General features: G+C 34.1%; 3 protein-coding genes and 2 long non-coding RNA genes across 6 annotated transcripts; 2 read left to right on the top strand and 3 right to left on the bottom strand.

Annotated features, from left to right (window-relative positions):
- Window positions 1–18,907: 18,907 nt before the first annotated feature.
- On the top strand, window positions 18,908–68,062 carry LOC126724994 (uncharacterized). Of its 2 annotated transcripts, none has more exons than XR_007655230.1 (3): window positions 18,908–19,079; window positions 19,717–19,768; window positions 67,766–68,062. It is a non-coding gene; the product is annotated as an uncharacterized LOC126724994 (long non-coding RNA). The 2 variants fall into 2 exon arrangements; XR_007655229.1 differs by lacking the exons at window positions 18,908–19,079; window positions 19,717–19,768 and adding exons at window positions 65,876–66,058; window positions 66,670–66,723.
- A 3,813-nt stretch (window positions 68,063–71,875) lies between these two features.
- Window positions 71,876–74,053, bottom strand: LOC126729001 (ankyrin repeat-containing protein BDA1-like). The gene is made up of 2 exons (XM_050434768.1): window positions 73,323–74,053; window positions 71,876–72,965 (listed from the first exon to the last, which is right to left on the bottom strand). The coding sequence occupies exons 1-2, from the start codon at window positions 73,950–73,952 to the stop codon at window positions 72,243–72,245; spliced, it is 1,353 nt and encodes a 450-aa protein (XP_050290725.1). The 5' UTR covers window positions 73,953–74,053; the 3' UTR covers window positions 71,876–72,242.
- Window positions 74,054–79,799: 5,746 nt separating this feature from the next.
- On the top strand, window positions 79,800–85,742 carry LOC126727741 (ankyrin repeat-containing protein BDA1-like). Its single transcript, XM_050433659.1, has 5 exons — window positions 79,800–80,393; window positions 80,515–80,525; window positions 82,296–82,527; window positions 82,692–82,723; window positions 85,517–85,742. Exons 1-5 carry the CDS (start codon window positions 79,800–79,802, stop codon window positions 85,740–85,742), a joined length of 1,095 nt encoding a protein of 364 aa, XP_050289616.1.
- Window positions 85,743–95,186: 9,444 nt separating this feature from the next.
- LOC126724995 (uncharacterized) lies at window positions 95,187–97,847 on the bottom strand. The gene is made up of 2 exons (XR_007655231.1): window positions 96,654–97,847; window positions 95,187–95,786 (listed from the first exon to the last, which is right to left on the bottom strand). It is a non-coding gene; the product is annotated as an uncharacterized LOC126724995 (long non-coding RNA).
- A 24,050-nt stretch (window positions 97,848–121,897) lies between these two features.
- LOC126727742 (uncharacterized) lies at window positions 121,898–125,817 on the bottom strand. The gene is made up of 3 exons (XM_050433660.1): window positions 125,564–125,817; window positions 124,906–124,959; window positions 121,898–123,295 (listed from the first exon to the last, which is right to left on the bottom strand). The coding sequence occupies exon 3, from the start codon at window positions 123,272–123,274 to the stop codon at window positions 121,898–121,900; it is 1,377 nt and encodes a 458-aa protein (XP_050289617.1). The 5' UTR covers window positions 123,275–123,295; window positions 124,906–124,959; window positions 125,564–125,817.
- Between the last annotated feature and the right edge of the window lie 18,362 nt (window positions 125,818–144,179).

Raw genomic sequence — 144,179 nt, forward strand, 5'->3', positions numbered from 1 at the left:
ATTTCCGTTTGCGCCTAATAATTCATGGAGAAATTGATATGAAGGTGATGAATTGAAGAATTAGAAATGTGTAGAATGTAGACTAAACGTATGGCCCTCTTTTAAAAAAAAAAAAAAATGAAAGAAACGTGTGGACTAATCACTAAAATGATAAACTTGATAAGTTTGTCATTTAAAAAAAAACTAAATGATAAACTTTTGCTAAAAAAAAGTCATAACAAAAATAAAAAATGACTAATGGAGTAATTACGGTAAAATTAATTAGAATTTAATGAATTAGAATTATAATATCTTAAATTAAGATTAGATAGTGTATTTTTATTAAAATAAATAGAAAGAGATAATGATAAGTTAATGAATATTCATAATTAACAGATAAAAATTTAACAACTAATGAATTTTTTAGGGAAGAATTAATGGATAAACTCATTCCTAAAATATAGGTAAATTTGATAAATTTTAAATTACATAAAAATTCCTAAGAATTTGCACAAGAATAACATAGATTTGATATAAAAAATTACAAATAAATACTGCATGAAAATTACACCATTGGAGATTTAAAAAATATAGTTATTTGAAAGGAATAAAGAAAAAATAAAAAAGAATGAAGAAATAATATTTGAATGAAATAGAGAAATGATAGAGAATCGGTTGAAAAGTGTATTTGAAAAATTGGTTTTATTCATGAGAATGACCAAAATACCCCTAAACCTTAAAAATGACTAAATTATACCTAAACCTAAAAAATGACCAAAATACCATTAAAACCTCTAAAATGACCAAAATACTCCCAAAATCTCTAAAATGACAAGAAAAAAAAAACCCCCTTTAACTTGTAAAATGACCAAGATACTCCTGAAACTTTTAAAATGACCAAAATACCTCTAAAGTCACTACCATGAAACCACAAAATGAAAACTCTAAAATAATTAATGTACCCCTGAAATTGCTAAAATGACAAAAAAATTCTCTCAAATCCTTTACAATGAGGAAAAAAAAAAAAAAAAAAAAAACTTTGAAACCTCTAAAATGACAAAAATACCTCAAAACCAACAAAATGACCAAAATACCCTGAAACCTCTCAAATGACCAAAAATACCCTGAAACCTCTAAATGACAAAAAATACCCTAAAAACCTCTAGAAAGACAAAAATACTTTCAAAACCTCAAAAATGAGCAAAAATACCTTGGAACCTCTAAGATGACCAAAATGCTACCAAAACCTCTAAAATGACAAAAAATACACTGAAACCTAAAAAAAGACCAAAAATACCTCAAAATTGGTAACATGACCAAAATACCTCCCCAAGATCTTTAAAATGACAATTTTGGTCATTTAAGAAGTTAATGAGTATTTTGGTTATTTTAGAAATTTCAATATATTTTGGTCATTTTAGATATTTGAAGGGTGTGGGAGGGTTTCATAGTCTCAGCCCCCAATTAGCAGGTATTGTCCACTTTAGGCTCGATTTGTTCGTTGCCTTCACGGTTTTGCTCAATCCCACATCGGGGAGAGACGCCTCCCACATGTGCCTTATAAGCTTGAGCCCAAGATACACGTGTACCACTGCTAATTGGGGGCTGAGACTATGAAACCCTCCCATATTAAAAGGCGCTTTTTGAGGGACTGTGTGCATCTCGAGTATTGTCCGCTTTGGGGCAAGGGTGGGATTGGCTTGGCCATGTCCGACACCGCATGATACCTGCACGGTTTTGTTACCCTCAAGGGGCACGCCTCTACCACTACTACACATGTGTAGTAGTAATAGAGGCGTACCCCTTGAGGGTAACAAAGCCATGCGGGTCGCAGGTCTAAGACATGGCCAAGCCAATCTCACCCTACCCCAAAGCGGACAATACTTTTGACGGGTACATCCCCTCAAAAAGCACCTTTAAATGTGGGAGATTTTCCCACGCACACTCAGCTCATTGTCCGCTTTAGGGAGCCAAGCCCGCACGGTTTTGTCCTCGTCCTCGAGTGTGGGAAGACTTTGAGTGTAGTCCCACATCGGTTAGAGAAGCACCTCACGCATGCCTTATAAGCCCTTGGAGCAAGGCACGGTGAACCACTCTTCACACATGTGTGAAGAGTAGTACACCATGCCTTGCTCCAAGGGCTTATAAGGCATGCGTGAGGCGCTTCTCTAACCGATGTTGGACTGTACTCAAAGTCTTCCCACACTCGGGGACGAGGAAAAAACCGTGCGGGCTTGGCTTCCTAAAGCGGATAATGAGCTAAGTGTGCGCGGGAAAATCCCCCACAAAGGGTATTTGGGTCATTTAGAGGTTTCATGACATTTTGGTTATATTAGAGATTTTGAGAGTATTTTTGGTCATTTAAGAGGTTTCGAGCGTATTTTGGTAATTTTAGAGGTTTTAGGAGTATTTTTGGTCATTTTAGAGGTTTTTAGTTATTTTAGCGATTTCGAGGGTATTTTGGTCATTTTAGAGATTTGGGGGTATTTGTGTCATTCTACAGGTTTCAATAGTATTTTGGTCATTCTAGTTGTTTTTGGAGTATTTTGGTCATTTTAGAACATACTTGCATAGACTTGGAGGCATATGTCTCATGATATCTTACATGCATCAAGAATATGTGTTTAGATATTGATGGCTTTGATTTTAGAGGAAAAAACAAAAGTGGCTTTAGTTTGAAAACCATTTGAAAAACCAATGATTAATAAGAGTTAATGTCAAGATAAACTATAAATCTAATGTTTGATCCAAATGAGCACCTACTAGTATCTTCCCTTTAAACATTAAATTTTGAAAATCAGTATTCTTTATGGAAAATATAATTTTAAAGGTAGTAATTTGAACGACTCCTATCACTCCCATGTGTGATCCAGGGGAAAACATAACTTTAAAGGAAGTACTCTAGCGAGCATAATTTTAATGGGATGGTCAGATTACGAGAACAAGGCTAACCAAGTCTTCATGAGGTCACATGGCATATGATCATCATGCTCTAATTCATATTTAAATCTTGATCATTTGATTGGAAGAGAATTGTCAAATATTGGTGTTGTCAAAATTTGAGAATAATTGGATGGTAAAATTGAGAGAACAAAGCAAATCAAAGTTGTTTACCATGTGGGTACATGACACATGCATGTCCATAACATGCCATACTGAGATCTGGAATCCGACTGTCAAATTTGAAGAGTGTAATGAAAGGTTAATTATGGTAAATTATGGTCACAATAAAACGGTTGAATTTAAAGAAATGTGCGGTCAAAGTTTACTTAAAGTTGGTCAAATCCGGTCAAACTTAATAGATGGTCTCGAGACCATTGGATTTGGTGAAACTAGGTTAAGTGGGAAGGTTTTTAGTGGGTTATTGGGTATTGGCATAGTTGTTAGAAAGTCTCAAAGAAGAAATAATTTTGCAAGATGACAACCATGATGTTAACATTGACTTAGAGTTGATTAGGCAAGATGATGAAAAAAAATTATTATTTTGACTCATATATCATGTATTATCACTTCTGGATTTAATCAATTTGAATATGTATTGTAAGGTTGAATTTAATCAACCATTTTGTTGGCTTTATTCCGTGCCAAATTTGCTTGTATTTCAGCATTTAGTAACCCTGTATTTAGGTGGGTTTTGTTGTAAGGGTAGTGAGTGAGATAGAGTATTGAATGTTTAAGAGTGTGCAAGAAAACAAAGTCTCGAGGCTGGATCTCGCGGGTGACTTACGACTGCAAGCCGCCAGATGCAGCACACGTGCTAAGCATGCCAGAAAGTGAACAGTCATGCTAACTGGATCACTACAGGATAACTGGCCATACGGTTATCTTGCGACTGGATCTTGCGACTCAGTCAAGTCGCGAGGCCAAGCCGCGAGTCACCCCTGTTTTGAAAAACCTGATGTTTCACATTCTCTTCTCACCCCAGTATAAATACCTCTCATACCCACAAATGAAAGAGAGCTTTCGGAGAGAATTTTAAGAGAGAAACTCTAGAGTAAAACAAGATTGATTCATTTACAATATTTACATAAAAGTCTCTTCAAATTCCTCAACTCTTTTCCTCTCCATTGTCAAACCCTTGAGAGGCATTTTACCAAAACCTTGTTCTCACCATATTCATTACTGTGAGAGGGCTGTTTGGTGTTCTGGGAAGCAGTTAGGAAGGAACCAATTTACATTGGTTGATGGTATGGTTAAGTTGCGGAATCCGGGAAACTAGAAAAGAAAAAGGTTCGGCGCAACCTCGTTGGAGCAAGAAGCTTGGAGGGCTTAGGTGCACTGGGTAGATTAGGCTTGGAGGGTCTATTGCTGTCCATGTATCCCAACTACATTTTCTAGTGGATTGTTTACCGCTTGGAGGGCGGCGGAGAGGTTTTACGCCGAGGGCTTTGGTTTCCTCTTCGATAACACATCGCGTGTTGTCTTTGTGTTTGCATCTTCCTTTCCTTTTATCTTTGCCTTTTATTATCTGCTGTGGGTTGTGATTTTAATTTGGCTTAGATTGTTTACCAATTCTGTTTTATAGCTTTTGTTTATTTTCCGCACACTAGTTGTTTGACATAAAGCTTGAATTGGTTAATTTGTAAATTGGGGGTCTAAACGTTCAAGGGTGTTTTTACACTATTTGAACTTTCATGTATGTTATAAATATATATTAATTTGATTTATCTAGTTAGTTTTGCCAAATATTATTACATAATTGATGATTAAATTGGTTATTAGTTGAATATATTATGATTTTATAATGAATATACCATTCATATATGTATATCTATATTTTTTTATATATAATTTTATCAAGTATTTTTGTATCTTACTATACATTCTACAGAAAAATAAAAAATTAATTCACAATACGATTCACATTTTAATAACTATGGGTATTGGTTAGTATTAATTTTGAGTGAAATCAAAACTTTCTCGATTTTTGTTATTTTATCAATTTCAAGTTTCAAATGGGTAAAATTATGATTTGAGAGTATTTTGAAGCAACAAGCCCCCCATTGTCTGTTTGTTTTTTATTTTTTTATTTTTTTTATTTTCCTTAAATTTTTTTAATTACAAATTTGAGAGTATCTAATTACTTTGGAGGTTTCAAGGTTATTTTGGTCATTGTATAAGTTTGGGGGTATTTCGGTCATTTTAACGAGGTTAATGGTATTTTGATCATTTCAAATATTTTAAAGAAATTTATATCATTTTAAATATTTGAAGAGGCATTTTGGAGGATTTGATAAAAAAAAAAAAATCATATTATATCAAAATTATTTTGGCCACATATTAGTGATGACAATCTTTGTCGTCATTAAAAGAATAGTGACGACCTAATTCATCACTAATATATAATGTACTTCCCTCCATTAATTCTTGCCACTTTTTGAGAGTGAAAAATTTTCCCTCCATTATATTTTGGTAGATATATTTGTGATGACTTGTTGTGTTGTTGCTAAAAGGTGACTATTAGAGACGACAAGTTATATTTTTGCTAATAGCCTTCTATTAGCAACGACCAATGTATCGTCGCTAATAAATAAAGCATGTATATAATATATTTACTATATATTTTTGGTCACATATCAACAACAATACACATGGTCGTCACTAAAAATGATTATTAGTGACAATAGATATTGTCGTTAAAATAAATCTTATTTTAGTGACACAAATGTTGTCGCTATAAAATTTATTGTTGTCACTAAAAGTTTCCCTTCATTTTCCAAAAGTAAATAAAATTCCCTCCACGCCTTTAATGACGACTTATTAGTGACTACCTTAGTGTCGTCGTTACTATGCATTTATTAGCGATGACCATATATTATTGTCGCTAATGTGTGCCTAATAGTGACAACTTTTTGGTCGTCGCTAAAACATTGGTCGCAAAAGACCAAAATTCTTGTAGCGCGCTAAATAGTGCTTAATTTCTGTCCTTTCCCCATGCAGTAGAAGTAATCTCTAGCCATTTGGATGCAAGAGATGTGAAGGTTAGGGTTGGCAGGGGAATTCTCAAACACCATCTTGTTCCTATGCTTCCATAAGTTCCTTGTGGCAAAGAGAAATTGAGACCTCCAAGGAATGCCATTAGCCAAATTTTGCTCCTTATAGAGACAGTTCTTCTTAAACCAGTCTAGGAGATCTAATGGAGGAAGTTGGCCAGAGATTGGGGAGTACCAATTTTTCTCCAAAAATCTATTGCAAAAGGGGTAGTCATGTAGGAGGTGTATGATAGATTCCTCCCGGGTTTGGCATTGGGGGCAGTTCGTGGTGTAGCTAATGCCTCGTGAACCTATGACTTGCGCGCCTAACAAGTATACTATTATGGAATCCAAGCCAGATAAAATGAATAATTTTTGGGAGGGTTTCAAGCTTCCAAATCCAACTGCCCATAAAAGGATGTGAGTTTGCTAGATCAGGTCTGACAAGGTCATAAGCTGAGGCAGTGTTAAGGCCTCCATCCTTCGAAAAATTCCATATCAGGGAGTCTTCTTTTTCTCCAAAGAGTTGCATTGGGATGGCTCTAATCTTATTAGTAACCATGTGTGGTAATTCAAAGGATATTTTCCCCCAATCCTACCTCCTTTCTTGGAAAACCTCCTTCACAGTCGGATTAATCTCTTGCTAAGTTAAGGGACCTTCAATACATTCTCTAACAGAGCTGCCTTTCACCCATTTTCTTTCCCAGAAGCTAAGCTTCGACTTACTCTCCACATTCCAGCTAATGCCTTTTTCAAAAACATGGAATCCTACTTTAATAGCATTCCATGTAGGAGAACAAGAGAGCTTATCGGGTTCTTTAGAGTTCTGCCGGGACTGAGAATAGTATTTATTTAGCATTACTTTAGCCCATAGGAATCCTTTTCCTGGTACAGCCTCCAATTGAGTTTGACAAGCAAGACAACATTCTTAGCTCTTGCTGCTTGTATACCCAAGCCTCCTTCCTCCTTAAGACTAATGGACTGGGAGAGCCACACCTTACATAACGTGGTTTGGGATTGCCGTCATAACTGATTTAATCAGCACAGATCTCCCAGCAAAGGACAGGAGCTTAGATTTCCACCCAGAGAGCTTAGCAATAATTCTTTCTACAACAAAGTTGAATTGGTTTCTAGCTGCCCCTCTATGCTTCAAGGGGAAGCCTAAATATTTTCCCAAGTGAGAAGTAGCTTGTATGCCCAAGGAATCACAGATTTGATCTCTGGTGGTTTCAAGAACATTAGGGGAGAAATATACTCGGGATTTATCCACACTTATCAGTTGCCCCGAAGCTTCACAAAACTTGTCCAAGACTTTCTTGATAGACTCAGCTCCTTTTACATTGGCTTTGGCAAAAAGCATTAGATCGTCGGCGAAGAATTAATGAGATATCCCAATATTGTCCTTTGAAGCTTTCATCGTGATCCATTGTATGGACGTAGTCCAAGCAAAACAATATTATATTACTACACACTTAAACACACCTCAATTTTTTTAATCATAGGTAATTAGGTATAACCATACAAGGATTAGATTATGTGCCTACGTAGTCGGTGTTGGAAGGTCTTGAAGGCCGGTTAGCTTTAACTAAATTTATTTGTTTCATGGGGTTAATATAATAATATTTGAAGGGAAATTGAGAAAGGTTTTAAGTTCAACTATCGCTTACTTAAAGATGAAAATTATATTAAAAATAGTTTATCTATTGGAAGCACCATCCAATAAAATTAACATCTACTTCAAAGGAGTTTTAAATTAATAATTCAAATCTTGTATTCCATTTTGGGATTTTCTAAAATATTCTCTTGTTTCTAAATTAAAAAAGCCATCAATTTACTGAGTTTTCTATTATGTCCATACCAAACACAAGCACTTTAAATGAATTTTTTGTTGAGAACTTTGTTTAAGGGTAATTTTGAAAACTTCTATCTTTTTAATTAAGAGACATAAGACAATAAATTATGATGTTCCCTTAAAAAATTAGGTTTTCTAAATAAGCCAATAATTTGGGACAGAGGTATTTCTCATTATTTATGGAGTTTTGTAGATATAGCTTAAATAAATGTTTCATCGAGTTTTATAAGATTGAGAAAAGAAATAAATTCATAGTAGAAATTAATTTAGAAAGCCAGATATCACATTGTATAATTGCATTTTCTTAATCTAATAATGGGTTTTTAGATTGTCAAGAGTCTTGTAACTCAACTTATTGGCACTCTTGAGATGTCATGATATCTAGGGTTCAAATTTCCTCCCACTATTGTAATTACCAAATTATAAAAAAAAAAAAAAGGAGAGGGGGAGGGGGAGAGGTTTGGATCCTGGTAAATAGGGAATATTTACTGTCTAATGTACAAGAGGTTTATTCTTGCTTTTATTATTAGAACAAAAAGTTAAAATATAGGGAATATTTCAAAACTTTGACAATAGAGTTTTACTTATAATAATTAGGAGAATTGTTTTGTTGTACTCACAGCATGTTACATGATATGGTGAGAAAAGAATGGGGAATATATATATATATATATATAAAGGGGAGAGCATCCATGTGGTGCGACTATAATGTGTAGGAATCTATTACTCTTATTATATAGCTATCATATGATTTGAAATGAATTTTTATAGTATTTATTTAGGTAAATTACATGGCTATTCCTTGAAGTTAGTCTGAAAAGCCACTTGGTTAATTTTAGTGTGGAATTAATAAACTTCTTAAATTAACCAGTTATATTATTCAAGTTATTTTTGGTTAATTATCGATTAATAAAGTCACCAATTTAAAAAGCAATAGGCATTATAGTAAATAATGTACACAAACAATTGGTGGCGAAATTCAAAACCTAGGGATGCGTTCAAAGGAAAAACCACTCCGAGGTTTCCCAAGTCCCAAGAAAAAAATTACTAATAGAATTGAAGTTTACGTCTGAAGCATATCCATAATCCTAGACTCTATTTATAGAAAACCTATTGATGTGACCTCGTGATCACCTCTAAGCCACCTGGATTCTTTTATTTTGAATTTCATTCATGAAACGCGTTTGTAACTCTAAGGACCATCTTGAATGTTTGATCTCCAAACCAGGGCCGGCTCAACGAATTTGGGGGCCCTAGGCGAAAGCTTTAAACGGGGCCTTTTATTATATGTAATTATAAATTCATATATTTTATTAATTAGTTCTTCTCTTGTCTTTTTTATTTTTTGGTTTTGTTTTTCATATTCAGATAGATATTTTCTAGTAGACATTTGTAATTAAAAAATATTTATGAATAAATGAAACACAATCTATAATAAAAAAAAAAAATTACAATTTAACTAGAATAATATAAATTTAATGTATAAAACAATAGAACCTGTTTTATCAAAAGCACAATTGCAACTTTACTTAATATGATCACTTTATACTTTAAACCTGCACAAAAAAATTAAAATTAATACTAATACAAAGTAAATTATTCTAAATTTATAATTTTGTCATTAATACTCTTTTTTTTGTGTAGCAGTAAACCCTTTTTTTTAGCATAATGTGTAGGACTCAACTTGATTGGATCCACTAACACTAACACTAGCCCACTAGTAAAATGTGTAGGACTCAACTTGATCCACTAAGATTAAGACCAGCTCATTATCCCTCTAAATCTGATTTCTTAAAATAAAAAAAAAAAAAAAAAAAAAAAAAAGAGAACGTGACCTTAACTTCCATACCACTAATCTGATTTCTTAGAAAATAAAAAATAAAAATAATAAAAAAATAAAAACGTGTAAGACTAGAACTTCTTAGAATCAATACTTTAACTCTTTTCTCTTTAAGTGGGTCTATTGACTATTCAGAACATTCAAAAGGCTTCTAGAGAAATCTAAAGGAATCTAAAGAAATCTAAATTTAAGAGAACAAACAAAAAAAAATTACTAGTACAACAACCAAACTAAAGTTCAGCCAAAAAGAAAAAAAAAAAAACCCAGACACCCGTGAGCAAACTCCTCTTCAAAAGAAAAGAAAAAAACCCAGGCACCCATGAAAAAAAAAACCGAGACACCCAGCAACAAACATGAAGAAGATGAAAGAGACAAAGGAAGAGAAAACAAAAAACGAACCTTCAATGAACACACCAAGTTTATTGCCAACACCAGTTGATGAGTAAGCCAACTAATGAGTGTTTTTTTTAGAATCAAGATAGATAGAATCAAAGAGTAAGTGTTTTTTTTGTTCATTCTTTTTTCTTTCTTTTCTTATTTGTCTCTTCTTTCTGCCTTTTGTAATCTTTTCTTCTGTAAGCTAAACATTTCTGCCGTTTGTAATCTTTTCTTCTGCAAGCTAAAGATTTGGTGATGGTCTGATGGGATTAGCCTTCATGTCACATTGTCACTTCAGCTTTTTTCTGTGTGAGAAACGGGCCTTCATGGCCTGATGGGATTTGGTGATGGCCGTTTGAAATCTTCTTCTATTTTTTTTTTTTTTTTTTGGGTGAGAAACAGGCCTCTGTGAGAAACGGGCCTTCATGGCCTGTTGGGATTTGGTGATGGCTGTTTGTAAATTTTTTTTCTCAAATAAAAAAGTAATATTATATAATATATTATTATTATTTGGGGGCCCTCTTAGAAGTGGGGCCTTAGGCGGTGGCCTAAATGGCCTATAGCTTCAGCCGGCCCTGCTCCAAACTAAACGTGTATTGAGATGGATTGGTGGCTTCGGCTTTGATAATCAATCATAAACTGTCTTCAAATTTGCTTTTGATGCTCATGGTTGAAGTGTTGAACAAATGAACCATCAATCATACTAGGTTGAAATTCAAAATTGATTATGTGTAGCGTCAAAAATTCTCCTCTCCACCAACTTATAAAACCTCCTTTTATTATCAAAAAAATCATTACTTGTTTTTTGCTTGATCAAAATCCTCCTTTCTATTTGTACCTTGTACTCATGCAAAACTTTATAGCACACATAAGACCTAAATCATCAAAAGCTTGAAGAATAGATAACCCAATACGAAATTTGTGGGTTTTAGTAAATAAAAGAACCACAGAAGCGCCCACCATAAGATAGGCCTTAAAACAACATAATGATCTGAAATCAAGTCTTATAATCTATATCATATACTATATATAATAGTAGAAATCTTTTCCTGCAATTAAGGAGGTGCTGTCATGTAGGAAAAATGCCCATCTAAAATTCAGCCACGTATAAGTTAAAAAGCAAAAAATTATACTATTTCACGTTAAAACACCGTTTGAGAGAGGCTCTCCATATATAAATTAAAAATAACCGGTTAAATTAGTAAAACCCAAAAACTACCCTCTCTTGATATACCTTTTCTTCTTTGCCTCCTCCTCTGCATTGAAGTCGTTTTCTCTGACTCTCTCAATTCTCAAAACCCCAAACCATAGCCCATTGCCACTCTCTCACTCCTTCAGCATCCCACTGCTGTCATATACCATTTAGAACAACTATCAAAGACACACCTAAAATTCATTAAAAAATAGTCAAAACCAGTCGTTTTGCCATTTTTTTCTATTGTTTGGAGGAGAATGAAATCGTCTCACGCAGGGGAAGGTAGAGAGAGGCCGGAACCACTATCGGTGAGTTTTTATCTTTGATTTAAGTTTGTTTATTAATTATGATTAGGTTTTGATATTTTGTTTGGATTGGTTTCGATTTTGGTATTCAAATTAAGTTTTTCTCTTCGCTTTTCAGTTTGACATTTTGATTAGCACGCCCTCAAGTTTAGCTAGGTACCAATTTCGAATCGATTAGATTCCAAATCGCTTAGATCTACTTTGATTTTTTTTGTTTTTTTGTTTTTGTTTTTGTCGAATCTAGGGTATATCATCTACTTTTTGGATGAATATATTGCTTTTGTTTATTGGTGGTGTTAGTACTCTGCTTTGAATGTTCCGATTTCAATGTATTTCCCCCTCAATCGTTCACATTCTAGATTTATGAATTGGAATGATTGTGTTATTCGCTAATGGTGAAATAAGCCACATCACTTCCCAATGAAAACTTCAAAGTCACTGTAACTGAGATCTGCTCTTCCGCCCTGTTCCATTTCTTCTCAGCAACTCCAGACACACAAGGTTAGAATAGCGTGGTTAATTTTCCTCTTTTGGATACTCTCTTTGATGATTTGGCCCATTTTTTTACTGTTTGCATGTTTCGTTCCAAACCACAAAGGAAAAAATAAAATCCAAAAGGAAGCGCAAAAAAAAAAAAAAAAACCGTGAAAACTGAAAAATTTGTTCATTCTTTGCCCTGTCAACAAACTATTTAGAAGCTATCCCATTCCTTCTTTGCAACAACAGACAATTCAGAAGGTAAGCATGCTATTTTTTTATTTTTTATTCAACTACCATTTCAAATTGTATAAACTACCCACAGATCATTTTTCCTCTGCTGAATGTAATTTTATAAGGTTCTTCTTTTATTCCTATTGAAAAATATATGGGTTTAGTAGTTTATACAACTATATTCCATCTTCTCAACTAATTTCCTCTTTCTCTTCCATCTTTTTCTCCAATTGCAGATTACTGATTCCCTGTGCCAGATAAACCCATTGGGTCTTCCACAAAAAGAATCTCTCAATCAAGGTTTAAGGTTTCCCTAGCTGTTACCTTAATTTCCCATTTATTTTTTTTCCCAATTTATTGAGTGAAGTTTTCTTTGATTGTTGTATTGGTTAGATTTTATTTTTGTTTGTCAGATTTTTGTTAGGTTTGCACTTTTTTTGTTTGCTTTTATGTTTTTTCGATTACTGTTGAGTGTAGATTTATTGATGATTTCTCCAAAAGTGAAATTATGGTTTCACTGGAATTATTTACTGCATTTTTTAATAGAAACAAATAGATAGATAACAAAGATTTTGTTAAATACTGTTTTGCAACATTACTCAATCAAGGTTTAAGGTTTGGCTACCTTTTTCCCTAATCTCCCATTTATTTTTCAATTTCTTGAGTTCTGTTTTGTTCGATTGTTATATTGATTAAATTTTGTTTTTGTTTGGCAGATTTTTGTTAGGTTTGTGCTTTTTTTTGGTCAGCCCCTAAAATTTGAATTGATTTATGCTTTTGTGCAGATCTATATTTTGTTGAATCGTTCTCAAAAGGAAAAAAAAAAAAAAAACGTTGATTACTGAGAGTACAGTTATTTATTTTTTTTTTAAGTAAAATTATTGGATTTTTATGTTAACTACCGAGTTTTTGCAGATTGAATCGCATTTTCTCTGATCGCCTTTGTTGTTTTTCTTCTTGATATTTAATTTTATTATTATTTCTCTATTGATATATGTATATATATATATATATATATATATTTTCATCGTTTTGCACCTTCTGGCTTAATTTATGTGTTATCATTCTATTTTTATAGATTGGTCCGTAAAATTGTTGGAAATTTGGAATTGCCTTAATTTTTTTTTACCCTTTTTCCAGTAGCCTTGTAGAAGGTTGGAATTCTCCTCACATTTTTGTTCAGTATGCTTTGTAATCAATTTGACTTATTTGTGTTTGGGAGGTTTTACTCAATTTCAAGCCAGTTTTGTATATTCAGTTTGAGGTCTCTAGCTTAGTGTTTCATGTACTGTAACTGTTGATTTTTATAATTCACATAATTTTTCATATGTGCGTGCACCCACCCTTTGGTGTTAGTTCTTGAGTTTTTATTGAGCATTTTGCTTCGTAACCCAATGAAGAGATAAAAAGATGGCAGTGAGCTGATTTTCTATAGATGGGTAATGGAATTCTTAGGGATGTGCTTTAGCAATACAACATTTTGAATCAAAAGAAGGGGTCACATATTAGGTTTTACTTGCTCATTTACTATATTTGTCATTTGCTCTGTTAAGTTTGACTAATTAATTCTTGCAATATTTAAAATACCTTGAACTACTCAAATGTATTTTTTGATTGAGATCCATGGAGGAGTGTACCAACTGTAGGTTTCACAATAGTAACTTTTTGTAATACAGTTTCTAGAATTTTGAAGGCCACTATTTTATAAGCTTATGATTTACAAATACTATAATGAAATGCAAGAATAACCTACTAGGGAAAGCTTACAACAAACCGATACATTATCGACATAAACTTGCTAGAATTATAATCTTAACTTCAATGTTTATGACTAGACTAGCACATGAGATACCTAATACATCAATTAAATAATCATGTGCATTGAGCAGGTTAAAGACTATTAGTATAATAGCAGTGTTGTTAATAGAATCGAATTTTGTTGCTCCAAATTGTCTTATCAATTTATTTTCTTGCCAATTATAGTTTTGCACAGTCCACCAATATTATGAAAGAAAGTGGCCTCCGTGATACCTAGAAGGTAGAAATACTGTATTATTGTTCTAAATTCCTAATACAGACATTGGTTAAATCAAATATTCAGTACTTACCCGAGTTTTATTAGACTTGGTTTCTGTTAATTTTTGTATTGATCAGGCTTTTAGGCTCAGTTTATTGGTAGGGTTTTTTTTTTCCCCTCTCTCTAATGTTGTTGTTGTTAGCTTTGCTTATTTTGTTTTTTCATTTGTTTTTATTGTGTATGTCTTAGTGTTTTGGATTTGAATACTTATAGATGATTTACTTTTATTTATTTATTTTATGAATAGATGATTACATAATAATGGGTGGAAAGTTTCATGAATTCCATAACTTGGGTGTGTGTATAATCTAATATATCTCTTTCTGTAATTTTGAAGTAAAGCCTAATAAATTCGAGGAACCTTTGTGTAATTAATCTTGACTCTTGCTATCGAAATTAGAAACTGTTATCAACTTCCTTTCAATGACTATTTTTGACTTTTTTCTGTAGTCTCTCTTTACATTATTCCCCTATTTTTACTATCCCTTATTGAGTACTTATATACGAAATGGGACATAGAATTATTTTAGCGTTATTAAACTTCAATTTGGTTTTATTAGACAGTCAGATTTCTTGTTGTTTACTTCAAATAAACCTGCCATGTTTTGTGTTTTCAATGATATTTTTATTCTCATGTGCTATTGTAGATTTATAACTGCTTTGTTTAGGATATTTGTGTCGCATTTGGTTTGCTTTTGTTTAGAGTATTTGGGTTAATTGGTTCTAGGTATTTGTCAATGATGTTTTTAAAATAGAGACAACGAAACACAATCATGCCTTTCTTTTCTTTTTTCTTAAGAGGTGAATGGTGACAGTCTTAAGTTTGGAAGACATTATATATTTTTTTCGACAGTGTTACCAATTGAGATAACCTTAATAGAAGCTTAAATTAGAGATATGCACATGTTTTGATCCTAGCCACTTTGAGATGTACATATATTCTTGATTACCTTCTTGATTTGTAGCTGATATTTCTACTATAATTGTTAAAATTATGCTTTAATCTCGATTTGGTGTACTTTACTTTATGTTGCATTCATCTCTTAAGTTGTATTGTAACTATTGTAATTTGATATTGTGGTTAACATAGTTCTATGGTGCATAGGCTTATATTAAAAAAATGATAAATTATACTGTTTCACAATGTTAAAACGCCGTTTTGTTTTATAGTTCTTTCAATAAAAAGTAAACTAACCGCTTGAAATACATAGCAAAGGCTTGCAATATAGGAGGAAAAAAAAAAAAAAAACCCTGCCATACAGAGATAGAGAAGGAGAAAAAAAAAAAAAAAAACCTTACGACACAGATATAGACCACCGTCCGTTCCCTCGCTGGACTTGGACATTTTTATAGATTATGAAAATTACAAAAAGATTGGTTACAGTTTTGGGTCTTCACTGTAAATGAACGGAATTAAAAACAGTTATATGTAATTAATCTTAAAGATGTTGTTGGGATCAAATCAGTGTAATATTGAACATTGTGTTGATATTTAAGTTTTTGTTCTCAACAATTTAGTTTTGATACTGTTTGTTCTGTAATGAATATGTGTTGTTCATTCTGTAATGCGTGTTTGTTACTAGTGTTCTTAAAAAGTTCTATTACGTATAACTAATTGGCAATTTCAATTGTTAACAACATTCTATGTAATTTTTATCTATTTAGATTAGTACATCAATCTTTGGCATTTACATACAATTGAGGGCTTCCCTAGTAGGTGTGTAATTGATTCTGCTGATCACTGCTAAGTATATAAAAGATCTTATACTCCACTTATAAGTAGATTAAAGTTCCTTTGAGCTTTCGGCGATGCTTTCTCTTATTAATCAGTAACTCTATCAGTGTTATATACATTCCTTTAGGCCATTTTAAACCTGGTAGATTTAAGGTGTTGTTAGTTTCATTAAAGTTTGTAATATGCCATTACTAAAATTTAATTGTATTGTATAAACTGAATGCCTATAATATAACTGACAAATACCTAATTCATCTATCAACAAATATGCCTAGAATATACCTAGAATATAAATTGTATTGCATAAACAACAAATATAACTGACATATTTCTTGCAAAAAAGAATATTTCATAGCTAGCTACTAGAAGCTCTCTCAATGTTCAATTGGATTGGATGTCCACATATTTCAATGGGATCTATCACAATGTTGATGGTTAGCCTATCATTTGAATTAAGCTTTTAATACAAAGTTAAATTTATTATTTACATTTTTTCTTTATTGTTTCTTTAGTGTTTGATAGATTGTGCTGAGAAACTTAATTTAGTCATATTCATGATTGGAGAAATTGGAGGGAATGAAATAGATGCTGTTACAGTAAGTATTATTAGCCAAAAAAAAAAAAAAAAAATCCTTTGTATTTTCCTTGCAAAATGAATTGTTATGATTATTGATTCCTAATTCTCCATTATTGTTCCATAGGGTCATTGGTTATGGTGATACCCAAGTAGTTGTCACAGAAATCTTTCCAATAGGCTGTTTACCAATCTATCTTACAACACATTACACTAACAATTCTTCTGCTTATGACAAAATTTGGCGAGTCTCTTTCTACCTCTAATAGAATGCATAAAAAATAGAACATGATATTAAGGAGATTTAGTAATGGATTTTGTAATTTTTCAAGGTACAAGATTTGATGATGCAACTGTGCAAAAACTTGCTGTGTGTTGGAGGTGAAAATTTCAATGACTCCAATAGATTCCAATGCACCAACCACATCTGGTAACACCATGATATTAAATAAATAGAGTTAGAATCGAATTATCAATAGTATTATTTTCTTTGCTTTTTAGGAGTTTTATGCTAAACTCATTGATTTAATTATGTTCAGGTTTTATTTCAAAAGTTTTGGTAGCCATAGTTGCCCGTTTTTCCAATCCTCAACTAAAAGAATTCCTAACTCATTTTATTGGTTAAACACATAATTTCTAAAGTTCTTAGTTGCTACTTGTTGGACTTTTTGGTTTTCAAATTCTGTGGTGAATGTGAGAACATGTTTGTTTCAGGTAGGGATTTCATCTGATGTAGTAGTTGCTGCTGCAATAAAGATGAGAAAGGGTCTTAGTGATAGAAAAGTCATTGTTTTGCTGTAAGTCTTATTGCTTTCTTCAAATTAATATAGAATCTCTATATCATGTTATTGTATTATGATAATCAGTTTAGGATATTTTAATTCAAGTTTCACTTCAAAATCCCTTTGAATATGCTTAAGATGACTCCCTTTGTACTCCTACTGATGGTAACATAGATTTTCAGATGGTATATGGGGTTCCAGCAGGAAGGGCATAAGATATAGCCAGAGAATGAGTTTTGCATTTGCTAGAGATTCTGCTTTGAGTTTGCTGGCAAGAAAAAGGGAAGGGGTAGCCATGGTTCATGGGGTTTTGGATGGTTCACTGACTACATTGTTCAGTTCCAAAGCCAAAGGAGTTGATGGATCTAGCAATTTTTTTGGAGAAGATTAATATGAACTAATTGTATTTGATTGATGGCAGTATAGTCTTCATTATTATTCCTGTTTCTTTTTATCATGTGGTTTAGTGGCTTGATAAAGTACAAATTAAAAAAAAAATCATGAATCTAAATATTTATGAGGATTGAAAAAAATTAACTTAGGGAAAAGAGTTTGTTTCCCATTGCTTTAAGTTTTACATTTAGTTTGCTTTAAATATCCCGTGCAGTGCACGGGTTACAAGCTAGTCGATATATATAATAATAGGTAAAGCAGAGAGAAAATCCAATTAGATTTCAAATTGGAATTTAATTAGAGTCTAATTTTGTGCCATGTGTCTCATCTAATCTAAGTTTTTACATTTTTGTGCATGCCAAGTGAATTAATTCAATGTAAAAATTGGATTTCAATTAGAGTTTAATTTTGTAAAATGTGTCCCATCTAATCTAAGTTTTTTAATTTTTGCACTAAAGGAGTTAATTTAGTGTAAAAAATGAAGAGTCCAATATAAGTAAATCATAAAAAACATAATTTTTGAATGATTTTATATTTATGAGACTTTTTTTGTAGAACGAAAAATAGTTCAAGTTTATAAGTCATCTATATATATTATTAGGTAAAGCTGAGAGAAAATCCAATTAGATTCCAAATTAAAATTTAATTATAGTCTAATTTTGCACCGAGTGTCTCATCTAATTAAAAATTTTAAAATTTTTGTACCAAGTTAGTTAGTTCAGTGTAAAAATTGAATTTCAATTAGAGTTTACGGTACGTGTCTCATCTAATTGAAGTTTTTTAATTTTTGTGCCAAATGAGTTAATTTAGTGTAGAAAACGAGGAGTCTAATATAAATAAATCATAAAAAAAAATATAATCATATATCTAACACTATATATAAAATTAGAGGAAGAGAGAGTTTGAATGATTTTATATTTATGAGCCTTTTTTTATAACTAAAAAAAATTCAAATTTATAAGTCCTCTCTCTCTCATGTCCCGTTAGTTTTAAAAAAAAAAAGTGCAAGGTTAGTTTTTTTATGGTTCCCACGTGCCCCACCTAACCCCACTACCCACCACTCCTTTTTCATTCATCTTTTCATTCCTTTGGCCGGCTCACTCCCTCACTTCTCTTTTCTTTCTTTTTCTTCCTTTTCATTTTCGGTAGAACACTCTCTTCACTCCTTCAAACTCTCCACTGGCACTTCCACACCACCACCATCACCATTTCCACCATCATTTTTCTGGCAAGATCACCAAAAAATTCTTAGGAACTCATAAACACCTTCACATCCTTTTTTTGAGGTAAAAATTTCTCATCTTTTTGGTGGGTTTTGCACTTTTGCTTGAGGTTATTTTTATCTAAACTTTAATAATGATACCCATGTGATTTATGAGCATTGGAAGTGATATTTATGTGTTTTTATGTATGGGTTTTGTATTGGTGGAATTATTTATTGAGTGGGTATATATTTTGTGCTATTGATGACTACTTAAGATTTATGTATGGTGGAAAAATTTAGGGGTTTTAAGTTATAACAAGTGATGGTTGGTGAATTTAATTTTTCCATTGCCATTGGGTTTATTTGGAGTTAGTTGAAGTTATAAATTTCTTGTCTTGGAGGATATTTTGATTTTGCTTTCATGGGTCTCTTAATGATGTAGTGTAAATTTTATGGAAGCTAGTCATAATGTTGGAGATGATATTAAATGGGTTAACTTTATAAATTGGAGTGATATTAAATGGGTTAACTTTATAAATTGGAGTTTATGCCTTGTGAATCAATTTGTTGAGAAACTATAGAAGTGAAATATATTATTATTTATAAGGTTAAATACTAGGCTTGCCTAATTAAGTGATTATTTGGCAATTCCTAAATTGTGGCTAGATGCAATTTCAAGCTCTATACTTATTATGATAGGTTTACTTGATATTGTTTAGGTTCTAGCTAATCTTTTCGGAGCTTGGAGAATTAGGATTTTGCGGTTGCGAGGTAAGTAGCTTTTTAATGGGATTTTTGGAAAATAACCATGTTTTATAAATGTTGTTTTTGGGTCAAACACATTTTGGAAAATTATATATGGATATATGTTTTCTTCAAAGCATTGTGTTGTGATCCTATTATATATTATTATATATGAAAAGTACATCATATTTGGTATGGCATTTGGGGAAATGCATGAATTGTTGATATGGAAAAATGAGCATTTTTTCGTTTAATCTTTAATAAGGAAATCATGAACTTTATGGTATATTAGAAAATTCAAAGATGCTTACGTTGTCTTGTATTATTTGGTAATTTGATAGAAATCTCTTGACAAGAATGAAGTTCAAAACCTTACAAACTTTGTAGAAATTAGATTATTTAAGATTTTTTCATATGAACCATGTGTTTCAAAGTAATGTAACCTGTGAGTTTATGTGGTTTTAACACCATGTTATGTGTGATTTCTAGGTGATCACCCGATTTGGTTTCAGTAGTCTTTGTGACAACGGAATCAAATCCAGGTCTGTGCCCTTTCACTTTGGATGACGTGTTCTTCCTTGTTGTCCTTGGGGGGAAGAGGTTCCTTGATTGTGTGTGGGTGAGGCTGCTGCCGGGGCCAAGAGACCACATGCAAGAGAGGTCCTATTTGATGCGCTCTATTTGCTGCCCATGGGAGGAGAGAAAAAACCTTGAGGGTATGGGTGAGGCTACTGTCCATGGGGCCAAGAGTCTGCATACTAGAGAGGACAATATCATGCTAGTTGTGAATGGGTGGATCCCTTGACCGATCTATGTGGTAGTTTGGTATATTTGTGATAATTTACCTTGCGTTAGATATTATAGTTTTGGAAATTATATTGTTGGTGCTCACAGATTATAGTATATAGTTTCAAGGTATTTACTTTGAGAAACTTTGTGTTTCATTATTAGATCATTCTTGTCAGATTATTATTATTGAAGATGAAACTTGCATTTCCCCTACCCCCATTAAATATGCTATTTATTGAGCTCTGTCTCATCCCATTATTTTATAAACTTTTCAGAGTAAACAACAATCTTTTGAGACAGCTTTTTGGTGGCTTACAGTAGTTAGACTAACTACTGATGGAGGCTGAACTTTTGTAATGGAGATATTAGATGTTGTACATCTTAGAATAGGCTTGACTCATTTTTTTGTATATTATAGTGGTTGTGACATTATTCCCACTAATGGGACAAGCTGTTGATATGTAATTATTTATTTAGACCTCTATTATTTTGTGGCCAATGGTCATTGTAATTAATGTTTAGAGTTTTGACTTACTTTGAGAGTATATTCAATGGAATTGTTATGATAATTCTTGATATTAGTACTTGATATAATTTTTGTGGATTGGATTGTCAAAAAGGAAAAAGAATAAAAAAAATTTACAAGTACTTTGAGACGTCTTCCTCATGCTTTGGACCCTTAGGGGTTTGGGGCGTGACACTATATATATATATATATATATATATAGTTTAGAAAAAAATCCAATTAGATTCTACAATTGAAGTCCAATTTTGGGCCATGTATCCTAAATTATTTATTTTTAGATAGAATTTTATTTCTTAATTTTGGAATCAAATATGGGACCATATCATAAATATCCATTCAAGTGAGTTATTGTGTACAAAAACCAAAGAGTCTAGAATTAATAAACATAAAAATATTAAAAAAATGGACAATTTACATTTTCTATCTAATAATATTTTTACAAGACTTTTTAAAGAGTTAATATATATATATATATATATTTATATATATAAATGACTATCAATAATGTTTAAATTATATATGTAAGAATTATACATCTTAATGTGTATTTTTTAAGTATAACCATTCATATGCATGAGGTTACAAGCTAATCTATATAATAACTAATAGTCGAAACGTTTGACTTTTTGTTGACCTTATCTCATTGCACCATGTGGCTACATAAATTAATGCCACATCTACCATTAAAAAAAGTAGAACAATGTATCTTTTCGGTGGTGACTTATTTAGTTTCAGTGGGAAACTACTTATTATTGTTTATATACGCTGATTAGGTTGTGTTTTCTTCTTTCCGTTTTTCGTTTTCTGTTTTTTTTTTCCCCGCTGCAAGAACAAACTCAGCGAACGTTGTGAACCAAAAATAGAGTGTCCTTGATGCTACTGCTATTGGTAATTCTTTTCTTCACAAACATTAGTTGGTCTTGCTTACTCTTGCATTAGTTGGTCTAACTCTTTCAAACCCACACCGTTTTAGTGGGTAACTACTTACAGTGAAGATTGTGGAGAAAAAACAGAGTAACCCACAAAATCACTACGGTAACCTTCCACTAATTTGGTAGAAATATTGTTTTTCCATTGTATGTTTTGATTTATACAACTTTAGTCAATTTTCTAAATTACGCCATGTTTGCTTTGGCGATAGAAAAAAACAATGTTTCCAGACTCCGATTTTGATGTTCTTAGTGTCCATGAAAGATTTCACAAGATAATTTCCATAGGTTCCAGCCTTGCATCATTTGGAGTACTGTGCTGAAAGTTATTGGTCTAAATTAAATTTTATATTGTACTCATATTTGTAATGCATTAAAGATATAAAGCAAATGGCTGTTCCTAGGTAGATCAAATGAACATGAATGGATTTGGGTGAACATGGCTTATAATTTGGGTGAACAAACCTCTTCTTCTCTTTTTTATTTATTTATTTATTTTATTTTTTATTTTTATAAAAAAAACTATCTTTATTCTGTGATTTTGGATAAAACTTAGTAACTTCATCAACTTAAACTAACAATAATATATGTAGATATATATGTATAACTAAATTATATTGGTATCACATTTGATGCTAAGAGTATATTTCTAGCACTAATGTTTTTGCTAGCAATTCTAGGATATGCTTTTTTGAAAGTAGTATGCAAAAATCATGTTGAATGCATATTAAATCTTAATATAATATAGCATAGCTTTGTCAACAAAATTTTGTTTGTTTTACAAAATAGGTTGAATGAGGGGAGCCCTCATGAACTTTGCCAAAGATATTCTATGCATTGTAGTACATGTTTGCTATGGCTAAGGTGAATAACATCAAGATGTTTGTCCCATAAGATTTTTAGTCCATGAATAGTGACTTAATGGGGCCATGATATCATAAATCATTGAATCATAAAAACATGCTGATTTAGAGTCTAATCAAGATTAGGTATTCTTCCCAAAATGTATTAAGAGATAGAAACTTCCCTAAGGACATGACTTAGAAGGCTTAAGAACATCTCCACGCCTTACTTTAGCTAAAGACCTTGCTCTTCTGGTGGATGTTCTTGATCTTTGCCTTATTCTTTTTCCAGATTGTGAGAGATTGTATAATATTTCAGATTGCAGCAAATTATTTACATACCATGCCACCAATTATATTGTTGTTGAATTGCTATTGTGAGCGCCGGAAATGAGACTGCTGGGCTTAACCTCACTTGGGCTCACAACTTATTTATAAGGTGGGCTTTAGGATTTCCTACTTTGGGTCGTTCTCAACACAGAGACTCAAAGTAATATCCTCTCTCCCTTCCTAAATGACTGTTTTTTCTCTCTTTTTTCTAAACCCCCATTTCTTCCCCAGCTTCTCCTATTTATAGCTCTGAGTTAGCGAGGAGATCATGATTACTGCCATTGTTAGTGCAATTGAAGGTCCAATATTATCTGTTGTAAGTGGATGTTTAGGTGAGAGTGGAATGCAGCGATTATGGCTTTGGAACTTGGTTCCAACTCAAGTTAATATGCTCGGTAGTGATATTTCCTGAACTGCCAAGTATCCTATGGTACGTTTGGACAAGGTTTCATTGATTGTTCGGGAAATTTATGCCGAGCATCGGTTAGGGGTCGAGCCTCAAAACTCATAGTTTGTGAAGGTAGTTTCAAGTAGAATTTAAAGTAATGGGGCCGTGCCATTGGGCCTGAGCCTAGGGCCCATTTGGGTCTTGGGACCTCGGTGCCGTACAGCTATATACCATATATTTCATGAGCCAAAGAAAAAAACAGTGACTGAACTTATGTACAGTAAAGTTTGCATTAGACTTCTCAATTTTTATCAAGTGAAAGACATATCTTAGGAAAATTTTTAATCTTGTCTTAGCCCCTTGTGTATGCACTGGAAAAGCCAATTGCCGAATAAGATATAGTAATAAAAATTACTTCATGTATATGAAACCATGTGAGAATTTCAACCACACAAGAATTCCAAATTTTGATTTTTGATAATTGGTCAAGTAAGAAGACCAAAATATTAGAATTTTCATTTTAATCTACATGAATAAAATATTAGTGCATGGGTGATACCTCTTGCACAACATTTTGCAGTGTTTTGATATATTCAAACATGGAATTAATGAGTGGGCTTACCGAAAGGGTACCTTTCTTTTATTGAGTCGAAGTACCTCCAAGCCTTTGGTGAGTTTGCACCTTGTAGGAGGAGGGAAATGTCACTAGCTGGTTTGCAATGTCATTGACTAATCTCTTTGTATAGAGACTTGCAAAAGTATCCATGCTTTTGTGGCTTCGAGTGATGTACTCTTAGAATTTTTTTTATTTTTTTATTATTTTTATTATTTTTATTATTTTTATTTTTTTTTAAGTTACGCCTTCCTTGCTTCCTTAGGCTCCCTTGAACCAATTCCTTTCAAGGAGGTCAATCTTGTGCACTTTATACACCCACTTTTGGGTTTTCATACCCACTCGAGGCTCTTTTTCTTTGTATCCCTCGTTAGGCCTTGCTTACAATTTGCATCCTTTGCTAGGATGTGCTACGGCTTGTACCTATTGCTGGTATGTGCTACAGTTTGTACCCATTGCTGGTACGTGCTACAAGTTGTAGCCATGACTGGGATATGCTTACAATCTGCACTTTTACCTATTGCTGGTACGTGCTACAACTTGTACCCATAAACTTTTTCTTTTGACCATTTTCTTGGTTGTACTTAGAAACTTTTGCTCTTGGCCAATTTCTGGGCCATGTATTTAGAAAAATTGTTTTAGGCCAAGTCTTGGGCTAGGTACATGGAAAATTTGCTCTTCCCAAGTCCTTGGCTATGTCACTTGGAAAATTTTGTTTTGGTAAAGTCCTGGGCCAGGTATATGGAAAATTTGCCTTTTCCCAAGTCCTAGGCTATGTCACTTGGAAAAAATTCTGTTCTGCTCAAGTCCTGGGATAGGTACATGGAAAATTTATCTTTTCCCAAGTCCTAGGCCATGCCACTTGGAAGATTTCTATTATGATCAAGTCCTGGGCTCCTAGGCCATGCCACTTGGAAAATTTCTGTTTTGATCAAGTCCTGGGCTAGGTACATGGAAATTTTGCCATTTCCCAAGTCCTAGGTCATGCCACTTGGAAAATTTCTATTCTGATTAAGTTCTGGGCTAGGTACATGGAAAATTTGCCCTTTCCTAAGTCCTAGGCCATGGCTACTTGGAAAATTTGTTCATAACCATTGAATTTTTCAATCTTCAAAAAAAGTTCCTTCGTAGCCTCTCGTTCTCAAGTGGGCTCACTGAACTGATTTCTTTTCTTTTCTTTAAAGGGTTAAGGATTTGTTTCCTTCTCCGAGGATCTTCTAAAATATCCTCTCTTAGCTGTGAACAAATCCTTTATGGAAATAATCTTCTTTTATGAGTCATCTAAGGTTGCTCTCACTGGTGAACTGGTGGCCAGGAGCTCCGCCAAGATGATTTTGTCATGGTGTTTTCTTCAAGTGGGGGATCCTTTTACGGGGATCCTGGAAGAGAAAGGCTTCCTCTAGGCATGCTCGGTGAAGGTCGTCTTCATAAACCTCATAGTCTGTTTTTTTACAAGGATCTCTACCGCTACTACTTTTTTAGAGATCTTTTCACTAAATAGGTACTCCTCTTCTTCGGGCAACTAGCTCAGTGAGTTTGCTACAACCTAGCTCTTGACAGCTCTAGGGATCATTCAGACCCATATTGTATTAGGAAATTAATATTAACCACCGGGCTACTCTTCAAGATCGCAAGGGCTAATGAAGGAGGACTTTTATTGGATGAGAGCTTGTCACCAATAGGATTTAGTGGGATGAAAAGTAATGCTTCAGTTGTTGAGATGCATGACCGCCATACACACCCTTTCTATGTTGGGATATCTCATTTCGGTGTCCTTCAATGCTCTGTATGCTTGGGATTAAGATCTCAGGTACAACAATAGTGATTTTGCCATGGACTAGTACCCACAAGGTAGGCAAATGACTCATGATCTATTGAAGTTTTATGAAAGACATTTAGTTGCTCAACTCCCCATATGAAAACATTTCCCTTTTTCAACAGTTTGGATAGTCCACTAGTGACTAAGGCTGGTCTTGGTGTGAACTTCCTAACGTAAGAAACTCTTTTTAAGAAGCTCTTGAGTTCCCTGACAGTGGTATGCGTCTTCATGGTTGATATTGTTGTTGCCTTAGTTGGATCTATGAGGAGATCAATGTTAGGCAAAGGAAAATTTTCCTTTGGACATGCCTTATTTAATTTGAAGGAGTTCACGTCAATAAATCTTCATTTTTGTTTTTCAATAGCTCCAATAGTTGCTTTTTTTTTTTTTTTGGTACTGATAACTGACTACTGATTAGGATGGGCTCCGGGTTCCTTGGGTTAGCCCTCAAGTTCACATCTTCTAGTTTTTCCTTTGGTAGGATTTATGCCTTTCTTTCCATATCCGTAAGTTTCTCTGGGACCTTCATAAGCAGTATATTAGCTTTCCTCCTTCTGTCTTTTTCTGTCCAAGGGGTCCTTCAAACCATGGGTATTGCTTCCTTCTTCTGGGATAGGATCCCCTTCAAATCATGGGTATGCTTCCTTCTTTTGGGATGGGAGCTCCCCAGGATCCTAACAATGGGATATTCTCCAGCTGGAGCTGATTCATCATAAAGTATATTTTCCACAAAGTTTACTTTGTGCTGGATGAAAGGACTAAGATTGGTAGTGACTTTTGTGGGCTTCTCATTCAATCCATTTTTCACATACTAGTGGTACATTGAGAGGATTAGGCAATACTTGTGATGTCATGGTTGGCCTTTAGAGCTAGTTGTAGGTGTCCTCTAGTTGTAGGTGTCCTCCAATGGTCTTTGTATCTCCTCCAAATCCTGTTATTTCCATAGGTGAGCCCAATTATTGAGCTGTAAGAAATGATAGATGCATTGTATAGTTGTTGAGCTTTCAATAATGTTGATTTTGTTGCTGACTTGCAATATAGTGTTTCTATTGATTTTCTTCAAAATATATTTAAGGTCCACTGCATAATAGGCTTTAGCTCCCAAGACATGAGGCGGTTGTTGAATCATGCTTGATCCACCTTCTCTTGATGCTATTATGGAACTTCTATCCATTTTTCGGATGCCTCCATTTTTTTTAACCATTTTACTTTGCTGGATTCATGGAAATACTTCGCCTTTGTTAGAACCAACGATCTTTTAGGCTTTGCTAACATTGAGGGTGTAGTTAGCCTTTCTGGAATTAAGGATCTCCTCAGCTTTGTTGGGATCAAGGATCTCCCAGGCTTTACTTTCCTGGAGTCAAGGATCTCCTAGACTTTGCTGGAATTAAGGATGTACTCAGCCTTGCTGGAATAAAGGATCTCCTCAACTTTGTTGGGATCAAGGATCTCCTAGGCTTTGCTTTCCTAGAGTCAAGGATCTCTTAGATTTTGCTGGAATTAAGGATGCTGGAATAAAGGATCTCCTCAGCTTTGTTGGGACCAAGGATTTCCTAGGCTTTGCTGGGATCAAGAATCTCCAAGGCTTTGCTGGGATCATGGAACTACTCCATTTTGCTAAATCCATGGGCGAAGCCAAGGAACTTGTCCATTTTGTTAACCTGCGCCATATGATATAATTATCAAGTTGCTGCAAAATTATTTAGCCCCACAACGTGAGGTGATTGCTTTGCTATGTAATTTACATTTCATCAAGCCTCTTTGATTCGCTTACTTCTCTTTCTTCTTTTTCTTTTATAAAAGAAATGAAACAATATTATGAATTTTTTTTTAAAAGAAAATAAATCAGCCTCCAACCGTGAGGCAATTGCTTTACTATGTAGCTCATACAATCTTCATTTCATCAGTATATATATATATATATATATATATTTTATTTGTTCACTTCTCCATTTTTCTTTAAAGCAATGAGACAGTATTATGATTGTTTAAATATTACTACATGACCCGCTGATTTTTTTTTTTTTTTAAAGAGCAGGGCAATGATCCATTATGTTCAAATTGTAAAGTGGAGAAAATAATGACGCATATAACTTATCTTGTATTGGAAGGTTCCCCAAAATTCAATATAGAGTCTCTTGGTGGGACTTTCTTTGGAGGAACCCGTACTTTAAAAAGAACTTTCCTTCCTCTCGGTGTTTCCTAGCTTTGGAGCCATGCTTGTGAAGGGACTGCTTCTTCCCTCTCATTTTTCCCAGTCCCCAGTGGAGTCGCCAAAATGTGAGAGTGCCTTTTTCTTTAGCATACAAGCCCAAGGATCCTAGGCCAAATAGTTGTAGTTTGGTGGACTGGACTTGGTTCACCGCAACTAAAGGGACTGTTTAAGAACCAAGTGGTGCACAAGGCAAGTTTCCTACAATACACATAAACTAGCAAACGAGAATATTTGTATTGAATAAAATGAAAACTGCAAAAGGAATGCCAAGTAATTAGGAAATACATAAAACAATTGTTAGGGATCCTCAAATTAATAAAAAACACTTCATTAGTTTTTCTTAATTATAGTTACAATGTGCTCACTAAGACATGATACAAGGTTCAAATAAGCTCAAAAATTACAAAATTTGATGGCTATTCAAGCCTCTAAGGCTTGCAAAGTTTGAATCCTTTTGAATCCAAATATCAAGTATGTGCTATAGTGGTTGTTTCTGGGATACCGAGAGATATTTCACTACTTTCTTTGAGTTTTTAACAGAGTTTTCTCAACGATTCTGTTGGGATTTTCTATTACTTTATCCCCTTTCAATGTTGGCTGCCTTCCCCTTTTATAGTGTCATTTTAGGGTTTAGGATACCGTTGATTCCCCCCCTTTAGCTCCCTGGGTACCAGAGCCACTGTTATGTCAGTCATTTAATGGTTGGTTCTTTCCCTGTTTCTGATAGTTTTCATCTTTTAGTGTTGTTTCTCTAAAAGTCACTTACTGACTTTCCATTTCAGGGCGTCCTTGTGCAACTAATCTTCAATTCCTCTTCTTTCAAGGCTTCTTACTTTTCAGACTCAGCTTTTGGTTGTTTTTCCTTGCTGTCATTTTTCCTAGGTGAGCGGAATCCATTTCTACTGGGTTGAAGGTTTTTCCAGCCACTTCCCCTTATAGTTCTTCATTCTAGGTTCCCCGAGGTACCAGCCTTTTGTTCATGAATTGTCACTCTCCAAGCTCTCTAGTTCTTTGCTGCACCACTGGATGCTTAAGAAGGACATATTTGTTCTTCGTTTCTTGTATTTTGTGATACCCCTTTTGAGCTATCACAATCCCACTTTAGCTGTGCTACACGTCTCGAGAATCCCGAGCCTCTGGTAGCCTTTAAGTATCTAGTTCAGTTCTTTCACTAGATTTTGCTAGATTTTTAATGGTCTTTTTGCTGGAAATCTGAACATACATAAGGCCTTGATGTTGATTCTTCTTGCTGCATATCCTCTGGCCTAGTCGAGATCCTTGCTGCATGTCCTCTGGTCTTGCCCAAAACCCTTGCTGCATGTCCTCTGACCGAGATCCTCTTCTTTTTTCTTTATTATTTCTTTCTTTTTCCTTCTTTTTGGGACTTTAGGCCTTCATGGTCTTTCTTAACTTCATGAATTGGGCCTTTTTTTGTTAAGGTCCATGATCTTTCCTTACTTTTCATGGAATGAGCTTTCTTGTGAAATTTTGGCCCTCAACACCTATACAACAAAAGAATTAGGCATCAAAATAACCTTATTGCAACCTAAGCCCATGTTGTTTATTTCAATCATTATAAGAAAGTTCATTAGAACAATTATATCGAGATTTTTTACATGAGTATAAACAATTAAATCATTTACCACAGAACTTTTGAATAATCTTAAAAACTTTAATACAATAACTCATCTGAGTTCACAATTTTGAAACCCATTATGTTCACAAAATTGAAAAAGTGAAAGGTTTAAAATTTTTTAGATAAAATCATGGTTGAACCATGATGATGTTATAATAAATTTAATAAATAATTAAATTAAAAATATGCCTTTCTTCTCTTAAAAAAATTCATTCAATTATCTTTTTCTTATCAATTTGATCGTGGGTAACTGGGTTATAAAAAAAGGCAAAAAACAATTTACTAATGGTCCTTGACCGCGTGAGATTTTTTTTTTTTTTTTTTTTTTAAAAAGGGTACTATAAGGTCCATGCACGTGTGGCTGTGCGCTCTTAATAATAAAAGACAAAAAAGGCAAATTTCCTTCCCACTTTCGCAAAAGCAGCCCCCTCTCTCTCTCCTCTGAATGGTCCACGGTGGTGTAATAATATCAAAAATTCGTGGCTGTGGTTTATCACAATTAACCCACCATGGATGTGACTATATCTGTGATTAGAGTGAGAGACTTCGGAGTATCAAACAAGTTCTGCATTGAGGAGAAATTGAGAAAGAGTGACAGAGGAAGAAGGCTTCAACCATGAGACCTTCAGAGAGACAAAGATTGAGTGGAGCCATCCATGGGTAGGAAGTATCGGATTTTGGGGGAGAAGAGAAATAGTTTCAAGGAAGTAAGAACTAAGAAGGAAGAGTTTATCGAATGAGAAGTAAAAACTTAAGTCACAATTTTAATTTATTTAAAAAATAACAACGAAGAGTAAAATTGTAGAGGTTGGAATGTCGAGATAGTGACGACGTTAACAAAAAGTTAAAAATTTTGGTTACATAGTATTTATAAATGGAGTGAAATTCGAAAAAAACATTAAGCCCAAAATTTCACCTACAAAAGAAAATTATATTTAGAAGATTTTGAGATTTTTTAGTTAATTTATCCTATCTATTTATTTTATTTTTTTGTTAATGTATAGTTTTACTGTTTTACACTTTTACCTTTTAATTTTCTTTAGATATAAATGTATATTATTTATTTTATTATTTAAATATAATAAAATACATAAAATAAACTATATCAAATGATCAAATAGAAGCACCATGCACTGATAATATCTACAGTGTTTCATAGGAGCATTAAATTAATATTTCAATTCTCCCAATTACCGTTTCTCTTGGTTTATAGAATTTTGTAGGGGGCAGAAATTGCATAATTTCATTATTTATCACTGTAAACATGGAAATAGATAACATCACTCTTCAAAAAAAAAAAAAAAAGGAAATAGATAACATCACTATTGTGTATATTTTACGGTTGTTATAAGGGAAGAGATTTGCAATAGGTTGATAGCCAATATAAAATTTTATTAATCACTGTGCAGTCTTGGTGCAGTACTGGTTATTATACAAGTATAAGTACTTATGAGATGGGGAAAGGCAAGGGTCGGAGTTCAAATTTCTAAGAGGGAGTTTTACACACATATACACTTAGATTAGGTTACAGTAGAATTTCTATCACGTAATAAATAAATAAATAAATAAGGATTTGTGGGCTTTTATGGATCAACCTCATGTAGTAAAATTTTTAAAATTTTTTTTTTTTTATGGATACAATAAAACCTTATTATATTTTCATAAAAAATGAGGTGTTATTCCTCCATAAGTCAAAATAAAGTTTCAAAATTTTGGATTTACAGCTTTACACCCTAACATTTCATAATGTTTGCAAAAAGACCCCTACGCCTCTATTCATGAATAAGGCAACCGTTAAATTTCACATTACCTTAGAACGATGTGGTTTTGAATAAATTAAATCAATTAAATCTTGGAATTGTAGTTTTCGGAGACACCTTCATATTTAACTTCAATTAAATCTTGAATATTATATCCAACAATCTTGATTATATAATTTTTGACTTTCTTAATCAATTCAATCTTCTTCGCATTTGATCAATCATACCTTGCCGGGATAGCTATTATAAACTTCAAGCCAAAAAATTAACAAATCCGTCTTCTTTTCCACTTATTTCAAACCATTGTTCAATTTCAATAGGAAAGAACCAACTTATTCCACACGTAATTTCCAATAACCACAAAACTGCAAGAATGGAGGCTAGCATGAATCCAAACTGTATAGTAACTAGACTGATGGCCGTATTGATTGGAGTTAGTCTATGCAAAGGGACCCATGCAATGGAAAATTAGCTTGCTTTGATCGGTACGTAGATGATGACACAATGAAAAATTTAAAAGGGACCCATGCAATATTTTTTTGACAGTAATAGGATATTGACTTGAAGTTTATAAGAGCTAAGTAGCTAACCCATGATTGGGGCTAGGTGAGTTTGGTCCTCGTTACATTTTCATGTGTGTTTCCCCTTCCTTGTCCTATCATAAATTGTCTCCACTACTGAAAACTCAAAAGACCTTGACTTCTAGAATGAAATATAATCATTACAAAAATAAAATAAAACTCTTTTCTTTTGTATATGAATGAATTTTTTATTTTTTTTAAATCCCCAAAGTTTAATCATTAAAATCATAAAATCTTTTCTTTTAATAAAGAAAAAAAAAATCAATGCATCCCTATATGACTATATCCCATGACACTACTTTAAAGGCAAAATGAAAAAGACTTTGCTTTAAAAAAAATAAAAAAAAATTTATATATTTATACTTAAAATGAGACATATTCTTAAAATGCTCATAATTTTAGAAAATTTTTGGTGCAAGTTTTTTAAAAATATAAGAGGCTATATATTAAGCAAAATTTATACATAACCCTCCTTTCTATTTTGGTCCATAGTTTCTAAATTTCCAATTCTTTGAAGGAGGCCATGGCCATGCATGTATTTTCTTTGCTTTATCCTTGAATAAGAATACAAAGGAGCAAACATAATTGAGGGTAGAATATAGGAACCAGGAGTTGACCTAAAGCTGCAGGGTTGGAAATCTCATTCACTAGTTTTGGAAATCCCAATTCAAAGATGCCATGTTACAAAAATGGAGCCTATGTGGTTACGACAGACCTTGTCGATTATTGCCATGTAATTGATAAATTTCTGTTTTATTACTTAAATGGCTATCAAAGCATCAATATTAGATGTGTTAAAAAAAAATGTCATTTTGAAGCATTAAAAAATTACTTTATCTAATATTGAAACCCAAAATTAATCAAGGTATGTAGTTTTATACACTAAACTGGATTAAATCCTTCTAAGCTTGAAACAAACCCCAACATTACATTGGTTAACCACTAATTATTGGAGTGAGTTCTATTTTTCTTTCTTACTTTCATTGTACTTAATTTGTTGATCTTTAAGACAAGAAAGAGTGCACAATCGCATGAGATGCCAATTGAAAATGATAAAGTTTTTTAAGTGATTGATTGAAATGATAATTTCCTAAAATGACTTAAAAAAAAATTATGTAAGATATAATTTCTACTTTAAGCTAATCAAAGTGTTTGTAGATGAAGTTTTCTCTTGAAAACTTGAATTGTGGACCATACTTCCTCCCCCCTGGTCACTATACAAGAATTTTGTATTTATACAATGACTATTACATTAAGGGTGTGAGGTGGTAAAAATAACTCTTAGAAAATGTTAGTATAGCTTAAATAAACCTATATTCGCATTATATTTAGAAAATGCCGGTATAGCTAAAATAGACCTATATCCGCATTTGTAAGAGCTATACTCGCATTTTTAAAACATGACTATAAACCTGTTTTTGTTGTAGTATAATTAGTCTATTTTCTATTACTTTGTTATTTGTTTGTCAAATAATTATTGTATAGGTTAGGCATTTAGTGTATGGCATAAATTTGTTAGCATTGGAGACTTGGAGTGATCAACGAAGGTTTTTTTTTTTTTTTTTTTTTTTTTTTTTTTTTTTTTTTGAAATATAAATTTGAATGTTTAAGAGGTAAAAAGTTTAAATAAAGTAAAAATTATCTCATAACTCGTGAATAAGCTAAATATTTTACAGATTCCATATAAATCTTTTATTTGAATTTAGTATATATATATATATATATATATATAAAAGTTTTTATTTTTATTTTTTTAAAGTTTTTAAATATGTGTGTGTGTATATATATATTTGAATGTTAAAAAAAAAAAAAAAAAACTTAAATATTTTAGACAACTTTTTGTACAATTTTTTATAAAATATAAAAGGGGCTATTAATTAAGCAAAATTTATACATAATTCAAAACATTTATTAATAAGTTCAGTTACATTCTTTTTTATTGCTAACATCAGAACTGAAAGTTGAAGCTGTCGTGCTAGTTGATGGGCCACTTGATTTCCTTCTTACTTTGTATTCATTACAATATATTGGAATTAATGCAATTACAAATAAAACTTTAACACGGATTTTCCAAAGGCTAATATAATCTTTATACACATGATAATAGTTTGAGTTTTCACTCTAGAAATTAAGAAGCACAAAGGAATGAAATAGTAAAAGTAAAAAGAAGAAAAAGACAATAATAAAGAAGAAACTTGAAGAGCGGCCATTATATTATAGTACTTATTCGGCGTTGATGCTCATTCAAAACCACACGATCTGGTATGTCACTTTCTTTAAAAAGATAAATCAAACTTCGACTATTGCCGCAAATAGCAATGTTACAGGAGCAACCATTTCCACAACATTGGAGGCGGCAAGTGCAGTTTATCTCTAGGACCTTTGCACATATAGGGAACAACTTTTGTATCAGAAACCGGATTAAGTGAATCAGAACAACCAAAGAAAACACAGTGTGTATGTGTGTAATTCTCAAAAGAAATTACCTTACATAATATTATACATGAAATAATTATTATTAATAAAATTATGTGAATAATGGAGTTGTATGTTCTAGCCATGATTGGCTGCGTGGGGTTTGGCATTTTTTTTTTTTTTTTTTTTTTGAGAGAGTTTCAACCTATGGTTAGAAAAGACCAAGACACCAATCAGTTTTTGGTGTAAGCGGAAATTGAACCCCAGATCTCTTATACAACAATCAGAGACTTTACCAGTTGACATAGTTAAACATACAGTTAAGATTTTTCAAGAATAATGAGTTGTGAGTGGGGGTAGTGAGGTGGATAAAAGAACTTATTTTAACGTTTAAATAAAGGTTAGAGATTTTAGCATTCACGTCTTAATTTATAGGAACTGAAATAAATGTTGGCAACTTTTATGAGTCTTTAAATATCTCACTTGAGCTCTCTAAATAAGATAATCACATGCACAGAAATTCTGTAGAGTGAAAACCGCATTGCAACCCAACCACAATTGCACTCTTATGTCTCCATTTAATTACACATTACAGATATTCATTGTTTTAATTCATTCGAATCATATGAAATAGAACTCTTAATTAATTAGAACAATCGAACAAAGGAAAACACCAACTAGTATGAGCATCTTTAACCCAATTTTAAAATAAAGATTCCATGGGACCAGCAAGGCCAATGATTGTACATAGGAAAAGGTCAAGAATGTGAGAGTGGTACACATGGAAAATGTCAAGAGGCCCATTTAATTACACATTACAGATATTCAGTCTAATTTTCCATTGCAGGGTTCCCTTTGTATAGACTCATGCACTGGAAAATTAGCTTGCTTTGATTGGTACGTAGATGATGACACAATGAAAATTCCAAAAATCTTCCAGAGAAGCAATATTTCTTTGATAGTAATAGGATCTTGACTTGAAGTTTAGTAGCTAACCCATGATCAGGGCTAGGTGAGTCTGGTCCACATTGCATTTGCATGGGTGGTTCCCCTTCCTTGACAGGTTGCCGCTAATCAATTTGTCTTCATTGAAAAATCGAAGGATCACGACTACTTTTAGCAAGTAGCAATTAAAGCTTTTGCTATATGAAAGCACCAATAATTCTACTCGGTCGCTATCAAATTTTTAATACTCAACCGAATTTTAATTTTCAAGTACTATATCTTCTCTAATATATAAGGATAATACTAAATCTAAAAGTTTAAACCTATGGATTTTTTACCCAATTATATTTTCTAATCGACTAAATCTTATGGTAATTATCCAATGTGGGTTACCATATTACTCCCACATGAATTTTCCAACAATATGTGCTAGATGCTGCTGCATTAGGAGGAAAATCCAACTAAAAAAAAAATCCAAGATGCTTTTACACTAGACTAATCTTCTTCAACTTTTCATTACTCGTAGCTTAATATCCTTAATCCTTGCAACTTCCATTGTTATTGTATCCTCGGTTCCAATGCAACACAATTACATTTTATCATCCACTCACTCTTGTGGTAATTATCTAATGTAAGATTTTTAACAGTTAACAAACTACATTACTCCCACTGAATATTCTAGCAAAATGTTGTTGTATATTTAGGTATATACATAAATAGGTTGTAATAATAATGATGTTTAAGTTTGGAGAATATTGTTTCATAAAGTGAAAATTCAAGTTTTGAAATTTTCTAAGTGAAAATTTGAAATTTAGTATTTTCGATCGGTTGAAGCTTTGGCTTGATCAATCGAAATGGTAAGAAAATAATCCTGGAGCCTCTAGATAAATCAATCGCTATTCAATTCCTATTCAATCGATTAAAAAGAGCACTTGATCAATCGAAAGGAACTTTCGACCGATTGAAAGTCATAAAACAGGATTTTCTACAGAATTTTTAGGAGACTATTCAGAGAATTTGAAGAGGTTTCAAGCTTTGCTGTTGTCATTTACATGTAATAGTGCTCGAGTGATCTCTATGTGGCCCTCAGCCGAAGCTAAATGAAGGGGGCATCATTTTAGGGAGTCCAACTCACCAGCAAGTTGGGGTTTTAGAAGTAAGAGAGCTCTACTAAAATCAAGATGGCTGACTAAAGCTGATATGTGTAACGGAGTTTCGCCCAAATTAGTCAATGAGATTTATTAAAGAGGCGTGGGTCTTTAAGCATCAAACTATTCAATGTGGTTGTACATCCACTCATTGATGCACTATAGAGTTCTATTATATCATCTTCTTCTCGCTCTCTCTCTCTCTCGGGGTGATTAAAAATAGAAGTGAAGATAAATAGATGCATGTAGTTATGTACGTAGTTAAGTTATATAATATGACAATTTTATGTTTGCATCATGGAAAATTCTTAGGTACTTCCGGAGTACAGAAAAACTGTACTCCTTCCTTTCATATTCGTAGTGGACTTTATCATGAATTTAATGAACGAATCCTATTATGAATGTGGGAGGAAGAAACATCATTCTCCATGCTCCATGCTCTGGGAATATCTAATAATTAATAATATTTCTTTTGCTTTTCATGGATGGACAAGATTAATAAACTTTGATCACTTTGGGATACTCAGTCTCTATGACATTGCTGAAATGGTTATACAATAACTAAGTGAATTCTATTGTTGAATGAACAAAAAAGATTGTTATTAGCAACGGCCAAAGTTAATTGCAACAACACAGAAAGCCATCACAGCAACACAACGATGGCAAAAAGCCATCGATGTTCGTTGGAAAAAGCCTTGTTGGTAATACTATATTACCAACAAGACCATCGCTAACACTCATTTTCGATAGCAAAACTCTATCGTAAGTACTTGATAATTATTGTCATAAATTCAACTTCATACTAGGAAGTTGGACAACCAAATACCTTTTGCGACAACCTAAGGCCATTGTTAATGCATAGTTTTGACGACTAAATGCCGTCGTAATTACTTCATTTGTCATTGACAATACTACTTCATACGAGGAAGTCAGATGATCAAATACTTTCTACGATGAACTAAGCAATCAAGAGACTTTATTACAAAGTCCTTGGAAAAATAAGATGGAAGGTGGTGGTAATGAGTTCAATACTTACGCAGGTTGCCCTTGTGACTTATACTCAAACATTAACTTTAGTTTGTTTATTTTTTATGAAATTTTGTTTATTTTAGTTTTTGAAGGACTTCTTTAGATTATGTGATTTGTCAATTTAGCTAGACTAAATTGCAATTTACACTCTTAAATTTGAGAAAATTGAATTTTATCTTTTAAAGTTTCAAAGTTTTGGATTCACACCCCTAACATTGCATAATGTTTGCAAAAAGACCTCTTTGCCCTTATTCATGAATGAGGCAACCGTTAAGAGTATGTTTGGTAGAATGTAATAGGCACTATATGCTCTGTTTGTTTCAATATTAACGTTTTCTGGAAAATTGCTCATTTTCCAAAGAGAATTTTCTAGAAAATTGTCTCATTTTCCATTGTTTGGTAACGACCTTGAAAATGAGCTTGAGAATGTTTTCTAGTGTTTGGTATGCAATTTTTTTAAAAATATTTCTTTTATAATTTAAAACATGTATATTATGTAAACTAACTAATGTAATTATTATAAATAAAAAACCAAGAATGAATTTGGTTTTCATATTAAAATTTTGACAATAGATACAATCAAAATTAATTAGTTGTCAAATTTTCATGATCTCTACCACTCATCTTGCTCATATATATAGACAATAACGTACGTACACACACACACACACACACACACACATATCAACCATTTGTCTATATATATATATATATAAATTTGACAAGGGAATACATTTTCAATAAGTATAAAATAACAATAACTTTTAATTGTCTACTCTTTTTGTTGGTATACTAATTGTCTACTATGGTCAACCATAAGTCTCCAATATTATTCTAAATTATGTATTTACATAATGTACTGTATAATATATTATCACTGCATCGTATCTGCCAACAAAAAAAGTATTTGCCAACAAATGCAATTCTTCTAAACAATTATCATTCATTATATAACAATATTATTAGTCCACGGTAAAGATTGTCCCATGTAAAAGCAATTTAGAGCAATATAGCTACTATGTTTAAAATTTTCATCTTTTACTTCATTCTTTCTTTCTTCTTCTTCTTCTTTTTATTTTATTTTTTATTTTTTTGCACTTTATGTACGAAAAAGAAGTAACTTTTGCCTGGAATCCATCAAACCGAAAATTTCTTAGAGAAAAAAGAAAATCAAGCTTGAAATTCAAAGTAAAGAATTGGGATTTTGGTAGAGAGGAATGAAATAATTACCACTGCAAATTTGTTTTCCTTTGCAAGTCGGAGTTATTGACCGATTAGTGAAGGAAAAAAAAAAAAAATCTAATCAGAGAATTGCATTACAGAGGGGAAGAGAAACATGGAGAAAAGAGAGAAGAGAGATAGAGAGAAAGATCTATGGGAAGAGGAGAGACCAGACTTAGTGACAGTGGGGGTGTGAGGAGAGAAAAAGTAAAGGAAAGAGAGAAAAAGTGAGAAAACTTACCATGATAGAGAGAGAATGCGCCAAAAAATTATGTTTCCCATGGTTATAGACGAAGATAATATTTATAAGAGATGTAACGCGTGAGAGAGAGATTGTTTTCCAATTTTTTTTTTTGGAAAACAACCTATAGAAAATAAGTCTTATTTTTATTAGAGTTTTCTGTTGACCAAAGATAGTTTTTCATTAATCAGGTTTTTTTTGTGCTACCAAACACTGGAAAATGTGGAAAACTATCTTCACAGAAGGTTTTCCAACGAAACAAACAGAGCGATAATGTAATGTAATAGTTATTCCTATAGTTTAGCTATTTTTTTGTTTGATTTTGTTTTTATTACAAGGAATGGCTATTCCTTATTTATAGTTATTCTTCAAAGTAAGGAAGAATCATTCATCTCTAAAAGGATTGTATTAGCTATTTCTTAGTAGATGCAATAATTTCCAAAATTAATATTCTTCCAAATAAACAAACTTTCCATATACACACTTTCCATATACATGTAACAATTATAAAAATAAAAAATCATAAAAAATAACTCATATCTCTCTCAAATTTAATAAATATGATTTTTAAGAAAATACAATTGTATGAGTAAGATATTTCCTAAAATAAATCTTAAGTTTTATTTTAATGTTATAACTCACAACCAAACTTATGAATAGGTTTAATTATTATATGGCAACATATTTTATTCCTAGCAATAAAGATTATAATTCTTGTTGTAATTCTCATTTAGTGTACCAAACATGCCCTAAATGTCACGTTACCTAAGAACGATATGGTTTTGAATAAATCAATTAAATCTTGGAATTGTAGTTTATGGAGACACCATCATATTTAACTTCAATTAAATCTTGAATAATATATCCAACAATCTTGATTATATAATTTTTGACTTTCTTAATCAATTCAATCTTCTTCGCTTTTGATCAATCACACATTGCCCCAAACTTGGGTTAACTATTATAAACTTCAAGCCAGAAATTAACAAATCCGTCTTCTTTTCCACTTATTTCAAACCACTGTTTAATTTCAATAGGAAAGAACCAACTTATTCCACACGTAATTTCCAATAACCACAAAAATGCAAGAATGTAGGCTTGCATGAATTCAAACTGTAAAGTAACTAGACTAATGGCCGTATTGACTGGAGTGACTCCAGTCAACATGGCCATCAGTCTAATTTTCCATTGCAGGGGTCCTTTTGCATAGACTCATGCACTGGAAAATTAGCTTGCTTTGATCGGTACGTAGATGATGACATAATGAAAATTCCAAAAATCTTTCAGAGAAGCAATATTTCTTTGATAGTAATAAGATCTTGACCTGAAGTTTAGTAGCTAACCCTGGTCCACATTGCATTTGCATGGGTGGTTCCCCTTCCTTGACAGGTCGCCGGTAATCAATTTGTCTTCATTGAAAAATCGAAGGACCACGACTACTTTTAGCAAGTAACAATTAAAGCTTTTGCTATATGAAAGCACCAATAATTCACATAGACGCTTTATCCAAAAGCGCGAGAAGTGATGATGGAACATGTCATGAGATGGGGGAGTATTGCTCCTGAACTACCTAACAACTTCCTAGTCATGATGGGTGGTCCAGCTGATGTTCAAATTCAATCACATATATTAAAGACTAGATAAAGAGAAACACCAAGAAATTATTTAGGCCCTACATTTTAACTATATCAACTCCAAGCTAATTCTGATCAGTCAACATGAAAAGACCAAGTATGTTTAGATTTAGGTAAAAAAGCAAATTACACCTGCTAAGTTTACTCAATTATCATTTTTGTCCTTCAGGTTTTATTTTGGTCATTTTGGTTTTTTAAATTTACATTTGCTGTCACCATTAGTTCTCTGGTTTCGTCTATAACTTCTGTTAATTATTAAAAAATAGATTTTTAAGAGTAAAAAACTATTATTAAAAAAAGTGTAAAAAGTCAAATCACACCTTTTAAGTTTGGTCAATTGTCATTTGGTCCAATAAGTTTCATTTTTTTGTCATTTTGGTCATGTAAAATTACATTTGTTGTCATTTTTTAGTTCTTCTTAATGACAACTTTTTTAATGGAATAGATGAATGACTAATGGGGACTACAAAACTTTTTTAATGGCTTTGGGTTTTGTTTTAATTGATTTTGAAGAATGGTATTTTAGTCTTTTAAGTTTGTTCCACCTAAGCAAGATGCATATACTTGTCATGTGTAGTAGCATTCCGTTAAACATAATAGCAAAGGTAACACTAGAGTGCAAAGTGTGATAGTTTAGGGTACAAAGTGTGCATTTGAATAGTTTAGGGTGCAAAATATGCATTTGAATAGTTTAGGATGTAAAGTGTAACCTGATGCATAATTTAGGGTGATAAGTGTAATTTCCCCCCGATTATTGCCATGTAATTGATAAATTTCTATTTTATTACTTAGAAGCTTATTAAAGCATTAGTATCAGATGTGCTAAAAAAATGTCATTTTGACACATTAAAAAATTACTTTATCTAATACTGAAACCCAAAATTAATCAAGGTATGTAGTTTTATACACTAAATCGGATTAAATCCTTCTAAGCTTGAAACATTAAACCCCAACATTACATTGATTAACCACTAATTATTGGAATGAGTTCTATTTTTCTTTCTTACTTTCATAATACTTAATTTGTTGATCATTAAGACAAGAAATAGTTCACAATCATATGAGATGTCAATTGAAAATGATAAGGTTTTTTAAGTGATTGATTGAAATGATAATTTCCTAAAATGACCCTTTTTTTTTAATTTTTTTTTTATACAAGATAGAAATTCTACTTTAACTTAATCAAAGCATTTGTGTGTGAAGTTCTCTCCTAGAGACTTGAATTGTGGCCCGTACCCCCTCTCCCCCCTGCCCCCTCCCCCAGTCACTCTACAAGAACTTTGTATTTGTACAATGACTTTTACACCAAAAGTATGCGGTGGTAAAAATCATGGTTTTCAAACTTAGACCGTTCATTGAACCATAAAAGGGAGAGGTTCAAGATTTTTAAGGTCGAACCAAGGTTGAACCGGGGTTGAACCTTGATGACGTCATAATTAATTTAATAATTATTTAAATATAAATAAATATATTAAATTTGTAAATATTATCAAAATTTACTAAAAATATCTTAAAAATTGAAACAAAATTTCAATGAAATTTTCATGATATTATAAGGTTAACATATAATAGTACATTATAAGGTTAATAAAAAATAGTACAACATAAATAAGCATAAAAAGAAATTTTATAATAATCCTTCAAGAGAAATCATTTCAATTAACTAAAAACGACTTTTAAAATAAATTCATAAATTGCATAGATATTATTCTTAAATAAAAAGTTAATTTAGCAATGAAAAAAAAAATAGTAATATTTAATTTGTTGAAAAAGATGACATAGAAGTTTAGAAACTATAAATCATGTAAATGTAATAATACTGTATATTAGCACCCAAGAAGGGCCCTTGGTTCGTTGGTCATGGCTTCAATCTTGGTGGTTACAAGGTGAGAGAGCTCAGGTTCAAACAGTTTTCTAGGTTGAACCCTGGTTCGTCCGGTTCTCTCAGAATTCATGTATACCCGGTTCTCATAGTTAAAAAACTGAATTTATTACCGGTTCACGGTTAATCTAGTCGAACCGGCCGGTCCGGTCCAGTCCGGGTTTAAAAACTATGGTAAAAATAACTCTTAATAAGTACCGGTATAGCTAAAATAGACCTATATCCACATTTGTAGAGGCTATACCCACGTTTGTCAAATAATTATTGTATATGTTAGGCATTTAGTGTATGCCATAAATTTGTTAGCATTAGAGACTAGGAGTGATCAACGATTTTTTTTTTTTGAAATATAAATATAAATTTTTTTTTTTAATACAAGATAGAAATTCTACTCTAACTTAATCTAAGTGTATATGTGTGTGAAACTTCTTCCTAGAGATTTGAACCCTAACCCTTATCCCCCACACCCCCACAAGCACTTATACTTGTGGAGTGACTACCGCACTAAGGGCGCGCAGTGGTATAAATATAAATGTTTAAGTGGTACTAAAAAGTTTAAGTACAAATTATCTCATAACACGTGAATAAGCTAAATATTAATGAAAATTATGAAAAAAAAAAAAATTAACTTCTGATACTGATTTTTTCAGTGAAAATTTTTGTTATATTCTTAGTTTTATTGTATAAGATGAGTCCTTCCAGAAAAAGAATCGGTGGTGGATGGTCTTAAAAGATGGGATTTCTAAATACAACTTATCTTCAAATTTTGTTTCAAGTGCCTAATATAATAATATCTGAATCTGAAGTGAAATTGAGAAAAGGGTTACGCAAGGGTTTTTTTTTTTTCTTTTTTTTTTTTTTTTTTTTTTTTTTTTTTTTGATGTAGAAAATCCCACTTCATTCAATCCAAAAATTAAGGATTTGTTAAGCAGCTTATCTAATAAAGCTTACGCCAATCCAAAATTCTATGCTACCGGGGACCTAGAGCTTGATTCATCAAGCAAACTATATGGTTTGGCTCAATGCACCAGGGACCTTTCAGGTCTTGATTGTAAGAAGTGTCTTGATACTGCGATTGGTGAACTTCCCAACTGTTGTGATGGAAAACGAGGTGGGCGAGTTGTTGGTGGCAGTTGTAACGTTAGATATGTACTTTACCCTTTGTTGATGCCTAGACTGTTATGGTTTCTGATGTTTGTGTATCAAACTGTGTAATGTAATATGTTTAAAAGGTAATAAAATTGTCCAATGGGACAACTTCTCTTTGCTTCGTCACTTGCATAATTTTGGCCAATAGTGATCGTTTAGATGATGAAATTTTGAATGGGGCAGGGGTTTTGCTAAATATTGTTATTTAAAAAAAAAAAAAAAAAGGGCAACTTTTACTGTTCTAAAAATATTTGGCAAAAATTTTTTTAGAATTTTTCTTCAACCTTGATTCAGTTCTTTTTGTGTAAAGCCACGTGTCAACCACCGGAGGGATGACCTAGACTCGGGTTTCTTTTTGGAGTAATTCTACAGCAACAAACTATTTTATAACATTTTTAAAAAAATGTTAACATGACCAACCTTTTATTGGTTTTTATTTAGGCCCATTATTAATATCATTTTTTCATTTACTAATAATCACTCACCACATCAGTAATTTGTGAAATTTTTTGTAAAATAGTTTGTATTTCTAGTATTATTTTTCTTTTTGTGTGTCAATCTCGAAACTTGACATTAGCCCAAAGAAGACTGATGGCTTTTGATGCAGTCTTGACTCTAAAGCCTACTCAAGAAATAAAACCCAAAGTCTAAGAAATGAAATATGAACAATATAAGAACTTATTATTTTTTGGGATCACTTTTCATAAATAATCCTCTAAAAATAAATAATTTTAACATTTTGGGATCAATGGTATTGCTCCAAATCAACAATCAGACTAAAATTTAGTCAAAATGAATCCTGTAAAAATAATTTTCTTTCATAGCTAATTTTAAAATTTTGAGATCAATGTCTTTAGCATTGTATAAACTGGGAAATCTAAAATTATCAAGCCGATATTTCAAACCAATAAGAAAATCTAACACACAAGACCACCAAACCCTATATTCTCTCTCTCTCTCTCCTTTATTTTTCTTTTGTAATAGATATAGTCTCCAAATATAAACGAGTTGGGAGGCCTGGGTGGCTTATCAAATTCTTTTGATGCGGTAAAACATTAGTTTTTGTGACCATGCCTTGTGGGGATTGTGATGATCATGTCTAGTTGTCTCTGTAATTTGATTCCAAAATAGCTAAATTCTGAATTAATATATAACAATGGTAGGAACAAAAAAAATAAAAAATAAAAAATAAAGATTACAAAAAAGCAACTTATAAAGTCAATTTGTCTCCTTCAAGTCATGTATAATTATCTCATATTTTCAATTTTATATTCATGATATAAATTATCCTTTTCTAACAAAGGAAAGAAGATAAAATTATCTTAACTCCAATGCAATATAGCAATTAAACCGTGAATTCTTCAAACATACTAGTTGTAAGGGCAGGTTTTGGATCTTAAGCCCAAAAGGTAAATGAATTAAGGCCCAAAAAGTCCAATACAATGAATTTATAGAGAGTGAGCTAAAAACTAGGCTTCAATGAACCATGAAAGTTCTAAGGAAACTAGAAACCAACTCAAATTCGTGAGGGATCAATGGGATTAAAGTCAAATTCATTGTATGTGTCCAATACAATGCTCACCATGAATTGAAGATGGTAGGAAAGCCAAGAAAAACAAGTTTTATGCAAAGAAAGTCTTCCTCGGCCAAGTTTGAGGAAAGTAGTTCTTGATTATATTACTCTTAGACTTGAGTACAATTTTAGTTCTCAGTGCTGTGGTGTTTTCTTTACAAATTCTCAGATACCCCCTTACAATGGGATTTTTCTTCTTTATATTACTCTCCTTTGCTCTATCTCAGCCATCCACGTGTTGAGCAGATGGCTAGCTTTTATCCTTATCCCATCAGCACATTCCTGAAGTTTTTAGAGGTAATTGTAAGGCTGAATATCACTGTTCAGGTATCACCTCCACATTAATGCAGCCAAAGAGTTAGCTATAGAGTTAGCTATAGAGCATTCAATGTGGTGGTAGCAGCTTTATCTTAGATATTTCTTACTTTCCCGTTGCCTTATCCATTCCTGATGCTTATCCTAACTAGTAGAACTGCCCAAAACATTGCTCTTGATGGCAGGTTCACCCTTCTGACATCTGCTCTGTTAAGCCGAGGTGGCATTCGTCCTTGGACCTCCTTCCTGAACCCTCATAACCAAACCCTTTTCTTTTTTAACTAATGTGCACTTCTACGATAACGTTTATCTGTTTTCGAACTAATAAGTGTCCTTGGATAGCACTCACGGCCTAATATACACTACTGGGCCTATCACCCCTACACTAGTAATTGAACTATTCCATGTACTGATTATAGTAATTTTTTTTTCTAACCCATAATCTTTTTCCCTATAAAAGCAAACCTAGCTTTTCTGGAGAAATGAAAAGACTTATGGATCACAAATTTATTGGGCCATTATCTAGTTTTATGTAAATTAATAAAACTCAACAAACAATTTTAACCAATCTTTGTGGGCTTCTCTTGGTTTAATCTGGTGTAGATCGCCCTAAATCGGGGGCTTGTTCATTCTATGTCGTAGGTGAGCTTGGACCTTGGTAGGGTGCTTGATGGCCCATTGATGGTTGTAGTATTGGGCCCAGTTTGTTTAACTGGGCCTACATTGTTAGGTTTACTCCAATTAGACCCTTTCGTTGTGCCCATCTTGGGCTTGAGCAATTTTCCTCATTCGAATGTAATTTGCTTTAAAATACAGTCTGCAATTAACATTTAAAAATAAAAAAAATAAAAAAATATTATCCATATAATAATATCTAACTTTAACGTTTAGGTTTAACGCATGATAAATTATGGGCAACCATCCACATTGATGCATATTAATTCTATTAGAAAGAAAAGTATTTTAAAATTTACAAAAGTTAGTGCCTTGGTATCAGGAAAAATTATTAGATATTCTGGAGTACAATAAAGTGGTGTTCCGGCTTCCTCTTCTCACATCTGTGGTGGATTTTACTTGTGGGAACCACCACAAATGTGAGAGAAGGTCAAAATAATTAGGTACTTTGGGAGCACTAAATCATCATACTCTTAGAGTACCTGACAATTACTTGGGTATGAGTTTTTCAAACCATAAAAGTGTATGTTTTTTACACATGGAGGGAGAGGAGAGTAGAGAGTATGAGAGAAAAGTAGAAGAGATGATAGGAGAATGGTAATCGATTCTCCTTGTTTGGATGTTCTAAAAATTAAGTAAGGAGAGGGTAATAGATTTACATACCCTTTGTTTCAATGGCATACAAATTAGAATAGGAAGTGGTGGAAATGTTGAGACATTGTATAAATTGAAAAGTATACCCCTTTCATAAAGTGGAACACTCCCTTCCCTCCGATTTTGAAGAATTAATAAAAATAAAGGGTTTGGCCTAGAGCATTGTAATTCAAATAACACCTTGTGATGTTTCTAATAGAAACATTTAAGATCCAAATATCTATGCCTAAAACTATTGAATTAAAAGAAAAGAAAAGAAAGGTTTTGGACTTGTATCATACCCCTCTGAATCTCTTCAAAGCTATTCGACTCCCTTGAAGAAAAAAAAAAAAAAAAAAAAAGGTTAAAACATGGTTAATTAGACCCCCTTTTGTCTCTACTACCCTCTCCTCCTCCAATCTAAACACATATTATTAAGATTTGAATCTTAGACGACGAAAAAGGATGTAGGGAAGTTTTAGACTAGGATTCCAAGGTGTGGTTCTCAACTCATTGTTTTACCTATTGGAAATTGAAATAATTTTAAATGACCTTGAAGTATGATTGTTTGAGTAAACACTTGACACAAAGTTCAAATGCGTAAAATCTTATTGGAATGATATTACACCATTTAGAGTGTAATTAAAATTCAACGTCTTTTATTTGAGTTTTTCACATATTTTATAGATGACTTTTAGTTGCTTACAAGAAAATAGAGAAAATGTAAATACTTTTGTTAAAGTAAAAGAAAAGATTTCATACATTAATCTCTCTCCTTTACGTAGAGTCTTTGTAAAATACAATTAAATACATATCGTCATGATTTGACTTTTTATTCCAACAATAAGCACAAAGAAAAGAAATACAAAAAAGAAAAGAAAAGACCCGGGATTGAAGATTATCCAATACATTTGGATACCAATCCGGTATTGGTTTGTAATTGAAGACCACACATTCTGTTTGTTACCTTCCCTTGAAAGAAACTTTAATATTCAACTGCTAATAGTCATGTTTGCCCAACATGTATAACCTATAGTAACTTTCGTGTTTTCCTTACCACCCAAGCCACAAAGCGAACTGTGTGATACAAAAGAACCACAGCCATTATAGTAATAAAACCATAAGTTGGCAAAACCATAACAGGTGCAGATGATGCATAAAAATTATTGCCTGGTTCCACCACTTGTACAGCCATTAAATAGGCAACGGCTAGGAATGTGATAGTGGTACACATGGCAAATGTCAAGAGACCAATACAAATCTTATTCTTGAGAGGGAATCCACTGATCAGCAAAACGACGACACAAAGAGATGCAATGAAAGAGGAAGTGTTGCAAAGCATGAAAAACTGGTAGCTAGAAATATGGTTAGAGCCTGCGACCGATGTTCCAGCTACACATGTATTTCCAGATCCGCATTGAGAACCTAGAGTTGAATTATTCACATTTCTTTCCCAAACACCACCCGGTGGGCTAATTGCTGGTTGGAAAGTAATAGTTGTGATTACCGTAGCAACCACCATTAATGCACCACGCGTTTCTTCTATCCAATCACCTTTATATTTCAAGCACTCTAGCCGGTTGCGCCTCTTCTTACTTGGCTGTGCTAGTTTTGCTGATTCATGGTTATCAAATACAATTATTGACGGTGGTGGGAGATTATCCTATGTATTTCCTCTTTCAAGACCGGCACCCATTAAAATGTTTCTAATAATGAGGCTTTTGAAATCTGTTGGACTATGCTCTAAGAATTTAGAAGCTGAAAAACCCATCCAGTTCAAGGCATTTGCACCTTCTTTTACTTTAGACACTGAAAGCAAGTATTTTACTGTCTGCAAAAACTTATAGCATTAGAAATTGAACAATTTGTTTTTCATAAGAAGCACAAGATGAAATGCTACATAAACCAATAGTTTCTCTAATTTGGTCTTAATTCATAACACTTATACTTGGTTAGTGAAAACTAGATGTCATGAGTTATACATCAGACTTTAAAAATTAGTGTTTTGCAAAACTAGGTTTTAATTTGTTACTACGCTTTTTCTTCCCTCCCCCAACCAAGAAAACTATAGGAAGATAACTCCATTTGAGCCTTAAGGGTTACATTTATTCCTCTATACAAACAGAATTTTTCAAGTGAAAATTCACCTTATTATTACTATTTTTTTATTGTATTTGAATTCCATTTTGCATTCTTCTCACTTGTTAGGATCTTGAGTTTTTAATACTAAATGTTGAGACACCACTTTAAATCTATAAGTTTCAAGTTAATAGGTTTGAATCCATTAATTAATCTTATTTCGATCACTCAACCTTGGCATTACTATCTAATGTGAAACTTTACTACTAGACCAATCACATATATGTATATGCCAATTATTATAACTAACGACATTAATATTCTAATGTCACCAGAAATCCAGAAAGAAAAAACAATGCATAGAAGCAATCTACTTGACTTCCAGTTTGAGCTACTTGACAAAACATATGTATATTATTCTACATAAATAATGCAAGAAATAAATTAAAACATACCTCAATTTGCTTTAGCATCACAGCATTGGTTGTATTTAACACATAAGTGCAAAACAGTCTTTTCCTCCATCAAGCATAACTCTAGTTGAGTTAGGCTGTGCTACAATCAACTCCGTTACAACCTCAACTCGACCTCTCATGGCTGCATAGTGTAAAGGAATTCTCTCATCTTGATCACGAATTAAGCATGCGTTGTCATTTACATGTAATAGTGCTCGAGTGATTTGTGTGTGGCCCCAGTGCCGACTGAACAGTAGAGCAAGAAATGCGGTCGCCTAAGGCCCCAAGTAAAAAAAAGGCCCATAAATTTTAACTAGTAAGGTTATTTATAATCAATAAATAAAATAATATTTTTTTACCAAATGAAAAACAAATATAAAATAGAGAAAAATGCAACATTCACAATATTTTTTACAACACTTTTACAATTATGCTAAGTAGTAGATTATTACAACCTGTTATTGATGGCAAAAAAATAATTATAGTGATATTTTCAAAGAGAAAAAAGAAAAAGAAAAAGCAACTTAAAACCTAGGATTTATTGTAAAAAAATATTGTGAATGTAGTACTTCTAAAAAAAATAAGAATAATAATAAGAGTTTAATTAGCAAACTTTTACTAGTTCTCATCTAAATCCACCACTAACACCATTTTTTTACTTACTATTATCAATCTACCATATCAACAAGTATGAAAAATTCTGTCAAATTTTTTCTGTTTATAAAATTTCTAAAAAAAGAAAAAATTCTACGTAGTTTTTGTTAATTAGTAGTAATTTTGCATCTAAAACAAGATAATCAATTTTCGCTTTAAGCCCCCAAATACATTAAGCTGCCTTTGTGTAGCCCTCAGCAGAAGCTAAATGAAGGGGCAGCATTTTAGGGAGTCCAACTCGCTAGCAAGTTGGGGTTTTAGATCTAAGAGAGCTCTACTAAAATCAAGATGGCCAACTAAAGGGGATATGTGTAACGGAGTTTCGCCCAAATTAGTCAACGAAATTTTATTAAGGAGGCATGGGTCTTTATGGATCAAACTATTCAATGTGGTTGTACAGCCACTCATTGATGCACTGTAGAGTTCTGTTATATCATCTTCTTCATGCCTTAGGTCCATTCTCTCTCTCTCTCTCTCTCTGTGGGTGGGAGGCGTATATGCGTGTTCTATCATCTATGTGATTAAAAGATAGATGTGAATATAAATAGATGCATTTAGTTATGTAGTTGAGTTATACAGTATGGCAATTCTGTGTCTGTGTCAAATGTACAATCAATTGACGACGCAGGCATTAATGAAACTTTCTATTGGAGTTTCTTGAAAGGAAAAGTATTTGGTTACAAACCGCGTGGTGTTGACAACCAAAGCAGGTTAGACGACTTTTAGCTTTGTTCATATTTTACATTATAAATTCGTTGCCCAGAAGTTGACCAATTCACATGTACGACAATTCTGCGTCAAATATACACAAGCAATTGACGACGTAGGCATTAATGAAATTTCCTGCTGGAGTTTCCTTATAGGGAAAGTAGTGGGTTATATACCGCGAGGTGTTGACCAAAAATGCAGGTTAAACGACTTTTTAAATTTGATCATATTTTACATGGATTCATTTCCCAGAATATGCATGGGAGAGGCTTAATTGATGGAGATTGTTTACCTGCTTCCGACGACGTGCATAGGATCATGCATATCCTACTTAAGTAAACTCAAAAGATCTTCACAGGCCAAAAGACCATATCCTATAGTTAGAAAAACCGTAGGATCATATCCTATAGTTAGACAAACGATAGGATCGTATATATCCTAAACCTAATAAATTAGAAGCATTCAAGCACCATGCACTAAATTTTACATCTACTTTATATGAGCATTTGATTAATAATTAAAATTCATGGGAGTATCATTTTAATAAGGCTAAAATGTAAACTACACCCATTAAATATGGCATATTTGAATTTTACACCATAAAATTAAAGTTTATTCTAATTAACAGTCTCTCTGTTAAAAAAAAAATCCAAGTTGGCTATTAAGTGTCAAACTGGCCATAAGGACTAGTTCATCCAATTAAATTAAGCCATTGGACCATTTAATTAAATAACAAAAAAAAAAATTTTAAAAATATCTAAAATCTAATAAAATAAAATAATTTAATATAAATAGCTCTTTGTTCTTCCCCAAATTTATTTCTCTTTTTAATTTTTCTTCTCAATAACAACCACAATTTGAATATGTTTGAGTTTGCTGGAATGGGTTATAACGGATGAGTTTGCTAGGTTTGCCCATGTTGCTCAAGATGATGGGTTTGAGAAATTTTGGGTTAATTTGTTGAATTTTAGGGTTTGCAAATTTTCTGAGATTTTATAGGACTTTCGATGGATCTCGGTTAATTTTTTGAAACTTGGAAGGGATTTTCTATGGAGCTTGTTGATAATGTTTAGATATGGGCATTTCTTGGTTTTTGGTTTGTGTTCGTTGGTTCAAAATTTTATGTGTTTGATTTATTTGGTTTTGGTTTTGTTTATCGTGTTCATCACATTTGTATTTAATTTCTTTGGGTTGTTCATTGAAGTTTGATTTTTCTAGGTATATTCATCTATTCAGGCGTTTAGTTGAAATAATAATAATAATAATAATAATAACTAGCCTCTGAGCACGCGTGTGAAACTTTTCTATTATTTGGGTCGAGCATGCTCAAAGGCTTTTCTATTTTTTGGGTAAAGATTAATAATTTGCATTTATTATAATTTGGGATTTCTACTTTTTCTAATCACAAAAAAATAAAAAAATAAAAAAAAAATACGTGTGGTGAGTTTTGTAGATTTGAGGAGTTTTAAAACTAACAAAAGAGTGATTCTATTTTGTAAGGAGTTAGAGAGTAGAAGTAGGAATTTAAATTAATGTAAAAGTAGGAGTTTATTAGAAGCAGAAAGACATTTCAACATAGAAATAGAAATTTATTATTTTTGTCAATTTACTATTTTAACCCCATTTTTAAGTTTTAGGTAAGGGTAATTTTGATAGTAAAAAAAGCAATAATTAACTTTTTTTTGCTAATTTACTATTTTAACCTCATTTTTAAGTTGTTGGTTAAATAATTTAAGGGTATTTCTGACAAGAAAAAAAGCAATAACTAACTTTACAAATCCTCTTAATATATACAGATAATAATAATTATTATAATTATAATAATAATAATAATAATAATAATTATTATTATTATTATTATCAATTTATTTTAAACTTTAAAAGTTTTTTATTTCAATTAACTACTTGGAATATTTAAAATAAGTGGCATGATTTAATTGGACCAAGTAATGCACATGACAATATACAATACACTTAAATTCAACTAATGCCTCTAATGATGCATAAGTTATATAATTTCAAGGTGTAAATTTTAAATTATAAAATTTTAAGGTATAAAATTCAAAAACTGCACATATGTACGTAGGCCTAGTTTACTCATGTCTTTACATCACGCACGCATCATGCTCTCATAGGGCAAAAGTATTAGGTATATTCCAAGCACACTGCAGCATGGACTTATTCAGTTATTCTTCCTTACTTGTGCATGGACTTTTATTATTTAATTCTTCTCCAAGTAACATTCAACGTACAGTTTTAACTTCTACATTTATATGGACTGACTTCTCTTAATTCTTCCCCAACAACTAACAAGAAGACCTGACTTGCTAGCCGCCTCTGTTTTCCTTTTCCTACGCAATTACGTTCTCTAATAGGCTGAATTATCAAATTCTTCTAGTATAACCAAAGTTTTGGTCCATAAAATGACACGCCGTTGGATGCAATTTACTGCATATAACTTGGTTGAAGATATTCCTACTTTTGTGACCATGCCTTCTGAGGTTTGTGTTGACTATGTCTAATTCAATTATCCTCTAACTGATATCAAAATAACTAAAATTTGAATGAATATATAACAATGCTAGGATTAAAAAAAATTAACTAACCAAAGCAATTTATAAAGTCAATGTACTCACGTGGTCTCTCTTTTTTTTTCTTTTTTTAGAAAAAAAAAAAAAGCAATTTAGTTATCCTTATTCTAATGAAATATATTAAAAAAAAAAAAAGGTGAAAATGCTATGTTGGTTCTTACATTTTAAGGTTATAGTCAATTTGATCTCTACATTTTGGTAACAGTCAATTTGATTCCTATTATTTTTAAGTTGCAATCAATTTAGTTTCTATCGTTAATTTACTAAAAAAAAATGCTTACATGGCAAATGGTATGCATGGTTGGCATATTTGAAGCTGACATGGATACTAAAATAATAATAGAAATGCCACATCAGCATTTGAACATGAATACATATTTGGGACCGCAAATCTCCATAAATCCAAATCAATTTTTTGAGTGATTTTCATTTCAGTAAAAACTATAAACTTCATTTAGATTAAAAAAAAAGAAAAAAAGAAAGAAAGAATCATTTTTTTTTTTTTTTTTTTTTTTTTTTAAGTTTGTAAACTATTTTATTTTGATGTTGTGATCACCGTCATGTGACATTCTTGGAATTATTATTATTATTATTATTATTATTATTATTATTATTATTATGTGTTTGGTGTGCAGTGAAACACGTGACACTCTTCACATGTTTTTAAAGGAAAATGAAATAAGAAATATAAAACCCTTTTTATTTGATTGGCTTAATGGATACGAAAAACTAACATGTGTTTCATTATGGATAAGTTTGAGGGAATAGCTATGCTATAGAAAGAAGGGGGTCAAAATGACCAAATACCACTATTTGGCAAAATATATAGGGATCTACCACTATTTTGAAAATATATATGGATATATCATTGTTTTGGAACTCGAATTTACCATGTAACTCAAGTTTTAGAAAATCGATTTTTTTTGAAAAATAGCTTTTAAGTTTGCTGTATTATTTTTTTTATGGAACTTAAGTTCCTGAAATTCAAGTTACATAAAAAATTGGTGGCTATTATTCATGGAACTTGAGTTTGCCGTGTAGCTTGAGTTTCACGAACTTGAGTTTTAAAAAAATGATAGACCTTTACATATTTTGCCAAATAATGGTACTTGGTCATTTTGGCTGGAAGAAGTGAGGTGTCCATGCACACCCAATATGTTTATCAATCTCTACTATTACTAATCAGCAATGAGTCAGGGTAATTCGGTGTTTAATTGATTATTTAATGGACAAACTATTATGTTTCGAATTTATTTAAAAAATGCAATCAAGTGATAACTTTTATCTCCCTCAAAAAAAAAAAAAAAAAAAAAGTGATAATTTTTATATAGTGGCAATTTGACCTAAACTTAAATCATTGCAAAATGAGCATAGTACGAAATGACAGTGACAAAATTGATAACAGGTGAAAGTAATAATCTTATATTTTTTTATTTAAAAAAAATATAATACTAAATTATTTGGATAGGGAAAATCAATTTATTTTATTGTGGAGCTTATTCAAGAAACTCAGTAGACTTGGTCATGAACTAAACAATTGTTACAAAATACCCGGCCCACCTTAGGATTTTCTTGGCAAATGTTGTTCTATGTGAACCAGCCCACCTTAGGAATTTTGATTAAAACCCGGTCCAAATTGTTTGTCTCAAGTTTAGTTTTGACAGGTTTAACACGTGAACCCAGCCGGCCAGCCTTATTCCCAAGTGAAAGAATAATAACACATGCATGTTTTGCTGGAATTTGTAATTTGAATTTTTTTAGTTTGAAAATTCCACTCAGAAGTACTGAAGGAATTTTGATTTTTCAATTTCTATCATTGCCAAATTTAGATTAAAAAAAATTATAATCGATATCAAATAAAATTTAGGATTAATTACCATTCTGGCCCATTGATGGTTAGTAGGGTTCTTGATGGCCCATTGATGGTTGTAGTATTGGGCACGGACTGCCCATCTTGGGCTTGTGCAATTTTCCTCATTCGAATGTAATTTAATTTTAATACAGTCTGCACTTCATATTAAAAAAAAAAAAAAAAAAAAAAATTAGCCATATAATAATATCTGACTTTAACGTTTAGGTTTAAAGCATGATAAAATTTGGGCTACCATCCACATTGATGCATATTATTTTTATTAAAAAGAAAATTATTTTAAAATTTACAAAAGTTAGTACCTTAATACCAGAAAAAATTATTAGGTATTCTGAAATACAATAAAGTGGTGCTCTCTCTTCTTATATTCATAGTGAATTTTATTGGTGGAAACCACCACAAATGTGAGAGAATGTCAAAATAATTAGGTACTTTGGGAATTGGGAGCACAAAATCATTCATACTCCTAGAGTACTTGATAATTACTTGGTATGAGTTTTGCAAAACCTAAGAGTGTCTTTGATGCATAGAGGGAGAAGAGAGTAGAGAGTATGAGAGAAAAGTAAAAGAGATAATAGGAGAATGGCAATTGATTCCCCTTATTTGGATGTTCTAAAATTTAAGTAAGGGAAGGGTAATAGATTTACATACTCTTTGTTTCAATGGCATACAGATTAAAATAGGAAGTATTGGAAATGTTGAGACATTATATAAATCAAAAAGTATATCTCTTTTATTAAATTTAAAGAAATGGATAAAAAAAAAAAAAAAAAAAAAAAAGGGTGCCGCCGGAAGTGTACTAAGGAAATAAAATTCCGTTGCATGCGAGACGGAGTTATTCTTTAAAGCCTGATATGGTATCATTTTTCCAATAAAAATCAGAGAGTTGCGTCCTAACTAGATTGCCCAGACATTGAATGCAAACAGGACATTCCAGGGAACATATGCGAATTGGGTGTTGACCTTGGTGTTTTGTTTACACCAGTTATGAAGATTGAGGTTGAAGAAATCTGGGATGAGCATTTTAGGGGGGAAAGACATCCAAATACTCCTTGCGAACGTACAATTGCGTAGCACATGTATCGGAGTTTCTAGTTTGACACAACGTGGACAGATTTGATTAGTTTGAAGCGAATGGTTGAAAATGATGGATTTGGTAGGAAGTCTATGATGAGCACACTTCCAAAGGAACAACTTAATTTTAGATGGTAGTTTGAGCGTCCAAATCCATGACCAGGTTTCTCGTGCCCCTCCTTGACCTTCATTTCTACTATCCAGAATGAAATGATTTGCAGATTTGACTGAGCAAACGCTAGACTGATGGTTCCAAACCCGGATATCGGTGGGCATATGTGAACGATGCAAGGGCAGCAGCTGTGCAAAAATATACTGAGTTATTATTGAGGGAAGAACCATGCTAAGCGGTGTGAAACCCCATTGTTGATTCGCATCTATCAACCTTGCCACACTATAGGTATATTCATGCGGTAGCAAAGGACCATAAATTAGGCTATCGATTGGACCAGGGGGCAGCGAGTTCCTCACCACCCAACGAAGGCTGATATGTAATAGATTCCGCCCTCGGATGAGTGCTTTCCAAGAATGTGAGATCGTGGGTGATGAAGTATGGAGGAAATTTGCTGTATGGCAGTGTTTTTGTGAAATGAATTTGGCTAACAGGGTATTTTCATTCCTCCATAATCTCCATGCTTGATTCATAAGGAAGGCATCATTACTGGCTTTAGAGTTTCTGATACCTAGACCCCTCGCTATTTGGATTTAGTAATGGTCTCCCAATTCATGAGATGAATATGCTTTTGAGTAGTCGTGTCACCCCATAGAATGCCCCGTATCGATTTATCGATGTTGTCAAGAATACTTCGAGGAAGAATCGTCGTTTGCATGGAATAGTAAGTAAGTGGAGTCGGAGAGAGGACAGACTTGATTAGTGTAACCCGACCCGCTTGAGATATAATTTTAGACTGCCAAGCTCTAATACGGGTTTGAATCTTGTCAAGCAGAGGTTGGAACGCACTGGTAGTTTTCCTCTTGAGGATTAGTGGCATGCCTAAGTACATGCCTAGATCAGTAACAATCGGCATATTGGTGAGGGAAGCAATATGGCGCTGCACATCAAGTGGAGTTACGAGAGAAAGAGTTTCGATTTGTTAATGTTACAAATTTGACCCCAAAGTTGACAGAAGTGAGCGAAAATATTAAAGATGGTCCTAATGTCATGATGTGTCGCTTGTGAGAATAGAAAAATATCATCCACAAAAATTATATGGTTAAACTCAATAGGACGTCTGCCCACTCGGATAGGGGAGAGCTGTTTGGTATGAAGAGCATGATCTAAAGCTAAGGATAGGTGATTGAAGCAGAGTATGAAAATATATCGCGATAAAGGATCGCATTGTCGAATACCTCTAGATGGTTGGAAAGCTAGACTCACCACACCATTCCATAAAATAGAAACAAAATATGAGGATATGCAAGTTAAAATTAGATCTATTATATGCTCAGGAAAATGATAAAATCTGTGTGTATATTTGATGAATGACCAATCCAATTTATCATAGACTTTGTCCAAATCAATTTTTGCTGCCAATGGATTTGTCTTCCCTTTCCTTTGGTTGATGAAATGGAGGAGTTCCTGGGTAAGGACGTAGTTATCAATTGCTTGTCAGCCTGGTACAAAATTGGATTGAGCGGGATGAATCATAGCCAGAAGGAAAGGTTTAAGTCTATTCACTAGGATTTTAGTAAGAAGCTTATACAGGGTGTTACATAAGCTAATGGGTCGTGGTTGTGAAACAGTTTCCGGATTAGGAACTTCAGGAATTAAGGCAAGTTTCACTTGGATTAGGTCTTCTAGGATACGAGATGTGATAAACATAGTTTGAATGAATTTGGAAATATCCGAACAAACCACATTCCAATTATTTTGATAAAATTGCGCATGAAAACCATCTGAACCTGGCGATTTTAGCGGATGCATGCTCCAAAGGGTGGAATGGATTTTAGACCTATCTGGAAAACATAGGAGAGTGTCATGTAGTTCCTGAGGATTAAAAGCCGAGGAGGAGTAGAGTGTTTCAGGGGGAGGTAAATTGGAGTTTTCTGACCGAATTGAAACAATTGTTTGAAGTGATTAGTAATGTAGTTGTAAAGGTCCAGTCCTCGTAACCAATCCTCTGACTCATTTTTTGAAGTAGAAATATGTTGCTGTGCTCGTCTAATTTTAGATTGAATGTGGAAGAATTGTGTGTTGGCATCACCATATGATAACCATAGGATGCGAGATTTCATTTGCCAAAGAAGATGCTCTTGGTAAAGGATAGTATTATAGTATTTATTAATTAAATGATGTTCTAATTGTAGTAAAAAATGAGAGGGTCAGTGGCATAAAGCACGTTGAGTCCCTAATAGGCGAGCCCGAATTTGTTTTTTGTTTTGGTCGACTTGGCCAAAAATATGTGTTGCAGTCATTAAGACATCCCTGAAGGTGGTATATTTTCTTGTAAAAGTCTTTAATGAAATCATGTGAGTTGAGCACGTGCTGTTCATGTGTTGTCCAACAATTAACTCTAAGTTGACGAAAAAGGGTTGAGTTTGCCACATAGGCTGGAACAGGAACTGTTTGTTTGAAGAATGGGATTCCCATTCGTTCGTGGATACAATAATTGGATGGTGGTCTGAATGAAATTTAGGGAGCGTCAGACAGTGAGCATTTGGGAATAGCAGTTGCCACGCTGCGTTGTGAAAGGCCCTATCCAGTTTCTCCCTAACCAGCTTGCTGAGTTGAGTTTCCATTGAGTACATAAGTTCCTCCCTTGTCAAGAAGTTGAAAGTTGGAAAGGGGAGCACTTCGTTTCCAAAGGCCATGCTTTCTCGTGCATAGGTGGCCTCAGTTAGTGGCGGGGCAGAGACCCTTCTTATGGAATGACAATGAGGTCGTACATGACAAGGTCAAGCCGATGAGACTAACGGCGAAGGAGGTGGTGTAGGTGGCACCTCCATCTGATGCATCGTTTCCCATGCCAGATAAGGTGGGTTAAGGATGTCCGTACGGGTGGGAATGATTCGTGCATGCTATTGTATCGGAGTATTTGGGTAAAGTGCAACTTGGAGGATAGGTATGGGATGGGTTCAGTTGGAAGGGTGTATGAGGGACATGTGTAGAGTCAGGTAGTCCGATATCTCCAATGGAAAGAAGGGAGGTGCATTGGAGTTAAGTGTGCTTGAGCTGGAATTTAGGTGCGGGTGGGTAGGAGAAGGTGGTGGTGAGTTGGAGTCAAAGGAGTGGGAGGGTGTGGTCCATCACGTTTCGAATCTAAGGCAGCCAATGAAGATACTTTAGCCTTTGCTACTTGGAATTCAGGTTCCCATTTACGTACAGATAGATAGTGCTTGCCCGCGAACCATGGACCTTGTTCTAACACATTCATAAAGTCAGTAACTTAGGTAAATTTAATAAGAAAAAAATCATAACCTAAATCAATCATATTGATATTACCTTTAGGTCGCCAAATACCTGTAAGGCATGTGACCAAAGCTTTGTAGCCAAAGGACTTACCAACCAGTTTCACTATGATACTAGTTTTCCAAGTGGCATAAATCTTCTCTCTGACATGGGATGGCAATGGGATAGTGTACTGTAATCCGTCGGAACCACCATTCCGCCCTCGATGTTCTCCATCTCTAGATCATCCCCAGCATCATGGAATGGAAAGGCTTCCTCCTTTGACATGTCTTGCTGTAGTGCGTCTTTAAAGGAAATAGGTTTGACCTTATGCTGTACCCCAGCTCTAGATGTGGGTGTGAATGAGGATGGTCAGGTAGGGCAGCTTGTCCAATGGAGGACCAAGGATGTTCCTGGTCTCGTCGAGGGGATAGAGGGCAATTCACATCCTTTTTATGTGTGAAGTTCAGTAGAAATTGTGTCTCAGGCGAGGATCAGGCAAGGGTCGTCATCTCAGTTCCACCATTTTCTCTAGTATAGAACTCACCAGGAATAATCTTTGTGGATAAATAATGCCAGTCACAAAAAATGAATATTTTCATTTTTAGATCTATGATTAACATAAATTAAAATTGAAATGCAATTTATTTATTTTTATTTACTTAATTATGTAATTTATTTTATTTATTTATTTCTTTACCTAATAAGGTAAATAATTTAATTCTTAAAATTTTATATATTTGGTTATATACCTTTGGGAAAAATATCCATACACCCCTTGAAATTTAATGTAGTGGTCATTATACTTCCTCAACTTTTATTTCAACTAATTTACTCTTTAAACTTCACATATTTACCAAATTAATACTTTGGTTAGTTTGCTATTAATTTACTAACAGAAAATGCACTTGAATCTCATATGTGAAACTTTAAAACATCAAATCAATTATCTGACAGGATTAAAGTTAGTTCAGTGGTGTGGGAACTACATTGAATCATTCAAATCTGCAACTTCTGCACTAGTCTTGGCAAGACCACAATGCTCTAGGTTTGGTCACCTCCAATTGCTTCGGTGTTTAAAGTAATTGTCGATGGGGTAGTCTTCTCGCAACAAAGGCAGTCAGGAGTAGGTGCTGTGATATGCAATTGTGAAGGATTGGTTATGGGGGCTTTATTAATGAAGCTAAATCAGCAGCTAAATTCCTTGGAGGCTGAAGCCAAAGCTTATGAATTGGGGATTTTGTTTGCTAAAGATATGAGCTTTCATGAGATTGCTCTTGAGAGAGATTCTCTTATTGTTTCAAATGCTATTGCTAGCATTTCTCCTCCTCTATCTTCGATAGCATTGATAGTGTATGGAATTATTTCTCTTTCAAATGTTTTTCATAGTTTTTCTATTTCACATGTTGGTAGGAATGGTAATCAGGTAGCTCACTTGTTAGCAAAACATGCTTAAAGTGTTAAGCAATTTGTTACTTGGATTGAAGAGAGCCCTTATTTCTTAAAACATGCTATCTCAGCTGATGTAATTTCTTTTTGTTCATGTTAATGAATTTTCAGTTTCCTATTAAAAATAAATAAATAAATCTGAAGTTTGAACTCGGTGGAAAAAAAGAGAGACCTTCCTCTAGCATCAGAGTTCTTTGTTCTACCATAGATCTCATTGTCCATGACCCCACCGGCATTCAACTATATATCAGGATCCACCATTTGATATCTACCATTATTACCGCAGTTCCAATTTAACAACCCAACAAAGAAAACTAACCAAAACCCACCAATCCAACACCAAAGCCCAACAACCAAAGAATCAAATTTCATTGAATTTGTCAAACACCCAGAATTTTTTTGTAAAAGAATAAACAAATAAATGTAAAGTTACTAACCATATGGGTCTATGGCAAGGCAAAGGACAAAGGAATGGGTTTGTGACGGTGGAAGAAGATAACAAACCCACCCTTAATAAGAAAACTGTATAAAAATTAAAAAAAAAATAAAAAAATAAAAAGAGAAAGAAAATTGATTCCATATTCATGATTAGCAGTGGGGTTGAGCACAAGTTAGTGGTTTTGGGCTTCATTTTCTTCAGCTTGTGTCTCTCTCAACGTTTCTCTTTCTTCTTTCTATCAGGTTCTAAACTTCAAAGTTTAGAGAATTGATTTTGGTATTTTACTATTTTTAAGTTTAACATGTGTTTTTCGTTAGTAAATTAACAGCACACCAACTAATGTATTAATTTGATACAAGTGTAAAGTTTAAGGAGTAAAATAGCTGAAATAAAAGTTGAGGGGTGTAATGGCCACTACATGGTTCAGCATCAACCTCGAGATTCTTTCCCCGACTACAAGAATTGCTTCTAATTTGGTTTGGCATTCTAAGGAGCAACTTCCCCGTAGGCTTGATTCGGTTCCATCTTGCTAAATAAAAGTTGAGGGGGTGCATGTAATGGCCACTATATTAAAATTCAAGGGGTGTATGAGTATTTTTCCCTATCTTTGTGGGTAGTCCAATTTTTATTTATATTTTATGGGTCTAGCTCCCATCCCATTCAATACTCTCATGTTTTCTCCATTTTTTAGATGAAAGATATGTGCAAGTGAAGCAATCCAAAGGCTAAAAAAAACCACAAAAGCAACTTGTCTTTCATTCTCTCTCCATTACTCTCTCCCTCTTTTCTCTCTCTAGAACTCCAGAATTGAGTATTTCTTAGTAAATTGTCTTGCCCCTTCCTTCATCTTCTCTGCAAAGACTGTAAAATTCCATAAAGCAATCACAAATCTCCATTACTGTAGCAATTACTAAACCCTTCATGTAACAACCCAAGGAAAAGCGCTAGTCACATCTGCACTATACCTCAAAAGGACTAGTCACAATTAATGCTCTTTGTAATTGTTAATAAAACCCAGTTCAACCCAGTATTTACCCGATGTGGGACTTATCACACACCCACACACATCACACAATTAATTAAATTGGGGCATCACAATCTCCTCCACTTAAATCTCTAACGTCCTCCCTAGGGCCCACTTTGTGGGGTAGTGTCTCTGAGCCCACACGGGGTTACCGGGCTAGCTCTGATATCATATGTAACGACCTAAGGAAAAGTGCTAACCATATCTGCGCTATACCTCAAAAGGACTAGTCACAATTGAGACTCCTTGTAGTTGTTAATAAAGCCTAGATCAACCCAGTAAATATCTGATGTGGGACTCATCACACACCCACACACATCACACAATCAATCAAATTGGAGCATCACACTCCACCACTCAATCATAAATGGTTATGGGTCTATCTCAAAAAATAATTAATTGGTTCCACAAGAACACTAAAACCAGAAAACCCTAGTCTATAGTTGTTTTGGGTTTCAAGAAATTACAAAAATTTGGCTTAAACTCATCTTAAAAAAAAAAAAAAAAAAAAAAAAAAACCTTACAAATGAAGGGGTTCCATTGTAAGTAATAATGCTCAAAAGCCCAAAAAACTGAATATAAGACTCAAACAAAAGGGAATTTGTCTTTGTGTAGAAGAAGAAGGAAGGAAGGAACAAGACACAACTTACGGTGGTAAATGTCGGTACGAACCATTCGCAACGATTCCTGAAGTTGTTACCACCGTAGACTTCGATTTCTCCGCATCGGCATCGCTTCACCTTCCTCCGCACTTGCAACGCTTCACCTCCCCTTTGCGCCAACAACCGTTCGCCTCCCCTTCATGCCGGCGACGCTTCGCCTCCCCTTTGTGTCGGCAAGGCTTCGCCTCTTTCTCCACCTACCGATCTGTACGTCTCATTTCTCATCCCAACCTTATCAGACATTTCTCTTTTTTTTTTTTTTTTTTAATTGATAATTATTGATGTACTACTTGTTGTTGTGTTCTTGGAATTATTGTTTGCTTGTAAATCATGGGTGACATCTTACCTTAGCTTATTTTCTGGTTAAATTTGATTAGATTGTTAAAGCTATTTTATTTGACATCTTAAAGCTATTTTATTTGTATATGTAGGATTACACTAAAAGTGCCATGTACTTGTAGATTATCCCTTGATATAAAATAATTATGTGGTAAGTCTACCATGCCTATGACTTAAACAGTTGCAATGGTACTAGTTCACTTTGGTTTCCATGTTTTGTGACAATTTGGGTCATAAATATGGTGTTATGGAAGTATAAATGCCCTTCTTCTTCTTCTTCTTCTTCCCCTTTTTTTTTTTTTTTTTTTTTTTTTTTTTTTAAGAATTTGATTTGAATTTTTTATTCTTATTGAATGACATAGTAGATTTCAAATTCTAATTGGATTCATGCTTTTCAAATAGCTAGCAAGCTATAACTGAATGTAGGGAATGAGTTCAATGAATTAATATATCTTAATGTATGAGGATGATGATGATAGCATGTATATTCTAATGTATGTGCAGTTAACTAGCAATGCTAAGCCATCATGGGCTCCCTCGCAACTGGGTCAGAGCTAGTCAAGTTTGACCAGAGCATTCATGTATAATGTGGATTTAATAAAGAGAATGACAAACTCACCTGAACTATTACTAATCAGTTGTATTTGTTAGATTTGCATTTGGATTTGAGGATCAAATTCAAGAGATTCACTTGGTTTTGTTTGTGCTTAAGCTTAAATACTGAGCTAATTTTGGTTGGGATTTTTTTTTTTTTTTTTTTTTTTTTTGGGCGTGGGTTATCCATTTCTTAGTAAACTAAAAGTTTTTGTTTTCTTTTTCTTTTTCTTTTTCCCCTTTCTTTTGTATGTGGGTTAAAGCTAACTAAAAGTTATCTTTCTTTTATCTCCAGCTCTCTTTCTCTTTTGTGGCTGAAGAAATTGTGAGGAACAAGGTGAAGAACACAAGTTAACTTTGGATTTTTTCTGATAGTTGTAAATTTAGTTTGAGTAAAGTAAGTAAATTCTAGTTAAAAACTTATAAAACTCTATACTTGTGATGTTGGAAATTAGATTTGTGGTGGTATGTTGTATTGGAGCAAGCAGGTGGCTTGCATGGTGTTATAAGGTGGTTTAAACTAATATTGAAAGTGTTTTTTATTTCTTACAAATGTGAATAAGTATTGTTGATTAGATGTGATGAATTGTATTTTATTTGATTTTAATACTTGTAAGCATTATAGTTGTGATGTTTGTGATTGGTTTTGTGATGGGCTGTTGTGTTGGAGCAAGCGGGTGGCTTAGATAGTATTATAAGATGGTTTAAACTAATATTGAGAGTGTTTTTCATTCTTGTAAATGTGAATGAGTAATGTTGATTAGATGTGATGAATAGTATTTGTTTTGATTTAAACACTTGTAAAACTCTATACTCGTAATGTTGGAAATTAGATTTGGGGTGGTATGTTGTATTGGAGCAAGCAGGTGGTTTCCATGGTGTTATAAGGTGGTTTAAACTAATATTGAAAGTGTTTTTCAATTCTTACAAATGTGAATGAGTATTGTTGATTAGATGTGATGAATAGTATTTTATTTGATTTCAATACTTGTAAGCATTATAGTTATGATGTTTGTGATTGGTTTTATAGTGGGTTATTATGTTGGAAAAAGCGGGTGACTTACATAGTATTACAAGGTGATTTAAACTAATATTGTGAGCATTTTTTATTTCTTGCAAATGTTAATGAGTATTGTTAATTGGATGTGATGAATAGTATTTTATTTGATTTAAACATTTGTAAAACTCTATACTTGTGATGTTGAAAATTGGATTTGTGGTGGTATGTTGTATTGGAGCAAGCGGGTGGCTTGCATAGTGTTATAAAATAGTTTAAATTCATATTGGGAGTGTTTAGTTTCTTGCAAATATGAATGGACTTTGTTAATTAGATGTGATGAATAGTATTTTATTTAATTTAAACACTTGTAAAACTCTATACTTATTGTAACATCCCGTGAGTAAAAAAATATATATATATATGTAAGTCAGAATTTTGTGGACCACATGTGCCCCCACCTAACCCCACTACCCATCATTCTCATCCACTCAATTTCACCCACATCCCTTCTCTCTTTGGCCGGCTCTCTCCTTTCTTTCTTTCTTTCTTTCATTTTCTCTCTTTTCTTTTCATTTTGCTGAAACACACACACACTCACCCGCCTGCCTCCACTCCAAAATACACTATCTCACCATCATTTTTCCTGCAAGATCACCGGAAAAATACTTAGGAACTCCAAAGCATCTTCATTATTTTATTTGAGGTAAAAGTTCAAATATTTTTTTTTTATGAGTATTATGTTCTTGTTTGAGGTTATTTTACTCAAGCTTTAATAATGTTATTCATGTGATTTAAGAGCTTTGGAAATGATATTCATGTGTTTATATGTATGGATTTTGGTCTTGGTGGATGTATTTGATGAGTGAGTTCATGATTTTTACAATGATGATTATCTAAGGCTTGTTGTGGTGAAAATTTAGAGGTTTTGAGTTATAATATGTGATAGATGATGAATATAATTTTTTATTGATCATTTGGAGCTAGTTAAAGATTTAAATTGTTTGTCTTGGAGAAAATTATGATTTTGGTGTCATGGGTCACTTGATGATGTTATAAAAATCTTGTGGGAAGCACTTGTAAAGTGTGGAGGTTTTGATGTTAGATATGACACCTTGAAAGATTTATGAGTATAAATGGGAGTCTATGCCTTGCAAATTAAAGTGGTTTGAGAAATTTTGGAATTATAATACATTGCATGTGAGGTTGAATACTAGGCTTGCCTAATTGAGTTCTTACTTGGCAATTCCTAATTTGTAGTTAGATACAATTTCAAGCTTTGTGCTCATTGTGATAGATTTGCTTGACATTGTTTAGGTTCTAGCTAATTTCCCCTTAGAGCTTGGAGAATTAGGATTTTGCGGTTGCGAGGTAAGTAGCTTTTTAATGGGTATTTTTGAAAAATAACCATATCTTATAAATATTGTTTTTGAGTCAAACACATTTTGGAAAATGATATATATGGATATATGCTTTCTTAAAAGTATTGTGTTGTGACCCTTACTATATATGAAAAATGCATCATATTTGATATTACATTTGGGGAAATGCATGAATTGTTATATGGAAAAATGAGCATCTTTTAATTAATCTTTGATAAGAAAATCATTGATTTTATGGTGTATTGAAAAGTTAAAGATGCTTATTTTGTCTTGTATTATTTGAGAAATTGTTAAAAAATCTTTTGACAGGAATGAAGTTTGAAAACCTTACAAACTTTGTAGAAGTTAGATGATTTAAGGTTTTTAGAAACTATTTGGATATGAACTATGCGTTTCAAAGTAAGGTAACCTGTGAGTTTATGTGATTTTAGCCCTATGCCATGTGTGATTTCCCGGTGATCACCCGATTTGATTTCTGTAGTCTTTGTGACAATGGAATCAAATTTAGGTCAGTGCCTTTTCACTTTGGATGATGCGTTCTTCCCTACTGTCCATGGGGGGAAGAGGTTCCTTGATTGTGTGTGGGTGAGGCTGCTGTCCATGGGGCCAAGAGACCACATACAAGAGAGGTCCTATTTGACGCGCTCTCTCTACTGCCCATAGGGGGAGAGAAAAACCTTGAGGGTATGAGTGAGGCTGCTGTCCATGGGGCCAAGAGTTTGCATACCAGAGAGGATAATATCATGCCAGTTGTGAATGGGTGGATCCCCTAACCGGTCTATGTGGTAGTGTGGTAGATTTGTGATAATTTATCTTATGTTAGATATTATGGTTTTAGAAATTATATTGCTGATACTCACAAATTATGGTATATAGTTTCAAGGTATTTACTTTGAGAAACTTTGTGCTTCATTATGTAATCATTCTTGTCATATTATTATTATTGAAGATGAAACTTACATTTCCCCTACCCCCATTATTGTGCTACTTACTGGGTTTTGTCTCATTCTATTATTTTTATAACTTTTCAGAGTAAGCAACAATCTTTTGAGACAGCTTTTTGGTGGCTAATAGTAGTTAGACTAACTACTGATGGAGGCTGAATTTTTGTGTAATGGATATATTAGATGGTGTACATCTTAGACTAGGCTTGACTCATTCTTTTGTATATTATAGTGGTTATGACTGTATTTCCACTGATGGGACAAGCTGTTGTTATGTAATTGTTGTTTTCAGACCTCTATTCTTTTGTGGCCTATGGTCCTTATAATTAATGTTTAGAGCTCTGACTTACTCTGAAAGTATATTCTATGGGATGATTATGATAATTCTTGTTGTTGGCACTTGATAATAATTATGTGGATTGAATTGTCAAAAAGGAAAAAATTTACAGGTACTTGAGACGTCTCTCTCATGCTTTGGACCCTTTGGGGTTTGGGGCGTGACACTTATGATGTTGGAAATTGGATTTGTAGTGGTATGTTGTATTGGAGCAAGCGGGTGGCTTGCATGGTGTTATAAAATGATTTAAATTCATATTGAGAGTGTTTTTAGTTTCTTGCGAATGTGAATGGATCTTGTTAATTAGATGTGATTAATAGTACTTAATTGATTTCAATACTTATAAACACTCTATATTTGTGATGTTTGTGATTGGTTTTGCGGTGGGTTGTTGTGTTGGAGTAAGTGGGTGGCTTGTATGGTGTTATAAGATGATTTAAATTCATATTAGGAGTGTTTTTAGTTTCTTGCGAATGTGAATGGACCTTGTTGATTAGATGTGACTAATAGTACTTAATTGATTTTAATACTTGTAAACACTCTATACTTGTGATATTTGTGATTGGTTTTGTAGTGGGTTATTGTGTTGGAGCAAGCGAGTGACTTGCATAATGTTATAAGGTGGTTTAAATTTATATTGGGAGTATATATTTGTGTGCAATGTATATTTGTTTAAGTATTAATATAGACTTGTGCATTCATGAATAGGATAGAACTTTATCTAAGTAGCTTATAGACTTAGATGTTAGGGACCAAGGGAAGCGAGCTAGGGACCAAAAGGCACGAGCTAAGCAAGAAGAGGTTTAAAGGAATATTCTTAACTTTTTGAGGAGCAAGGTTATGATGACGCTCTTACTTATGGGGGTGGTTCAACTTCAAGTTAAAACACTTTTTGGTTAGTACTTTATTTTAGCAATTGACCCACAATACATGGTATGACTACTCTTAATGCATTGTTAGAAATGTTTCTTATAACATAGTTAATTTTTTTACTTTACGATTTTAATTTAGTATTGTTTTTATATTTGTGCAGATTTCTTATTAGTGGTTTTTAGGAAATTTACTTTTGGCATTACTTAAAGACATATAAGGACATTTTTTGTTAGTTCTAATTATATTATGCTACACTTTCTGTATTGTTATAAAACATCTTGAGTTATTGTATATGTTGCAAACAATTATTGTATGGAAGGAGTTTGAATTGGATACTTGTTTTATTTTTTACTTGTGGAATGCATAGATCTTTTTTTATAAATGTGTTGTTGAAATAAATGTATTATTCAAATGTGAGGTTTTAACAATGTAATAACAGATTACAGGTTAATATCAAAACCATGAAAAAAATAAAAATAGAAAATAAGTTTTAACGATGAATTTTTTCGTCACAAATATAGCAACAAAAAATTGTTTTAGTGATGAAAATTTTCATCGCTATATGTGTCTGGATTTTCTTAAAAATAGTTTTAGTGACGAACTTTTTCGTTACTATATGTACCCGAAAATAGTTTTAGTGACGAAATTATTTGTTACTAAATACGATTTAATAAAATAAAGTGTTTTTAGTGATGAAATATTTTCGTCATTGAATGGTGTTTTTAGCGAGGAAAACATTTAGCGACGAAACGTTTTCATCACTAAAAGTTTTTTTTTTAAATCAAATCAGACTTTTAGTGACAAAATTTTCGTCACCAGGACTTTTAGTGATGGGGTTTCAGTGATGAAATGAGTTTCGTCACTAAAAGTCTGATTTCGTCACTAAAGGTCCGTAGTGACGAAAAACTGGACTTTTAGTGACAAATTTTTCGTCACTGAAAATACATTTTGTTGTAGTGGTGTGGTGTTGGCTAAGGACTCTCCAATGGTTAAATCAGTATCTCTCTCAAGAACTCATGTATGAGAAGTGGTTGAATTGTTGTGCATACCCTTGTTTGGTGAGGTTTGGTCCTTTATATAGAGAACTTGGAGTTGGTCTACTTGTTAGGTTCTGCTAATATTGTGGGAGATGTGAGGGCTTAGTGAGGAGAGTGGAGTAAATTTCGGGCAATTCACCCCACGTCTCAGAATAGTTGATCATGGTCTAACTATCTCTTTGGCTTGTAAAAACATTAAGAATTTACTAGGTGTTTATCCACCATTTATGAGCTCTTGTCTTAGACAACATGTCTACTTCTTGGACAAACCCGTTTCTTTTGGTGCTTCTTCTTTGTTTCTCTCTGGATGATTCTAATCTTGGATGACCTTTATGTTTTTGGATGACTCTTATGAACGATGATTCTCTTTTTGGTTGCCCATCAAAAATCATACCATATATCAATCATAATTTTAATTCCCTAATTAATTAATTAAATAAAATTGCTGAAAACTAAATACCGCTATAGTTAAATTTTAAGTTTTTAACTATAATTAGAATATAAATTAGTTAAGCATAGCTAATTTAAAGTCCAACAAGTCCATGCAACTCAGGAGTTAATTTTTCACTGAAAAATCAGCCCTGGAAATTTAAATATTTTTTAGAATTTTTATTAATATTAAACCGACCCAAAACGTTTCATAAATTCCAAAGAGAGAGATGTTTCTGGGGAAAAAAAATCCAAGAGAGATAAATTTACCGCTACGGCACAAATTGAAATCAGACAATAAAATAGTCAAAATACAAACAAAAATCAAACTAGGATACATACACACGAATTTACGTGATTCAATAATTAACCTCAGATGCTCACCAACATTGGTAAAATGGAATTCTACATAATTCAGTCTTTGATCTAGACCCACTAAGATGGGACTTAAGAAGATTATATATTATTAAAGTTGTTGTTTGATTGTGTCTGATGATTGAATGATAAGCAAAAGCATGTAAGAAAATATTAAGCACTTGTGTAACAAAGAACCCAATGGAAGGTTTATATACTCAAAAATATTTGATTAATTTTTTGCTAACCATAAACTAACATAAAGTTAATATATTTGTTCTATAAGTACATATGGTTACAATTAATTTGGGTTACTTGGGCCATAATATATCTACCATATATTAAGGGTCGGTGTTGGAGTTCTGTGAGTTTTGGTTTGGATCGCTTGATCTAAGTTTGTTGTGGGGGTGGTTGGTGGCGTATGGACACAAAGAAGAGATGTGATGAAGATGTTGTTGTGGGTTTGACATGTGTGAGTTTGACATGTTTGTGAGTTTTCTGATGCCGGTGGTTGGTAGTTATGGGTTTGTGGGTTTTGCTGATGGTCGGTGTTTAGTGGTTGGTGGATTCCATTCAATTAAGCTTTTTTTCCCCCTATTTGTTTACTAGAAAGTTTTTTTTCTTCAATGTTTTCTTCTTCTTTGAATCAGAGAAAGAGAAGAAAGAGACTCAGGAAAGGGATTAGAGAGAAAAGAGAGGTCTGAAAGGTAGTTGTAACAATGTTACAAGACGTTTGGGTTTAGGGATTGAGATGGTCAGTTTTTAAATATTCTAGACTTGATTGACATTAGCCCAAACTTCATGGTATGTTGCAAAATTTAACTTAAGAAATAAATTAAAATTTTGATATGTGATTGACTATTTTAGGTGTTTTGGACGGAGAATCCAATATATGAAACATGTACAACCAAAGCAAAAAATTTCAATTTCAATCCAAGGGAAGCTTGAACTCTAATAGAACAAAATTTCAAAGTCTTCTAATTTCTACTGATCGTCAAGTACACACGTTTTCAATTTCAAGTTTCATCCCGCAACTCTGACTTGTCTTTGCTTCCTTTAATTTGCTAGGAAGGTTTGTACAAAAATTTCTTTCCTGCCATACTTCGTAATTTTTTTTATCAATTACAACACAGTTCATTACATAATGCTACAATAATAATAAGAAAATCAAATCTAAGCTAGCCAAATCCATTAGTCATTTCATTAATTACCACTCTTTTTACAATGATAGGAAAAGAAATTTACGAATTAAATTACACATTTCATTACCACTCTTTTACTTTGTTACAGATAATCTTTGCAAAATGCAACCAAAATACAAATGATATTAGTTTGAATTTTCAATCAAACAAGAAGCAGAAAGGAACGAAAATAAACGAAAACAAAGAAGGAAACAAAAGACATTCTTAACTTGGATTGTAGCTAATATATTATGATACCATCTCTGCCTCCTGCCGTTTCACAGTTGCTAGTAGCAATTCTAGTTTCCCATCTTAGATAATACGAGTCAACCAAATCCTGCTTGTCCAACTTGTTAGCGCATTCCACATGTAGAAATGAATTTTCGTATACACCTTGTTCTTGCTAGCCACATGAAAAGACGAATTATGTAAATTAGAAGAATCGCACCAGCCACAACAACCAGAACACCTAGTCCTATAATTATACCAAGGCTATTCCCAAAACTATTCCCAAAAGGAGATCCAGATACATAGGCAGCGACCAGGAATATCAAAGTGATACCCATGGCAAATGTCAAGATGCCCATACAAACCTTATTCTTGAGAGGAAATCCGCTAATAAGCAAAAATATGACACTGACAGATGCAGCGAAAGAGATGCTATTGCTCATAAAAAAAATGTTGGACTGGAAATTATTTGGAACCTCATCATGCTCAACTCCAACTCCAGATTGGAAAGTGATAGATGTTATTACAGTAGCCACCACCATTAGTGAACCACGTGTCTCATCAATCATATCAACTTGAAATTGTAAGTCGCTTAACAATTTGCCCAACCTTTTCTTGCTTGACCGTGCTGGTGTTGCAGATTTAGGGTGAGACGACATAGGAGTTGGTGAGAGAATATTTTGGTTCTTTGCTCTTTCAACACTAGCATCCATTAACATTTTTTGAATGTTAAAGCTTTTAAAGTCTTTTGAACAGTGCTCTAAGACTTCTAAGGCTGTTAGGCCAATTCGATTCTGTATATCTGATCCTTCTTTCACTTTTGGTAATGAAAGTAAGTATTCTACCATCTGCAAAAATTTGTAGTACTATAGTTTCAGAATATTTGTTTACGAAAAGTATAAGCTAAAATGTTACGAAATAGGCAAAGAATTTTCCCATATTCTATAAATTCACAACGATAAGGTGTGGTCAGTCAAAAAATAGGGATAGAGTTTTCTTCTAAATTAGTTTGGAGGAATATTCCTTTAACTCAAATATCTGGAGTTTTAAATAATTTTTATCTATTTTCTCTTGATTTTTTTCCTACCAGTAACAGGCTACATAAAAAGGAAAAAAGAAAAAAGTATAGTACATAGGAAGGAAGGAAACATATATCTACTGGAGCTCTAAGTTGAGTTTCTTAACAGGAAATAATGAAAACCAACCTCAGTTTGCTTTAGCATCACAGCTAAATGCAAGATGGTATTGCCCCCTTCATGATCTTGGGAATTGATAAGAGAGTCCTCATTGCTCAATGAATCCACCAATAGTTTTAGAGCATCCAATTGATTGTACTTAACACACAGATGCAAAACAGTCTCTACCTTGTTGACCATAACTTGAGTTGAGTCAGGTCGTGCCGATATCAATTCCCTCATGACCTCAATTTGTCCTCTCATGGCTGCATAGTGGAGAGGGATTCTTCCGTCTTGATCCTGAAACATGCAAGTATCATTGTTTTCATTTAACAATGATTGAATAATCTTTATGTGGCCCTCGGCAGAAGCCAAGTGAAGGGGGCAACGTTTTTGGGAGTCTAAATTAGCAGCCCATTCAGGTTTTAGATTCAAAAGGGCTCTAGTGAAATCAAAGTGGCCAAGCAAGGCTGATATGTGTAATGGGGTTTCACTAAAAGAGGACAACGAAACTTTATTAAGGATATGCGAGTCATTGTGGATCAGTAAATTCAACGTGGTCATACACCCTCTTGCTGAAGCGCTGTAGAGTTCTATTGTATCATCTCCTCCAGACCTTATTTCCATTATTGTATCACATTTTTCTGACCCCATATCCATTTCTTTCTCTCTTCTCTAGTGTTTTTGATGAACAAACTCTTTCTCTAGTGTTAAGTGTGATTGGAGAAGAAAGCAAACGAGGAGATATATATAGAGAGAGCGGAGATATATATACAGGAGATATATATATATATATATTTATATTTATAGGAAAAGTAGTTGGTTATAAACCACGTGGTGTTGACAACCACAGCAGGTTAAACGACTTTTAACTTTGATCATATTTTACATAAATTCTTTGCCAAGAATATGCACGGAAGATAATTGACGTGCATATAAAGGACCATATCCTACTTAGATAAAGTCGAAAGATCTTCACAGGCCAAAAGACCATATCCTACTTAGACAAACCAATTACAGGACGATATCCTATACCTAATATATTAGAACCAGACAACCAGTCAAGCACCATGCACCAAAAATGAAACATACACATTATGAAAAAAAAAAAAAAATGGACATCTACTTTTTTTTTTTTTTTTTTTTTTTTTTTTTGCGAAAGACATCTACTTTTGTTATAGCATCAAGACGAGGTTAGATAATGTAAATCAATACAAATTTTTGATATGGCCCACTTCTTGTGTTCTAATTTACCGTGTATGTTCAAAAATTAGGGAGTCAAAAATTGAACGCTTGGGTTGCATAAATTGTCTTGAGAGTTGAGAGATTTGGATGAATCATCTTTCGAGGAATCATGCCAACAATTACAAACCATTATTTGCTATTCAATCCAAGGTTATCAATTCCGTATTGTACCGGCCAGCAATCCGGTATACTCGACCCCTCTGTTTCGTACTGGAAAAAATACCGGCTTTACCGGCCTCGTACCGGGCGTACCGGCCAATTTCGGGCAATACCGGCCGGTACAGAAAAAAAGTTTTTTTTTTTTTTTTTAAAGTTTTGTAATTTTTGAATTTTTGTTAGGACAGAATGGTAATTTATTTGTATTAACTTATTAGTATTATTTATTTTCTTAGTATGCAATGGTAACTTTTAAGCTTTCTATTTTATTTTTTTTGCCCTTTTAATTGATACTAAAGTCTAAAACCATGAATAATTAGTTCTGAATTGACGAAATGTTTTATGGTAAACTTTTATATTTATTATAATATATATATATATATACACAGACACATACATACATATATATATATATATATATTTATATATAAATATAAAAAATAGCGGTAAACCCGAAACGGTACACCGATATTGATCGGTATCCGAAATATATTGTACCGGTGGCCAAATCGGTACGGCCTCCAGTACGGTATTGACATCCTTGATTCAATCACTAACTATGATAGTAAAACTTTAGGATAACAGTTCTCCAGAATTATTTATAAAACACCATTATGTGAGAAAGAAAGTGATGAACATGATATTCTATTTTAATCACTAAACTATTTTCTCTCGATCTTAATTAGAAATACGTCCATTAACTTGATGAGAATTTGAAGGTCATCGGCCAGCATAGCATTCGTGTTTATTTAATCGTTAATTTTGCAGGCATTCATCATCCACATTTGCCATGCAACTAATTTGATTTTTTTTATTAGTATTTTTAATTAAATATTCATCACGTATAAATACGCTTTGCTAAACATTTTCATGCGCTGCATCAATTGGCAACTATAGCAATAATAGAAAAATCAAAGCCTTCGAATTTTTGCTTAAGTTCTCTTAATGTTTCAATATAAGTTTTTAAAAATCCATGCTTTGTTCACCGGTCAAATTTACCAAGAACAATTTTTTTTTTTTTTTGATAAAATCGATGCTTAAAATAAAAGTAAGGGCAAATTACGTTTTACCAAAATAAAAATAAGATTTTTTTTATATTAAAATCTTCTGATAATAGAGTACTGGTGGTATCGATCCAGAAGCTAGGGATTATTGTGATCAAGTCTAGCTTTAATTTACTGCAAAATACTTTCATGGATATATGCGAAGTTGCGTTAATACTACATGGATATATGCGTTATTACTGAGATTTTGGTTTAATACGACGTGGTCCAACAAAGATGAAGTCAAGCATTCCTGTTTGGGCTTGAACCGGCATCCAAATACATATTGTACCTATGACCAAATGTAAGTACAAGATTAAATTAATCTACATGCAAGACTAATTTCTTGTTTTATGGAAAAATAGAAGTGGATATAAATAGATGCATGTAGTTATGTAGTTGAGTTATACAGTATGACAATTCTGTGTCTGTGTCAAATGTACAAGCAATTGACGACGCAGGCATTAATGAAACTATTTTTTTGCAGTTTCTTGATAAGAAAAGTAGTTGGTTATTAACCACGTGGTGTTGACAACGAAAGCAGGTTAAACGACTTTTATGTTGGGAAAAATCCTAATTTCCTCCATGTCTAGGTGTGAATTAAAATATATAACTACCATGTAATAGTAATATTATAGAAACAAAAAATTTCAGCAAGCACCACATAAATTTCAGCACGTATCACATAAACACAATCACACAAGAATACCAAATCTTACGTGAAATTAAAACCCTCTGGTATAGAGGTAAAAACCACATAGCAGCTCTTAATAATATCTACTATAAAATAGAGATTACAACTATCAAATTTATGCTAAACTTGAGTCCACAATAAATTGGATATATAACAAATAAATCTCAAGGAGTAAATGCAATCTCATCACAAAGCCAGTAGCAAAATTTTCCTCTGAATACTCCAACTCTCCATAGTTGTAGCATTCAAAAACTCCATGAGAACTCCACCAATTTATCTTCTTTGTGTGTAACTTAAGTAAAGAAAAATGTCTCCTTTTTCTTTTTCACTCTCTCACACTCTCACTACGTTTCTTTCTATCTCTTCATTCGGACTACACCTCTCAAGCTGAAACTCTCTCTTTCTTTGTGACTTGCTCTCTCTAAAACTTACACAAAATGGCCAAAATAGCTCTCTATTTGCTTCAACTTCCCACAAGGCTGAATGGCCTTTGCTTCTTTCTTTTCTTCTTCTTCAGCATGTCCAACATGCTTTGATCACTTATTAAGAGAAGTCAGACTTCTCACAAGTCTTGGTTATTTCTCAATAAATGATTTTTTTTTTTTTTTTGAGAAATAATTATAACATTCTGCTAACCCTATAGTTCGAACTCTTTCCCCCCTAGACCCCCAAGCACAAAGTGCATGGGAAGATGCCAATTTAGTTACAAGATCTTTGACTCTCAATAAATGAGAAAGCTAGCTTTGAAGACTTTTGGAACAACTCATAAATGAGCTTTGACAAATATGTGTGATGAAATCCAAGGTTGTCATATGCACCCAACATTTTAATATTCTCAAATGACTATAAACTTTGATCATATTTTACATAAATTCATTGCCCCTTTCTATCAAACAATCTAGCATTTTGCCCTATTTTCCAAACTAATTAGGAAAATGTTCATTTTTAAACTCGATTTTTTCAAAATCGAGTTTTTTAAAATAAAAAAAAAAAATTTCTAGAGCCCTATAATGGCGTTTTAAGGAGCCTATATTGATGTTTTAAGGACTTATAGTGGCGTTTTGGAACTCGAGCTCCATGAACTCAAGTTTCATGCAAGTTTTTTTTTTTGTTTTTTTACCTATAACTTGAGTTCATGGAGCTCGAGTTCCAAAACGCCACTATAAGCTCCTTAAAACGTCATTATAGGCTCCTTAAAACATCACTATAGGGCTTAACTCGATTTTGAGAAAATCGAGTTTCAAAAGAGGGACATTTCCTTAATTAGATTGGGAAAGCGGGCATATAGAGGACCATATTAGATGAAGTCAAAAGATCTTCACAGGCCGACACACCATATCCTAGTTAGACAAAACCAATTACAGGACCATATCTTATACCTAATGATGATGTAAAAAATTAGTAGTAGATCTCCTTGTCGTAGTAGATGGACGAAGCTAGAATGAGTCCGTCTCTAGTGTGGAAACTTGCAAAAAAGACTTGGGTGGAAGAGAAATACACCGGTGTGGTGTTTGCTAAAAACACTCTAATGCTTAAGTTAGAAAGAGAGAATTATCTTAGAGAGAATTGACTTGGGAGTAATTTTTGGTAGGGTATTTGTGTGTACCTTTGATTTGTGTTGTCTCTTTCTTTTATAGTTGCTTATTGCTTTAATGGATAATGAATTTCTACATTTATGCTCAACGGCTAATGCGTTATGGAATTCATGGTCTGCTATGCACAGCTCATTTCGTTACTGTCACTCCATCCGTTACTCTTTACCATCAATGAGTGCAATAAATGTGTAACATTTTCTTTGGTCATCATTAAAGGGTAATGACGACCTTAATTTATTTTTTTGACTCATCACCTAATATATTCGAACCAGACAACCAATCAAGCACCATGCACCAAAAATGACATATACACATTATAAAAAAAAAAATGATATCTACTTTTGCTATAGCATCGAAACGTGGTTAGATAACGTAAATCAATACAAATTTTCGATATGGCCCACTTTTTGTGTTCTAATTTACTGTGTATGTTCAAAAATTAGGGAGTCAAAAATTGAACACTCGGGTTGCATAAAATGTCTTGAGAAATTTGGATGAATCATCTGTTGGGTAATCAATTACAGGACCATATCCTATACCTAATATATTAGAACCAGTTAAGCGCGTACCTTGCACTAAAAATGACATATACACATTCTCAAAAAGAAAAAGAAAAAAAGAAAAGACTCTTGCTTTCGTTATAGCATTCGTATTTATTTAATCATTAATTTTGCCGGCATTCATCATCCACATTAGCCATGCAACTAATATGATTTTTTTTATTAATATTTTTAATTAAATATTCATCACGTATAAATACCTTTTGCTAAACATTTTCATGCGCTGCATCAATTAGCAACTATAGCAATAATAGAAAAACGAAAGCCTTCGAATTTTTGCTAACTTCTTTTAATGTTTCAATATAAGTTTTAAAAAATCCATGCCTCTTTCACCCGTTAAATTTACCGAGAACCAAAAAAAAAAAAAAAAAAAAACGCAAGAAGATAAAATCGATGCTAGAAATAAAAACAAGGGCAAAATACATTTTACCAAAATAAAAAGAAGACAGTCTTTTTAAAAAATCTTCTGATAATAGAGTACTGGTGGTATCCAGAAACTGGGGATTATTGTGATCTAGTCTAAGTTTTAATTTACTGCAAAATACTTTCATGGATATATGCGAAGTTGCATTAATACTACATGGATATATGCGTTAATACTGAGATTTTGGTTTGATACGACGTGGTCCAACAAAGATGAAGTCAAGCATTCCAGTTTAGGCTTGAGGTTAAGAGAGATGGACCGGCATCCATATGCATTTTGTACCTATGACCAAATGTAAGTACAAGATTAAATTAATCTACATGCAAGACTAATTTCTTTTTTATTTCAGTGACGAAAAGGAATCATGATAAAATGATATATTAGTGTTGAAAAATAGAGGAGGTTTGACAACTTTTAAATTTGATCATATATTATTAATGTTTGATTTTAATGACAAATGAGAATCCATCAAGTCTTTCTCATATTCTTTCTCAAAAAAAAAAGTCTTTCTCATATTCTAGGCAATGTAAAACATGATCAAATTTGAAAGTCGTCCAATCTCCACTAATTGTCAACACCACACGGTTTATAACTGACAACTTTTGCTACAAGGAAATTCCGTTGAAATTTCATTAATGCCTGCTTCGTCAATTGCTTGCATGATAAAAGAAGTGTAGGGCAATGGATTATAATATTGGTATGTGAACTACATTCATCTATTTATATGCTTCTATTTTGGAATTTCAGATAACAACATAAACAAAACAATCCACCTTCCCTCACAGAGAGAATGGAAATAAGGCATGAAGAAGATGATATACAGCTCTACAATGCATACATGAGCGGGTGTACAACCACATTATATAGGTTGATGCGTAAAGAGCCAAGCATCCTTAATAAAATTTCCCTCACTTCTTTGAGTGAAACTCCATTACATGTATCAACTTTAGCTGGCCACCTAGATTTCAGTCGAGCTCTTCTACTTCTAAAACCCCAACTTGCTGTCGAGTTGGACTCCCATAGACGTTGTCCCCTTCACATGGCTTCTGCTGAGGGCTACATAGAGATCGTCCAAACACTGTTACATGCAAACAACAATGCATGCTTCATTCATGATCAATATGGTAGAATTCCTCTCCACTATGCAGTTATGAGAGGACGAATTGAGGTTGTGAGTAAGTTGATCGTTGCGCGGCCTGACACAACTCTAGTTGTGCTCGATGAGGGAGAGACCATTTTGCACTTATGTGTCAAATATAACCAATTAGAGGTTCTAAAATTGTTGGTGGAATCTATGAGTGACGAAGGGGATTTTTTTAAGTCCAAAGACCATAAAGGTGGCAACACCATATTGCATCTAGCTGTGATGCTAAAGCAAGTTGAGGTATGTTTTAGTTTATTAATTTCTTATATTATATTTGAGTATATTACTCCTTATGAATTATTTCTTTTTTGATTACTGACTATGTTAAAATATTCATATGCTTGGTCAATATTTGGTCAAGCTTCACGTGAGGTAGTAAAGACAAATTGACAATAATGGGTGGCACATGTAACATTATCAGATGCAACCCTAATATTTTAGGTCTTTGAGTTAAGTTTGGTGTCAAACATGATGTACAAGGCAAGGTGTTAACTCTTTCAAACTTAAGATGTAACCAATGACAAGAATACGAAATGAAAAGCCAAATACCTACACTAACAAAAAAAATAATTATTTAAGAAAAAAAAAAAAAAAAAACTCTGGTTTGTTTGAGCTTAATTTCTGGAAAGAATTTTTTTTTTTTTTTCAATAATTTGAAGAAGTAGAACCTCTCTCTCTCTCTCTCTCTCTCTCTCTATATATATATATATATATAAAAGATGAGTTCAAGTTACATCTGGTATATCTTCATAAGAGTTACACCTTTTTTAGACCATTAATTTGTATTAGATCTAAGGGTGAAAAAAACACTCATAGTCATGTATTTATTGTTCCCTAACTATTAGTAACTAAGTCATTAATTCTTCTTTTTTTTTTTTTAGGGGATTAATTCTTCTTATTAAAAATAGAAAAATAAAAAACAGAATTAACTCCATTACATGTATCAACTTTAGCTGGCAACCTAGATTGCAGTTTCGTCTCTAAGATACGAAACTGCAATCGCTAATATATAGTAAGTAATTCAAATTTTAATTTTCTTTCATAGAAATGTGACATTATAGGTTGTGTGGTCCTCCATTAGCCATTATACCAGATTGGTGTAATAAATTAACTGCTGTACAAGTTCAGAATGTCATTTCTTTCTCCTTTTTCTTTTACATACCTCTGTGTTAATTTCTCGGGACTGAAATTTAAACTAAGATCATTTGTATTTGATTGCATTTTATGAGTTTATGTGATGAAGTATATATATATAAATATATATATATATTTTAAAATTTCTCTGTTGTTATTGGATCATATTCATTCCATTTTGTATGACGTTTGCAGTCAAATTCCCTCATAAATATTGAGATTATCAAATTTAAATATGGTAACGATTTAGACCCTAAGCTCTAATTCAAATTTTGAGCTAATTTTTTTTTATATATATATAAAAAAAAAAAAAAATTACACTTTACTCACCTTTGATTTGCTAAAAAAACACTTTACCTACTTGTGATTTAAAAAATGGCACTTTACTTACCTATGGTCTAATCTATTAACCAAACGTTTACCCACCTTTGTCCTACCGTTACTCTAATCCTATTTCACTAAAAACAAAAAACAATAACAATTGAATCAAAACACTTTGGAGAAAGAAAAAAAAAAAGCTTCCTTATCTTTTATGGACCCATCATTACCATTTACATAGGCTTCAGCCCAGCTATCTTCGTTGCCAACCACTCTCTCGCACACAAAGCTCTTATTCAAAACAGTGCAGTTTTCGCTGACCGCCCAGCTCCTCCACCTACAGCCGTGATCGTATCTAGTAACAAACACAACATCAACTTTGCTTCTTATGGTCCCACATGGCGACTCTTTCGTCATAATCTCACTTCAGAGATTCTCCACCCTTCGCACATGAAATCTTACTCTCACACGCGCAAGTGGATCTTGGATATTCTCCTCAATCGCCTTCGTTCCAACACTGAATAAGTTGTTAAAGACCATTTCCAATACTCCATGTTTTGTTTGTTGGTTCTTATGTGTTTCGGAGACAAACTCGGTGAAACCCAGATTAAGAAAATCGAAGAGGTTGAACGTCGCTTGCTTTTGAGCTCTGGTCGGTTTGCTAATTGCTATACTCAATTTTTTCCCCAGCATTGGAAGGATTTTATTTCGTAAGCGTTGGGAAGAGTTGTTTAAACTTCGGAGAAACCAAGATGATGTGTTAATTCCTTTGATTAAAGCAAGGAGGAAAGTGAAGCAAGAAAGACAGAGTAAAACGAAAGAAGGCAAAGAAAATGACGATGAGTTTGTTGTGTCGTATGTGGACACGTTGTTGGATTTGGAGTTGCCAGAGGAAAAGAGGAAGCTTGAAGATAAGGAAATGGTTAATTTGTGTGTTCAGACCAATTACTGAATTGCTTTCTCATAAGGCTCTTGCATTGGTCTATTTGCAGCTGTCGTCATCTTCTGAGCAATCTATCAAGTAAAAGGAAGCTTTTTTTTTTTCCTCAGGAAAGTGTTTTGATTCAATTGCTATTGTTTTTTTAGTGGAATAGTGTTAGAGTAACAGCAGGACAGAGGTGAGTAAACGTTTGGTTAACAGATTAGATCAGGTAGGCAAAGTGCCATTTTTTAAACTACAAACGAGTAAAGTGTTTTTTGAGAAAATTACAGGTGGATAAAGTGTAATTTTCCCTAAAAAAGAAGAAGAAGAAGAAGAAGAAGCTAATCTACCAATTTATAGACCAATTGTGTACATGATTAGCCAATTACCAATAGTAGGCATGGACAAACAATAAAATCAGTCCAATCACAGAAATTAAATACACAATACCAATTTCAGCATGGTTCAAACTCAGCCAAGAGACGTTATTCACTGGGAAGCTCCAGTTTCCCCTTGGTATATATCTCTACGTCTCTAAATACAAAATAAAAAATATCTTAATTAAGGTAAATTACAAAGTTGATCCTTATCCTTTATAGCATATCTCAATTTCATCCCTAACCTTTTAATTGTGTTAATTTGGTCCCTAACTTTTTTTAATATTGTGTTAATTTGGTCCTTGCCGTTATCTCTTGAATGGGAAAAGTTGATGTATCAAACGAAATAATAAAGAATGATTTTCCATGCCAAACTGCTAACTATACCACCATGTTAGATTAAAAAAATAAAATAAATTAAATTAAAAAAATAAAAAAGTAAAAATAAAATAAAATAACTCAAATTGAACTTTTAAATGACAACTGGCAATTTACTAATCCTACCATTTAAAATAAGCCCACTTAATCTATGTAGTTTCCTCATCTTCTTTTCCTCACCTCACCTCTCTTTGCAACATTGCCACCATCACCTAAGCATGAGAGACCCATCGTTTAAAATAAGCCCACTTAATCTATGTAATTTCCTCATCATCTTTTCCTCACCTCACCTCTCTCTGCAACATTGCCACCATCACCTAAGCATGAGAGACCCATCGATGCAAGCTTTGATTCAACCCAAGATTCCAAAGAAAATAAATCCAACACTGTCTCCCTTCTCTAGACCTATTACCCAGTAAGATTAGAATTTTAAATAAAATAACATTGAAAACAACTTTCCAGATCTTTTAAATTTTATCATTGTTAAATATAACAATATAAAAATCTGAAGACAATACAAATATTAATTCATTCGAATCATATAGACATTTACAAATATAGATCACAAACAATAGGGAATATCACTACATTGCAGAAGCATTATGCCCAATCTCCAACAGCAAACAATCTCAATCGGCAGCCTTGTTGCTCTACTTTGCATCTTGTCTTATTGGGTAATAAAGTTTGGCTACGCAATCGGCTTTTTGGCACCTCCTATCTCTAGCTGCAAACCCATCCACACCATCTTATAATTTCCACATCTTCTAGTGATCAACCCAATGTGTGTTCCGAAATTTTTTGATGTTGGTGAAGTGGACGATGGGGGTGGACGACAAAAACTTCTGAATTACTACTTTTAATTTGGTTTTTTTTTTTTTTTTTTTTTTTTTTTTTTAAATATGATGTGGTGGTATACTTACCAGTTGATGTGGCATGAAAAATCAATTTTTATTATTTCATTTGGCGCATCAGCTTTTTCCATGCAAAAGATAACGGCATGGACCAAATTTACACAACATTAAAATGGTTATGGACTAAATTGACACAATTAAAAAGTTAAGGACCAAATTGAGATATAGTGTAAAAGATAAGGACCAACTTTGTAATTTACCCAGTATCTTATGTTTTTAAAAAATAGAGAAGGCTTCTATTCTATGAAATAGATTTACTAATCTATTCCTAGAAAGGAAAATTATTGTGTACTCCCGGAGTACCATAAGTGCATACTCTCTCCTTTCACATAAATGGTGGTTTCCACTAATTAAATTCATGGTGGGACCTACTATTTATGTAAGAGGGGGGAGTACGCATTTATGGTACTCCGGGAGTACCTAATAATTTTCCAGAAAGGAAAATAGATTACACATGGTATAAGAGTATTATGAGGAAACAATTATGCACTAATTATTTATATAAACTTATCTATTTTTAGGAAATATACATTGAATACATTTTAATTTAATGAGCTATGCATGACATAAAAATATTATGAAGCATAAAAATGATGCACTAGTCATTTTATATAAAGGTTGTACAACTTTTTAAAAATATAGGGAGTTTCTTAGTTAAATATAGGCAAAACTACATTATTGGTCCCTGAAATTTACCCTGCGTGCGCAATTAGTCCCTCAAGTTTGAAGCGAGCACAATTAGTCCCTTAAGTTTTAAAATTAAGTTGTATTGATCCTTTTACTAACTGCTGTTAACGGTGTTACTTACGTGGCTAACGGAAAAATAACTAGACATTTTTTTAAATGATATGGCATGTTTTTAATTAAAAATTTTAAAAAAAAAGTTTCCACAAAATTGAAAAATCATATTGACTGGATTAAAAACAAATTTGATATTTGTTTAACAAAGACACGACAGAAAGATGGGAAGCAAGAGATTGACAGCTGCAAAAAAACTCAAATGGAATTTCCATCACAAGCTCTTTTTTTATAATTAAAATAATAATAATAATAATAATAAAATCTGGAAAACCACTCCACTGACTAATTGTCCATCTCCCCCACCACAAATTCGTTGGGCTTGTGTGTTATCATTTTAGCCAAGACTTACTCTTAAGTGATTTTACTCTTTTTTTTTCGCAACTTTCATTACAAGAAGGAGAATCCTAACGTTGAATCACAGAGCTACACCACCAAAATCCAAAGAGATTTTTAAGAAAAAGAAAACAAAGATTTATTTTCTTGTTCTATCTCAGTCCTTCTCCTTGTCTTTGTTGCTCTCAGATCCTTCTCTTCAATCTCAGATCCTTTTCTTCAATCTGATATTCCAGCTAGCCAAAATGACGCCGCCGGAGCAAATCCTTCGCCTACAATGCTCAAAAACTCAGCGAAACCGCCGGAGCAACATCCTTCGACCCCTGTGCTGGAGCAACATCCTTCGCCATCGCCCTCATCCCTTACGCCGCCTTCCTCCTCGACCTCGGCAGAACCGCCGTGCTCACCACCCTAACCGTCGGCCTCATGGTCTCCTACATCCTCAATTCCCTCAACTTCAAACCCGCCGCCTTCTTTGATGGTTTTGATGATTTTGGGGGTTTTGATGGTTTTTATTCTTTGTTTGATCAGCGGGTTAAGGGAGAGTTTGATGACTTTTCGTTTCGCTGAATCCTCGCCTTGCAGTTCCTTAGCTACGAGCTTCAGCACCTCCAGGGCCTCCACTTTCTTCTTCGTCTCCCCGTCGGTGTCTGTCTCCGACGAGGAGCACTCCGGCATGTTAAGAAGATCGGAGAGCTTCTCCGACTTGGCCTTCTTCGGCTTCTCCGGCGGCTTCGAGACCGATCTGGTTTCTGCGACGAAATCGCTCTTGGGGCGGTGGCGGGAGCTGCCGCCGCCGCAGCTCATGGCGTTGAAGAGTTTGCGGCGGAATGCGGAGCCGGAGAACGAGGTCCATATGCGAGAGTGGCCGGCGGTGGTGGGGCCGTCGAGGACTAGAGATCCGACGTCGTTTCTGTGACACTTCGCCATTCAGTCTGATGACGTGTGAGCCGAACTACATTGCACACAGAGAGAGAAACAGTGGAGAGGAAATGAGTGTGTATACTAAATTCTGATATATTTTTATTTGTGGCTGATGATGGTGCACGGTCTACAGTGGCTATGCTTGATGATGGTGGATTGATCGTTGTTAGGAATTTAAAATATCAGATTTGTTTTTAATCTGGTCAATATCATCTAACGTGGAAGCTTTTTTTTTTTTTTTTTTAAAAAAAAAATTAAAAAGATGCCACATCATTTTAAAAAATGCTAAGTCATTGTCCCATTAGCCACGTAAGTAACACCGTTAACAGAAGTTAGTAAAAGGACCAATACAATTCAGTTTTAAAATTTAAGGGACTAATTGTGCTCGTTTTAAACTTGAGGGACTAATTGCGCACGCAGGGTAAACTTCAGGGACCAATAATGTAGTTTCGCCTTAAATATAAGAGAGAGAGAGAGAGAGAGAGAGAGAGAGAGAGATGGGTTCAAGTTATACCTAGTGTAATTCTAAAGAGTTACACATTTTTTAAACCATTAGATTTAAGTAGATCCAACGGTTAAAAAAAAAAACCATTATTAATGCTAATATTCTAATTGGTCTCATTTATTATCCTTTATTTAATACATTCCATACTTATTTCTTAAAAAAAAATGTAGTCTCTTTCTTTCTCTTTGCACGTTTCTCTCTCTATCTCCTCCACGGCTCTTCTACCTCCATGGCCAGGTTGTCAACAGCAACAAAAAAAAAAAAAAAAAAAAAAAAAAAAAAAAAAAGCCACAACCATCGGACTTTGTTGAATAACACAACTATTGCTTTTAGTTATTCTCTATCTCCACGTTTTATCAAGTTGATTTCAAAGCATATGGTTGAAGAATTTGGTAGCTCCATAACTAATTGTTGAGTCTAGATGTTTGGTTGGAAAATCATGAGTAAAATGTGTCTTGTAAGCACGTTTTGAGTGTGCCTTGAAGTCAAGATAGTTGAACAAGTTTCTGTAGATCATATTCGACTTCCAATCTTTTCGACAACTTTTGATAGCTGTTCGCTTGAATGAATTGGGAAGTTTCAATCGATCGATTGAGCTTATTATTAGGTAAAAGACCTAGTGAATTAACTGGATGCATTTTGAAGCTCAAGTCAATGAGCAATTGCAATGCACTCAAGAAAAATGAAAGAGTTATAATAAAATGTATTGCATTCCATTCTCTCTGTTTGAGAGGGATTATACAGTGTTTTTCACTTTTCAGTGGTGGTTGGTAAGGTTTTCCCACAAACAACTAGGAAGTAAATATGACATAATGTATACTCCATCCATGATTTCTAAGGGGACCTTGCATGAGGACACATTCCCAATTGGCCCGATCAATTGGAATGGCCCAACATTGTTACGGTCACTCGAATTAGACCCTTCTGGTCGACTCTTGGTGTGTTCATCTTGGGCTAAAGCAATTTGCGGCATTCGAATGTAATTTAAAATATAGATCAAACTTCACATCTTTCTAATATTATCCATGTAATTATATCTAATTTAAATGTTTAGGTTTTAAAGCATTATTAAATATGGCAACCATCTACAATTAACGCATATTTTACAACCCCCGCCCCCCACCCCCCTTAAAAAAAAAAAAAAAAAAAAAAAAAAAAAAAAAAAAACATGCATATTTTACAAAGAAAAGTGTTTCAAAATTTAGAAAGCTAATACCTTGGATATGAGTTTATCGGAGGGTTAAATCTACTAAAAGAACCCAAATAGTGTATGTTGAAGTATAGAGGGAGAGGAGAGTAGAAGGCATGAGGGGAAATTAGAAGAGAGGGTAAGGTAATGGTAATTACTTCCCCTTATTTAGTTGTTTTAAAAATTAGGTAGGGAAAGAAGAATAGATATCTCTGACCTTTATTTCAATGTTTTAAAAATTAAATTAAAACGAGAAAAAATTATAAGATATTATATAAATTAAAAATAATACTCCTTTTTTGTTAAATTTAAAGGAATTGATATAAGTTAACATCATAAAGGCAACATTAATAATTTAATTTTTTAAAGTATAAGTGGAAGCATTCCCCTCCTCTTGTTGTTGCTATCAAAACTTCTCAAATCTCAAGACATAGGCTACACTTGAATCCTCACTGGCTTTTGCTTTCAACACCTGATTTTTTTTATTTTTTTTTCAAATTAACAGGCAACTCCGTAGTCTCAAACAGGGTGATCTCTTCATCATACATTTTTTACATAAAGGTAAAATCTCTTGCTTATGAACTTACTGCAGCTGGTCGTCCTCTCTCTACTCAAGATTTCAAAATTTGTGTTTTCAAAGGCCTCAAGTTTGACTTCTGTGATTTAGTGACCGCATTGGCTACCCACTCAAGTGCTATTTTCATTTCCAGAATTGCACAACCTTTTCCCCACTCATGAGTTTATCCATTTTGGATGCCTTCTTCTCTGTTATTTTCTCGGCACCTTTTGAATATACCACACCTCAGGCCAACATTGTTCAACTTGGCCCTCCTTCCTCTAATAGGGGTCATAGTTGACATATATATACCAACAAAAAATTTAAAATAAAATTGCTATGGTAACAATTGGAAAAAAAAAAAAAAAAAATCAGAAGGAAAAAGTAAATTTAATAACACAAGAAATCAAAAATAATTTTACGCTTAAATTATCTAAAATAATTAAATATATTTGAATTCAATAAAATGATATTTTCATACTTTTTTAATTATATTAATCTTCAATATTCACATTTCCTAAATCTATTTGCTAACATATATGCTCGAATCGTGTCAATTTGTGTTATGTATTTGAAAAGAGTATTAATTAATAGGACAAGTACATTTACTTTCATGTATTAATTATTTATTGGTGGTGCACTAATTATTTATGTAAATAATATTTTTTATTATTTTGTAAAATATTAGGAAATAATTGATTTAAAATTTTACATTCTTGCTCAAATTTGGTTACAACTGAAACTAAGTACAACAAAGATTAAAGGCAAGGAAATTTTTTCAAAAGGTTCCAAGTTGATAGCTGGGAAGGATAGCTCCTTATCTCTCTGGTTTGATAAGTGGCTGAACAAAGGACCTTTGAGAAGTCTGACTTCTGGACCTCTGAACAAAGGTGAAGAGAATCTTAAGGTGATGGATATTGCTCGCTTCCTTGGATGGAGATGGGCGGGATTATCCTTTGATCTGCCTGCCTCAATTCTTTTGGAAATAAAAGCAACCCCTGTCCCTTTCTCAAACCATAGGGAAGATCGGCTCTCTTGGTTCTCCTCTCCCAATGGCGAGTTCAAGTTGAGGGAGGCATATCGCCTTGCAAATTTGGTTGGCAACGATACGGCGAATCAAATTTTCAGAGGAGATTGGGTGTGGAAAGTGCAATCCCTTCTGAAGATAAAACATTTTCTCTAGCAATGTTGTCATCAAAGCATACCAGTCCGAGCCATTCTTACAAAGAGAGGTATGGATGTTCCTTTTCTATGTCCTATATGCAATAATGCTCTTGAAACTATTATTCATACCTTAAGAGACTGCCCCATGGCATAAAGGTATTGGAACTCCTTTTCTCCACCGATCCAAAGAAGCTTATTTTATGGGTGGAGTGGCTAAAGCTTAACTGTCAAAGCTCCAAGTCCAGCAGCTCTTTGGGTATGGAGTGGGGTATACTCTTTCCTTTCGCTCTATGGACTATCTGGCCTCACCACAACAACACTGTCTTTGGAAGACCTCATCTCCAAAAAAGATTCCAAAACTGAAGCCGTAGCCAAAGCAGCTGAATTTCTTCACCTAGGAATTAATGGGAAGCTGATAAGAGCTAAAACAAAAATTTAGGTTCGTTGGCACCATCCTCCTCTTAGCTGGTTCAAGTTGAATACAGATGGATCTTCATTGGGGAACCCCGGTCTGGCTGGCGGAGGTGGTTTAATTCGGAATGAGAAGGGAGAATGGATCAAATGATTTGCGCGAGCTATCAGGTCTACAACAAGTGTTGCTGCAGAACTTTGGGCCCTTCGTGATGGCATTCGCTTGTGTATTACTCTTAATTTTCCAGCAGTTGAAATTGAGCTTGACTCAAAATTAGTTGTGGATCTTATGAAGAAGGAACTAGATCATCCTAATGGTATTGATGTTTTGGTGGCTGATTGTAGGAAGTTTTTGAAAGATATTCCCCAAGTTAGGATTAGACATTGTTATAGAGAGGCGAATAAATGTATCGACGCCCTTGCTAGACGAGGTGCACTCCTTAGTCAAGATTTTATCATTTTTCTTGCCCCCCTTCTGATGTAAGTCTCCTGCTCAACCTTAATTCGACTGGAATGATGTACGATCACTTTGTATCCTCTGTTTTTTAGGCCGGTTAGTTTTGTTAATGAAGCTTCCTTTTAACCCCAAAAAAAGTAAATAAATAAATAAAGAAAATATAAGTACAAGTAATTAATAGTATAAAAGATAATGCATACACTTAAATTATTCAAAATAATTAAATATTTATTCAATTCACTCAAGTGATTGGATCATGTTCTTGGTTACCATCTAATACATAAGACAATTCTACCTTACCCCCTTTTTTTGGGTACAGTACTCACTAATAAGCAACCTATTATACCAGGTTATCAAAACATCGCATTTAACAATTCTAACATCACATGTGACAATTCTTTTGTCACATCCGGTGGTTCCCTTATTTTTTTCTCACATTTGATGGTTTCATCCTCACATTGTGCAGTTCCAATATCACATTTGGCAGTACTTTTGTCACATTTGGTGGTTCTCTTTTTTTTTTCTTTTTTTTTTTTTTCTCACATTTAACGGTTTCATCCTCACATTATACAATTCCTACATCACATGTGATAGTTCTTTTATCACATTCAATGGTTTCCTTATTTTTTCTCACATTTGACAGTTCCATCCTCATGTTGTGTAGTTCCAATCAAGGAAGTCAATTTCGTACCGTACTGGCTGGAATATATCGTACCGGCCAGTGCACCAGTACAGGTACACCCTTTGTTTCGTACCGGAAAAAATATCAACCGTACCGGCGAAATTCGGTTGTTTCGGCCGGTAAAGATGTTTCGAACTGGTACAAACCAGAAGGCAAAAAAAAAAAAAAAAAAAAAAAAAAAAAAAGATGAGAAAAATGGGTTTGTGACTCACTGACTTGGTGCCTAATGACTGAGATCTGTGCTCCAAATCTTTCATTTTTTTTCCCTTCTATACTCTTTTCTAATTTAGATCACATTCCACATTCCTCTTCATTGCAGCTGCCACTGCAACTTCTTTATTCTCCTTCTTCTTCCTTTTTCCTGCATCTTTGGTTTCTTCATTGCTAATGCACTACAATTGTGTGCTTTCAGCTTTGTGTCTTTCAAATTTTCTTATCTAATATTTAGTCAATGATGTTAGATGGTTAGGTGGAAGTGGTGTGGCAATTTAATACACTTATTGTATATCTTTTGCTATTTTAGAGTCATCACATGTCCATCTTTCTTTCTTTTTTCTTTTCTTTTTTTCATTCCTTCACCCTTTTTTTTCTGGCTTTAATTCATTCCTTCACTTGTTGTTTATTGTAAATATTGTAACTTATTAGTATTATTTGTTTTCTTAGTATGCAATGAACAATAAAATTTTTCTTTTTTATATTGTGTTTTTCTTTTCTTTGAATTGATGTTAAAGTCTAAAATCATTAATAATTTGTTCTGAATTAATATAATATTTTATAGTAAACTTTTATATTTATTATAATATATATATATATATATATATATATTTATAAATATAAAAAAATAAAGGTAAACCCGAAACGGTACACTGGTATTAACCGGTATCCAAATATATTGTTTCACTGGTCAAACCGGTACAATCTACTTTACAAGATTGACTCCCTTGGTTCTAACATCATATTTAACAATATTTTTGTCACATTTGGTGGTATCTTTTTTTTCCCCCCTCGCATTTGACGGTTTCATCCTCACATTGTGCAATACCAACATTACATGTGACTATACTTTTGTCACATTCGATGGTTCCTTTATTTTTTCTCATATTTGACGGTTTCATTCTCACATTAATTCCAACATCACATATGATTGCTCTTTTGTTACATTTAGTGATTCCTTTTTCTTTTTCTTTTTTCTTTTTTCTTTTTTTCACATATTTGATGGTTCCATTGTCACATTCGGCAATACAAATATCACATTTGACTATACTTTTGTTACATTTGGTTGTACCATATTTTTTTCTCACATTTGACAGTTTTATTGTCACATTGGGCAGTACCAACATTATTTCTAACTGTACTTTTGTCACATTTAGTGGTATCATTATTGTTTTCTCACATTTAACAGTTTCATTGTCACATTAGGTAGTACTAATATCATATTTGACCGTCGTTTGTTACATTCAGTGGTACTCTCATTTTTTTTTTCCACATTTGACAGTTTCATTGTCACATTAGGTAGTAACATCACATGTGACCATACTTTTGTCACATTTGATAGTTCTCTTATTGTTTTTACTCACATTTGACAATTCCTTCATCACATTAAGAAATTTCAACATCACATATGGTCGTAGCCAACACAACCCAACCCAACTGAATTACCTAATAATTGACGAATATATATAACAAAAATACTCATAAAACCTCAACAATTGTCGAAATACCCTTATATAATAAAATGAACAAAATTCCCTCTCAAACTCTCAAAAATTATTAGGATACCCTTAAAACCTTAAAAATGACCGAAATACCCTATAAACCTAAAAAATAACCAAAATACCCATAGAACCTAAAAAATGACCTAAATGACCCTGGAATCTAAAAAATGACTAGAATGACTTTGTAACCTAAAAATTGACTGAAATACTCTTGGAACCTAAAAAACGATTGTAATGCGCCTGAGACCTAAAAAATGACTAAAGTACCCATAGAACGTTAAAAATGACCAAAATAACCTTGAAACCTAGAAAATAACTAAAATGACTTTGTAATCTAAAAAGTAACTAAAATACCCTTAGAACCTAAAAAATTACTAAAGTACCCATGGAACCTTAAAAATGACTGAAATAACCACAAAGCCTAAAAAATTACCAAAATACCCTTACAAAAAGAAAATGACTGTAATGCCCCCGATACCTAGAGAATGTCTAAAATACCCTTAGGAACTTCAAAATGTCTTAAATACCCTTAGTACCTAAAAAATGATTGAAATGACCTTAAAACCTAAAAAAGGACCCAAATACCCTCAAGACCTAAAAAATGACCAAAATACCACCAATTCCCTTTAAATTACCGGAATAAACTTAGAATTTAAAAAATGATCAAAATACCCTTAGGACCTAAAAAATTATTAAAATACCCTTTGTACGTGCAAGTTAGATTTTTAAGACTATGTGAGAGAATGGATGATGCATCTAACAGTACATTTAAGTGAAAAAATTTTAAGAACAATAAAAAAGAAAACTTTAACACTTTAATGTCAAGAGAAATGGAAAGCATAACATGGAAAGTAAAGAATGCATGAGAGAAATACGTGGAAAACCCTTTGGAATGGATGAAAAACCACGAGTGAGCAAGGAGAGAATGTCCCTTCTCTTTATAGCTCTCTATTATGTTGAAATGAAAGTCTTTGTACCGGGGGGATGTTCTTCCAAAGAAAGCCTTTTCTCTACCTCACTTTCTTACATAAACTTTTTGCTCTTTCCCTTGTTTTTCTCTAGGTTATTGTCCTAATTGTTCAACAACATGTTCCTCTTATAGTACAAGGAATGTTGTGAGGTACATCAAGAGAGGTGTCAAACCCTTATTCACCCATTTCAAACCCTAATACAGCTATTATACTATACTATGGCTAGAAGAGAGAGAAAGCACGCCAATGATAAGGTAGTGGAACGGAGGGTGACTTTGCTACTACGTGGGGAGCAAACCTTGGACAAGGAAAGGGACATCAGGGATACTAGGAGTGATACACGTGTCCTCAACAATGGTCCAACACAAACTCAGCCAATAAGGGGTGTTCTATAGCATCTGACTATAGGGGGTCACTATCTCCCTTTTGTACTAGCGTTGGGTGTCCATGTTAGGTTCAAATCTTACTCTTCCCCAAGATGGTCATGCCATTGGCAAGGCCCAAAGATCCTCTTCTTCAACCAACATTTCCCTTCCTTTGCTCACAATTATTCCATATGTAGGGTTCGAATTCAACCACGTTAGCATTCTCACATGCCTTGGTTGGTGTAATGTACACCCTTAATACCTAAATAATGATTGAAATAACCCTGAATCCTAAAAAATGACCGAAATACTCTTAGAACCTAAAAAAATAATCCTAATACCATTGAAACAATCTAATATTTGTTTTTCAAAATAATAATTAAAATTTTACCAACGAATCATTCTAAAATAATCATGAAATTTATGAATTGAGAAAATACAATAATCAATTATTTGTGAGAGAAACAATTTTTAATAATTGGGAATAAATCGAATTTGAAATGTCCTACACTTCCAAAAGAAAAAGACCAAAATAACCCCCAAAACCAACAATATGACCAAACCCTTGAAAATTATAAAAATACAAAATCTCTCTAATAATTAAAAAATATTCCTAAAAAATGATCTCTCTCTCTCTCTCTCTCTCTCTCTCTCTCTCTCTCTCTCATATAAGTGATAATGTTAATTTAAAATTTTTCATTTTTAAGGATACTTTTTAATTTTGAGATGGTTTTTAGGATAGTTCAATTTCATCACAAGTGTAAATATAATTGTATAAATAAAATATTTTTTATGTTAAAATAACTCTAGGTGTGTGGTCATTTGTTCTATATTTATTTTTTTTTTATTTTTTTTATGAAACAGTGAGGTTTTTATTGACTAGGAAAACAACCAAAATCCAAGGTAGAACACCCAAGCCATAGCAAAACTAAGACTGACATTTGCAAATAAAAGTTTACAACAGACCCACTACAACAAAAAATATAGGCTATTTACACCCCTCAACAGGGTGCCATGATCTCAACAAATCAAGCTAAAACTGGCCGCTCCTAAAACACAATCTACAACAAAACCTATACATTAACATCATCAAGCTATAACAACTTCTTAAAACAGTAGCAACATGTCACAATTGAGTAATGAAACAACAGATCCACCAGGCTTTGACAATAATAGAGCACCACAAGATATCCAACAATACCAAGCTTTCAATGATCTGAGAGAGTACAATTTGGACAACTCCAAAGAGTAACATATAAGTGGCCGGTATTTCCAAAGTTACATGCAGCCTCGCGCCCTTTTTTGTGGTAACAGTTTGATTTCTGAATTGCTCTGAATCTATAGATGGCTTAATCTTAATCTAGATTCAATGAGAACGGTTTTTTAAACGAAAATTAGGAAATATGAGACGTGCATAAGCCTAACAAACTTTCTAAATGAAATATTCTTTAATTTCAATATTTCATGCTTCTGATAGAAACAAATGAGATGATGATTTTTGATCTGTTCACGCACAGTGCCTGCAGATAAATTGTTAGAAGTATTTTGGGATATATTAGAAAGTCATTTGAGATGGCTTGGTCATATGTAGAGGAGAGCACTTAATTCACAAGTGATAAAGACTAAGTAGATTCTAATTGAAGGAACAGAAAACTATAGAGAAAGACTTAAAAATAAATTTACTAGAAGTAATAAAATAGGACATGTCAATTTGAATTACAGAGGTATGAGAGAATAATTTTGGATAGGATAGAAGGACGGGTAAGAATGCATTTGGCTGACTTAGTTAGTCTATTGAGGATCCATAACGGACTCCAAAAATTTGAGACTAAGTATCAGTTATTGTTGTTTTTAGGATATATTGCAGGTTACAATTTTTAGCCCCTTTACTATAACTGTGACAGTTGACTGATATAAATTTCAGTGCTTGGATGTTTGTTCCCAAATCATCACAGGTAACTAGCAAACATATAAACCCAAAATACCCAAACCAAATCAAGCTGAAATACCCAAAAAAATTAACCTAAAATAAAGAAAAGAAAAGAAAAGAAAAATCCAATTCTTACACAAGACCTAGCTTCTCAATACTAAAATAATCAAATCTAACCTTAAAAAAATACCCAAATCATTATTTGTGTATCAATAGATGCTTTCAATTTTTGTAATTTATTTGTGTATCAACTCTCTGAACTACTTATAAAAAAAAATAAATAAATAAAAAATAAAAACTCTGAACTAAGCGCTAAACATAACTAGTAGCATTAAAAATGTTCTCAATAGCATTTGCCCAGGGGTCTTACTCTCTTTGTTTCATTTGAACAAATTTCCATGAAATAAAATAAGCATCTATTGATATGAAGATATGAATTTGAAAAAACTCAATTTACCTTGTGAAAGTCATAAAAAACCTTGTCATTAAGTACCAGCATCACGAGCAGCATTCTCTTTGCCTTATTTAGCCATCTAGAAATGCCACTGGTAGATTCAACATTGTCAATATGAAAATTACGGGATATATAAAAATTTCATTATTTTGATATGCAATCCCTTCAATTTTTTTTTTGAAAAATCAGCAGAAAATTCTATTAGCACTGGCACCAGAAACAAACTGAGATGCTATTCCCAAAACAAGGTAAATAGCATGCAAAAAGTACAAAAAAAAAAAAACCAAATTCTGTACATGCTGGAATGCAACACAAGTTACACAAAAGCTCTTAAAACTCTAGAACTAGAAAACAACTACTCAAAACAAAATTCAAACTTTGACTCAAAGCTGCTGTAGCAGCAACGTAATTACAACTTGCTCTTTTCTTTTTCAACAGACTCAGGGAAGCAACCAAACCGACATACTCTCTACCCCTAAAAATACCAGTGTTGTGTAATTAAATAAATGTACTCCATATAGAAAAGAAATGAAAATGAAACAAAATAACAGCAACTCTGTACCCGTGCCGTCCTTAGGAGTTGGGACATAGCAGAAAATTTTCTTTCTTTATAAAAAGCCTTTCCCCTTAAATACCCAGGTGTGGCCTTCTCCTCTGCTAGCCAGTGAAATCCCAAACATAAATAAATAAACAAAAATCAAATCTCAGCACCACACTAACAAGAACCCACAACCCCTAATTATCATAACACAAAGCCACAACAAGTTTGGAAAAACCGAATCCCTATGAGGCATTAGCACAAACACTTTCTGTGCCACTAGGAAAAAAGAATAAAATTGGAACCACACCAGAACAAATGTGTTGCCAACGTTGTAGCGAATGAAAATGAAGAACGAAATTCAAAATTCTCTAAAAAAAATCAACAAAGAAAAAGGGGAACAAAACAATGGCAGAGAATTAGGGTTTTGTTTGATCCTTTCCTTAAACAAAATCAAAACGATTTGATACTTTAAGAGACATTCAGCGGTGAGTAAATGAGGATGCCGAAGGAATGGCAGTGAGATTTACAGATACGGCAACCCATTTGAGAAGAAGAATTCTTTTTTTCTTTTTTTTTCTTTTTTTCTAAGAGAGGACAAGAGAAGGAGGAGGAAACGACAGAGGATGAGAGACAAACCAAAATGTCTTTTTTTTTTCCTTTTTTCTTTTTTTAGTGGATTTTATACCCGTGGCATGTTGCTAAACTTAAACTAACGGTCAGAATTATCTTTTTAGAAGGGAACTAACGGTCAGAATTAAGTTCACAATATTTTCATAACAAATTATAAGTGATTATGGTTAATAGTTGAGATTTGCTTAGTTACCATGCCCAAAAAAAAAAAAAAAAAAAAAAAAAAAAAAAAAAAAAGTGGGGTAATATAGAATGATCCATATAAGGGTAATTGAAGTTGGTACCCCAAATATTATAACATGGGCTAGTAATGCTAAAATAAGGTTCAATCAAGATTGGATGAATGCCTTGCACATCCCATCTTGTAATCACCCTTGCATTTGTAGAATTAACTTTCGTATCTCCCTCAGCAGCCAAACAATAAAGCGAATGGTGTGAATCAAAAGAACCCCAGCCATCATATTTTTTGAGTTATGTTTCTTAATTATGGTTCGACATTCTGTCCATTTTGGTCCAAGTTGGTCTACTTTGGTTTATTTCGATCCAATTTGGTCGAATTTGATCCATTATGGTCTACTTCGGTCTATTTAGTCCAATTTCATCCACTTCGGTCCAATTTGGACCATTCAGTCAACCTCGGTCCTTTTTATCCACTTCAGTCTAACACTATCCATTCATTCCAGTTTGGTCCAATTCAGTCTATTTAAGTCAACTTGGTCTACTTTAGTTCATTTAGTACATTTAAAAATGAGAAAAGACAGATTAGGGTTGAAAGTACTATCAATTATTGAGTCATATCAATTGTAATTATATGATAAGTTTTGATTATTATGTTAATCTTAAGAGAATGAGAAATTTGAAATTTAAAAATTTTAATTGTACCAGCGTAAATTAGAAAAATATAATGAATAATAACAATAGTTAAAAGAATATGGACTACTTTGAAAAATAATAGTATGAATCAAAAAAACCTAAAATTATAAAATTATATATTTGTAAAAATAGAGATCATTGACTGTATATGGGTTTGATTAATAATTTATAATATTGACTTAATAAACTAATTAACTACATATATTGTTCACACTTCTTTATGGGAGGAACAAGTGAAAGTCAAATGCACATATTTGTCGCTTTTATTTTGCTTATTGACATTGATGGTTCATTGAAATAATGTTGCGTTTGCTAATTGGATGGAAGACGGAAGGGTTTTGTTTTTTAACTAGACCTTCCTCCTTGTCTTCTTCGTTTGGTTCTTTCAACTAGCAGGTGGCGCTGTTGTACAACAATACCAAGAATTCTGGTGATTACATTTTTGATTGAGAATAAAAATCATTGATTTGATCCTCTCTCTCCTAGGTTTCTCTCCCTCTCAAAACTGGACATTGAGTTTTTCTCTAAGACAGTAAAATGGTTGCAATTGGAATTTGGAAAATTTCTTCTACATATGACACTCATGTGAGTAGGAGTGCAGGATGTTAATCCATGCTAGGAATTCGATGGTTCCTAATGGGGATTGATGGAAATTATAGGGGAATTGATGGGAATTGGAGGGAAATTGACTTAATTCGAGGTAGTCACCCTCCATAGAGAGAGAGAGAGAGAGATGCACTAATGCACTAAGAAATTAGTTTATTTTTCAATTGATATCTCATATTGGATTACAATAATGTATTTAAAGGAGACTAGCTCTAATCTCATTGGCCCACATGGCCTCATTCTATTGGTTCTATTATTCCCCATATGCATTAATAATTCTAATATGTGCTAAATGTGATTAACATGCTTGGAATTGTAACTAACTAACTAAATCTCAATACAACAATTATTATCCATATGCTTATAGCACTCCTAACTGTAGATTAAACAGAAGTAGGAATTTGGCACCTGTGAAGTTTAGGTACTAAACTGGCTAAAATAAGTTGTAACAATCATTATCCAAAGTTTAAGGAGTGTTTAGACATTTTTCCCTCAAAATTGTGGCAATAAAGTTTCTAGAAGAATTCCTAACAGAAATCGAGGTGAAATTTTAGTCTATCAATTCCGTTGTTTAGATTTAAGTAGATGTCACCTAAACTATGAAAAACACAAAAGTTTGATTGAGATGATTATGGTGTTTAAGCTTTAAGGGATATCTTATGGCAGGCTCTCATGTGGGTTCTTTCAAAGACTAAAGCCCAAAAAATTGGTATTAAGTTTTCTGTTCTTGAACCATAGTGATTTGGGGCTTATTTATTTGTCATAAATTTCGCCCTTTCGACGTTGGTAGAACAATTTTGTGGATTTGGATTGGACTAGACATTTGGGTTTGTGTAGAGGCCGAAAGCCCAATTGAAATGGCCTGATGTTTATGGGAACAAAAGGATGGATGTGAGCTTCTCATGCTGTGATTTAGTTCGTTAGGCTTACACGAATTAGAGCTTCTGGTCGACTCTTGGTTACTCGAATTAGACCTTCACAAATGTTGTATACTAGTCGCTAACCCGTGCGATGCACGGGAAATGTATTGAGTACAATATATAATTTAATCTTTGTTTATTTTACTACAACACCAATTGAATTTGTAAAATAAAATCATATAGCTAAAACATTTGTTAACAGCTATACGTTTTAGACATTTATTAAACTATATTATTATTATTATTATTATTATCAACTTAACATTATTTTAATATATGATACCAACATGCTTCAAGAAAATGTCCAACACTGAAAACAATTTTGAAAACAAACTCAACTAAACAGTTTGATGAATAAATATATTACAATCTATAATATAAGCCAAGAAATAAACTTTGAAACCAATATGAACAAAATCCACGTCAAACAAAACCATTTCGATCATTAAGAATATGACTCACTAAAGTCATGAAAAATACAGGATTCATAACCAAAAATATATATTACTCACACAAAAAGAGACATAAACACGGACAATTAAAGAAAAAATAAGAAAAACAAAAGAGACGTAAACACGGACAATTAAAGAAAAAATATAGGAAAAAAAAGTTAGGAATAGAAATATAAGATAAAGATGGGTTACCCTCAAAAAGAATAATTCATGGATATTCATTGAAATCTTCTAGATAATTTCTGATAATAAAAAAAATAAAACCCAAAAGTTATGATGTTAAAACTTCCAAAAGGCCAAAAAAAAAAAAAAAAATTAAAAAAAATCAGAAGATTCAAAGCTTCAAAAGTATTGAAATAAAACAATATATATATATATATATATATATATAATTACGCAATAGAGAAATACAATAGAAAGAAGGGAATCCATGATTATAGCTTTTCCACTTATGTATTGGACTCCTCTCCTTCTTCGGTCAATGCATCAAGGTTAGGGTTATTTGATTTGTTCAATAAAAATTTGAAGATTTAATTAAAAGATTCAGGCCCAGCAATTAAATAAACAAAACAACAATTGACAAACTTATAAGAAAAAGCAACAAATCTATAATTTTTATTGAACAAATCAAATAACCCTAACCTTGATGCATTGACCGAAGAAGGAGAGGAGTGCAATATATAAGTGGAATATGTGAATTGTGAAGCATGAGCCGCCCTCAAAAAAAGTCTTGAAGAAAAATAAGTTTTAAGGAGAAAATTGTGTTGTGGCAAAAATAAGTTTTTGGGGCTTAGGTTTTCTACGCAAGCAATTCTTAAATAGGAGAGAGTAGAAGCGGTGGGAGAGTGTTCTTATTTGGCTAGAAGTCTAATTTGCATTGGAAAAGGAAAACAGTGATGAGGTGGAAAATTTAATTTAATTTAAATTTAATTTAAATATTGTGCTGATGTGGAAAATTGTGGAAGCTTCAAAAGCTTCGGTTTTATATATATATATATATATATATATATATATAGATTAGGCATATAATTATATCGACCAATTTTGATGTTTAAGTTTTAAAGCAAGATTAAATTATGGGCAACCCTTGACCATTGACGCATACTTTAAAAAGAAAAGTATTTGAACATTTAGACCTCAATACCTTGGGTATGAGTTTGTCCAAGGGTTAAATACTTAAATCTCTTAAAAGGACTCTTAAAATTTGAAATTGTTCTCAACTGACTACCATCAAATACGTATAATGATGGCTTGCATTTTCACTCCAATATGATGCACAAAGGAAAGAAATAGTAATGGCATGTTTGTAAGTTTAGAGAGGGAGGAGAGTAGAGGAGAATGGTTATCCTCCACATTGTTTGAATGTTTTTAAACTTAGTAAGGGGGAAGGGAGTAATTAGCCCTTCCTCTTATTTAAATGTTTTAAAAATTAGGAGGAAAAGGAGAGGAAATGATTTAAATAGACAAATTTATCCTTATTTGAAAATGGACTCACAACATTGGTTTATGAGTAATTTGTTAGATTAAATAATTATTTAATCAACATTTTCATTCCATCAAATACTACTAATAAAAGTATAAAACTACTATTAACTATTATAAAATAATTTTTATTACCTCAAAAAAAAAAATTATAATAAAAAATCAAAAACCTCCCATTTTCTCAACTTTCCCGAGAAACAAATATTGGAAAATATTGTATAGAAACTATCCAACCCCTTAAACCCCTCCTCCACCACCAACCTCAATTACCTTCCCGCCACCTCAGACGGTGCCGCTATGCCGCGTCGGCGTCGTCCACCGTCAACTACCTGATCTCCGACATCGACGGAGGTGGTGTCATTGCTTTTACAACGGAACCACCACCGGAGGAGACTGAAACGATGGAGGATGTTGAATCTAAATCGGAACCGGAGTCAAAGCCGCCTTCTTAACCATCACATTAGATCCGATCAAAGAGTCAAGACGATCGAAGAAAATCCACAACGAAGTCAAGGTTCCATTAGAGAAAGAAACCCTAGCCTTCTTGATCTTATACTTCTTCTTAATCGTATCGATGCGATTCTTACACTGAACGTCAGTACGGTGCGTTTTCTTGGTATGGCCACTTCATCGCCTCGTCTCCTCCGTCATCATCGGGTTTTGGGTTTCTCTTTTCTATTTGGTTGCTGAGAAAACATTGGATAGAAACTATAAAGGTACTAAATTTAGTAGAAATTGTGTTTGGTTTGTAAGAAAACATTGGGAAGATTTGTCATTTGTAATGTTAAATTTTCTTAGGAAACAAATAAAGATTATTTATATAATCGGTTTGTAATTTTGTTAATTTAGAAAGGGTAAATTGGAGAATCCATTTGGTCAATAATTTATCTACTCTACTCTCCCTCCAAATCTCTCCAATTTGGAGGAATTAAAAATGAGGGGTTAGAGGTAGTTGAAACTACTCCAAACTCCTCTCCTTTCTTTCTTAAAAAACTTTTAAACAAGGTAATTGAATTACTCTCTCTCCCTTTACTCTACTCCCCTCCTTTTTTAAACTTCCAAATAGGCCATAAAAGAAAAGAAAATGAAGAATTAACTTGAAGAGTAGCCAATACATTATTATTATAAACATTATCCGGGATTGCTGCTCATTGAGAAGTCCACACAACCTGTCATGCATGTCTATTTTCATTGAAAGAAAATTAAAAGTTCCAACTGCGAACAAATTGCACCCCCAATCTTAGATACGCGATGGTCCAGAGTTAAACATAAAATTGATGAGTTTACATTTTTCTCCAGACCAATGAACCAACCACCAAAATACCTAATAAGGGATATGTTGATAAAATATATAGTTCTAATGCTAATTTCTTACTCATTTTATATTGCATAATTATTATAATTATTCACTCATGTTCACTGAAAATTGTTTCCTTTCAAGACCCCTACCTTTTTATTTTAAAAAATTCAAGACATGCTTATGTCTTAGCTGGACATAGACTTTTAACTTAGATGAGAGATAAGGAAGTATTACAAATTTGAAGGGTCCATTTACCATGGAAACGACATGGGAAAAGAATCTCCTAAGCTATTCCATTTCTTTACCAAGAGATAAGGATGAATGATTGAGGTCCTATGTATACCAATTCAAATATATTTCATGTTGTGAAGATAGGGGCCCGAGGGGTGTGTGACAAGGGGCTATGGACCTTAGCTTTTTAAAATTCTTCCCCTCTTCTATATTTTTATATAAAAATTTAAAAATTTATGTAGAAAATTTAACTAAGGGACTCCTTTTAAAAAAAAAAAAAAATTGTACAACATTTATATAAAATGACTAACGCATCATTTTTATGCCTCATAATATTTCTATGGCAAGTGTAGTTCATTAAATTAAAATTTATTCAAGGTATATTTTGATTATTTTCTAACCAACACTAATCAACGAAAAGGCAAAAGCACAGTGTAATCCTTGTTCAAAATGGATCATCTCGCTTTCAAATGAAATGGAGATGATCCATTTTTATGGTTAGGCTACGAGAAACGAAAAGGGTAAAGGATAATATAATCCTCGTTGAAAAAGGATCATCGCATTTTCAAATAAATTAGAGAAGATCCAATTCTATGGTTGTTAGGCTGCGAGAAATCTATTCTTTTTTTTTTTTAACAGTACTTTGGATTCTCACATTATCAACTTTATTTTTCCCTTTCTTTGGTTGAAATTGACCTTAGAATGTGGGCCTTAAGCATAGATCCTACCCATTTTTTTAAATGTAATGAAATAATTTCCCCTAAATATAATCATATTAATTAAAAAGATAATGAGTATCACTAACTTACAATTGCACACTCACCGCACAGGCACGTAGATTGAAATCATGTGTTTTGAAGATAAAAGAGGGTGTGAACGGAGTGTGTGGAGTGAGTGTGTAACAAAAAGCCAACTATTTAGCTTCAAGCTTCAATCGATATTTTAACAAGTGAACTACAGGTATGCTAACAACTGCTTCAACATCTTTATGATTTGCAATATCTAGCTAGCTCATCCCATGTAAATGAAGTTGTTATCCGACAATATCATATTGTTTAATTAAATTCACCAAAAAAAGAGTTGCTTTAAAAAAAAAAGAAAGTAGCCAAACAATTAGACACGTACAATAAGCCATTACGAATGATAACGTAATTTTGTTACAGACTATTTGAGATACAAACAACTGTACTTACAGTTGTGGTGTGCCTTTATTTTAGAATCCCTTTGCCCTTCCTTTGTGTGTGTGTTTGTTTCTAAAAAAAAAAAAAAAAAAAAAAAAAAAAAAAAAAAAAAAAAAAAAAAAAAAACCTTATTAAAAGTTGCGAACTACGTAGATGAAATCAATTTATATATATATATATATATATGTATTTATACGTATGTATGTATGTATGTATGTATAATTTAAAGTATAATATTTATTAGAACAAAATTTGACTACAAACTTAGTTGTAGCCTATGGCTTTACCAAAATTAAAAAAAAAAAAAAAAAAAAAAAAATTGTAGTCTGATACTACAACTTCACTCAATATCTTTCTATTAGATGTGAATTTTGAAAAATCTATAATTGGATTACATTTACTTCTTATATCCTTCATGCTTGCAAAATTCTAAGAAAATTGAAGATTAAAAGTTATATCATTAATTAATTGTTGAAATTGCAAATTTTTATAGTCTAAAATTATTCATAAAAAATAAGTTTATGGATCATATAGTAAATAATATCTGATTAACATAAAATTTGACCTATATGTTAAGATCATAAAGAAAATGCAATCCAATAATTAGATTTTCAATATATGTAGTCATGTTAAAGCTTCATATTTTTTTAGAAACAAATGTATTTTACTCGATATTTTTAATAAAATAAAACACAAAATAAGCTACATCAAATAATTTTTCAGAAGTACCTCACACTAATTATAACATCTACTTCATATGGGAGCATTAAATTAATAATTGAGGTCGAAGACATATCAGGTCGTGTTGAAATTCAGGTTAATCTTGATAGGCCTAAGGTACTAAGGGCATTACCTTTTCATTCTGTAAAATTTCCAAGCACAAGCATGAAAGCTATAGTTCCGTTCAATCAATAAAATTCCTAGGAAGTGTTTGTGGCATGCCACCATTAGTCATAACTCGAAATTTTTTATTTAAAAAACTATATTTTAAAAATTTAAAAATATCGAAGGTATTTAAAAAAAAAAATGAATTTTTTTTTTTCAAAAAGGTTTAAGATAAATGAATAATTTTTTAAAATTTGTTAGGGAAATTTTGTGTAAATTTGAAGCCTTATTGAGAGAGAGAAGGAATTTGAAAGAAAAATTGTAATTGTGAAGGAATTTTATTTTCATTTCATGTCATCAAATTTGTGTAAAAAGAAATGCTCATTATATATCGGTTGAATATAAACCTTTGATTTGGACATGAGATGAAGAAATATTACTCATTTGAGGGGTCCATCTACCATGGAAATGCCATGAAAATACATCCCCTAATCTATTTCATTTCTTTGACAAGAAATAAGGGTGAATGATTGAGGTCCTATGTAAACCAATTTAAAAATGTCTCATGTAGTGAAGAGGGCCCAAGCGGTGGGAGATAGGCCTGGGGCCATGGGCCTTAATTTTCAACTAATAGTCTTCCTTGAAAATCTGTATTTATATTTAAATATAAATGAATAATGCATCATTTTTATTCCTTTTAATACATTCATGTCATCATGTTTCAGTCAAATTCCCTCTCTAAGTAAATCTATTTCATAGAAGTCTTATTTATTATTTAAAAACAAAATCTATTCATTTTTATTGGGATATTTATAGATATAGAAAAAATGGAAATAATATTAATTATGATCAATATCATTTGAAAGATATGTAGTTCGAAAATTTTCAAACTGACTAGATGAAAAAAAAAAAAAAAAAAGAGTTATATGAATACTAACATAGTCTAACTATCTTTGTTATATACGAAAAAAAAAAAAGAAGTAACACATGCTGAATCATGTTATTATCCAACTTTATATATATTTACACACATTTAACTTGGCAGATTAGAAAAATGTTCTTAACTCCACCACTGAGAAGCTTAACTCCATGCTCGTCCAAGAGAACAGATAGAACAGAAAGAACAAATATTTGGTCATCAAATATTTCATATTTTTATTTAAAATAATGTTTATATTTTATTAAAATTTTTCAAAAGATTACTATTACCATGAATAGAAAATATAACAAACAAAATTCATATAATCATTGTCACTTTGATGACAATAAGACATGAAATTCAATTTATGGTAATAATAATCTTTTGAACATTTTATAATGATTTGCAATTTTCAAAAACAATAGTACAACGTGAAAGACGAGAAGGTGTATAATTGATTGATGAAAGGAGCAGGTAAATAATAGAAGTCATGGATGCACTTTCACTGATATTAATTGGATGATGCTTATCACCTTTAGCAGCACCATAACCAATGAACCAAAATGACAAATGCATAATATAATACTCGTTCAAAAACAAAAAGGATTATCACTCACTTTCAAATGAAATAGAGAAGATCCAGATACGATGGTTGCTAGGCTATGAGAAATTTTTTGTGTGTGGTGGGGTTGGGAGTGTCATATTATCAACTATATTTTTTTACTCTTTCTTTCGGTGGAATTAGAATTAATGATGGGCATCAAGCATAGGTCTTACCTATTCCTCCAAATGTAAAGAGATGATTTCCCTAAATAAAATTATATTAATTACAAGCAGTCTGCACAATAATTGTTTACCAGTTCTAATTGAATTATCTTATACTAGCTTCCTTATATATAACGTAGGGTCCGTTTAATTGGGAGAATGGAAAAGTAAGAGGATAAAAAATGAAGAAATGATGGAAAAGTGAGAGGATAGAAAATATTTTAATTTCCCTCATTTATGTTTGATTGGGAGGGTGGAAAAGTGGAGGGATGAAAAAAAAATTTGTTTGATTGAAAATGAAATTTATATAAATTTACCATCATGTCCCTATTAAATAAAACAAAAAGTAACACATTATATTTTTAAAAATTATGTATAGATGGACATTTCAGTAAAAAAAAAAAAAGCATAAGAAATTAACCCAAAACTGTTTTCTAAAAAAAAAAGAACAAAAACAAAAACCAACCAAAATTAATGAGAAAATAAACATATGAACACAAAAAAGAAAAAAAAAAGAAGAAGAAAGCTACACATCTGGAAAAAAATCAAAGAAAAAAAGAAGAAGAAAAGAAGCCAACATGTCCAGATAAAAGGAAGCAAAAAAAAAAAAAAAAAAAAAAAAAAAAAAAAAAAAAACGAAGGAAGCTAACACACGTTAGTAACAAAAAGAAAAAAAATCTAAGGAGGAAGAAAAAAAAAAAAGGCAACATGTTGGTACCAGAAGGAAGAAAAAAAAAAAAAAAAAAACCCAACATATTGGTACCAGAGAAATAAATAAATAAAAGGAAACCAACACATGTTAGTAACAGAAAGAAAAAAAAAAATAAATAAAAAAAAAAAAAAGGCTAATACATTGGAAACTTGGAGGTGAATTCTAAGGGTATTTTTGGAAGCTCATTTCATGAGCTTTTCTGTCTCAGTTTTCTCTCCATTTTGGAAAGAAAATTTTTTTATGGGCCTAGAGAGAAAACACCTTGGCTCTACTATTTATTTTCCTTCCTCTCCACCCAATCAAACACACTCCAAAAAAGTTTTTTTTTCTATTTTCTCTCTAAAGTTTTTTATCCACCCTATTTCACCTCCAAACAAATACACTCTTAAGCAAAAGAGAGAAAAGGAGAGGGAGAGGGATAGAAATAGTTTAATAATATATTAGTAGCATACCCATAATTAAAATTGTATATTAAAGGAAATATATTTTCAATATATTATTAAAACTTTAGGAGCTATATGAAATTTTAATAGAGTTTCATCTAGATTAAATTATTGAAATGCAAACATATATTATTATATTAAAATAAAAAATTATGATAGATTATCTAAATAATTAATATAAGTTTTAAATTTCTTGAATTTTCTTTAATCGAATTGTAGTTAAAGTTTTAAATTTCTTAAAATTTAACTAATAGATTTTTTATTAAAATGAATTATGGTTGAAGTAGAAATAGCCACTTAGCACAATCATAATCTTGAAACTTAGTTAATTGAGATTTATAGGTGAACTATCATAATTAATGAAAAGTTAACCATTTGTTGTGGGGAGAAATAGCCACTTAGCACAATCATGGCTTTTAGACCAAACTTTTATTATATAACATAATATGTATGGTATGTTCAGCCGCAAAATCATTTTCTTTATAGTTTTTTTTACTACAAATATGGTGCATCATTAGTTAAGGCATAACTCTATTATCTAAGTTTCAAGAAATTAAATTCTAGTCCAACTAAGATTTTAGTGTCAAAAATTTTTTAATTTTTAAAATAAAATTTAAAATTTAAAATTTAGTTTATTTATATTAATCATTTATCATAATTTTATATTTTACAATTAAAAAAAAATGCACATTGCATATTGTCCCTAGAATGATAGTATGGTGGTTAAACATAAAATTGATGAGTTTACATTTTTCTCCAGACCAATGAACCAACCACCAAAATACCTAATGAGGGATATGTTGATAAAATATATAGTTCTAATGCTAATTTCTTACTCATTTTATATTGCATAATTATTATAATTATTCACTCATGTTCACTGAAAATTGTTTCCTTTCAAGACCCCTAACTTTTTATTTTAAAAAATTCAAGACATGCTTATGTCTTAGCTGGACATAGACTTTTAACTTAGATGAGAGATAAGGAAGTATTACAAATTTGAAGGGTCCATTTACCATGGAAACGACATGGAAAAAGAATCTCCTAAGCTATTCCATTTCTTTACCAAGAGATAAGGATGAATGATTGAGGTCCTATGTATACCAATTCAAATATATTTCATGTTGTGAAGATAGGGGCCCGAGGGGTATGCGACAAGGGGCAATGGACCTTAGCTTTTTAAAATTCTTCCCCTCTTCTATATTTTTATATAAAAATTTATGTAGAAAATTTAACTAAGGGACTCCTTTTTAAAATAAAAAAAAAATTGTACAACATTTATATAAAATGACTAATGCATCATTTTTATGCCTCATAATATTTTTATGGCAAGTGTAGTTCATTAAATTAAAATTTATTCAAGGTATATTTTGATTATTTTCTAACTAACACTAATCAACGAAAAGGCAAAAGCACAATATAATCCTTGTTCAAAATGGATCATCTCGCTTTCAAATGAAATGGAGATGATCCAATTTTATGGTTAGGCTACGAGAAACGAAAAGGGCAAGGGATAATATAATCCTCGTTGAAAAAGGATCATCGCATTTTCAAATGAAATAGTGAAGATCCAATTCTATGGTTGTTAGGCTGTGAGAAATCTATTCTTTTTTTTTTTTCTTTTTTTTTAACAGTACTTTGGATTCTCACATTATCAACTTTATTTTTACCCTTTCTTCGGTTGAAATTGACCTTAGAATGTGGGCCTTAAGCATAGATCCTACCCATTTTTTCAAATGTAATGAAATAATTTCCCCTAAATATAATCATATTAATTAAAAAGATAATGAGTATCACTAACTTACAATTGCACACTCACCGCACAGGCACGTAGATTGAAATCATGTGTTTTGAAGATAAAAGAGGGTGTGAACGGAGTGTGTGGAGCGAGTGTGTAACAAAAAGCCAACTATTTAGCTTCAAGCTTCAATCGATATTTTAACAAGTGAACTACAGGTATGCTGATAACCGCTTCAACATTGTTTATGATTTGCAATATCTAGTTAGCTCATCCCATGTAAATGAAGTTGTTATCCAACAATATTATGTTGTTTAAATACACCAAAAAAGAATTTCTTAAAAATAAATAAAAAATAATAAAAGCCAAACAATTGGATACAATAAGCCATTATATATGATGACGTAATTTTGTTATATGCCATTTGAGTTGTAGGCAACTGTACTTGCCATCTAATATTATAGGACGTTGCGAACTGTATAGATGACATTAATTTATAGGACAAAATGGGTTTCTGCCCTTTTTGGGTAAATTAATTAGCATTTTGTCCTTCTTTCCAAACTAAATAGGGAAATGTCCTTATTTCGAAAATCGAGTTTTTCAAAATCGATTTAAACCTTATAGTGACGTTTTCAAGGACCTATAGTGACGTTTATAAGGACTTATAATAGCGTTTTGTAACTTGATATCCATGAAATCGAGTTATAGGCAATAGAATTGCCTATAACTCGATTTCCTGGATATCAAGTTATAAAACGTCACTATAGGTTCTTAAAATGTCACTATAGGTCCTTAAAAACGTCACTATAGGGCTCCAGATTTTTTTTTTTTTAAAACTCAATTTTAAGAAACTCGATTTTCAAAAGAGGGGCATTTCCCTATTTAGTTTAGGAAGAATGGCAAAAGACTAATTAATTTGCCCAAAAAGGGCAAAAGCCCATTTTGTCCTTAATTTATATATTCTATACCTTTAAAGAGTAATATTTAGTATTGAAGTACTTCAATGAACATATCATCATTTTTTTTTCATTATTTTTCTTTAAAAAATATGTATTTAAATATTAATGCATGCAATAATGCGTTATGCATTACTCGTTCTCAAAACTAATTATAACATATCAATTATGATATGATCATCACCTTTTACTATTATGACTTTACACATTTTCGGAAATCAATGTCATTTTCATCAATTTCAAGAGATAGATAATAAAGCCTTTCACAAAGGGTTTTTTTTTTTTTTTTGGTTATAAAATATTACATGCAAGTGGTTTTCTTGATATGCTTTTTTGTGGTGTACCAACTTTCTCTACATTGTCTCAAGTTCAACTTGAATAAAACATTCAAGAAACACAAAATCACCAACACATGCCTGATAATTTAATTAAAAATATTAATGTCATAATAAATCTGATTGATGTTACTTCAACTGCAAACCAGTTCCATTACATTGGAGTACATTACCTTATCGCATATTATGGTTTTACATCACTTTATTATTAGAATTATTATTAATTTTTTGTGTTATGTTTCCTAATTATGATTTGACATTCTATCCATTTTGGGTCCACTTTGGTTCATTTGGTCCATTTCGGTCCAAGTTGGTCTACTTTGGTTTATTTTAATCCAATTCGGTCGAATTTGATCCATTATGGTCCACTTCGGTCCATTCAGTCAACTTCGGTTCTTTATATCCACTTTGGTCTAACTTGATCCATTCAATCTAGTTTGGTCCAATTCGGTGTATTTAAGTCAATTTGGTTCACTTTAGTCCGTTTAGTTCATTTAAAAATGGGAAAAGACAGATTAGGGTTAAAAGTACTATCAATTATTGAGTAATATCAATTGTAATTATATAATAAGTTTTGATTATCACGATAATCTTAAGAGAATAAGAGATTTGAAATTTAAAAATTTTAATTGTACCAAAGTAAATTAGAAAAAATAATGAATACTAACAATATTTTGAAGAATATGGACAAGTTCAAAAAATAATTGTATGAATCTAACAGGCCAAGAATGTATTGACCCCTTGTGATATATTAATTGATCAGTTAGCCAAGTTTATTAATTAATCAAATTAACATGCAATGTATGTGGCAGCACAAACAAATCACCAAATAACTAAGTATATAGCGGAAATTAAATTAATACGGTGATTTGTTTATGAATGGGGAAAACCTACACAGCAAAAACCCCACCGGGTGATTTTAAGATCACCACTCCCAAGAATCCACTATTATCAAAATAAGCGATTACAAGTAAAGGAGTCCAAATACCTTATACCAATCTACAATTGAACCCTTACCCCAATACCTAATTGGACTTGTTCTGTAGTGACAATCTCTCCTTTCAATGCACGATTCCTAATATGTGACTAACCAATTGCGCAGATCCCAATACGCGAATTAATCACCAACTTGAGAAGGATGTTGGTTGCAAAGGTCTTCAGTTCATCACACGATGAAGATCAAGCTCTTTGGTCATAAAACCCTACGATGTACAAACACAACAGCTTCTTCAAGAGAAAGATGAACTATGGCATATGTCTTCGATTCACAATATGCTTGTGAAAAACTTTTACTTTGAGTTGCATTTGCTATGATAGTCCTTAAAACAATCATTATATATGTTTAGGATTTTGAGAAAAGAAAGCCCAAACATATACCCACGGATTGGATGAAAAACAGATCTGAAAAATTAAGTTTGATAAACCTCGATAGATAGCCATCTATCGAGCTAGCTGTTGAGCCACGAGTTTTAGCAGCTTTTAAACCTCGATAGATGCTAGTTGTCGAGCTAGCTGTCGACCTTCAAAATCCAGCACTTTCTCACTTAATTCTTGGACATACTTGCATGGGTTTTACACTTGAACTTGAAACCTTGTTCCTTGAAGTATTAAACACATCCTAGATCTACCAAATTACAAGTGAAGTGCATTTTTTCAAAAGATTAGCCAATTACATAAAATAGTGACATATGTTCCTAACATTGAATCATATATGTCCCAAAAGAATCTGAAAGTTCAAAAACGTGTACAAAAACACTTTTGAACGTTTAGACCCCCAAAAACCAATTTAATCAACACAGCAATATGTTAAACAACTAATGTGCGGAAACTTAACATATGCTATAACATGATATTGATTAAACAACTATCTAAGCCACAATAAAATAAACCACAGCAGATAATGTAAAGGCAGAGATAGAGAGGAAGGAAGATGCAAACACAGCGATAACACCAGATATGTTATCGAAGAGGAAACCGAAGACCTCGGCGAAAAACCTCTCCGCCGCCCTCCAAGCGGTAATCAATCCACTAGAAAATACAGTTGGGATACAAGGACAGCAATAGACCCTCCAAGCCTAATCTACCCAATGCACCTAAGTCCTCCAAGCTTCTTGCTCCAACGAGGTTGCGCCGAACCTTTTTCTTTTCTAGCTTTCCGGATTCTGCTACTACACCGTAGCATCAACCAATAAAGATTGGCTCCTTCCTAACTGCTTCCCAGAACTCCAAATGTCTGTCTCACAGAGATGATAATGGTGAGAACCAGGTTTGGTATAATGGCCTCTCAAGGATTTGACAATGGAGAGGAAGAGAGTGAGGTATTTTGATGAGACTCTAAGGTAGAGATTGTGGGTGAAACAATCTGGTTTTTCTTTAGGGTTTCTCTCTCAAAATTCTCTCTGGAAGCTCTCTTTCAATCGTGGGTTAAAAGGGTATTTATACTGACGTAGAGTGGAATGCGAAACGTCAGGTTTTTCCAAAACAGGGGTGGCTCGCGGCTTGACCTCGCGGCTTGACTAAGTCGCGAGTTCCAGTCGCGAGTTAACCGTATGGCCAGTTGTCCTGTTTTGTCCTGTAGTGCTCCAGCTAGCATGACTGTTCATCTTCCAGCATGCTTGGCACGTGTGCAGATTCTGGCGGGTTGAAGCCGCGAGTCCAGCCGCGAGTCCCAGCCGCGACACTCTGTTTTCTTGCACACTCTTGAGCAATCTTCACACTATCTCACTCACTACCCTTACAACAATCCCACCTAAATACAGGGTTACTAAATGCTGAATTACAAGCAAATTTGGCACGGAATAAAGCCAATTAGATGGTTGAATAAATTCAACCTTACAGAATCAATAAAACCTAAAATGATAAAATTATATATTTGTAAAAATAGAGAGATAGAAATTGACCGTATATGGGTTTGATTAATAATTTATAATACTGGCTTAATAATCCATGGTTTTAAAAACCGGTACGGTTAAAGAATTGGAAAAGGGACTGATTACCGGTTTTCTGGTCGGACCGGAGTTCAATGACGTCATAAATAATTTAATTAATAATTATAAAAATAAATAAATAAATAATTTAATACCTGGTCATTTTAACTAAAAAATTAAATAATAGTAAACATTAAACTTTAGCACACTTACCAACTTTTAGACACCACTCAACACAATTAAAAAAAAAAAAAAAAAAAAAAAACATATACAAGCACCCACAACCCACTATAAAATATTTTGGTTATTTTTTAACCTTTCAAATAACAAAAAGTAAGTGCACCAAGTGCCCACTTGATATTTTTTTTCCCTCCACACACTCTACAAGTTAGTACCTTTTTTTTTTTTTTTTTTTGGCTGAATTACACGTTAGTACTTAATATCCCAACTACCACACATTTTGAAATCTCTACAACTACTGCCACACATTTGGTTCAAGTTTCAACAACACTTATTTACATTTTCCCATCTCACCTTTTGCTTTTCATATATATATATATATATATATATATATATATCTCTTTCTCTCTCTCTCTTGTGAATATGAGCATTTGCAAGAGGCAGGAGTAGCAAATCATTACAAATCTAATTATCTTTGGGCTTCTTTGGTTCTTCCTCAAAAAATCTGATTTTTTTTTTTTTTTTTCCTTTAGAGCAAAAGGTAAGTAAAGTAAATCTAATGTTTTTAGGTCACTGTGGGCGTCTTAGGCTTCACCACTTTATACTTGAGAGAGCATTTTCAAAATTGAAGCCTCTCTTCTTAAATCTAAAACAAGATCTCTCTTTTTAATTTTTAATTTTTTTTTGGGTTAAAAAACACAACAGCTGAAGTATTTATTGTAAGGTTGAATTTAATCAACCATTTTGTTGGCTTTATTCCTTGCCAATTTTCTTGCAATTCAGCACTTAGAAACCCTGAGAGAGTGTGAAGAAATGCTTAAGAATGTGCACTGAAGCGGGGACTCGTGACTGGATCTCGCGGGTGGCTCGTGACTGGCAAGCCGCCAGATGATGCACATAAGGAAAGCATACAGAGAAGCTGAACCGTCATGCTAGCTGTAGCATTACAGGACAAAAAGTCCAAACTGGCCATTTAGTTAGCTCGCGGCTTAGACTCATGACTCAGTCAAGTCGCGAGGCCAAGTCGCTAGTCCACTCTATTTTGGAAAACTGACTCTTCACATTCCTTTTTCACTATAGTATAAATACCCCTTATACCCATGAAATATAGAGACCTTCTAGAGAGAATTTTGAGAGAGAAACCCTAGAGAAAAACAAGATTGACTCATCCACAATCTTTACATAATGATTCTTCAAATTCCTAAACTTTCACACTCTCCATTGTTACATCCTTGAGAGGTTCATTAGCCAAATCCTTTTCTCACCATACCCATATCTATGAGAAGGCTTTTTGGTGCTTGAGAAGCAGTTAGGAAGGGACCAATTGATATAGGTTGATGCTATGGGCTATAGTAGAATCTGGTAAGCTAGAGAAGACAAAGATTTAGCATAACCTCGTTGGAGTAGGAGCTTGGAGGGCTTAGGTACACTGGGTAGATTAGGCTTGAAGGGTCTTCTACTGTTCATGTATCCCAACTTGATTCTCTAATGGATTAGTTACCACTTGAAGGGTGGCGGAGAGGTTTTACGTTGAGGATTTCGGTTTCCTCTTTGATAACACATCATTGTGTTGTCTTTATGTTTGCATCACTCTTCCCTTAGTCTTTCCCATTTAATTTCTACTATGGCTATGATTTTATTTGGTTTAGATTATGTTATCAATTTTGTTTTAGCTTATTTACATTTTTCGCACGTACATTGTGTCACGCCCCAAACCCCAAAGGGTCCAAAACATGAGAGAGATGTCTCAAGTACCTATAAATTTTTTTTTTCCTTTTTGACAATTCAATCCACATAATTATTACCGAGTGCCAACAACAAGGGTTATCATAATCATCCCATAGAATATACTTTCAGAGTAAGTCAGAGCTCTAAGCATTAATTACAAGGACCATAGGCCACAAAAGAATAGAGGTCTGAAAACAACAATTACATAACAACAGCTTGTCCCAACAGTGGAAATACAGTCATAACCACTATAATATACAAAAAATGAGTCAAGCCTAGACTAAGATGTACACCATCTAATATATCCATTACACAAAAAATCAGCCTCCATCAGTAGTTAGTCTAACTACTATTAGCCACCAAAAAGCTGTCTCAAAAGATTGTTGCCTACTTTGAAAAGTTATAAAAATAATGGAATGAGACAAAGCCCAGTAAGTAGCAAAATTAAAGGGGGTGGGGAAATGCAAGTTTCATGATGGTAACAATTTACAAATCATGCTTTTAATTCGGGAGTTTCCAAATAGTTTCTACAAAACCATTTCCCAAAAATAATATGACAATAATGAATAAATTGACACAGCACAAAACTTCTCAAAATGTTCTCATGAGATTACATACTATATATTCCTCAAAATATCTCAACATGAAACTACTTACTATACTGTGAGCAATAACACACCGTTCCAAACCAGAAAATCTAACCCAAGGCCACATGATATTCGCCGACACAAAGCCGGAACTCATTGCCGACACAAAGCCGGAACTAAACTGCCGACACAAAGTCGGAACTCATCGCCGACACAAAGACAGAACTAATAACCATCACAAAGACGGGTGCTAAGATACTAATGTCACACAGACTATAGTATCTAGCTAGGTAATCACCGAGTAATCACATGTCACAGCACATGGGTAGAACATAAAGAGCTCACATAACTTTAATTCAAAATACATAATTTCACTTCTAAGTAGTTTCATAAAACATTTGAATGCCCAAGATATTCACAAGGTTCTCAATGCCTTCAACTTATTTCTTGCCCAAGAGATTTTGTATTAACTTCCCAAATAACATAGGCCAAGATAAAGCATCTTTATATTTTTGCAAATAATGCAATAAATCCATGATACGCATTTTCTAGAATTTAATCAAAGATGCTAGTCTTTTCTTTGCTAACAAATCATGCAAATCCCCCATATGCAATAAGAATATGCATTTTCATATATAATCATATATAGTAGGGTCATAACACAACACCTTTTACAAAAACATAGTTCCACCATTAATTTTCCAAAATGTGTTTGACCCAAAAACAATATTTATAAGATATGGTTATTTTTCAAAAATACCCATTAAAAAGCTACTTACCTAGCAACCGCAAAATCCTAATTCTCCAAGCTCCAAGGGGAGATTAGCTAGAACCTAAACAATGTCAAGCAAATCTATCACAATGAGCACAAAGCTTGAAATTATATCTAGCTACATATTAGGAATTGCCAAATAAGCACTAAATTAGGCAAGCCTAGATTTAGCCTCACAAATAATATTTTCCATCTCCAAAGTTTCTCAACCAATTACTTTACAAGACATAGACTCCCATTATACTTATGAATCATACAAGGTATTATTTCTAACATCAAAACCTCAATAATTTAAAAATAGTTTCCACATGGTTTTCACAACATCATCAAGAGACCCATGACACCAAAATCACAATATCCTTTCAAACAAACAATTTAGATCTTTAACTAGCTCCAAATAAACCATAAAATTATATTCACAATTTCATTTCACAAGATATACCTCAAAACCCCTAAATTTTCACCATAACAAGCCCTAGATACCCAACATTGTAAAAAGCATGAACTCACTCAACAATTACATCCACCAAGACCAAAACCCATACGTATAACACATGAATATCATTTCCAAAGCTCTTAAATCACATGAAAATCATTATTAAAGCTTGGGTAAAATAACCTCAAATAAGAACATAATACTCATCAAAAGAGATTAAGACTTTTACCTCAATTAACTTATGTGAAGGTGTGATGTTCTTGAGGATTTTCTAGTGATTTTGCCGGAAAAAATGGTAGAGGTGAGGATGAGGAATGTACCGGTGGGATTGTGAGGGAGAGGAGTGTGTGTATGTGTGTTGTGTTGACTGAAAAAGAAAAAGAAAAGGAGAACAATAGTGGGAGTGACCGGCCAAAGAGAGAAAAGAGGGAGTGGATTGTGTGATGGGTAGTGGGGTTAGGTGGGGGCACATTGGTCCACAAAAATTCTGACTTACTTTTTTTTTTTTTTTTTTTTTTTTTAACTCACGGGATGTTACAATCTTCCCCTCTTAAAAAATTTCGTCCTCGAAATTTTACGTACCTTGATCTTGGAAAAGGCTTGGATATCTTGACAACATATCCTCCTCACGCTCCCATGATGCCTCTTTCACTAAATGGTTCTTCCAAAGCACTTTTACCCAAGGTATTGTTCTATTGCGTAACACTTGCTCCTTACGGTCCAAAATCTCTACTGGAACTTCTTCATATGATAAATCATCTCTAATCTGAAGAGGCTCATAGCTCAAAACATGTGAAGGGTCAGGAATGTATTTCCTCAACATAGACTCATGGAAAACATTATGAATTCCTGACAGGACCGGTGGTAAGGCAATTTTATAAGCAACTTCACCCACTCTCTCCAAGACCTCAAAAGGCCCCACAAACCTAGGGCTTAACTTACCCTTTTTGCCAAATCTCATTACCCCTTTCATAGGTGCAACCCGTAGGAAAACTTTATCTCCAATCTCAAGTTCCAAAGCCTTCCTTTTAATGTCAAAATAGCTCTTTTGTCTACTTTGGGCTGCTCATAGGCGATCACGGATCCTATTTACCTTTTCACAAGTCCTCTGGATAATCTTTGGCCCCAAGAGTTTTCGTTCTCCAACCTCATCCCAACAAATTGGGGATCTACACTCCCTCCCATACAAAGCCTCATAAGGTGCTGCTTCAATACTTGAATGGTAACTATTATTGTAAGCAAACTCCACCAAAGGTAAGTGACAAGCCCAATTCCCTTTAAGATCTAATGCACATGCTCTCAACATATCTTCTAGAGTTTGAATAGTCCTTTCAGACTGTCCATCTGTCTGAGGGTGGAAAGCTGTGCTAAAGTTCAATCTAGTACCCAAGGCCTTTTGCACACCACCCCAAAAATGAGAAGTAAACCTTGGATCTCTATCTGAAACAATAGTAGCAGGTACTCCATGAAGTCTCACAATCTCATCAACATAGAGCTGAGCTAACTAATCAAGAGAGTAGTTCATCCGAATAGGGAGAAAATGAGCTGATTTTGTCATTCTATCAACAATCACCCAAATAGCATCATGACCCTTAGGAGATCTCGGCAATCCTGAAACAAAATCCATAGTGATTTCCTCCCACTTCCATTGGGGAATAGGAAATGGTTGCAACAAACCCGAGGGTCGTTGGTGGAACACCTTAACTTGCTGACAAGTCAAACATTGCTCTACAAAGTGAGCAATCTCCCTTTTCATATTATTCCACCAAAAGTTTTCACGAAGATCACGATACATCTTTGTACTACCCGGATGTATTGTATATGGGGAATAGTGAGCCTCCTCTAGAATCTCCTTTTTAATCAATGGATCATTTGGCACACAAAGTCTACTCCCAAATCTCAAAGCACCATCCTCAGAGATAGAAAATTCAAATTTCTTTCCACTATGCACCTCATCCATGATTTTCTTTAAATGTGGGTCATTGGCCTGTGACAATTTAATTCTTTCCACCAAGGTTGGTTAAACACTCAAACTAGCCAGGTAGGCCTCAGAATGGCCCATAACAACCTCAATCTCCATCCTTCCAAGATCCCAAATAATTTCCTCTTGAGTGGTTAGCAAGGCAGTTGAAAAACTTGAAGGCTTTCTACTAAGAGCATCAGCTACAACATTAGCCTTACCAGGATGATAGTTAATAGAGCAATCATAATCCTTAACCAATTCCAACCATCTCCGTTGCCTCATATTTAACTCCTTCTAGGTAAAGAAATACTTTAAACTTTTATGATCAGTGAAAATCTCGCATCTTTCCCCATACAAATAATGTCTCCAAATTTTCAAAGCAAAAACAACTGCAGCCAACTCCAAGTCATGAGTGGGGTAATTTTTCTCATAATTTTTCAACTGACGAGAGGCATAAGCCACAACCTTCCCATTTTGCATCAACACACAACCAAGTCCCTTATGAGAAGCATCACTATAAATGACAAAACCTCCTGTACCTGAAGGGATAGTTAACACTGGAGCAGTGACCAATCTCCGCTTTAGCTCTTGGAAGCTTTTCTCACATTCTTCCGTCCACTCAAATTTAACATTCTTTCGAGTTAATTGTGTCAAAGGAGCTGCAATGCAGGAAAATCCCTCTACAAATCTTCTGTAGTAACCAGCAAGGCCCAAGAAACTTCTAACCTCACTCACATTTGTAGGCCTATCCCAACTAACCACCGCTTCTATCTTATTAGGATCCACTGTAATTCCATCCTTAGATATCACATGACCCAAGAACATTACTTGATTCAACCAGAATTCACACTTCTTCAGCTTAGCATACAACTTTCTTTCTCTTAGAATCTGTAAAACAATCCTCAAGTGTTCTTCATGCTCTTCTTGACTCTTAGAATAAATCAAAATATCATCAATGAACACAATAACAAATCGGTCCAAGTACTCATGAAATATCCTATTCATCAAATCCATAAAAGCAGCAGGGGCATTTGTTAATCCAAACGGCATCACCAAAAATTCATAATGACCATATCTAGTCCGAAAGGCCGTCTTTGGTATGTCCTCACCCTTAATCTTCAACTGGTGGTAACCAGAACGAAGATCAATCTTAGAAAAGACTTGTGCTCCTTGCAACTGATCAAATAGGTCATCAATACGAGGCAAAGGATATTTATTCCTTATGGTGACTCTATTAAGCTCACGATAATCAATACATAATCTCATAGACCCATCATTTTTCTTGACAAATAAAATTGGAGCTCCCCAAGGCGAGGCACTAGGGCGAATAAACCCTTTGTCCAACAATTCTACCAATTGCTCCTTAAGTTCTTTCAACTCTGAGGGTGCCATTCTATATGGTGCCTTAGAAATAGGCGCAGTGCCAGGAAGGAGATCAATAGAGAACTCAATCTCACGATCCGGGGGCAACCCAGGTAGATCATTAGGAAAAACATCTGAAAATTCCCTCACAATGGGAATGTCTCCTATCTCTGATTCTCCACTTTGTAACTCCACTACACTAGCAAGGAATCCTTGGCATCCCTTTCTAAGTAAGCGGTTTGCTTGTATGCATGATATCACACGAGGCATAAAAGGCAAATATGAAGCCTTAAATAGAAATTCTGATTCACCTGGAGGCGTAAACACCACCTCTTTCTCAAAACAATGCACACTAGCATGGTAAGAAGCCAACCAATCCATGCCTAAATGACATCAAAATCATGCATATCTAACAGCACCAAATCAGCCAATAACTCTCTACCCTCAATACAAATAATACAAGACTTAAGCACAAGATTAGTCAACAAAGTATCACCAACAAGGGTAGAAACCGATAACTCAAAGTCAAGTAGTTCGGGGCTCTTGTCATGATTCTTAGCAAATGCACAAGAAACAAAAGAATGTGTAGAACTAGGATCAAAAAGAACTTTAGCATGTGCAGAGAACAAAGGAAGTTTACCTGCCACCACTGTATCCGTGGCCTGAGCATCCTGAGTAGTCAAGGCATACACTCTACCTTGCACCTTCTTCCCATTGTCATTACCCTTTGCAACTTGAGATGAGGAAGAGGAACCCGAGCCCTTGGTAGTTGGGCATTGCCTAGCAAAGTGTCCGGGTTGCTTACAAGTGTAGCATAACTTTACTCCCTCCATGCAAGTTTGACCCTCATGGGTTTTACCACAACGAATGCAAGGCCACTTCTTATCACCAGATTGAGGATAGGCACTCTTGCTATGCCTAGAACATTGTCCTCTATTACCCGAGTTTTTAAAGAATCCTTTCTTATGCCCTTGACCCTTACCATGTTGAGAATTAAAGGGCCCTTGCTTCTTTTCACTCTCCTTGGAAATGGGGTTGTACTTAAAGTCTTCTTCAAGACTCATTGCCCGCTTCACAGCCTCCGTAAAAGTATCCACTCCAGAGGCTATAATGAGAGGGCGAATCCTACCATCAAGGCCCTCCCGAAACTTTTTCACTTTCTTGGACTCATCCGGAATCAAGTAAGGAGCAAAGCGAGAGAGCTCAATAAACTTAGCAACATACTCCTCCACTGTCATAGCCCCCTGAACCAAATCAGAAAATTCTCTTGCCTTACGGTCCCTCACTACATCGGGGAAGTATGTCCTATTGAAAACTTCCTTAAACTTCTCCCAAGTAATGGGAGTGCCCCTTCCCAACTCCGTACTCAACAATGGCTCAGTGCTTGACCACCATCTATCAGCAGAACCCTGAAGAGCATAAGTGGCATACAACACCTTCTGAGCATCAGTACATTCAAGGGCTCTCAGTAATTTTTCCATCTTTAGCAACCAATTCTCTACTGCCATAGGATCAAGTCCCCCATCAAAAGTTGGAGGGTTTTGCTTACGAAACTCCCCAAAAAGGCAATCTCCCCTCCTACGTTCACCACCTTGGACTGCTCTAGCAATCCTAGCATAAATCTTGTCTGCCACCTCGTCAATCTCGCCACCATCAGGAGTGACAGATCTCTCACGCTCTTGGCGTTGCCTATGGCCATGCTCTGGAGCTGTAACCTCATCCACATGCCTTACTTTACGTGCTTTCTTTTTAGGAGGCATAATGTACCAAGGTACTTATACCTATACCCAAGAAACAAGCAAGTAAATCACAAGGCAACATAGAAGGTTAACATAGAAAAGATAGGTAAGGAAAAAAAAAAAAAAGAATAGCAGGTGGAAGCTGAAACAAAGGAACAAAATTAAGAATTCATCAAACCCCTAATGCTCTGACTTAAATCAAAATTAATTCCTATTTTCAAAGTCTACAGAATCATAACCTAAGCTCTGATACCATAACTGTCACGCCCCAAACCCCAAAGGGTCCAAAACATGAGAGAGACGTCTCAAGTACCTGTAATTTTTTTTTTTCCTTTTTGACAATTCAATCCACATAATTATTATCGAGTGCCAACAACAAGGATTATCATAATCATCCCATAGAATATACTTTCAGAGTAAGTCAGAGCTCTAAGCATTAATTACAAGGACCATAGGCCACAAAAGAATAGAGGTCTGAAAACAACAATTACATAACAACAGCTTGTCCCAACAGTGGAAATACAGTAATAACCACTATAATATACAAAAAATGAGTCAAGCCTAGACTAAGATGTACACCATCTAATATATCCATTACACAAAAAATCAGCCTCCATCAGTAGTTAGTCTAACTACTATTAGCCACCAAAAAGCTGTCTCAAAAGATTGTTGCCTACTCTGAAAAGTTATAAAAATAATGGAATGAGACAAAGCCCAGTAAGTAGCAAAATTAAAGGGGGTGGGGAAATGCAAGTTTCATGATGGTAACAGTTTACAAATCATGCTTTTAATTCGGGAGTTTCCAAATAGTTTCTACAAAACCATTTCCCAAAAATAATATGACAATAATGAATAAATTGACACAGCACAAAACTTCTCAAAATGTTCTCATGAGATTACATACTATATATTCCTCAAAATATCTCAACATGAAACTACTTACTATACTGTGAGCAATAACACACCGTTCCAAACCAGAAAATCTAACCCAAGGCCACATGATAATCGCCGACACAAAGCCGGAACTCATTGCCGACACAAAGCCGGAACTAAACTGCCGACATAAAGCCGGAGCTCATCGCCGACACAAAGCAGGAACTAATAACCATCACAAAGACGGGTGCTAAGATACTAATGTCACACAAACTATAGTATCTAGCTAGGTAATTACCGAGTAATCACATGTCACAGCACATGGGTAGAACATAAAGAGCTCACATAACTTTAATTCAAAATACATAATTTCACTTCTAAGTAGTTTCATAAAACATTTGAATGCCCAAGATATTCACAAGGTTCTCAATGCCTTCAACTTATTTCTTGCCCAAGAGATTTTGTATTAACTTCCCAAATAACATAGGCCAAGATAAAGCATCTTTATATTTTTGCAAATAATGCAATAAATCCATGATGTGCATTTTCTAGAATTTAATCAAAGATGCTAGTCTTTTCTTTGCTAACAAATCATGCAAATCCCCCATATGCAATAAGAATATGCATTTTCATATATAATCATATATAGTAGGGTCATAACACAAAACCTTTTACAAAAACATAGTTCCACCATTAATTTTCCAAAATGTGTTTGACCCAAAAACAATATTTATAAGATATGGTTATTTTTCAAAAATACCCATTAAAAAGCTACTTACCTAGCAACCGCAAAATCCTAATTCTCCAAGCTCCAAGGGGAGATTAGCTAGAACCTAAACAATGTCAAGCAAATCTATCACAATGAGCACAAAGCTTGAAATTATATCTAGCTACATATTAGGAATTGCCAAATAAGCACTAAATTAGGCAAGCCTAGATTTAGCCTCACAAATAATATTTTCCATCTCCAAAGTTTCTCAACCAATTACTTTACAAGACATAGACTCCCATTATACTTATGAATCATACAAGGTATTATTTCTAACATCAAAACCTCAATAATTTAAAAATAGTTTCCACATGGTTTTCACAACATCATCAAGAGACCCATGACACCAAAATCACAATATCCTTTCAAACAAACAATTTAGATCTTTAACTAGCTCCAAATAAACCATAAAATTATATTCACAATTTCATTTCACAAGATATACCTCAAAACCCCTAAATTTTCACCATAACAAGCCCTAGATACCCAACATTGTAAAAAGCATGAACTCACTCAACAATTACATCCACCAAGACCAAAACCCATACGTATAACACATGAATATCATTTCCAAAGCTCTTAAATCACATGAAAATCATTATTAAAGCTTGGGTAAAATAACCTCAAATAAGAACATAATACTCATCAAAAGAGATTAAGACTTTTACCTCAATTAACTTATGTGAAGGTGTGATGTTCTTGAGGATTTTCTAGTGATTTTGCCGGAAAAAATGGTAGAGGTGAGGATGAGGAATGTACCGGTGGGATTGTGAGGGAGAGGAGTGTGTGTATGTGTGTTGTGTTGACTGAAAAAGAAAAAGAAAAGGAGAACAATAGTGGGAGTGACTGGCCAAAGAGAGAAAAGAGGGAGTGGATTGTGTGATGGGTAGTGGGGTTAGGTGGGGGCACATTGGTCCACAAAAATTCTGACTTACTTTTTTTTTTTTTTTTTTTTTCCTTTTTCTTTTTCTTTAATCTCACGGGATGTTACACATTGTTTGTTGATAAGCTTGAATTGGTCATTTGTAATTTGGGAGTCTAAACGTTCAAGAGTGTTTTACACACATTTTGAACATTCAATTGGTATCAAAGCGGGTGCACTTGCTATGGTTTAATTACCCTAGTTTGATTCTTGACCCTGTTTGAGATGGACCGGCCTCAATCTTTAAATGCACCACTATATTTTGATGGTAGCAATTATGTATTTTGGAAAGTCCGAATGAGGGCATTTGTATGTTCAATAGATGAAACTGTTTGGGATGCCGTTGATGTTGGATGGACTAGGCCGGAGGCTACCAAATCCACGTGGGATAAGGTAGATCTCGCAGCGTCTAATGCGAATAGTAAAGCACTAAACGCTATTTTTTGTGGTGTATCTCCAGATGAATTCCACAGGATATCTCACATCACTATTGCCAAGAAGGCATGGGAGATATTAGAGATCACTTATAAAGGAACAAAGAAGGTGAAAGACACCAAGTTGTAGATGCTGACCACCCAGTTTAAGGAGCTAAAAATGAGTAAAGATGAATCTTTTGACTCTTTCTATAGCAAGCTGAATGAAGTGGTCATTGGCAAGTTCAACTTGGGGGAGAAAACAAAGGACTCGAAAATAGTTAGGAAAATTCTTCGTTCATTGCTGGAGAGCTTTCGTGCAAAGGTCACAGCAATTGAGGAGAGCAAGGACCTTGATGATATCAAAGTCCAAGAGCTGATTGGCTCGCTTCAGACTTATGAGCTGTCGTTGCCCACACAAAGGAAGAGAAAATCTCTTGCTCTTAAGACTATTAATGAAAGGGTAGAGACTCACGACTCATCGAATGAGGATGTTGTCAAAAAGGATGTTGCTTACCTTGTGAAAAATTTCCGGAAATTCCTAAAGTTTAAGAACAGTGGTAAATTTGCTGAAAAAGGGAAGTTCCCAAGTTTTGGAAAGGATAAAAAGGGCTTCAAAAAGAGATAAGGGAAGGAGTCCCATTCCACTCAAGGGGTCACTTGTTTTGAATGTAATGGACATGGCCATTTCAAAAAGGAATGTCCTAATTACTTGAGAACGAAGGGCAAGGCCTATGCCAGTACTTTTAGTGACTCAGATTCTTCCAACTCTGATTCGGAGAAAAGCTGTGATGGAGAAGGGAATTACTCATCTTTTATGACTGTTGCTTATGTTGAATTGATGGATGATTTGAGTAAGCTTGTTGAAGAGCTTGGAGATTATAGTGATAAGGAATCAATGGAAGTTGTAGAAGAATTGGATGTTGAAGAAGATGAAAGTAATACGGGTCTTCAAGAAAACTACAATTCCCTCCTTGAGAAGTCAGGAGAATATGCAAGGATGGCCAAGTCAACTGTGAAAAAGATGAAAAAGGAAAAGGAAGACTATAGAAGTCTTCTAGTACGTTATAAGGAGGCCAAGTGTGAAATAGAGACGCTGAATGGTGAGCCAATCGAAGCTTACACAAAGGTAAAATTCCTTGAGCTTGAGGTGGTTCAAGCCAATGCCAAAGTAGAGCGAGTGTCCTCCAAGAAGCTTGATGAAGTTCTTTCTCATTAAAAACCTTTCTCCGATAAAACCGGATTGGGATATACTAGAGAAAGTAGTTCAGCTATCAATGTCTCCAAGGAAGTGGAGTTTGTGAAAGCCAAGGAGCTAATAGTGGTTACCCCTATTGTTGAGAAAGTGAAGGAGGAGAAGAAAAAGAATGTGGCTAACCAATGGGTGTTGAATAAGCCCTGCAACCAATCAGTGGTCAGACCTGAAGTCAAAGGGAAATCTCTTCCAAGATCACAAAGAGGTCCGAGAACGAACCATGTCTATCATCATTGTGGACTTCAAAGGCACACCAGACCTAATTGTCATAAGTTGAGAGTATTGAATAATGCTAGGGATCAAAGTTCAAGAGGACCAATAAATGACAAAAGGAATTGGGCTGTTGAGCAATCAAGAGGTCGAGATGGTGATTCTGGAATGATGGATGTTATGAAGATGATTGATGCATTCACCACCTATTTGGCAAGCTTCAACAAAAGGTCTGGATCCCATAACACTCGTACCCAATCCTATAAGGATATCACCCCAAACGCATGTGACATGTGAGTGAAGAGGGGTACTCATGCATAAGCATTATAACATGTTCATGCATCAATACTTCCTACGTTTTGTGACTATGCTTAGTTGTGTGTTTTTTTGCTAGCTTGAGTTGAAAATTGTTTGTTTGTCTGCATTTGTTTTAAATGTTTTTACATTGTTGTTTTTTATCAATCTTTTCTTATTTTTATGTCAAAAATCCAAAAACACATAAAAAGTAAAAAATCCAAAAAGTTTGATCGACATTATTGTGTTTTGTCACAAACAAATTTTGCCTTGTACCTTTGTACAAATGGCCTTGTGCATTTACGAGCATAACTTGTTCCTTATGCACTCATATCTCTGTGGGAGAAATCTTGACATCTATGTGACTGTTGTAAATAAATCTTCAAACTTGTCATGAATGATTAGTCAATGGTATTGTTGATCTTGAGACATGTATAGACTTGTGCCTATATATCTTCCCACTCATTTATTTTATTGTTTTTGTTTAAAGAGCTCACCAAATGTAAATCTTCAAATGAAAAGAGATATTGAGCTGCAAAAGCCTGTTGCATATACTAGTATTTGACTGGGAAAAAGGGAAAGTGACGTAAAATGAAATGTATGATGCTCAAAAAGCCAAAGGCTTGCTCCCAAATTGAAATATAAAAAATTTCAGGCATTGTTCTCACAATGAGAAGTAATGATTCAAAAAGATCAAATGATATGATGTATATGGAGCCAAATGAAAAGCTTTACAAGTTATGTAATCATGTTTTATGGGACGTCATGTATGCATATTTCTATTATTGAGATGGGTCACTCTATCTAGTACTAATTGTGTATGTCTTGATTGAATTGATCATTGAAATTTCATTTTAGACTAAGGACTATCTTATCTTTGGTACCGATACACATCACACATGTCTATTATAGGGGTGAGGGCCCAAGATCGTATATTGGGCCTTGGGCTTTATCTGAGGACATTGATAGATCCGAGGAGGAGCAAATAGTTATTAGATATTTCCAGTTAAAGTCTCATAAGTGGGGAACAAATGAAAAGTTGTCCGAGGAGGAACTCCTCCTCGAATATGAAGAATATAGTTCAAATTATATACTCTAGCAATTAGAGTGATCCTTCAAGAAGCTCCAATGATAGGGACATGCCTCATGAACATACGAGAATGAAGGAAACGTAAAAATATCTAAGGGAAAGCTGCCATCATCATATTAAATGCACTGCAGCTACTTTTCTGGCCACATTTATGTGGAGAAGACCTTTGAATAGTGCTACCTTAGCTACCATGACTCACAGAAAACCAGAGAGGGTGTCTGATGGGATAGGTACTTAAGTAAGGACTTAGATGATCAACAGGTGTAGGATAAAGATGATTCAAAGGAGGATATATAATGCGAAAGATTCTTCATGGAAAGGAGATCGGAAAAAATAGAGAGAAAAAACTGTAGCAATCTAAATTATCTTTGTATCTATTTGTGATTAATTTATACAAGGAGGACCTCCTTAGATTGAAAATATATTAAAATCAAATCTTTTATTTGTATTTGACAGTCATTCAAATTAAACCTATATGTCGTTCAATTTATTAGGGTCTAGTTCTTTAACCCACTCTCTAAAAATTTATTGTACTAGGCTCATTGGGTCAACATGCCATACGTTTTGGGCTTGGACTGTAAATTGAGACTGTACAATTGGTGCCATCTGTGGGAAGAACTTGTGTGATAGTGAAAACAACGGTTAACTATGGTAGATTCAAGCCCACATCAGGCAGAATCCATAGCATCTCAATGTGAAAATCCTTTCGCCAACCTTGAGCGTAGGAAAGATCAAGAGGGCAGCATGCACGTTATGCATACAAGCAAAAGCCACTCTCGAGGTGGGAGTCACGTCTCTCAAGAACAACATGATAAAGCCATGCAAAGGAATATTGACCAGCTTAAGAAGAAGTTACGCCATGCACAACGAAAATGAACTCCCACCCCATCTGATTCCTTTTCCGACAATGAGAAGGATAGCGTTTATCGATGTAGATCAAGGACTCCTCCTAGCAAATCCTTCTCATATGAAGAGGAGTACCATAGTGAACGCAGATGCAAGAGCCCAACTCACAGAGGATTGGGAAATGATGCAATGAGCAAAGCCTTGAACCAGATTTCCAAGTCACCCTTCATGCATAAAATCAAAAGGGCAACTCTTTCTTAGCATTTCCATCAGCCAACATTCACCATCTACAATGGGTGAACGGACCCGGTGGAGCATGTGAACCATTTCAATCAGAGAATGGCTGTCTATTCTAAGGACGAAGCCTTGATGTGCAAAGTGTTCCCATCCAGTTTGAGACCCGTGGCGATGAGATGGTTCGATGGCCTGAGGATTGATTTTATAAATTCCTTCAAGGAACTCACTCGGGCATTTAGCTCCTGTTTTATCACATATACCAGGGTCCTTCGGCCCTTAGACTCCCAATTGTCTTTGTCCATGTGAGAAGGAGAGATCCTAAAAACATACTCAGACAGGTATTGGGAGATGTACAATGAGATCGATGGTAACTTTGAGGACGTTGCCATCAGTACCTTCAAGAGTGGCCTCCTAACCAAGCATGGTTTAAGGAAGTCCCTAACAAGAAAACCAGTCACCAGCCTGGACCAGTTTATGGACCAATAACTAGGTAAATGAAAGACTAAGGTTATCCCTCAGGAGAGAAGGGATTTCATATCAGACCGATTCAATAACAACCGACCTCAGAGAGATTTTATTGGATAATCAGGGCCTACCAACACCCAGACTGTTAATGTAGTATTCCAAGAGCTGGTGCATTAGGTTCTAGATAAGATTAAGAACAATTCATTCTTCAAATGGCCAAACAAGATGGCTAGAAACCCCACGAGACGCAACCAGAGCCTTTATTGCCAATATCATCAGGATTAGGGGCACACTACAGAAGACTGCAGAAATTTGTGGGACCATTTAGACTAGTTGGTTAGAGATGGGAAGTTAAAGCAACTGCTACACCATTCTAGCAGCCAAGTGGGGCAGACAGGTTCGAATCTCCAAAGAGATGCTTCTACAAGACCTCATCTAGGAATGATCAATGTCATCTTTGCTACCCCCAGTAGGACCGGTTCTTATTCCTCCAGAGTGATGTCTATGGCTCGACTATCAACCGAAGATAACAATTCAGAGCCAAAAAAGAGCCAGAATAGAGGCTCTACTAGTTCTGGTCTTCTCGGCCAACGATAAGATCGGAACTATCCAACCCCATGACGATGCTTTGGTAGTCACACTTAGGATAGGGGGTATGATATGAAAAGATTGTTGGTAAATCAAGTGTTGTTGAGATAATATACCCCCACTTGTACAAGAGGCTGGATTTGAAACCCGAGGACCTAACGGCATACAATTCCCCACTAGTAAGTTTCAAGGGGAAGACAGTTACTCCAAGAGGTCAGATTGGACTGCCCATACAGACCGGTTTGGATATGGTGGAAGTGGACTTCATTGTGGTGGATGCTTATTCACCTTATACGACTATTGTAGCTAGACCTTGGCTTTATGCCTTAGAAGCCGTTTCTTCTACCCTACACCAAAAGGTGAAGTATCCGTCCAACGGCCAGGTTAAAGAGATTGTAGGGAATCAGTCCATGGCTAAGCAATGCATGGTGGCCACCATCTTACATAGGCCCAATGCGGAGTCCTCAACCTCTATTGAAAGAAACTTATAGCAATCAAGAACTCCGGTATTGCCTGGTAATGGATCAACCGAGGAAGCAAAGTGCAAAGATCTAGAAAAGGTTGCTGTTGGCGATGATCTGGAAAAGTTCTTTCAAGTCGGCTCCCAACTGCCTCCCCAAGAAAGAGAAAAGCTAATCGGATTCCTGAGAAAAAACATGGATGTATTCGCGTGGAATGCTTATGAAGCCCCGGGGGTGGACCTAAATTTCATTCGTCACCATTTAGATGTCAATCCATCTATTACCCCCAAAAAAACAACCTCCTCGGTGCTCATCTAGAGATCATTCTGATGCTATCAAAGACAAGGTGATGAAGCTTAAATAGGTGGGGGCTATCAAAGAAGTTTTCTATCCTGAGTGGCTGGCCAATATTGTGGTAGTAAAGAAAAAAGAACGAAAAATGGAGAGTGTGTGTGGATTTCATGGATTTAAAACAGGGCTTGCCCAAAAGATCCATTTCCTATGCCTCAGATAGACCAGCTGGTAGATGCTACCGTAGGCCATCCTCAGATAAGCTTTTTAGATGCCTTTCAAGAATACCATCAAATACCGCTAGTTTTAGATGACCAAGAGAAGACAACTTTTGTTACTCCCACTGGAAACTACCATTACAAGGTAATGCCCTTCGGCTTGAAAAATGCAGGATCCACCTATCAAAGGATGATGACTAAGATGTTTGAACCTCAATTGGGCAAGAATATTGAAGTCTATATAGATGACATAGTGGTGAAAAGTAAGGTGGTGTCCAAGCAAGTGGGAGACCTCGGAAATATTTTTGAAATACTGAGAAAACACAAGCTACGCCTTAACGCCTCCAAATGTTCTTTTGGTGTGGGATTAGGAAAATTCCTGGGCTATATGGTGACCCACTGGGGAATTGAAGTTAATCCCGACTAGGTTAAGGCCATAAACAATTTGCAACCACCTCGGAATCCCAAAGAAGTTCAGAAGCTAACCAAAATGACTACTGCTCTAAGCTGGTTTATTTCTCAGTCTATAGATAGATGTAGACCTTTCTTCCTATTGATGAATAAATAAAAGGGATTTGAATGGACTGAGGAGTGTTCTTTGGCATTTCAGCAACTTAAAGAATATCTATCTCGGCCACCTATCATGTCCAGTCCTGGGATGGATGAGGTCTTGTTTTCTTATATTGTGGTGGCCCCTCATGCTGTAAGTTTAGTATTGATTCGGGTTGACAATGGAGTACAACGGCTAGTCTATTATGTGAGCAAATCACTACATGAGGCCGAGATTCGCTATCTACCACTGGAGAAGGCCATCATGGCAGTGGTGCATGGTACACGAAAGCCTCCCCATTACTTCCAAGCACATACAGTCATCGTCCTAACTCAACTTCCACTTAGGGCCATACTTCGAAGTGCTGATTACACGAGGAGGATTGCAAAGTGGGGCATAGTACTAGGGGCTTTTAACATCAAATACATACCTCGTACTTCTGTCAAGGTTAGGTACTAGTAGACCTCGTGGCTGAGTTCACTGAACCCTCATTAGAAGAAACATCAACGACACAGAACATGGATGAAAAATTGGTTGGCACTGCAAGAACCTTTATTCTAGAAGGTATACGTCGACAATGCAGCAAATCAAAGGGGCTCTGGAGTGAGGCTAGTTCTCATCTCACCCGAGAAGCTCACCATTAAGAAGTCACTAAGATTGAGCTTCTCAACCATGAATAATGAAGCTGAGTACGAAGCCTTGCTGGAGGGAATGTCCATGGTTCAAAGAATGGGAGGAAAGACAGTAAAGATGTTCTCAGACTAAAGGCTAGTCATCGGCCAGGTGAAGGATGAACTAGAAGCAAGAGATGAGAGGATGCAAGGGTATTTAAGTCAGGTTAGACATTTGCAATTAGGATTTGAATCCTTCACCCTATTGCACGTCCCCAGGAGTGGAAACACACACGCCGATTCCCTAGCCACGTTGGCGACCTCCTTGGCATAGAGCCTACCTCGGGTTATCCTTATAGAAGACTTGTGTAAACCCACAGAGGTAAAGGGACAAGCGATTCATATTCACCAAGTCAGAGTAGGGCCTAGCTAGATGGATCTTATAGTACTATATCTGAGAGGGGACATCTTGCCGAAAGACAAATCAGAAGCTGATAAGATAAAGAGAAAAATGCCTCGTCTTTGGCTGTCCGAGGACCAAAAATTGTACAAGCGCTCTTTTTCTGGGCCATATGTACTCTGTGTTCACCCTGAAGCGACAAAGCTACTCCACAAGAAGCTGCATAAAGGGATTTGTGGAAGCCACACAGGAGGCAGGTCTTTGTTTTACAGAGCCATCACTCAGGGTTACTGGTGACCAAATACGTAGAAAGAAGCACAAGAGTATGTGAAGAAGTGTGATCAATGTCAGAAGTTTGCACCAAACATACACCAACCGGGAGGAGTTCTTAACCCCCTATCCAGCCACTAGCCTTTTGCTCAATGGGGCATAGATATAGTTGGCCCTTTCCCAAAGCAGCAGGTAACAAAAGGTATCTGTTGATCGGCATTAATTATTTCACTAAATGGGTTGAAGTTGAACCTTTAGCAAATATCAATGATGTGGATGCTAAGAAGTTTATTTGGAAAAACATTGTTACCAAGTTTGGGGTCCCTTATTCCCTCATCTCGGACAATGGTCTTCAGTTTGATAGTACGTCCTTCAGGAGATACTGTTGTGAATTGGGAATTACGAACAGATATTCTATCCCAGCCTATCCCTAGGGAAATGGACAAGCCGAGGCTATTAATAAGGTCATAGTGAATGGACTCAAGAAAAGGTTAGATGATGCAAAGGGAAGATGGGTGGAAGAACTACCACATGTCCTGTGTATCGAACCACGCCTCGTAGATCAATAGAAGATACCCCATTTTCGATGACTTATGAAGCCGAGGCTGTTATTCCTTTAGAAATGGGCTTTCCAACACTAAAGACCAGCTCATTCAGCCAAAGCAGTAACAATGAGTTGCTAGAAAAGAGCTTAGATCTTATTGAAGACAGGAGAGAAACTGCAATGGTCCAATTGGCATACTACCAACATAAACTCAGGTAAGATTATGATGCCAAAGTAAAGCTGAGGCCACTAGTGTCTGGAGATTGGTATTGAGGAAAGTTTTGGGTACTGCAAAAAACCCAACATGAGAAAAGCTAGGATCCAAATGGGAAGGACCATATCGCATCACCTCTGTGGCTGGTATAGGGGCATATTTCCTAGAACTTAGATGAGCATGTAATACTGTGCCCTTGGAATGTAAACAATTTGAAAATGTATTATTATTCATGAAAATATCCTTTATCAATAAATTCTTTTGTTTTGTAAAGGTATCGTGCTTATTGTTACTCAATCTATTCAAGTATTAAACAGAACCTAAGTCTTGTATGGCTCCTCGAACCACAGGCTTAGGGGAAATTAATTACTTTTGGCATCTATTCAAGTATTAAACAGAACCTAAGTCTTGTATAGTTCCTCGAACCACAGGCTTAGGTGAAATTAATTACTTTTGGCATCTATTCAAATATTAAACAGAACCTAGATCTTGTATGGCTTCTCGGACTACATGCTTAGGGGAAATTAATTATTTTTGACATCTATTCAAGTATTAAACAAAACCTAAGTCTTGCATGGCTCCTCGAACCATAGGCTTAGGGGAAATTAATTACTTTTGACATCTATTCAAGTATTAAATAGAACCTAAGTCTTGTATGGCTTCTCGGACCACAAGTTTAGGGGAAATTAATTACTTTTGGCATCTATTCAAGTATTAAACCGAACCTAAGTCTTGCATAACTCCTCAGACCACAGGCTTAGGAGAAATTAACACTCAGTAGTATCTTTATAAGTGTTAGATAGATCCTAAGTTATGTATGGTCTCTCGGATCACACACTTTGGTGAAATTAACACTCAAGGGCATCCTTATAAATATTAAACAGAACTTAAGTTACAAGGTATGTTACTTATTTCCTTCATATTCAACACTCATTGTATAAGGATTAATTCGTTATAACTCTCTCTTGCTGATACTTAGTTATATTTCTTGAAACACCAATAATGAATTATTGTTAGAACATATTGGAAATAAAGCAACAACTGTTCAACACTATTTATGACTGTCATAAGCTTCGAAACATACAATAGTAAAGGTACGAGAAATAAAATAAAATAAAATAAACACTTTTCATTCAATAAAAAGGAATACATTGTTTGAAGGCAAAATGCCATTACAAAAATTTATAAAAAGAAAGAAGACTACAAAAGAAAACCCTATATCTAGGGTTCTAGGCTTTGTCTTTGAGGGGGTCTTTCTTAGGATCAGCAGCCTTGGAATGGACGTCATCAGCTTTGGACTTAACCTCCACGTCCTTGGCCTAAAGGACCACATCCATAATTATAAGGGAGTCTTCAAAAGGCTTATCCTTCATTGGTGACTGAGCTTCCTTACCCACTCCAGCCCCTTCAGGAACTTCGACATCAGGAAGGGAAGCTTGGGTAGGAAGAAGCTGCTCATGAAGAGGGTCCGACTCAGGGATTTCTTGAATGTCCTTTGGGAAGAAGATATTCTCAGCCCTCCTCAGCTCGAAGTCTGCAGGGACTCCCGCCCAGTCCATTGCCACTCCCTAGGACTCGGTGCAGTAGTCCTTACATACTACGACCACCTCCTCTGATAGCCGTGCCTCCGTATCTTGCACCCCACGTTCATAGGACGCCTTCACTATAGCTTCAGCGGCTTCCCTGGACACCTGAGCTGTGTCTTTGACTTTTTGCAACTCTGCCTTGAGGTCCAAGACAGATTGTTTCTCGGTGGCCAGGTTTATCTCTGTGACGTGTAGTTGCTGTCGTATATCCTCGGCCTGCCTCTTTGTGGTCTTCAGACCTGCCTCAGCATTCTGGCGAGCCTAGATAGCTCCCTTGAGCTTCTCAGACAACCTCGCCTATTCTTGCTTAAGGGCTCCAAGGGCCTTCTCAGTTTCGAGACAAGAGTTAGCCTCGACCCTAACCTCCTCGCGGGCGTTCTTGACCCACTCCTCAGCTACATATACTTGTTGAGTAAGCTGCATAAAAACGGCAAAGGGGTTATGAAAGTAAGTGCATATATAAACGAACATGTGACTTAGTTAGCTTACCATCGCAACGTCCCTCTTCAATGACATGAAGAGGTCCGGTTGCTTGGTGCATCTAAGACCTTCCATGTCTTGGGGGAGGAGGAAAGGCTACTCCAAAGCCTTAGCAAGGTAAGTGGAATATCCCCTTTGAGACTCCCAAATTGAAGCATCCCAACTAATGGGAGCATCATCCATTTCCAGCCATGGGACCCAAGTACTCTACCCTTAGAGAATTTCGGCTTCATCTCGGCTGTCTACGAACTTAGCCCTCTTGTCCTTAGGATTCTTCTGTTGCTTTGCACCCTTTTGAGGTGCCACCTCACCTTTCTCTAGGTCCTCTATTGGCCTCTTCTTCCTTGGATCCAGAATGGCTTTCGGCCCGAGATCAGTAGGGAGCGAAGAGGGAGGAAGAGGAAGGTTAGGAGCGACCTGGGCCTTAAAGGCCTCTCTAGAAGTTTGCCCCTTGTTCCTGTTGGATATTAGACCCTTTAAACCTGTTCTTTGCTTCAAATCCGCACTTTTTCGTTCCTCAGAACTTGTGTCTAGACGAGTGACTATTAATCTAGGATGATGGACGGTAGAAAACCTATCAGACTCGGTCTTCTAATTCGAGAGCTCTACAGACCTTTCTAGAACCCCTTCCTTTTCTCCAAAATGGAATTGGTCGATCTCGGCATCTAAATAATGGCGAGATGAGGCCGACTCCTCTCTTAGAGCAGCTACTTGCTGAGGAGCATATTGGGGTGGCAACATAACTAGGGGAAGATCCCTCCGAGCCAAAAATCCTGGCTTGGCGACGTCAATCCAAGCCAATCTTGAACTTCCAGCCATTATTGCTTGGCCTAAGTTCTAGAAGATGCGAGACGACGTCTCATAGTCCAAAATTAGATGAGCGGCTCGCAGTTGTCCGTCTTTACTCACAAAAATCTTCGCCCTCAGAAGGTAGTTGAGAGCTTGAACGTTGGTCAAACTAATCCTCGGAGCAACGTGGTTTTTATCTGCAAAAACATCTGAGAAGGGAATCATGGTCCAGCCGATAAAAATTATCACCAAGAGAAGATGAAGTGTCAAAAGTGAAAAGGAATAAAGTTAAAAAAGCTAAATCCCTTTCCAAAGGGACTGATCCTAGAGGTACCCCACCTAGATCTCTTGCCCGAGTTAGGCAATGAAGACTGTCGTTCCACTCCTCTGAGACAATTAGGTAGTCATCCTTCATGCCCTTATTAGACTTAATGAGACAGGATATCAGCTTAACGACCTCAGACCGAGACTTGAGGTAGTATCCCATACCAGCGAGCTTGTGGCACTCGTACATGTGAACCACATCGTGCCACGTGAGCCCTAAGCCCAACTGTTCGTTGAGAGTGTCTACACAGCCCAATCATGGGAATGACGACTTGACCCACATCTTTGTCAGTAAGTACTCAGTCCGGGGGATAATAATCTAAAACCACCCCTTGTGGGATATGGTATTTAGCCTTAAAACCCTTCATACCGGCCAGTGAATCTACTAAGTACTTGAACCTACCCACCTAAGTAAACAAAAATGACGTAAGGAAAGGCTTCTAAAAAAGAAAGGTCGAGAAGGAAGGTTGAGAAGAAAAAGGAGAATATAAAGCAATAAAGACTAACGGGAACACGTATGCTAATCTCTGAAACTTTTAGAAAGATTTTCGAAGACTTCTTACAAGAAATAGCTATGGAGACTCAAGAGTTTAGAGCGTTTTGTGAGACGGGGCATTGGAATTCTCTAGAGCACTTGAAGATTTTTGAAGAAAAGAGGAAAATGGGTTCCCTTTAGGCTTTATATAGAGGGAGAAAATAAGTGAGAATACTCCTGCTTAAAATTCTAAGAAAAACGTCAGTCGTTGGATTGGCGCCTTACCGTTGGATGCGGGGTACATAAAGCCACCTGGAGTAATTAATAACGCCTCGTTGGCTAAGAAGTGTTAGTGACAATTATGAGGTGCGTAAAACCGCATTCTCGCACATCTGAATAAAAAAATTAGCTAATCTTATCTCTTAAAAATCAAAACCCCACTTTTTCTTCTCTAGTGGGAGGGAAAAACCGAAATTTTGAGGGGCTATTGTAGGGGTAAGGGCCCAAGATCGTATATTGGGCCTTGGGTTTTGTCTGAGGATATTGATAGGTCCGAAGAAGAGCAAATAGTCTTTAGATGTTCCCAATTAAAGTCTCATAAGTAGGGAACAAATGAAAGGTTGTTTGAGGAGGAACTCCTTCTCGGATATGAAGAATATAGTTCAAAGTTTGTACTCTACCAATTAGAGTGATCCTCCAAGAAGCTCCAATGATAGGGACATGCTTCATGAACATACGAGAAGGAAGGAAACCTAAAAATATCTAAGGGAAAGTTGCCACCACCGCATTAAATGCATTATAGCTACTTTTCTGGCCGCATTTATGTGGAGAAGACCTCTGAACAGTGCTACCTTGGGTACCACGACTCACAGAAAACCAGAGAGGGTGTCTGATGGGATAGGTACTCAAGTAAGGGTTCGGATGATTAACAAGTGTAGGATGAAGATGGTCCAAAGGAGGACATATAATGCAAAAGACTCTTCATGGAAAGGAGATCGGAAAAAATAGAGAGAAAAGACTGTAGCAATCTAAATTATCTTTGTATCCATTTGTAATTAATTTATACAAGGAGAACCTTCTCGGACTGAAAATATATTAAGATCAAATCTCTTATTTGTATTTGACAGTCGTTTAAATTAAACTTATCCGTTGTTCAATTTATTAGGGCCTAGTTCTTCAACTCACTCTCTACAAATTTATTGTACTGGGCTCATTGGGCCAACATCCCATTTGTTTTGGGCTTGGACTATAAATTGAGACCCTACATCTATGTTCAATGAATGTCATATTCATTTGTGTGATTGTACTTGATTAAATGTGTTTCACATACTTAATTTTTGTTGATCAATAACAAAAAGATTTTTGAGTATTTTAGTTGTTTTTGGAAAGCATTTTGATTTTACAAAATTGTCAAAATTTTCAAAAACCTTGTTGCCCTATTTTGGCAACTTGGTCGTGGGTTAGTCCAATCGCATGCCTCTAGTCGCGAGCTCATATAGTAGGTTTTCGTGATTCATTGGCAGGTCAATGTCCTAGTCGCGAAAAATACTTAGAAAATTTTTCAAAATCAGGGTTTTTAGGTTTCTCGCGATTTAATGTGGCGACTTGTACGCGAGTGGAGGTCCAGTCGCGAGAGTCATACTGAAAGTTTCGTGGCTCAACTCATGACTCTCTTGCGGGTGGAACTTCCAGTCGCGAAAAACACTTAGAAAAATTTTTCAAAATTTTTGTTTTAAGTGTTCTAGCGACTTGCCCTGGCGACTTGAACGCGACTTGACTCAATCGCGAAAATCGCGTATTTTGCGCAAATCGGTCAGTTTTTTAAAACCTTTTTGAGTTTTCCCTCGAACTTTTGTGACTATTCATTGTCTTCCCCCTTTTTACCTCTCTCAAACTCATCGAGTCACTCTCAAAAAACCTCCATTTGTTCATCATTTGAACTTCAATCTTCAAGAAAAAGGGTTTTCTTATTCTCACTATATATTTCATGTTCTTTGCCTTGGTTTTCTTGATTTGAGTTTTTATTGAGTATTGTGTTACTTGGGGTTTTGGACATGCGTTTGGTTATTTTTGTTGAGTTTGAATGAATGGGTTTTGTTGATTATGCTTTTAAGATGCTACATTTTAGTGTTATCATGAATGAATTTTAGTATTAAGTATGTTTACTGATCTGTAATGTTTTAAGCATGTCATACCCATTGTGATATGTCTTATTGCCATATGTATATTTTTTGGGATTTTCTTATGATACACTCTGATGGTAAATATGGTTGGGTCACCATGTTTATTTATTGCATGATTGGATTATGTTTTTTGCTGTGTACCCTAGGTGATTCTTGTTGAGTTTCTGTACTCACTATCACTGTGTTATGTTTTAAAATTGGTGTTAAAATGCACTGTGTTCTTCTGATTTGGGTTATTTCATGACATGTTGATCTTGATCTGTGCATGAACTGAATGTTTGGTATAATGCTATGTCTTTCTCTATGCCACTAAAATGTTACTAATGTTTTGAGTTTCCATCTATTGTGCTTTGTTTTTGGGGTTTTTTTTTTTGATGGCTCCTTCTCCTACAAAAAAGAAAGCTACTGCCAAGAAGGGTGACAAGAGGCTGAAGATGGACAATACCAAGTTCAGGTTTCTTCAACACTTTGAGAGATACACTCAGTTCTACATAAAGGCAACCATCATTCAAGAAAGATTTGCAGACTTGATGGATTTGAAGGACACTTTCATTCCAAGTTGTTTTCAGGGCAGAGGTTAGGATAAGTTGTTGAGTGACTTGCTTGGAGTGTGTGAGCCTCTGATTAGGGAGTTTTATGCTAATGCTAAATTAAGAGAGCATGAGATAAATTGTTGGATTCAAGGACATGAGTTCACCATAGAAGTGGATGACATAGATGAGGTGCTCAGGTTTGAAGGTTTGGATGATCATGACTTCACCCATTACAAGGACAGGATGCTATCCATTGAAACTATCCAATCTCATATTGGTGGAGTTAGAGAAGGGAAATGCCTCAACACTACTGCCTTCCCAGCTGACATGAGGTGTCTAACAACCATCATGATGTTCAATTTGTACCCAGTAAGGAAGCTGACCACCATCAACAATGCTAGAGCCATCTTCCTTATGGAACTCAAGAAGAACACCTACATAGACATCAGTGCTCATATCTTCTACACCATTGTTAATGAGACTAAAACAACCTCTGGGGCCAAGCTGATCTTTCCCAGCCTTCTTATGAGGCTTTTTAGATTGAAAAGTGTGGAAATCCCTCAAGATATCAACCTTATACCTACACCCTTAGCCATCAACGCTCTAACCATTACAAGGATAAGAGTTCGTCTCCCAGATGATGAAGAGGAAGGTGACCAAGAAGAAGGTGGACCAATGGAGACTGAAATAGAGGCTGCAGGACAACCCTCAAGCTTAAGAGGCCATAGCAAGAGGAGCAGAGCTTTATCCTCATCAGTTGTACCTTTAGATGCATTCCAGATCATCCTTGAGAGGATTGATGGGCTCAGAGATGTCCAGAATGAGCAATCTGACAAGCTGGCTGCACTTCAAGATTAGATGATCTCACTTTCACCAAAATTTGATACCTTTACCACCCAACAGTCACCCTTTGGCCATTCCAATCAAAAAGGGGGAGATTTTTGGAAGGGCAGCTCTTGAGGGGGAGCACATTTTGAGGGGGAGCAAGCATTTACTTCATGCTTTTTATTATTTATGTGTTTTGATGTTATTTGGTGGAGTTGGTATTATGTTTTGGACAATGTTTTAATTATGTGTTTGCTACATACTTTGTTAAACACTTTGGTTAATTTCTTGGTTTTTAAAATCATGGTTGGTTTATGTGATTAAGTTTTAAAACTTGTGTTATTATGGTTTAATGATTATAAGGTTATATTCAGTTTATATGTACTTTGGGATTTGTACCCATGCTTTGTAGCTTTGTACTTGTTGCTAAATGTTATGCATTTTCCTTAAGTACATCACTCTTGTGCCCTTGTTGGATTTTTATCCTTAATGCATTTACCTAGTATTTATGTATCAATTGAGTGTTAGACATGCAAATAATACTTTGCATTAAGTTAATAAGCTTAATGCAAAGTATTATTTGCATGTCTGGATGTTCATTCTGTGTGTGAATGAGCATTGTGATCACTATTTATAGTGATTGTTCGTTTTTGGTCAAGCCATGGTTTATTATTTAATGATCGCATTGTGCTTGCTCCATATGCATTACAAGTTTTCTGCATACAATGATCATATTGTGTTATTGTGTTTTCAAGAGATACCTATTCTTATGGTTCAAGAGCTTCACAGATTCTAGAGTTAGGTGTGAAAGAGTTTTGTTCAACTGTTCCCAACTCACATGTTAAGTCTAGAGTTTGTTTTAGGGTTTTGTCACAGAATAGCCAAATGGGGAGATTTTAAGGTTGAATTTAATCAACCATTTTGTTGGTTTTATTCTGTGCCAATTTGCTTGTGATTCAGCACTTAGAAACCTTGTATTTAGGTGAGAATCATGTAAAGGTAGTGTGTGAGAGAGTGTGAAAAAATGCTCAAGAATGTGCATTGAAGCAAGAACTCACGACTAGATCTCGTGGCTGGCAAGTTGTCAGATGATGCACACGAGTGAAGCATGCAGAGAAATTGAACCATCATGCTAGCTGTAGCACTATAGGACAAAAGGTCCAAACTGGCCATTCAGTTAACTCGCGACTTGGACTCGCAACTTAGTCAAGTCGCGAGGCCAAGTCACCTGTCCACTCTGTTTTGGAAAAACTGACTCTTCGCATTCCTTTCTCACTCCAGTATAAATACCCTATATACCCACTAAATATAGAGAACTTTCAGAGATAATTTTGAGAGAAAAACCCTAAAGAAAAAAAAGATTGACTCATCCACAATCTTTACATAGTGACTCTTCAAATTCTTCAACTCTCACCCTTTCCATTGTTACATCCTTGAGAAGTTCATTAGCCAAACCCTTTTTTCACCATACCCATATATGTGAGAAGGCTTTTTGGTGCTTGGGAAGCAGTTAGGAAGGGACCAATTGATATTGGTTGATGCTATGAGTTATAGAGGAATCCGGTAAGCTAGAGAAAACAAAGGTTCGATGTAACCTCGTTGGAGTAGGAGCTTGGATGGCTTAGGTACACTGGATAGATTAGGCTTGGAGGGCGGCAGAAAGGTTTTAAGCCGAGGACTTCGGTTTCCTCTTCGATAATACATCGCTGTGTTGTCTTTGTGTTTGCATCTCTCTTCCCTTAATCTTTGCTATTTAATTTCTACTGTGGTTCTGATTTTATTTGGTTTAGATTATGTTATCAATTCTGTTTTAGCTTATTTACATTTTCCTCACGTACGTTGTTTGTTGATAAGCTTGAATTGGTAATTTGTAATTTAGGGGTCTAAACGTTCAAGAGTATTTTACACACATTTTGAACATTCATTTATGAAGAAGTGCTAAAACCGGTTTAACCACACCTGTTTCCGGCTATGCCAGTTGAACCGGCGGTTTGTACTATTTTTTCGGTTTTCTTTCATTTCCGGTTCTAAATAATAACCGGACTAGATTAAAGTTCAGTTCTTGGTTGAACTGATCGGTTCGGTCTGGTTTTTAAAACCATGCAATAAACTAATTAACTACATATATTATTCACACTTCTTCATGGGAGGAACAAGTGAAGTCTTTTTTTTTTTTTTTGGTAAATGAACAAGTGAAAGTCAAATGCACA

This window comes from Quercus robur, chromosome 5 (genome assembly GCF_932294415.1).
Source record: "Quercus robur chromosome 5, dhQueRobu3.1, whole genome shotgun sequence".
Lineage (NCBI taxonomy): Eukaryota > Viridiplantae > Streptophyta > Magnoliopsida > Fagales > Fagaceae > Quercus > Quercus robur.

What these genes read in the sequence shown, in the direction of transcription:
- LOC126727741 (XM_050433659.1), top strand. Translation starts at nt 79,800, where the DNA reads ATGGAAATAAGGCATGAAGAAGATGATATACAGCTCTACAATGCATAC. An exon ending in AGCTTGAAGATAAGGAAATG is followed by an intron (nt 82,528 to 82,691) that starts GTTAATTTGTGT and finishes TTGTTTTTTTAG; the next exon opens with TGGAATAGTGTTAGAGTAAC. An exon ending in AGAGTAACAGCAGGACAGAG is followed by an intron (nt 82,724 to 85,516) that starts GTGAGTAAACGT and finishes TGTTGCTCTCAG; the next exon opens with ATCCTTCTCTTCAATCTCAG.
- LOC126727742 (XM_050433660.1), bottom strand. Translation starts at nt 123,274, where the DNA reads ATGCCTCCTAAAAAGAAAGCACGTAAAGTAAGGCATGTGGATGAGGTT.
- LOC126729001 (XM_050434768.1), bottom strand. Translation starts at nt 73,952, where the DNA reads ATGGATATGGGGTCAGAAAAATGTGATACAATAATGGAAATAAGGTCT. An exon ending in TGATGCTAAAGCAAACTGAG is followed by an intron (nt 72,966 to 73,322) that starts GTTGGTTTTCAT and finishes AAATTTTTGCAG; the next exon opens with ATGGTAGAATACTTACTTTC.